General features: G+C 25.5%; 1 protein-coding gene across 1 annotated transcript; it reads right to left on the bottom strand.

Moving 5' to 3' along the window:
- Nucleotides 1-13520: 13520 nt before the first annotated feature.
- Nucleotides 13521-118041, bottom strand: ex (FERM domain containing expanded). Its single transcript, XM_075297157.1, has 7 exons — nt 117698-118041; nt 109296-109658; nt 44355-44491; nt 43875-44020; nt 19952-20031; nt 15692-19874; nt 13521-15622 (listed from the first exon to the last, which is right to left on the bottom strand). The coding sequence occupies exons 3-7, from the start codon at nt 44444-44446 to the stop codon at nt 14739-14741; spliced, it is 5385 nt and encodes a 1794-aa protein (XP_075153272.1). The 5' UTR covers nt 44447-44491; nt 109296-109658; nt 117698-118041; the 3' UTR covers nt 13521-14738.
- Nucleotides 118042-144179: the final 26138 nt, after the last annotated feature.

Here is a 144179-nt window from a genome sequence, read left to right on the forward strand (position 1 = left end):
ACGTCAAATCCACGAACGTGAAAATTTGGTGTCCTTAAGTCCACGTTCTTTTTTCAACTTTTCTGTAACCAGCTGGGTTACACAAAGTGGAATCAATAGACTTATTTTAATTTACTATTTTTTTAATTAAAAATTACATATTTTTAATAAAACTCGTATAATAAATATAAAACATTGCAAATTTCTTACGCGAGAACTTTTTTAACCGGAAATACATCCATCTTGGACATAATTCAACTTTCACCAAGACTTTTGCAAGTAAATTGATATCACGAAAATTATGGTGAAAGTGGATTGTAGGACACCAAAATCGTGGAATAGATTCACATTCACCTGGAAGTGGATTTGCGAACATGGGCAATAAACTATTTCGCACAAATATTCTATTAGTTTCCCAGAAAAAAAGCGTCGCCAAAAAAGTAGTGAAAATGTTCTTTTTGGATCTGGAAGTGGTGCAAAATTGGCGCTGAAGCGATGAATTTAATATGGGCTTGTCATAGGACGGATGTCCACCATTTCAACAGCCGTTGCATTGAATTTGCATCAATACATAAGGTGTGATGCGAATTCAGTGTTTTGGATGTGAATTAAGAAATTTTGTGATATTTTGACAAATAAATAATTTTTACAATTGTTTATGATTTTCAATGCATTCTAACGCTTGTCTGGAATGTTTGATATCAAACATTTTCAAAAATTAGCAATTTTTCTGAAATGGATTCAGCATTTTTCTAAATAATTTGTACTAATTCTAAATCTGTTTTTAAGCTGTTTGGAGCAAAACAAGTTAAAATTTCCCATTAAAACTATGGAAAAAGCTAGTTACAAAGAATTTACTCAAATTAACTTCCTACGCACTTAAAATAAAGAACATCTTTGGGATGATAGTTTTGGAAGTGCTTTTAAAGTGGTGCCTTTAGAACAACATCTTTGGGAAGACATTTTTAGAAGTGCTTTGAAAGTTGTGCCCAAATTTTTTGCTGGGTTCCCAGAAAAACAATTGGAAGTTATTCCACAAACATTTCTTTTAAAGCGCATCCCAGAATCCCCCATTGATTTTTTTTCAACTTCCGATACAGTCTTTTTGGACAAGTCCACAAACAGTTCTTCTAAAGCGCATCTTAGGATCTCCCAATAATTTTTCCACTTGCGATGCAGTCCTTTTGGACAAGTCCACAAACATTTCTTCTAAAGCGCATCTTGGGACCCCCATTGATTTTGATGATCTACTTCCGATGCAGTCCCTTCACCCAGAAAAAAGGGGCTCTAATGCCAACTGAACTTTATTTTAGTTCATGAAGATTAGTTGATTTTAGTTACATTTTGCACAATATGAGTAAATGTTCCTTATTTGAATAATTTTTTGCTAACTTTAATGACGTGAACTAAAAATAATACAAAAAAAAGCTGTATACAAATATAGTGCTCAATTTTACTACAAAATAAAATAGTTCATATTTTCCTAAAATGGCAGACGTTTGCTTAAATTGAGTTCATAAGTCTCTAAAATGAGTAAATTTTACTAAAATTGTACCTGTCTTGAACTTCGTACTGCGCTAAAGATATTTTAACAATTTTTAAATCCAATTTTTTCTTTCAACATATGAAATTTTCTTAAACAACAGAAAAAAATGAATTATTAAAAAAAAAATTCTTCAGTTTGACAAAAAGTATTAACTTATTTATAACATGTTGCAATTAGAAAACTATTTTAGTTAAAATTTTCTAAAATAAACCTACATTTTCTTCCACGGTGGGTTCACTTTTTTTTGGGTGAATTTGGACAAGTATTAGAAAGTACGCAATTAGGCTATTTGAACTGCAAATTTAAGTTTTAGACAATTAAATTTCACAAAAAATAGAAAATTAATAAAAAAGTAGAAAATAGAAAATTAATAAAAAAAGTAAAAAAATAATAAAAAATTAATTTCATCCCCGCTGGGATTTGAACTTGTGTCGTTTAACTTTTTCGCTTCCACTGAAGTTCCTTTGAGAAGATTTTGCAAATTACGAGACAAAATATATATTTACACGAAAATAAATGCCGAAAATAACATAAACGTAAAAAACAATTTTTTAGAAAAATATTTGATGGAAAATTTTCCGCTGGTGAGATTTCAACCTGGGTTTCTTATTTTTTCATTCTAATACAAAACATCTCGAGAAGCAGTATTACGATCATATCACAAACATTTGAATTGACGTTTCGACGCTTTGTGTTCAATGGTTGTTGTGGCATTCTGTTATGGTGTCAACAAACCCAGGTTCAACCCCTGGTGGGAGCGAAAACTTTTTTCAAATTGTAAAAATTAGATAATAGGATAATAAAAAATGTTTTTTTTTTCTTTTTAAATTTCCTCATTCAATAGAACTTACAGGGCACAACTTCTAAAGCAAAGCAAAGGATCCAAAAAAATTCATTGGAGATGACCGAAGTTTGCACTACTTCCGGATCACAGATTGGGGAACCAAACTATGTTTTTTGGAAGCTATTTTTTTTGCTGGGTTTATAAAAAAAATTATTGATTTAATTATATAAAATATTTTTTTTTTATAAATATGATTAAGTATTTTCTATCAAAGAACTATGGACATGTTTAACTATGACATACATATAATTTATATTTATTTATTGATAAATTAATAGAAGCTTGTGTACAATAGAACTCTAGGATATTTACGAATTTAAAGAGATTAGTTAGCGACTTTACAACTTTATTTACAAAAAATTTTGATATTACAATCTATAGTTTATAATTAAATCAATGATGGAAAGAAAATGCTCAAAAAAACATACAAACAAAAAAAATATATATGTATATATCACAGATATTTCTCCCAAATTTCAATTAAGTATTTTCTATCAAATGTATATAAACAAGTATCAGGAGAACACGAAGTAATAGCAACAAACAAAAAAAAAAAACAGCACTGGCAATACACTGTGCGACAACTAAACATCACGCCACTATGTGAGAGTTTTGGAGAAAGAGAGAGAGAGAGGTGTTGTACATCAACAATATACCAAGAGAGAAGAGAATCAACTACAAATCATATACACATAACATTGCTCACACATACAGACACATCATAAACACGTTGGGTACCCAACCAGTGTTGCCAACTCCCTACGGCCAAAAAGCACCAAAAACATATTAGAAATTCTAACATACTACCTTCCACCACACAATCGAAAATTACATGACCTACTAAAAAAAAAAAAAAAAAAAAAAAAAAAAAAAAAGTTCCGAAGATGTATTATAGAACTTTTGTGAATTGAATTTTAAGAAGTTAAGGTGGGTATTAAGAGCGAGTTTAGCTGCTAAAATAGTCATGTTTTCTGAATTACTTTTCTTTAATAATTCATTGTAAGGAATACAAACTTTGTGAAAATTTGCTTTTGGCTATTCTCCCTCAAGTTATAATTAAGTTTGCAGCAAATATGCATAATTTTATGCCTTTTTTACTGATATAGTTTTCACTTTAGCGGCAAAACTCGAACTTAGTACTCACCATTATGAACCGCTATTCAAGTATACACTTTGATCACTTTTAATGCTTTCGTCCAATTCATTTTGATCAGTGATGTTTTTCAACTTTCAAAATATTAATATATGGAAGGAGTCTATTGCTTATTTCAGTTGTGCGTGCTTTTGTGAATTTAATACAAACGTTTTTAATGACATCTTTACCAAATTCAAAAATTTGACACTCATCGCTCGACTTTCCTACAGAATACCCTAAATAACAATATTATTTAAAAAATAATCAATACCAACTTCATAACAATCAAATTCTATATTTGGCAATAAATTTGAGTTTCTTCGGCTCTTGAAAGTCTAATCAAAATTTTTGTATCAATTAAACTTAATACTGTTCAAAATAAAAAAAGCACCAAAAGCACTAAATGAAAATGCCAGAAAGCACCAAGTTGGTGCTTTTTTTGAAAAGGCACCAAAAAGGCAATTTGGTGCTTTTTAGAAATCAAAAAGCACTAAATTTGGTGCTAAAAGCACCAAATTGGCAACACTGTACCCAACTATAGTTGGGTATAGCTATAGCTATACAAGCTAACCAACATCAGAGAAAACAAGAGACAAATCTATGTAATATCTGCAGAGGAGCTTAGTGATATTTAGTGATGCCAACTCCCGAATGGCAAAAAGCAGCAAAAATATATTATAAATTCCGACACTCCAATTTCAGTTACAAAAAACTATTCCAGCCATTTAAAATTCAATTCAGTTCATTGAGAAACCTTTAAAGTTTTATAAACATCTTGTATTTTTTAAACTAATTTTTAATAAAAATTTTATTGGGAATTTAATTATAAAAACGGCAAACAATTTTAATATCTTAATTAAAATTTGATATAAAATAAATAATTAATTGTAGTGAGGCATATGTACAATTTCTTCTTTTATTCATAGCACTTAACACTTTTTCTACACTTGTGAATTAGAATATGAATAAATCTCTTGCAAAGCTTTTGAAATGGGTATTGATTTGATGTATTTTTAAAATTATGAACCTCTATCCAAAATGATTTTGTCCGATGTACGTTATTCCAAGTGTACAGCTTTATTATTATAATGTAGACACAAAAAATATTTTTTGTCTTCAATCCCGAAATTAATTGATGCAATTGATTTTTAATTGAAATCACAGAAATGATAGTATCAATTAAAAAATTAATATTTGTGATTGATTTTTGTTTCAATTAAAAAATTTGTTGAATCAATTTAATTTTTGATTGAATATTTTTAAGATTTTAATTGGAAAAATTTCCGTGAAATTTATTCAATTGATTTCGATCAGTAATCAGGAATTTTCTCGAAGACATTTTCTTCATTTAAAATAGAGTATTCAATGATAAAAATCATTTATTTTTCTAGTCATCAATAATGGACCATAATTTCACATATTTTTTTATTTCTTTATTGTTGTAGGCTGGGGAGCCAAGGTCTTCTTTTTTCTTTTTTTTTAATTTAAAAAAATTTTAATTTATATATATATATTTTTATGTTAATTCTAATATTTTTATTATATATTTATTTATTAGCTTAATTGTTATTAAATTCTTTTAGATTTTTTTTAATATTTTTTCTTAATAAACCTGTTATTGTAGTTAGTTTATTACCGCATAAATCTGTAATATATTGTTAATTAGGCCAGGTTTGGCTTTGTGTATATTACTTTGGAGAATAATAAATAAAAAAAAAGTAAATGAATGAAGTTGTCGACTAATTTCAAAATATGTTTTTCAGAAGACAAAAGAAAAAATATGTTTTGTCTTCAATCACGAAATTAATTGATCCAATTAATTTTTAATTGAAATGTCTTCAATCACAGAAATGATGGTATCAATTAAAAAATTAATTGATCCAATTAAAAACATTAATTATTAATTTTTGTTTCAATTAAAAAAAAATTCTTCAATAAATTTTTAATTCAATTAAATTTTTAATTGAATATTTTGTGTATATTTCAAATTTATTCAATTCATTTCGATTCATTACTGACTAATTTCAAAATATGTTTTTCAGAAGACAAAATAAATTTGTCGACAGTAAATATGGGAATATTCTCGAGTATTTTAATATTTGAAGGGTGTCTACGAGTATTGCATATTTCTATTATAAGTGCTTTTGTGAATTTGATATAAACGTTTTTGTCGATCAAACTAAACACTGAAATTAAAAAAAAAAAAACGCCAAAAAGCATCAAGTTGGTTTTTTTTTGAAAAGTCTCTAAAGTGGCTTTTAGCACCAAGTTGGCATCACTGGTGATCCTACTCTATTTTTAAGTGTTGTTGTTTTTCCGCCTAAATGTTAGTTATACGTAAGTTTTTCCTGAGCGTTTTTTTACCTTTCTTGTATTTTCTGTTCTCCTGATACTTCTTGATACACATTTGTTAGAAAAACCTAATTGAAATTTGCTGAAATTGGAAAAAATCACCAAAAGCATCAAATGAAAACGCCAAAAGGCACCAAGTTGGTGTTTTTTGAAAAGGCACTAGAAGTACCAAATTGGCACCACTGGTGATACTACTCTATTTTAACGTGTTGTTGTTTTTCTGCTTAAGTGTTAGTTATACGTAAAAATGGGTTTTTGTACCTTTCTCGTATTTTCCGTTCTCCTGATACTTGTTGATATAAATTTGATAGAAAAACTGAATTGAAATTTGAGAAAATATGTGTAGTAAAAAATATAACTTACATGTCATCATAATTATAAATAGCTATAGTTCCTATGGTAGAACCGTTTCCGAATTCTAGAATATAATAAAAAATGATCTGAAACCTTATAAATTCTTTAAAAAAAACGAAAACGAGTCAATTTTTTCCATAATTTATATCACAATGGACTGAATAGTCCACGTGAGCCTGAATCTTAATCGGGCTGCCACTTTAACCTTTAACCTTCCATAATTTATCTTTTTTATCATTAATTGATCCAATTAATTTTTTAATTTAAATCACTAAAAGGATAGTATCAATCAAAGTTTTAATTGGACATACAACATACTTGATTACTTGAAACTTAATTGATTTCATTATAAAATTTCAATTGATGTTTTAATTGAGTCAATTAAAAATGTAATCGATTTTGGACTGCAAAACTTAATTAATTTTTTAATTAAGAATTTAAAAAAATCAATCAATTTTTATTTCAATTAATGTCTTAATTGATACAATTCAAAATGTAATCGATTTTGATTGCAAAACTCTATTAATTTTTTTATTAAAAACTAAAAAAATTCAATAATTTTTTTCAATCACTTAGTTTTCTTAGTTTGATTAAAAAGTGAATTTTATCAAGCAATTTTTAAAATTAAAATTTAAACTAGATATTATTACAATATTTATTCGAGCTTATTGGACAGGAAGGTTAAGGGAATTTAAGTTACTGAAAAGAAAATGCCAGACAACATTTTCAATCATTGACCTTATCTTTCTAGTTTGATTAATAAGTTAATTGTTTCAATTAATTTTTAATTTGAAAAAGTTTACAGCTTCAATCAACTTTTAAATTAAAAATATTTTGAACACAGTTTTTTTCTGTGTACTATTAAAATTTTAGAAACTTCGGCTTCAGTTAATTTTTGTCGAGCGGATTCATCGGTCAGGCCAAAAAATAATAATAAATTATTTATATTTATTACGGAGAAATAAAAGACATTTGATATATGTTTTACAATTTATTTTTATTTAAACTTATATAAAAAATCTTAAGATCTAAAACAGTTTTTTTTTCAAAATAAAATTTTTCTGAAATTTAATTTTTATTTATAATAAATTTCACATTTTTGATGTGTGAAATTTATATACGTATTTATATGTAAATATATTTTTCTTTTTTTCTAGAAAATCAAAAAAGGACTTTTGCCATTACAAAAAAAAAAAACAAAAAAACTAGAAATAAAACAAACGAAAAACTTTAGTTATAGAAAAAAGAAAAAACAAAGGATTTTCACAAAATTCAAATCATATGCATAAATTCATATTATGTTCTTTAATGAAAATCCTTTGTTGCCTTTTGTTTTACAGAAGTATTTGTGACTTATGGCTAAGGGAAACTTGTAATTATTATTTCTTTAAGTTTTTTTATTATTGTTGTTGCTTGAAATTAGTTATAATTTGTTTTTATTTTTTTTTAATCATACAGCTATTCAATGGGAATGTTCTTGTAGTTTTCTATTAATTTTTTTAGAATATTTCTTTATTGTGTTTACTGTTGCCAAAAATTATTATTAGTAATAATAACAACAATGTATATGTATTTGTTTTATTATTATTTTTTTTTTTAAATTTATATTTATTGATATATAATAGTTTGATTATTAACCCTTCTGTTTATAAACTTATCGTATACAAAATATATATGTGTGTGTGTATTTGTTTTTTTATATAATCTTAGTAATTTTATATATGGGTTTATTTAGTTTTTTTTTTACGATTTTCATATAAATTTAATATATAAATGCAACATTTGTTTTAGTTAAACAAAAATAAAAATTAAATAAATAGAAAAATATGGCAAAATTAATTTTTGTTTTACATTATTTAATGTTATTTTTAATTCGACACATTTCTTTTTAATTTAGCCATAGATTTTCATAAATAAAATCTATGCAAATTCATGTGCCTGTGTTGTGTATGTTGGTTAGATATAGAATTCTACTTTAAAAGTTTGAAAGCTTTAAACATTTGTTAGGAATTATATAAAATGTTGCTAATTATTTTATTTATATATATATTTTATTTCACTTTAAATTTTACTGTTTTTTGTTTTTAATTCATCATACATTTCATGTATACGGTGGGGGCAAGTTTTATGCAATTTTTTCAAGTTTTTTTTTGTTTGTTTTGTTTCATTAAGATTTTTGCGATTGCATTTGTATTATTATAAATTTCTTCATTTGTTTTGAGTTTTTTTTTCATCTTATTATTATTATTTGATAAATTTGAAAAGAAATATTCGTTTTCAATATAAATTTCTTCAAAGCGATGAAAGGTCATTTTATCTTAACTATGTTTATTATATCCCTAAAAATTGATGTTTTTCATAAGTTCCATGCGATCGAAAAGCCCATCAAAATTATAAGCATAACACCATGAGGTATTTCTCAAAAAAAGTTAAACATCACAAAAAAAAATTATTCTGCAAAGATAATATTATTGAATAATTTATATGAAAATATATGGCTCTATCTATAGATTTACAAAAAATAAATCAAACGTTTAGCATATATATCCAACATCCTAAAAGTATGCTTTGTTTTTTGAAAAAATGCAACAATTTAAAAGTGAGAGGTATTTCTATACAAAAAGCTTGGAAATATAAAACTTTAAATCACACAATAAACTTAAACAAACAAGGTTTTATTTTTAAGGTATTTAAATTTTTTTGTAAAAAAGTAATTTTTAAAAATTTGCTGATTAAAAATATGCATACATTTTTTCTATTTTTTAAATTTTTTATGGATCAAAAACTAAGAAAATATTTATTGTGTGGAAATTAACGTTTCTATAAAAATTAAATTTTGATTTTGAATAAATTCTAGCTGTTCCATTTTATAAATATATTTTTGAAGGTCTTATATTTATGATGTGCTAGGTTAGCTAACGAACTTTTATATTTGTTTTTATGATTCAATCACGAAATCCAATTATTTTTTTAATTAAAATTTCACGAAAATGATAGTAACAATCACAGATTTAATTAGAATTAAAAAAAGTATACTTAATTAAACAGTTAATTGATTTTTTGGGGCCCTTTCAATTAATTTTTTTAGTTGGTTCAATTAAAAATTTTATTGATTTTTGTTACAAAAAAGAAACAATTATTTATTGTCTTTTTTGTTTACTTATTTATAATTATTTTTCCATTATAAATAAATAAATTGATCCAATTAAGTTTTTAACAAAAATTTCTTCAAACACAAAAATATAAGTATCAATCCCAGATTTAAATAGAATTAAAGAAATATTTTTGATTAAGAAATTAATTGACTTTTTTGGGCGCTTTCAATTAATTTTTTTTAATTAAGATATTAATTATGACAATTAACATTTTAATTAAATAAAAAATATATTTCCAATTAAAAAAATAATTATAAAAAGTTGTTAGAAAAAATAAGTTATTTATTGTCTTTTTTGTTTACATATTTATAATTATTTTTCCATTATAAATTAATTGATCCAATTAATTTTTTAATACAAATTTCTTCAAACACGAAAATATTGATACTTCAATCCCAGATTTAAATAGAATTAAAGAAATATTCTTGATTAAAAAATTAATTGATTTTTTTTGGGCGCTTTCAATAATTTTTTTAGTTGGCTCAAAAAAATTTTTTTCATTTTGGTTGAAAAAAAAACAACAATTATTTATTATCTTGGAAGAAAAATTCTTGTGGAAGAAAAATACCACAGAAAAATAATTACATAATATAATTTTATAAATATTTTCCTGTGGTATTTTCATATAATTATATGGAAAAATAATTATAAATAAATAATAATAATAAAAAAGATAATAAATAATTGATTTTTTTTAACCAAAATCAATAAAATTTTTATTTGAGCCAACTAAAAAAATTAATTGAAAGCGCCCAAAAAAAAATCAATTAATTTTTTAATCAAGAATATTTCTTTAATTCTATTTAAATCTGGGATTGAAGTATCAATATTTTCGTGTTTGAAGAAATTTTTATTAAAATATTAATTGGATCAATTAATTTATAATGGAAAAAAATTATAAATAAGTAAACAAAAAAAGACAATAAATAATTGATTTTTTTAACACCTTTTTATAATTATTTTTTTAATTGGAAATATATTTTTTATTTAATTAAAATATTAATTGTCATAATTAATATCTTAATTAAAAAGGCAATTTTCTTACTAGTCTTTTTTATTTTTTGATCCTGATTGACAAGTTAATTGTATCAATTAATTTTTTAAATTGGTTACGTTTTTATCTTCAATCAACTTTTTAATTGGATATAATTTTGTGATATTTTTTTTTCGTGTACACAGAAAAAATATCACCAAATGCTTTCCAATGAAAATGTTAATTGAATTTTAAAAAATTATCAATTAATAATTTAATGGATTGAACAAATTTTTTAATTGAAATAAAAATCGATCACAAAATTTATTAATATTATTAATTTTGTAATCACTTTAATTTAATTGACTTTGGTGATTAATAGTATCAATTAAAATTTAATTGGATCAATTAATTTCCTAATTTAAGATAAAAAATATTTTTTTACTTTATTTTTTGTCATAATTGGCTATCACACAAAAAAATGTTTTTTGTCTTCAATCACGAATTTAATTGATCCAATTAATCACTTAAAAAATTAATTGAAAGTCAATAAAAAAAAACTAATTGATCCAATTAAAAAATTAATTGATACCATTAATGTTTGTGATTGATTTTTGTTTCAATTAAAAAATTTGTTGAATCAATAACATTTTTAATTGAATATTTTTTAAGACTCAAAAAAAAAATCGTCAAATTTTTTTCTGTGAACAAAAAAATCAAATATATTTCCGAAAATGTTAACCAATTAAGTTCCTAACTACCATATGGATATATAGATAGACTGGTTTAGATATACATCCGTTATATGTTTTAAAAATCGCTTGGCTAACCTTGCTCTAACGAAGCTTCATAAAAATGGGGGTTAATAATATGGTTGTAAAAAAATACAAATGGAAAATTGTTTGTTCAAATTATAGAAAGCCTATTGGATTTATAAATATAAGCTTTTTATAAAAGTACTTTCCCTATATATAGAGACCATATGCTATTATGATGTTTAATATACAACGCCTTAATATAGGCTTCATTTTTTTAATGTTTAATTTTGCGACATTCAGAAATATTTCCATTTATTCTTTTATAACTAAATAATCTTGATGGGCTTTTCAAAGGCGATAAATAAAATAAAAAAAGAGTATTACCAAGAGTTAAATTTGCCTTGCAAAAAAACAAAAATAATTTAAAATGTTTTATATAAGAAAAAAAAACTATACATTTTTTTTCTGTATATTAAGATATGATAAATATGTATGTATATAAAAATAATTTCAATCACAGTTGTTTTGGGCGGAATTATTAAGATAATATGTAATTAATATTTAAGTTAATGAGTATACAAAAAAAAGAGAGACTAAATGCGTGCGTGTATTAAAAAAAAATAATAATTTTTTTACCGAATTAGAAAAAAAACATATCTCTTGGGATAATTACTTGTGTATAACACAAGTTTTCTTCCAATATTAGAGAAACGATATTAATAAATAAAAAAAACAAATATTTTTTTCTTTGAGAAGGAAAGGGGAAGTTTTAAATTATTTGAAATAATCCGTATTTTATACTTGAGTATTATTGCTGTTTCTTGGAATTCATATGTATGTATATGTTCATGTTTTTTTCATGTAACTTTAAGTGCAATATGTTGATGTGGTTTTGTAGTTTGTTGTTTCTTCTTCCTAAAGGTGACTAGATTTTGTTAGTTCATTTTGTTTATTTGTATATGTATGTGAGTGTGTGCGTGTGTTTGTTTGCTTTTAATTAAATTATTCGGCTTTTATTTGAGGTTAGCGTTTGTTTGTAGTTTATTTTCTTTCTACTTTCTAATTTAATTCTATATATATATATATAATTTATATATAAATATAAATTATTTTTCTGTCACTTTTTTTTATATATATATTACACGGATTTTCTGGGTGATATAAAAATATATCAAAAAACAAGTTATTGTAGAGCTAGTTTAAGGGCTGAGAAAAGTCAGTTAATAAAGTATATAAAAATCTATTTTTTTTTGTAATAATTGTATGATTTTTTGGGGGAAATATATGAAAAAAATGATAAAAATTACGATTCATAGAATTTTTTCTCAAAAACAAATGGTTTTGCATCATATAATGATGATTTGTAGGTAATAAGCTTTATGGCTTTTTTTTTCTAAGGGACCAATTCGATTTTTTGTTTAAAAAAATATTCGAATATTATTTTTCGTTTTTTTTTTGTTTTGTTTATTTCAGGCCTTGGTGTTAAATACTTTGTTTCTTATTTTAGAAAAATTCATAGGTTTCTTTTCTCCCTGTAAGCGTTTCGAAATTATTTTCTTTGCAATATTTTCTTTTAATTAAAAAAAATATTGTTTAATTTAGAATTCAAATATTATCAGTCGTATAGCTTAAAATTATGCTATAAATTAAGCTTTTCGAAATACAAGCCTAAAAGTATACACCAAAAATGTATACTTTAGATTTATGTGTTAGGATTATAATCCTAAAAGTATACTTCGATTTTTTTATATGCAATGAAAGTAATCCTGTATTTCGGGTAATAATTCCATAAAACATTCTTCGAATATTAAGTTGGAAAATAATGAATTTGTTGGATAATTTATCTTACACATAAAAAATTTTTTTGATTCAATTACGAAATTAATTGATCCAAATAATTTTTTAATTGAAATGACGATAGAATCAATCACAGTTTTAATTGGTTATACAAAAAGTATTTGATTAAAAAATTAATCGATTTGATTTGAAAATTTCAGTTGATTTTTTTTTGATTAAATTAAAAATTAATTGATGTTAATTGCAAAACTCAATTAATTTCTTGAATTAAAAATGTGACTATTTCAATTTATTTCTTATCTGACTTTGTGTTTTTAGTTTGATTAAAAAAATTGATTGTTTGAAATAATTTTTTTTAATTAAAAAAATTCCATAACATTTTACACACAAAAAAAAATATTTTTTCGCATCAATCACGAAATTATTTGACCCAATTAATTTTTTCATTGAAATGTCTTCAATCACCGAAATGTTAGTATCAATTAAAAAATTAATTGAATTGATACTATTAATTTTTGTGATTGATTTTTGTTTCAATTAAAAAATTTGTTGAATCAATTAAAATTTTAATTGAATATTTTTTAAAACCCAATTAAGACTTTAATTGGAAAATTTTTCGTGATTCTTTTTCTGTGTAAGTGACTTAGTCACGAAATTAATTGAACCAAATAATTTTTTTTAAATTGAAATATCTTCAATCACACAAATGATAGTATCAATAAAAAAATTAATTGAAAGTCAATTAAAAAATTAATTGATCCAATTAAAAAATTTATTGACACTATTAATTTTTGTGATTGATTTTTTTTTCAATTAAAAAATTTTTTGAATCAATTAAAATTTTAATTGAATATTTTCTTAAAACCCAATTAAGACTTTAATTGGAAAAATGTTTTTTTCTGTGTATAGATTTTGAAAACTTTTGGTATTTGAAATACTCTAAAATTATATTTTAAAAATGTATATTTTTTCATCCTAAGTGTATGCTCTTCGCTTGGTAACCATAAGCAATCAATCATTCTTGATTCCTCATAGGAAATAGGAAAAAATTCTGCTTTCCTAATATTTAAAATTCTTTGGAAAGAATTTTATATCAAAAATCTTTAGTATTTCAAAACATCCTAAAAGCATGCTTTAAAAATTGGTATTTTTTTTCTCATCCTAAGCATATGCCCCCACTTTTTCCATAAGCATTATCCTCATCATCATCATCATCATTACTAAATTGAAATATTGCCTATCAAAACAAACTCAAATAAAATTTTTCGAAAGGTAAATCATTTTGAATTGAATTTTACAAACTTTTACTAACTGACTTCTCGTTCCAGAAAAATAAGAGGTAGGTTTAAAAATTTCAATTTTTGTTTTTCTCTCAACAAAATAATAATCCACCACAAAAAAACGATTGACAAGAATTATTTCTATAGTTCACAACATATCATTCTTAATTTTTTTTTTTCAAAATAAATTATTTTTCCTTTGTAAAAAATGAAATGGTAGGGCAAAACTTACTTATACTCCTTGGGTAAATACTCTTTTTCTTGGTCCAAAAAAAAACCTTTCAGTTGGCTTATGGTTTTCTTTTTGATTTACTGGAACATTTCGTTAGGATATATAAAACCGTGAAGAATGACCTTCATTTGTACTTGTCAGAAATCTACTATTAACAAAAACGAATACCTTTCATTTGGTGTTTGTTTTTTTAAGAGTCTTTCACTCGAAACTCTTTTTTTTTATGATGAAACCTTGAAAATTGCTTAGATATTTTGATAGCCACCGACCGGCATACAAAGGATTCGCGGGAGGGGGGATCCGTTGTGGTCCCATTCTGGAAGTTCATTCATCTTAGGTATGAGAATTATAGCTTTTATGATGTTTCAATACAGCTGGATCCATAACATAATTATTTGCCTCGGCCAATTGCATGGGCAATGGTGGTAATTTATCATTGGGATGCCGATGTGATATTGAAGTTTTTCGTGTCTTGGCCAAGGTATTCGATGAATTCAATACCGTCGATTTACCAGCCATAGGTGAATTGTTGGAATTGTTGGCCGTGTTATTATTTGTGGAAGTGGTGCTAACATTTCCATTGTTTGAAGATCCACCAATTCCATTGCCATTGATCTCCTGTTGGCTATTGCCGATAGGCGGTGTTGATCCATTGGATGAGCTACTACTAGCTGATTGATTTGCTGACATCGTGGACGATGACGATGGCGATGATGTTGCACAAGCGGATGAGGCTTTACCATTTTTGTTGGGTGTGGTTAAAACTTTAGTCTGTTTGATGAGAGAACGGTCATTGCATAGAGCCGATATTAAAGGTAAATCCAAATGTTTACTTTTTTCCCTCAGCAATGCCAAATCAAATTCGCTGGGTGGTGTCCGATTACCATTGGCTGCAGAGGAACGATTTGCCTGCTGTTTGGCAGCCTGTACTGAGGCTTGCAGCTGGGCTATAATATTGGTGTCTTGGCTACGACCCAATAGGAAATCATGTTTGGGTCTTTCACCAGCCCATTGAGCTCCACTTGAGGTCTTGGTCATATGGCTAATACCTCGCGGAACACTCAGGGTGACAGGTTTGCGTGGTGGCAATTGACTATTGCGAAAAAATGATGCTGTTGATACCGTAGTGGTGGACACAGAGGTGGTAGCATTGAAATCATGGGACACACTCGTGGAAGCGGCGCCACTATTCAAACTAGGCATTGGTTTTGAGGGTACTGTAAAAAAAGAGGTATAAAAAATTAATAAAAAAAATTTAATCGTATTCAAAAAAAAAAGGAACTTACTTGGCGGCGGTTTTTCCGTTGGTGCCGGCATTGGTGGTTTCTTTAAACGCCTATCCACATAAGGCGGTGGTGGTGGTGGCGGCAAACGTTTCACTTTCGGCAAAGAATCAAGCGTATTCAGAATATTATCGTCTGAACGTGATCTTGCGAAGAGTGGTGTGGCTGTGGAAGCCGCAGAATTTGCCGCCGCCGCTGCTGCTGCTGCCGCCGCAGCCGCCATGGCCGCTGCAGGATGTAATGGTGGCGGTGGTGGTGGCTCATAGGATGAACAAATACTGGCCATCGATGGACTATACATTGGCGAGTAGGCACTTGGCAATTGGACATAGGTATCGGATAGATTTTGGGTTGATGCATAACGTGAATGTGTCGTCAGAGCCAACGGTAAGTAGGGTGTACTACGATATATGGCATGTCCCTTACATGTCTCATAGGCTTGCGAGGCAGCGGCTGCATGATGATAGGCCGCTAAATAGGGATGGTGATGATGATGATGATGATGGGCATGCGGCGGTGGCGGTGGTGGTGTTTGGGCCATGGCCGCCAACATTGATCCCTGTTTGGCATCGAGATATTCTTGCTGACTTACAGCTGGATCCTGCAAAGGATAGATGACATAGTCGACATCGCTATATAGCTGTTGTTGATACAATTCCAATTGTTTGTGGGCCAATGGTGTGGTATAGAGGCTTGCCAACTGCGTGGGTGGTGGAGGTGGTGGTTGCCTCGGAAGGCTTGGTGGTGGCGGCGGTAGATATTGTCTGGGTTTTATCACCGGCAAGAGAACACATGTTCTTGGAGCCGGCTGTTTTAACTCAGCCGGGTAGGGTGGTGGCGGCGGAGCTTGTTGGTGATGCAGCGATGACATACTTTTGTGGCCGCCATGTATATTATAGGGATGATGCAATGGTATAGCCATAGAACTTGGCATCACGCCTGCTGCCTGTTGATGAGCCATCGAAGTGACTGACATGGACGACGAGTGTGTGGGTGTAGTGGGCGTGGAGACGCCGGCAGCATGCAGGTGCTGCATATTCAATGAGGCCTGTGATCCACTGACATAATTCGAATTAGGAACCGAGAGTTGTGACAAATGGCTGGGCAAGTGATGACTGCATAACGAGCCCGTTGACGATGCAGCCGATGAACAATTGGTTGGCGCCGCAAAGCTAGGCTTGGCATTCTCATTCACCAGCGATGTGTGTGCCTTAAGAATATTAATTTGGGGTCGTGTGGTTATAAAACGAGCAGTAATTTCTTCGGATTTGAGGGAAGTCATTGAACCTCCTGTGTTGACCAATCCATTTGAGCTGGTCTGATTTTGAGAAGACCCATTGGAGGATGCCACCGATACCAATGAAGTGGGGCGCGGTTTCGAGGGCAACGGATATGGTGGAGGATTTCTACGTTTTATAACTGTGGGTGCCGCCGCCGGGGGTGCTGGCGGTAGAGTAGTTGTAGGTGCGTTAGACGCAGGCGCAGGCGTAGGAGGTTTAGGCATTTGCATTATTTTAGGCAGAGACTTTGTTTCTGGTGTAGCTAATGGCACTTGGGGATTGGGGGGAGATGATTTCACTATCGCCGAGGTTGGCACCGATGGTTGGCCATTTGTTGGCAACGTTGATCTTTGACTGATAGGTGGTCCACATAGGCCAGTGGTCTTATGCCTTGCATTATAGGGAGGCGGAGAACGCATTTGTATGTCACTCAAATTCGGTATGTTGCTATCTACTCGTTTGGGCGGTGCCGGAGGATCTGTAGGCAGTAGATCACTAATTAAATCTTCCACATGATCCTCTGTGGGAGCAGTGTCCTGATGGCCCTGTATATAGGATTCTCCGGACATTGACAGAGGCAAGGTGACATAGTCACAATCCGAGTCAAGGGTATTGGAAACGGTTTTGCGATTCGGATAGGATCCTCGGCCCACAATCAAATCTGTGAGTTCCTCCGCCGTCAGCAGATTGTGTTTATTATCTGTGGGATCACTGCCATCTCCCCTAAAGGAATCACTCGTACTGACATTCGAATCGGAGCGTAGACGAAAATCGGAATTCTTTAAACGTTTACCACGATAATTTCCCCCATCCACTGAATCCTGCAGTTTATGATCCTCAGATCTGATGGGGTTATTCGTCGGCTGAAATATACCGTAGTGTGAACTCTTCTCGGATTCGGCCATTTCCGATGATTGCCCAGTCATTTCACTGCTATGCATTGTGTACACCCCAGATGTTTCGGTGGGAGCAACAGCATGGGCTAGGGTGTAAACCCCAGAAACGCTTTCGTTTTCATCGCGATTCGATGGTATGAAATCATGATCGATACATGTGGACTCGGCCTCACTCAAAGTGGAATTTTGGGCTGTATGACTGAAACCCAATTCCAAACTTGACGACGTGGAGTTTTTCCTCTGATGGTGGCTGGAATCGCTAGCATTTAGGCCAGATCGTACGGCTAATGTTGCTAAGGAAGTGCTATTGTCGGCTGTGGATGAGGCCACCACCACAGTGCTACAGGTAGAGGAGCACTGAGACCCTATGTTGTGCTGAGACGATGGTGAGTCTGTGGAAGAATCGGTATTGTTACGTGGTCCTCCACTGCCTGCGGCCATGGGAACCGATGATCCACTACTGGTGGATGTTGAATTACCAGTCGATGATGTATTACTTAACTCCGTGGGCGATTCCCGTTGCTTCTGAGATTGCCTCACAGTCAAAGCAGCCAATTGCTCTTCCAAATCTTTCAACGACACCTGGCCCACCGACGACGTCTGTCTACTTACACTGGGTCTATCCAACAAATGGGCCAATGCTAAACTCTCTGTGGAAGGAGCAGCAATTGGTGCTGGTGGTGTATTGATCATTATTTCCAACTCATCTTCGGAGTGCACACGATCACTGACAATACCCGAGGTGGTATTGGAACTGGTGCTCGATATTACCGATATGCGTTGATCATTTTTATTCTTATAGGTGGGCAAATGCAAGGAGCGTGAATAGACATAGCAAGCATGCAGACAATTGCTTTCCTCTTCTTCGCGTTTGATTACCTCCTTAAGTCTGGCCGCTATTTTCATGCTGAACTGATGTGTTTCCTTGCACAGGGTCAAAAGCATTTTGTTCTTCTCGTCCGAGGTGGCATAGAGAGTGATTTTGCTCTCGCCCGATCTTATTTCGAATTTCTTACGTTCAAAGGAGAGCTTTGTGATATTGGGCCAAAGAAAGGTGATCTGTTGCTGTTGGCCATCGGGTCCAGTGCCCACGCCAAATATCTTAATACCTTTGGCATAGACAACGAACCAGGAATTACCGGGACCAAGTTCGTTCTTACTCATGCGCATGCGAAACGTATGGGCATTGATGCACTCATTCACTAGACAGGCCTGCTGTATGTAATGCAGTTCAGCATCAGCTTGGGAAAGACCACGATTCTCACGATGACAAGCCCTTAGGGCACTGGCGGCCCATACCGTTCTTAAATGTTCGGGCAAATAGTCTTCCAAACGAAAATAATCTATACATGAATTCGAACTGCTGGCATTTGTGGATACGGATGATGCATTGGTCGATGCATTACTGGGTCCACGACTTATGGAAGATGTGGAAGAAGATGGAGACAAGGGAGTTTTGCCCGCAACACTGGAAGATCCTGCCCAAACTCTTTTCAAACCATCCATACCGGTGATATTCTCTCGCGTCGAAGCCATGTACGTGGATAAACGCAGAACTCTTTCATTCACCATATTAGCACGTTTACTAATCTTTGGCAAAGTTGTAGTTGTTGTTTGGGTTGTGGTGCTGATGCTAGTGGAAGCCTTATTAAATTTACTGCTATCTCCTCCCGTTCTTGGCACTATATTTGTGGAGGAACTACTATCGGTTTTGCACTCGCCTTGAACCCCACTATCGCTGGACGATTTGGCATCGAGAGCACTGCCACTGCCACCGCCACTATTATTGCTTGGTGCATCACCCATATCCGCCTGTAATGCCAAGCCAGCCAGCAATACCATAGATTGTTCGGCATATTCACGGGGGATGTCACGTTGCAGGGCATTATATTTTAATTGGAGATAGTAATTGTGTCGCGTGGTTTCATCTTTCAACATAAACGGGCTTTCGATATAGAATTGCACCCGGAAATGTAGCTCTAGCAAAGGTCGACCATTGGCATCTAGACCCTGTTATTTGACCGAGAGGGAGAGAAAGAGAGAATTTTTAAGTAAAATATTTGAAAATCGTAGTGAGTTTAACTTACATGTGTGTGCGAGGAACGCCAACTTTTCGGCCCATATTTGGAAAGTTTGCTCTCGGGATCGGCAAACATATATTCGCCATCTGCAAATAAAAAAAAAGAAAAACAGAAAATTTATTAAGTTTTCGATGTTGCATGATTAATGGCTGGAAGTAATCCTGTGGGTTTGTTTTTGTTTTATGATTTTAAATAGAAATAAATATCGAAAATATTTTTTTGAGTCCATTATTTTTTCGAATTGACTTGAATCAGGAAAGTGTGGGCATAAAAAATTGAAATAACATTTTGATAAAACATTCTATAAAGATAACATGAAATTTTCTTTAGAAATACATTTATGACATAATTTTTCTTTATAAATAAAATTTTTACAAGATTTTCTTCAGAAATAAAATTTTGACAAAATTTTTCTTTAGAAATAAAATTTTGGCAAAATTTCCTATAGAAATGAAATTTTGACAAAATTTCCCATTGAAATAAAATTTTGCCAAAATTTCCCATAGAAATAAAATTTTGATAAAATTTTCTATAGAAATAAAATTTTGATAAAATCTTCTATAGAAATAAAATTTTGAGAAAATTTTCTATAGAAATAAAATTTTGAAAAAAAAATTCTATAGAAATACATATTTGACAAAATTTTCTATAAAAAAAAATAACATTTTGATATAAAATTTTGAGAAAATTTTCTATAGAAATAAAATTTTGATAAAACTTTCTATAGAAAAAAATAACATTTTGACAAACTTTTCTATAGGAATATAATTCTGATAAAATTTCTATATAAAACAAAATTGGCAAAATTTTCTATAGAAATGCAATTTTGACAAAATTTTCCATAGAAATAAAATTTTGACAAAATAATTTTTTTATTTGGTAGTTCTTTGGTAAAATCTTCTCCAAATTTTGGAAGATTATTTTTGGCTCGAGTGGCAACCGTGCTTGAACCCCCAAATAAATGCCGTGGAATAAAGAGGGGGAATGTTTATTTTTATTTTGAAGATTTTCTGTACTTCTTTAAGCATGTAGAAGAAAAAACAAAAAAAACTATAGAAATAAAAATTTGTTTAAATTTTCTTTAGAAATAAAAATTTGTTTAACTTTTTTATAGCAATAAAATTTTGACACAATTTCCTATAGAAATCAAATTTTGACAAAATTTCCTATAGAAATGAAATTTTGACAAAATTTCCCATAGAAATAAAATTTTGACAAAATTTCTCATAGAATAAAATTTTGATAAAGTTTTCTATAGAAATAAAATTTTGATAAAATTTTCTATAGAAATAAAATTTTGAGAAAATTTTCTATAGAAATAAATTTTTGAAAAAAAAATCTATAGAAATACATATTTGACAAATTTTTCTATAAAAAAATAAATAAAATTTTGACAAAATTTTCTATAGAAATAAAATTTTGAAAAAAAATTGTATAAAAAAAATAATATTTTGACAAACTTTTCTATAAGAATATAATTCTGATAAAATTTCTAAATTGGCAAAATTTTCTATAGAAATGCAATTTTGACAAAATTTTCCATAGAAATAAAATTTTGACAAAATAGTTTTTTTTGTTTTGTTGGTAAAATCTTCTCCAAATTTTGGTAGATTATTTTTGGCTCGAGTGGCAACCGTGCTTGAACCCCCAAATAAATGCCGTGGAATAAAGAGGGGGAATGTTTATTTTTATTTTGAAGATTTTCTGTACTTCTTTAAGCATGTAGAAGAAAAAACAAAAAAAACTATAGAAATAAAAATTTGTTTAACTTTTTTATAGAAATAAAATTTTGACAATATTTTCTATAGAAACAAAATTTTGACAAAATTTTCTGTAGAAACAAAATTTTGACAAAATTTTCTGTAGAAATAATATTTTGGCAAATTTTCTATAGAAATAAAATTTGGACAAAATTTTCTATAGAAATAAAATTTTGATAACATTTTATTTAAAAAAATATCTTTGGCAAAATTTTTTATAGAAATAGAAATTTTGTCAATTTTCTATAGAAATAACATTTAATACAATTTTCTATAGAAATAAAATTTTGATAAAATTTTCTATAGAAATAAAATTTTCACAAAATTTTCGATAGAAATAAAATTTTGACAAAATTTTCTACAGAACTAAAATTTTTACAAAATTTTCTTTAGAAAAAAATTTGGCAAAATTTTCTATAGAAATAAATTTTTTTTTGGTAGATTATTTTTGGCTCGACTAGCAACCGTGCTTGGACCACCAAATAAATACCATGGAATAAAGAGGAGGAATGTTTTTTTTATGTTGAAGATTCTCTGTACTTCTTTAAGCATGTAGAAGAAAAGTATTTCATATAAACCCTAACTTTCAAATTGATTTATTATACTGAACAGTTTTCGAATATTCCCCACAAAAACACCCAAATTTCTGGACATTCCCCACCAAATTCGCAAGCCCCAACTCAACAATTTCATACCTATTCTTGAAAAAATATCCCCGATTTGGGGGAAAATGCCCAACACTGGCAATATGGGTCAAGCTATCCTTTCTAACGCATAAAAAGAATTTTAATATACAGAAATACTGAAGAAGACAAAACATCGACAATTCGCATAGAAATGCCAAACTAGAACATTTAATTTCTTTAACAGCAGGGTATATGGATTTCCAATGCAAAAAAAAATCCTAAAACCAACTAAAACTCACACATTAGTCTCTCGAATTATGTAGGTAAAAATAGACCTTTTTCTCAACCCAAGCCTTAGAGAGAAAATTAATAAAATCAACAATCACAAAATTATCAAGGGCCTAAGGAATAGCGTTTGGGTCGTAGCATTTTGCCTAGAATCACAACGAGAACAATATAAAAATATACAAAAAATCCAGACACTGTGAAGACAAGTTCGAAGGCATCTCAATAATAAGATCACGATCAGAAAAAAATCTGACACCTGCTTCTTTTTGACTCTCAATAAAAATAATCACATATCATTTTCTATAATGATTCTGATAAAAATGCCAGACGAGGAGCATCTGTAAACAGTGGGGAAGAGGTTGCAAAAAAAAAAAAAAATCAAAAAATTCTGAGTAGATATTTCTACTTTTTGAAAATTTTGAAATTTTTCTTGTCTAAATTTTAAAAATGATTGCCGTTGAATTTTCCATTTTTCAAATTTTGTGGAAAATGTGGAAAAGTTGTCTTCTTTTATTCTGATTACAATCCCTACATGTATCTTGCATACCTTTCCCCATAACGTTGTAGATATTTCCTAAAAGCCGTGGTTCGATGCCTTTTTCTCATACAATTCTATGAATATGTGAATAAGAATATCTGGCCAGTTTGTTTTTTTTTATCCCGCCTGTTGTCTGTCTTTCATGGTATGTCAAAATGACACAAGGTGTTGCTGACCGAGAATGATTGTTTTCGTTGAATGTCCATGTTCCCCGTTTTAGGTTCATCATTGTGTTCGTCGCCGTTTGGATGGGATGGTTGGATGTGGTTTTCCTTGTTGCTGTGGCTGAAGCATTTGTTTTTTGTGGGCCGGAAATTTCATGCCATCATGTCCCGAAAAAAAATGTTTTAATTTAAAAGTCTGATTAGTTTTATGTCTGCTTGGGAGACTGAAATCTTTTTGGTGATAGCCATTATATGCCATGGTTTACATAGACTTCTGGAGCCAAAAAATGTGTTCTCCATTTAATTTTTGATGGGGCTTGCAATAGGGATTTTCGTTGAATTCCTAAGTAACCCATAGGTGTATGAAAAAAAAAACAAATCAACTAAAATGACCTTGGATGTTTTTCATTTTGTCTGATGTCAGTTTAGGATATCTGTGTATATCGCATACCTGGTATATGGTGGTGGTAATAAAAACGAAATTTACACACAATTAACTTAAAAATATATGAGATCCTTGTAGACATTAATTTTAAATTTTATTAATATCCGTTGATAAGACCACAATTTGTTCTTGCGGGCTCCTAAATTATTCCAAAAGTGCGACCAACTTTTCTGTTAAAAATATTACTATGGCTTTTTTAACTTTTGAAATTTTGTATTCATTAAACCAGCAAAAAAAGCGTTGCCAAAAAAGTAGTGAAAAAGTTCTTTTTGGATCCGGAAGTGGTGCAAAACTGGCGCAGAAGCGATGAATTTAACATGGGCTTGTCATAGGACGCATGTCCACCATTTCAACAGCTGTTGCTATGAATTTGCATCACTTCTTAAGGTGTGATCAAAATTCAGTGTTTTGGATGTGAATTAGAAAAAGTTGTGATATTTAAATTTTTTATGATAGTTAATGCATCCTAACGCTTGTCTGAAACGTTTGACTTCAGATATTTTCAAAATTTCGCTATTTTTCTAGAATGTTGTTTGCGTTTTTTCGATAAAATTTGAATATTTTGAATAATTTATACAATTTTATCAATTTTTTACCCTATTGATATTAACATTTTCTATGAAATAAAATTTTCTAAAAAAATAAAATTTTAATTAAATATTTTATAGAAAAAAAATTTGAGAAAAATTTCTATAGAAATAAAATTTTGAGAAAATTTTCTATATAAATAAAATTTTAACAAAACTTTCTTTAGGAATAAAATTTCGTAAATATATCCTAGAAATAAAATTTTGACAAAATTTTCTTTAAAAATAAAATGTTGACAAAATTGTTTCTTGGCAAGAATTGTTTTTTGACAAGATTTTAGTTTGGAATGAAATGTTGAAATGTTTCCTACAGAAATAAAATTTTAAGAAAAAAAATCTATTTCACTAAAGCCAATTTAACTTTATTTTAGTTCATGGAATTATTATGTTTGGAGAAAGTATCCTTTACTCTAATAATTTAGTTAAAATAACTAAAACAAGTGAAAGAACTTAGTTATGTCTAATAAATTTTCTTGAATTTGTCGAAAAATATTTACTTATTTTTATGACATCGGCGTGATGCCAACGTTGATAATACTGTTTAGTTAAAATTTTCTACAAATATTCAAAATTTTCTAAAATTAACCGAAAGTTTTCTTCCTGGTGGGTTCACTGTTTTTTCAGTGTTTGTAGAAGTAGTAATGTTCCCTTGATGGTGCCAGCTAAAAATACTTAAAATTTCGACACATTTATAATTTCAAGGGTATTTATATGTTACACCCAAATAAATTGACGCCATTAAGAGTTTAAAATTATAAATAAATTTCTAAAATAAAATAAAAATTCATTTCTTTCGAAGTAACAATTTTGTTCGCAATAATCAAAAGTATTTGATCAAAAACTGAAAAATATGAATTTTTTATATTGTATTTCTTTGGTAAAATTTTCTTCAAATTTTGACCTAGGCCACTAAAGCCAATTTAACTCTATTTTAGTTCATGTAATTGGTATATTTTGAGAAAATTTCCTTGACGTTATTTAAATTAACCAATAAAATGCAAAAATTTATACACAAATGAGGCATAAAGATTTACTAAAGTCGCTATTCCCACGAAATAATTTAGAATTTCTTAAATTTTTTTAATTTTTACCACAAATGTGACCATCTTGAACTTCATACGGAGCTAAAGACATTCTCGCAATTTTGAACTCCAAATTATTCCTTCAAACTGCAAAACTGCCTTTATCGAGTAAAAAAAAATTTTATGTCTAACAATTTTCTTGAATTTGTCGAAAAATATTTACTTATATTTTTGATAACGTTTAGTTAAAATTTTATTTTGTAAAATTAGTATTTCTTGGTGGGTTCACTGGTTTTTGGGTGTACTTTGAATTTTATTGGACCAACTTTTATAGTTGGCATCACTGTTTAACAAAATATCCCAAACTTCCTTTAAACACTCTCTTGCGTTCTCTGTCCTGTGATTAAGAGCACTTTGCCTATATAACTATGGTGGTTTGCATAAAAAAAAAACAACGATAAACGACCAAGAAGCCTCCTCAAATAAATAAACACAAAAATTAATGCCAGTTAGTACAATAAGAACAACAACATCAGTATTAATGTGCAACATCATCAATATTATTGTAATCAGAAAACCATAATCAGTAACACAGAAGCAACAATGTTTTTTTTCTCTCAGTTTTGTTGTCATTACCGACATCGGTTGTTGTTGTTGCTTCTACGTACTTGTATTCCCCATCATAACGATGATGACGATCATCATTATTATTGTGATCGTCACAACAATCGTAATTATTTATCTTGGAATTTTTTTAGTTTGTTTGAAGAGAATCATTGAGTTGAATTAGTGTGTGTGTGCTCTCTTATGTTTGGGGGCCAAATAGATTGGTTATGGGGTTGTGCGTGTGTGTGTACTGATGGTAATTGCATTCTCAAAAAAGAAAACAACAAAAACAATATTCCCAATAACAACAAGAATACAAATACCAACAACAACGAATCAATGGAGCCTATGATATAGTGAATTTTTCGTCTTTTTAGCATTACTGCAGAGCAAAGTGGTGGCATGTCAAGCCCAAAAGTTTCTTTCATTATGCTGAAAGGCGAAATTATTGCACGGTGATCAACAAAATGCAATAACAAATAATATTATTTAAAAATGAACCATTCTTCGGTTACTTATTTAAAAGAGATAACTGAACTCAATTGCTGTATAATTTCTTTTTCATGTAGATTTTGTTTCAATTTAAGGGTAATATCTTTGTTTGTTTCATTTAAAATTTTGATTAATTTAGAAAAAATAATCGGGAAAATATTAAGATTTTCAACTCGAAACCCGAAAATATTACAGACTTATATGCGGAATTTAATTATATGTCACAATTATATATTATGAAACATTTCAAATTCCATATTCATGTACCCAGAAAGAATTGAACCTCGTATATAAGATTTTCTATAAGAAAGCTTCTATTCGAAGTGGCTACATAAGTCTGACTGAATAGGACTGATCGTCAATTCGATCTTGGAGAAAAAAACATATTCATCCGAATAGGTTTTTCTATAGGCAAAGTTATAGTTATATAAGTTTAATTCGGCCTAGATGAATAAGGTTTTCCATAAGAAAACTTCAATTCAAGTTAGGTGAATAAGATTTTAAGATTTCATAGGAAAGCTTCAATCCAGTCTGTCTGTATAAGGTTCAATTCAGCTTCACTGCACAGAAAAAAAATATTTTTTTATATTTTTTTATATTTTGGTGATATTTCCAATTAAAAAGTTAATTGAAGTTGAAATTTTTTTCAATTAATAAATTAATTGATAGAATTAGCTTTTTAATCAAGATAGAAACATTAACTTAATTATTCCAATGATTGAAAATGTTGAAGTTTTTACTAAAAAAATTAATTGATACAATAAACTTTTCAATCAAACTCGGAAAACTAACAATCCATCAATCAATTTTAAGTCAAACTAAAAACTCTAACGGCCATTTTCATCTTGCTCCGTTAAGCTTTAACTGCCAGTTAACAGAAAGTAAATTGCAAATATCTTCTCTCCAGTTAACTTTAACTGAAAATTTTTCAACAGTTAAGTTGCTAACTGGCATATGAAAGATATGTCAATAGTACGGTTTGAAAATTCGTTAGTTAACGTAGCACTAACGGAGCTTCATGAAAATGCGGGTAAGTCAATTTGGAAAGTAATGGAAAATAGTTACATTTTTAATTATTTGAATTAAAATTAATTGAGTTGATGTTGATTGCAAACTAATTAAATTTTTAATTGAATCAATTAAACAAATAATTGAAATTTGCTAATGAAATTAATTAATTTGAATTAAAATTAATTAATTAATCGATGATGCTGATTGCAAATTAATTAAATTTTTAAATGAATTAATTGATTATTAAAATTAATTGAAATTTGCTAATGAAACCAATTAATAATTTAATCAATAATTTGTTTAATTGCACAGAAATAATATTATAATTTTTGAGCTAACAATAAATAGTTATTACAGAAAATGTTTAAGTTCAACAAAATTTTTGTTGATATAACAAAATGTTTGTTGATATAACAAAATTGGTTGCTAAAGTGACTAAAATCGTAATTGTATTTACAAATTACGTTGTTAGCTCAAATTTAAACATAATTTTAATTGTATTGGCAATCAAATTAATTGATATTTTTTTGTGTGTGATTGTGGTTGTGATTATTACTATCATTTTTGTCATTGAAGACATTTCAATTAAAAAAATAATTTGATTTTAAATTAATTTCGTAATGGAATTAGATTTTTTTTTTGTGTGAATAACGGGTTTTCCAAAGGAAAAGTTCTATTCGACCTAGATGAGTTGTGAGGTTGTCCATAGCAAAATTTGAATGTAACATAGACGAATGAGGTTTTCTATAGGATAAATTCATTCTCGAGCTTGAGAAAGTATTCATTTACTATACTCTAAAAACAAAACAAAAAAAAAAAACTTATTAAGCCCTGTACCACAGTAGTGGTGAAGGATATAAAAACCCGTCAACGAAAATCAAAATCCATATTCAGCTTAGCTGAATAGAGTTCTACACAGTATGGCTGAATAAGGTTTTCTATAAGAAAAATTCAATTCAATTCAGTATGGCTTAATAAGATTTTCTATAGGAAAACTTCTATTCGGCGTGGCTGAATAAGTTGAGAAAATATAAATTTATTAGTCTAACATAAAAAAAACTTATTATACTCTGTACCACAGTTGTGATGAAGGGTATACAAAAGATCAACGAAAATCAAAGAGGAAATAATAATAAATTAATTCAGCTTAGCTGAATAGAGTTCTACACAGTATGACTGAATAAGGTTTTCTCTAGGAAAAATTCAATTCAGTATGGCTTAATAAGATTTTTTATAGGAAAACTTCTATTCGGCGTGGCTGAATAAGTTCTTCCATAAGAAAACTAAAATTCAGCTAGACTGAATAAGGTTTTCTAAGGGAAAAGTTTAAACTTCAGCGTACCTGAATACACCCAGAAAAAAGTGCCTTCGAAACTAAAGGAAAAAATTTTCATCAATATAGTTTATCCATTTTATTTCCATTAAGGTAAATTTTTGTGAAAAATAATAAAATTTACTCGTTTCAGTAAAAAAATCCTAAACTGTAAGCATTTAGGAATAGTTCATTAACTAGAATAAGGCATGGAATTTTACTCATACTATTTTCTTCGCTGGGTATAAGAATTTACTACTGAAAAAGAAAATTTTATTCACCGATAACAAAGCATTCGTAAAAATAAACAAAAACCGAACTAAAACCAAGTTTCCTCAAAATTAGTAAAATTTCTTATAAAATGATAATTGCGACTTCCTTTATAATAGAAAGTTTTTCATACATACGAACAACACTTGGCATAGAAAAAAATTTTAGTTCATTCGTACTAAGAAGTATGCAATCCTTTCAAAACTTAAGGAAACACACTTGTTAGAATATAGGAAATTTTCCTAAATTTCTATTGTCTACCTGTAATCGATACCTGTCATCGTAATCGATGTGTTTGCGCGTGGGTGTAATCGATATATTTGCGCGTCGGTTGTTTTTTTAGTTGGAATCGCGTTGTTTCGGAGAGATTGTTAAAAAATAATATGGTAAAATAATAAATAATAAAAAATAAATAATAAAAAATAAATAACAAATAAAATATGTAAAATATTTGTTATTTTAAATTAGTGAGAAAAATTTTCGTTTTTTTAAATAAATCTATCAATGTTCGTGATAGTGTATAAAGAAAGAAAACACCAGCAGAATAACAACCCTTTCATTTGTCTTCATTTTGGAATCTTCAATTATCAGATAATATTCAGTGACTCTAACCTTTTGCAACAAAAATGTTTTATGATTTTTTATATTTGTAGGTATTGAAATTGTAAAAGGAGGACAAAATCGTTAGGCAGCAACTTATTAAAAGTGAAAAGTATAAGAAGAAGAAAAAGTGCGTTTTACAGTTGATAATATCACACGGAAATTGGAAATAGTGGAATAATAAACTAATATTTCAAAGAGATTCGATGCTGTTGATTCTTAATAAATATATTCAATATATTAATAAAACATGTCTTTTATTGAAGATGAAATTGCTTATAGAAATAAATAAAATTGTATTTAAAAACGAAGGTAAGCAGTTCTAATTATGAAGTAAAAGTTTTACCACAAATGTGTAAGATTTGTCGAAATGAATGAAAAAATTTCAATAAAATCATTCCATATATGAATTCAAATTAGTTAAATTTTTTCATTCTGTAGTATAGTGGTATATAAATATAGGAAAATGTTAACTAATATATGGAATGCATTATTCCTAATTTCTACGAAAATCACATCGTTCAAACAAATAAAAATGTCTTTGGCGCTATACGAAGTTCAACTTTCTTCACAATGAGTTCATTTTAACTTAAAGAAGGGGTCACTTTTTTCTGGGTGTGGCTGAATTAGGTTTTCTATAGGAAAACCTTAATTCAGTTTGACTGAAAATGGGTTTTATATCAAGAAAAAAATCTTTATTTCAGTTATGCTGATATCTGCGTTTGTAATACAGTTTAATTAAAATTTTGTAAAAGTAATCAACATTTTTTAAAATTAACAAGATTTTCCTTTCGGATAGATTTAATTTTTTTCTGTGTGTACACAAACAAAACACCTTAGTCATGCCCACTGTGTTGTGTCTAAGTATTGCTGAAGTTAGCTTATGGCATTTTCAAAGGTGGAGAACACAAAGATACAAAGGTTAAGGTTAAGGAAGAGGAAAATCTGGAAGGGGTGTTTGAAAGCTGTAGAAGAGACGCGTGCTTTGGTGAAAACCTGTCACTTTTTTGTATGCCTGTGCACTGTTGTTGTAGTGTAATAACAAAACAACGAGTAGTACCAGTAGCTTGAAATTCCATTAAAAACGATCACCGACACACATACAAAGTGGGCTCTCAAAATCAAAAAAAAAAAAAAAAAAAAAAAAAAAACAATAACATGCATTCATATCACTTCTTGGCCATATGAAAGGAGTTTGGCTCTTATAACTCCTCTAAATGTTTCAATACCATTAACCAAATAAGCCAAACATATACCATACACTCTCACACATAGCCCAAACTAGTATCGTACAGGGATGGAAAATGCACTACTCGTACTATAGTACTTTTTTCAATACTCTTCATTTTGGTCAGTACCGTAGTAACCCCGCGAATGGTATAGTATCTTTTGTGTAGACATTTTTGAGCCGATATCAGAAAATTTTCTAAATTTTTTTTCTTTTTGAAAATTTCGTCAAAATTTTTTTGTTTTGGAAAATTTTATCAACAATTTCTTTCTTTTGGAAAATTTTGTCAAAATTTTATTTCTATAGAATATTTTGTCAAATTTTTACCTCTATAGAAAATTTTGTCAAAATTTTATTTTTATAGAAAATTTTGTCAAAATTTTATTTCTATATATATTTTTTTTATTTCTATAGACTATTTTGTCAAAATTTTATTTTTATAGAAAATTTTGTCAACATTTTATTTCTATCGAATATTTTGGCAAACTTTTATTTCTATAGAAAAATTGTTCAACATTTTTCTATTTCTATAGAATATTTTGTCAAAATTTTATTTCTATACAAAATTTTGTCAAAATTTTATTTCTATAGAAAATTTTGCCAAAATTTCATTTCTATAAAAACTTTTGCAAAATTTTATTTCTATAAAAACTTTTGTCAAAATTTTATTTCTATAGAAAGTTTTGTCAAAGTTTTATTTCTATAGAAAATTTTGTCAAAATTGTATTTCTATACAAAATTTTGTCAACCTTTTTTATTTCAATGGAATATTTTGTCAAAATTTTTTTGTTTTGGAAAATGTTGTCAAAATTTTTTTCTTTTGGAAAATTTTGTCAAAATTTTATTTCTATAGAATACTAGCGTAACCCGGCCCGCTTCGCTGCGCCTTCCGAAGCGTATTTGGAGGAACATTTTGCATTAACTTAGTCAACTATATCCTTCGTGCTGAAAACAAATTCGAAAAGATTTAAATTTTTTTTAAACAAATCGGACTACTTGATTTTTCGTTTATAGGTACAAATTAGGCGGGAGAGGCTGTACCCTTTCCTCCAAATTTTTTTAATAATGTTCTGTATTCAAGTAGTTGGACAATCTTCTATATTTCTTGTGAATTTTAAGTGGGGTTTGTCAAGGAAAGGTATCCTTCTCCTCAACATATCTGAAAATTAAGCACTATATTATAATAACATACAAAGAATTACTGTTTCCCATCCAATAAATCGGAAAAAGCAAAAGTAGTAAAAAATTGTACCACATTAACATTTGCTAAAATGTTGGAAAATGATGCACCCTCTACGTTGGCTGCCAATTTAAGTTCTTTACTAAAAAGAAGTCTGGCAGAAGCCTGTACAAAAATCATAAAATTATGTACCGAGTTCCCATTTACGGACAACCCTCTACTTTCAACTTAAGAAAAAAAACGGACAAAAGGGAATCCTCTCTTTACTAAAAAGGAGACTAAAAAGAAGTCTGGCGGAAGCCTGTGCAAAAATCATAAAATTATGTACCGAGTTCCCATTTACGGACAACCCTCTACTTTCAATTTAAGAAAAAAAAAAAAACGGACAAAAGGGAACCCTCTCCCCACCTTCGCTCCACTCCGACCTTATATCGGACTATCACGTACCCTATATTAATTTCGCAACTACTCAATGGTCCCTATAAATTCTGTCGAAGTAAATCGATAAAGTTTATTTCAATTTTCCCCTTCCCCAACCAGATATCGAAAAATCATATACTAATTTAAAAATTATGTATAAATTTAATCACCTCCTGCCACGTCCCTGTAAATTTCAAGTAGATCGGAGATGTTTAAATTGTGCTCTATTGTTTTAAAGGGACGTCACTTTCCCCGATACAATACCGACAAGCCTAACCTTCCCTGAAAATTCTTGAAACTTTCCTTCAAGTGTGGGGCAAGGAAGGTTGCCTCTTCGTTCATAACCTTCCCCCACTGCTTTTGTAAATTTCAAGAAAACTTAAATTTTTTTGTAGTTTTAGAGGAGGACCTCCTCCCCGACCAAATGTCGAAAAGCGTATCTTTTGTAAACGTCCAGAAAATGTCAATCAAATTATAAGCCTAAAGGGGCGGCCTCTCTTCCGTCCAAATATCACAAAATCAGGTATCAACTATTACGGTTGACGGAGGTTACGATCTCTCCCCAGTCCTCTGTAAATTTCAAGTAACTCGGTAAAGTTTAATTGTTTCTCTGTATGTACTTAAGAGAAGCGGATGTCTCCCTATGCCCTTTTATTTTTATTAAAAAATCAGGAACCTGATATAAATTTCGTAACCCATGTTTTCTGTAAAATTTCAGTCGGGGGAGTTTAGTTTTGTTTGAACTTTCAAAAAAAAAAAACAAAATTGGGCAAAAGGGTGGTCCCCCTCCCCGACCAAATATCGAAAAATAATGTAGCGGATTTTTGTCTACATGCCAACCCCAACATTCAATGAAAATTTCAAGCAAATCGCATATTTTTGTTCCAAGTTTCAAAAAGTAGGGCAAGGGGGAGGTCCCCTCCCCATCCACATATGAAATCATCGGGTACCCCATATTAATTCCAAAACCTCACCACATGTTCTCTGTAAATCTCAGATAATTTAGAGAACTTTAGTTTTTTCACTGTACTTTAAAAAAAGTCGAACAAAAGTCGAAAAAAGGCCACCAAATATCGAAATAAAAAGTAGCGGATCTTTCTCTAGATGCCAACCCCAATCTTCAACGAAAATTTCAACCAAATCGGTCAACTTTGGTCCAATTTTCAAAAAGTCCGACAAAGGGGAGGTCCCCCTCCGCGACCAGGTGTCAAAAAATGAGGTACCCTATTTTCACCACATGAACGCCCCCTACGATCTCTGAAAGTTTCAAGTAGATCGGTTCAGCCGTTTCGGAGCCAACTCGGTACATACAAACAAATAAACAAACATAGATTGAATTTTATATACATAGATTTGGTCAAATTTTTTTCTTTTGGAAAATTTTGTCAAAATTTCTATAAAAAATGTTGTCAAAATTTTATTTCTATAGACAATTTCGTTAACATTTTATTTCTATAAAAAATTTTGTCAGCATTTTATTTCTATTATTTTGTCTAAATTTTATTTCTATAGAAAATTTTGTCAACCTTTTTTATTTCTATGGAATATTTTATCAAAATTTTTTTTCTTTTGGAAAATGTTGTCAAAATTTTATTTCTATAAAAAATGTTTTCAAAATTTTATTTTGTCAACATTTTATTTATATAGAAAATTTTGTTAAAATTTTATTTCTATAGAAAATTTTGTCAACCTTTTTTTTATTTCTATGGAATATTTTGTCAAAATTTTTTTCTTTTGGAAAATTTTGTCAAAATTTTATTTCTATAGCCCTTTCCGACCGTGTACGCACAATTGTGCGGGTAAGTTTAAGTCTCTATAATTTCTTTAATATATGACGTACTGCGATAAGAGCGACAAAAAAATAATTGTATATGCTCTCTCTTTGTCTAAGAATGTGAAAAACCGTTATAAATATTTGTTTTTTATATTAATTTTGTAGTTTCAGCAGTGTACTTTGCGCATTTGTAAAAATTAGTGGAAGATGTAAGTTTGCAAATAAATTAAAATTATTTAAGTTGTGGAATATTTCATCAAACAACTGTTTTCAATAAGAAAACATATTAAATATTGTATGCAAACAGTAACTTCGTGATTATTTTGTGTTTTTTGATATTTTTACGTCCGGACTTTTACCGGAATTTACCGGACGGCAACAATTGTGCGTATCCTGAAAAAACAGGATACAGGATCAAACTGAACAAACTTATTAATTTAAAATGTTCTATGTACACATAAATAACAGAATTCAAAAATTTAGGAAAATCTATCACGTGGATCGGCTATAGGTCGGAAAGGGATAGAATATTTTGTCAATTTTTTTTCTTTCGGAAAGTTTTGTCAAAATTTTATTTCTATAAAAAATGTTATCAAAATTTTATTTCTATAGAAAATTTTGTTAACATTTTATTTCTATAAAAAATTTTGTCAACATTTTATTTCTATAGAAAATTTTGTAAAAATTTTATTTCTATAGAAAATTTTGTTTCTATAAAAATTTTTGTCAACCTTTTTTTATTTCTATGGAATATTTTGTCAACATTTTTTTTTTGTTTTTGAAAATTTTGTACAAATTTTTTTCTTTTGGAAAATTTTGTCTAAATTTTATTTCTATAGAATATTTTGTCAAATTTTTTTCTTTTGGAAAATTTTGTCAAAATTATATTTCTATAAAAAATGTTGTCAAAATTGTATTTCAATAGAAAATTTTGTCAACATTTTTTTTATTTCTATAGAATATTTTGTCAAAATTTTACTTCTATAGAAAGTTTTGTCAAAATTTTATTTCTATAGAAAATTTTGTCAAAATTTTATTTCTATAGAATATTTTGTCAATTTTTTTCCTTTTGGAAAATTTTGTCAAAATGTCATTTCTATAAAAAATATTGTCAAAATTTTATTTCTATAAAAAATTTTGTTAACATTTTATTTATTTTTCTATAGAAACTTTTGTTAAAATTTTATTCCTATAGAAAATTTTGTCAACTTTTTTTTATTTCTATAGAATATTTTGTCAATTTTTTTTTGTATTGGAAAAGTGTGTCAAAATTTTATTTCTATAGAATATTTTGTCAAATTTTTTTCTTTTGGAAAATTTTGTCAAAATTTTATTTCTATAGAAAATTTTGTTAACATTTTATTTCTATAGAAAATTTTGTCAACATTTTATTTCTATAGACATTTTTGTTAAAATTTTATTTCTATATAAAATTTTGTCTAAATTTTATTTCTATAGAAAATTTTGTCAAAACTTTATTTCTATAGAAAATTTGGTCAACTTTTTTTTATTTCTATACAATATTTTGTCAATTTTTTTTTGTATTGGAAATTTTTGTCAAAATTTTATTTCTATATAAAATTTCGTCTAAGTTTTATTTCTATAGAAAATTTTGTCAAAATTTTATTTCTATAGAATATTTTGTCAAATTCTTTTTCTTTTGGAAAATTTTGTCAAAATTTTATTTCTATAAAAAATGTTGTAAAAATTTTACTTCTATAGAAAATTTTATCAAAATTTTATTTCTATAGAAAATTTTATCAAAATTTTATTTCTATAAAAAGGATTGTACAAATTTTATTTCTATTGAAAATTTTGCCAACTTTTATTTCTATAGAAAATTTTGTCAACATTTTATTTCTATAGAATTTTTTTTTAACATTTTATTTCTATGAAAAATTTGGCTTAATTTTATTTCTATTGAAAATTTAGTAAATTTTTTTTATCTATCTACATAAATTTTATAAAGTTCAATGAATTCTACCAATCTACCAAACAATAGAATTCTACCAACTGGGACAACCGTGATTACAATACTACGGTAGTCTTTGTAAGCTTTGTAAGGATAAAACACTAAAAAAATATTTAAAATTAAGGAGTTGACGAAAAAAAATTATTTTCTTTAAAATTCAGTCTAAAGGTGCTCTTGACAATAATCTTCCAATGGAAGATTATTTTTTGTACTATCTTAAAAAAATGTATTTTCCATCCCTGGTATCGTATCATAAAGAAAGATACATGGCATTATAATAAAGGCCTCTCCTATGTCGATGATGAAGAAGAAAGTGCTTCATTGTAGTTGGTTGCGCGTGCGCACAAATATTAACCATTGTGGAGATGCTGCCATATGACGGAGGGGGGCAAACCGAACAACTTTGAGGTGGAAGTTGTTTTGGAAGTTTGGAAGATTGTTTGGCTCAGTTTGCTTATATTGTTTTTGTTTTATTGCTTTGATTATTGGGGTGTATGTTAGCTATAAGCTGACTTGCTTCCTATGGTGTTCTGCGTTTTTGGTTTATTCACTGGCGATGGTTAAAAAAGATGTCTTAAAGTATTTCATCAGCAAATCGATGACATGGTATTTTTATTATTAATATACAATTTTTCTTCTACAGATGCCAGTCGTTTTCATTGCTATTGCTGTTTTAAAGACACGTCATTTACAAAATCATCATATGAAGATATTGCTGATGCTGCTGCTTCCATTCCTGTTAATCTACCCCTTTGGGACTATGGCCATCAAGTCCGGTGTCGCTTGTTATTGTTATCATTATTTTGTGAAAAGCCCCAGCAATGTGGATGGGAAAGGGGAGGGGGGTAATATAAAAATAATTAAAGTTTGATTTTTTTTTTGCCATCTCCCCAACTACATTTTCCATCTTGAGGAGTATTGAAGACGAGGCAAGAGCAACATCAACATATTGATTATAATTATATAGCAGCCAATATGCATACATATATCTCAAATTATGGTTTATTAGAAAGTATGTTGTTCAGTTTCAGTTTACGATATTGGCTTTTTGAATGCTTCACTTTTTATCTTTAGATTAATATTGATAAGGTTATGCAGCAATTATAGTGTATGAATGTGCATGTAAATGTATTCAACGATAATGATTTTTTAAGTGAACAAGAAAATAGAACACGCATGGTAGTGTCTAAGGGGAAACTGTTGTTGTTCCAAAAAAAAAAAAAAATATTTCATTTCAATTGGCTAGAAAATAGTATTTAAAATCGACTAAAAAAATAATATAACAGCACCAATGCCAATCACGAAAATGGTGCTTTTTCTCCAAATTTTTGGAGAAACTTTTACTCAAGAAACTACCAAACAAAATAACCTTATTTTGCAAACTATTTTATCTATAAAAAATTTGATAAAATTTTTATTTCTATAGAAAATTTTGTCAAAATTTTATTTCTATAGAAAATTTTGTCAAAATTCATTTCTACAGAAAATGTTGTCAATATTTTTTTCTATAGATAATTTTGTCAAAATTAGGGAGCCACTGTGGTGCAATGGTTAGCATGCCCGCCTTGCATACACAAGGTCGTGGGTTCGATTCCTGCTTCGACCGAACACCAACAAGTTTTTCAGCGGTAGATTATCCCACCTTAGTAATGCTGGTGACATTTCTGAGGGTTTCAAAGCTTCTCTAAGTGGTTTCACTGCAATGTGGAACGCCGTTCGGACTCGGCTATAAAAATGAGGTCCCTTGTCATTGAGCTTGACATGGAATCGGGCAGCACTCAGTGATAAGAGAGAAGTTCACCAATGTGGTATCACAATGGACTGAATAGTCTAAGTGAGCCTGATACATCGGGCTGCCACCTAACCTAACCTAACCTTTGTCAAAATTGCATTACTATACAAAATTTTGTCAAAATCTTATTTCTGTATAAAATTTTGTCAAAATTTTATTTCTATAGAAAATTTTGTCAAAAGTTTTTGGCAAAGGAAATTTTGTCAAAATTTTGTATCTATAGAAAATTTTGTCAAATATCATTTCTGTAGAAAATTTTGTCAACATTTTATTTCTATAGAAAATTTTGTCAAAATTTTATTTCTATAGAAAATTTTGTCAAAATTTCTATGCGATAGCAATTTTTTTCAAAATTTTATCTTTATCTACCAAATTTTGGAGAACATTTTACCCAAGAAACCACCAAACAAAATAATCTTATTTTTATAGAAATTTTGATAAAATTTTATTTCTATAGGAAATTTTATAAAAATTGCATTTCTATAGGAAATTGTGTCAAAATTTAATTTCTATAGGAAATTTTGTCAAAAACTTATTTCTGTGGGAAATTTTATATCTATAGATAATTGTGTCAAAATTTCATTTCTATAGGAAATTTTGTCAAAATCTTATTTCTATAGGACATTTTGTCAATTTTTTTTCTTTTGGAAAATTCTGTCAAAATTTTATTTCTATAAAAAATTTTGTCAAAATTTTATTTATATAGAATATTTGTCAAAATGTTACTTCTATAGAAAATTTTGTCAAAAGTTTATTTCTATAGAAAATTTTGTTAAAATTTTATTTCTATAAAATATTTATTCTATAAATTGTGTCAAAATTTAATTCCCATAGGAAATATTTTATTTCTATAGAACATTTTGTCAAAATTTCATTTCTACATAAAAATTTATCAAAATTTTTTTTCTATAGAAAATTTTGTCAAAATTTTTTGCGATAGGACATTTTGTCAAAATTTTATTTCTATAGGAAATTTTGTCAAAATTTCATATCTATAGGAAATTTCATTTTTATAGAAAATTGTGTCAAAATTTCATTTCTATAGGAAATTTTGTCAAAATTTCATATCTATAGGAAATTTTGTCAAAATCTTATTTCTGTAGGATATTTGTCAAAATTTTTTTCTTTTGGAAAATTCTGTCAAAATTTTATTTCTATAGAATATTTTGTCAATATTTTATTTCTATAAAAAATTTTGCCAAAATTTTATTTCTATAGGAAATTTTGTCAAAATTTTTATTTCTATAGGAAGTTTTGTCAAAATTTCTATTCGATAGTAATTTTTTTCAAAATTTTATCTTTTTCTACCAAACTTTGGAGAACATTTTACCCTAGAAACTACCGAAGAAAATAATCTTATTTCTATAGAAATGTTGATAAAATTTTATTTCTATAGGAAATTTTATAAAAATTTCATTTCTATAGGAAATTGTGTCAAAATTTCATTTCTATAGGAAATTGTGTCAATATTTTATTTCTATAGAAAATTTTGTCAAAATTTCATTTCTACATAAAAATTTATCGAATTCAAAAATTTATTTCTATAGGAAATTTTATTTCTATAGAAAATTGTGTCAAAATTTCATTTCTATAGGAAATTTTGTCAAAATCTTATTTCTATAGGACATTTTGTCAAATTTTTTTCTTTTGGAAAATTCTGACAAAATTTAATTTCTATAGAAAATTTTGTCAAAATGTTATTTCTATAGAATATTTTGTCAATATTTTATTTCTATAAAAATTTTTATCAAAATTTTATTTCTATAGAATATTTTGTCAAAATGTTACTTCTATAGAAAATTTTGTCAAAAGTTTATTTCTATAGAAAATTTTGTTAAAATTTGATTTCTATAAAATATTTTTTCTATAAAATATTATTTCTATAAATAATTTTGTCAAAATCTTATTTTTATAGGAAGTTTTATTTCTATAGAAAATTGTGTCGAAATTTCATTTCTGTAGGAAATTTTTTCAAAATCTTATTTCTATAGGAAATTTTGTCAAAATTTAATTTCTATAGAAATGTTTGTCAAAATTATATATTTATAGAACATTTTGTCAAAATTTTATTTCTATAGGAAATGTTGTCAAAAATTTTATTTCTATAAACATTTCTTTCAAAATTTCATATATATAGGATATTTCGTCAACATTTTTTTGCTATAGGAGATTTTGTGAACATATTATTTCTTTAGAGAAAGTTTATCTAAATTTTATTGCTATTGGAAATTTTGTCATAATTTTATTCTATATGAAATTTTGTCAAAATCTTATTTCTATAGAAAATTTGTGAAGTACCTCTAAGTTGAAGAGTAATAATTCGCAAAAGCTACCAAAACAACAAGAATTCCACCAATCACCAAACAGTAAATAATCTAAAAATCAAACAAGCCCAAATTTCAAGCAAGTGTACCAACGTTTTTGTTTAAAGTGCTTTTAATGAAAATTAAATTTAATCTAATATAAAATGTATAAAAAGAATTAAAAATTTTTCAATCTGAATTCTTAGAATAATTCTTTTTCAAGTTTGCATCTTAAGTCTTTTGTTTCTAATGAAAAGAACAATATTATATTGAGGATTTCCACAAATTAATGCCAAATTTTTAGCCAGTGCCGAATCCTTTGTATTTTATGTGCTCTTAAAGAATATTGAATTTGATCTAATGTAAAATTTATGATAAGAAAGGAAGATTTTTTAATCAAAGTTCTTATAATAGTTTTTTTTTCAAGTTTGCGTCCTAAGTCTTTTGTTTCTAAAGAAGTGGACACACAATATTATATTTTGCATTAAAGAGTATATTGAAAAATTTCACTTTAGAATACTATCTATTGTCTTTAAGTTAATTGCATCCACTCAATCTAACCTGAAATTCCTTTAAAAAAAAATTAAAATGTTTACAACTGCGAAAAAATCCCAAAAGTAGGAAGAACAAATCTTTTTGCTTCATAAAAAAAATAAAAGAAAACAATTGCAAACGATAAACAATAATTTTTGGAAAGAATAAATCCATATATTTCTTAGCAGCAGTATTCTGCATTACATACATGTCTTGGTAGTTACAGAAAACCTGTATTTAACATAGAATTCAGATTGTCGAGAAAGAAGGTATTGACTGGCATGGTCGGTGGTTATTCTGTTGGTTTCAGCAAGGTTTCGTTAAAACAGAGTTATACTGGTTCTCTTTTTTGTTTGTGTGTCGAAGGCAAGATTCTGCAACAAATACTTGGAGGATGATGGCAACGAGGACGTGGACAAGATGATGATGATGCATGTTTATCGCATGCATGCAAAGGCCATTTAAAACATTATGAGCTCATACACACACCAACACACACATTCACACAATCTCGAAAACCCACCAACAAAAAATTACAAAAATATAAAATTGCTTAAGGAAGCCAAGAACAAGAATATATTCAATGTTGATTGTAACCACCAACAGCATCATTTCTATACATTGGAGAAGATGGAATAAAGGGATAAGAGAATACACTAAAAATCTCCTATACATAATATATAGAAATGACAATTCTTGACTTTCGGTATTTCGAGGTATTTTTTTAATGGATATACGGGCCAAAGAACCTACCAAAATTTGAAGAAAATTTTACCAAATATCTATCAAATTAAAAAAAAACTCTTATATTGAAAATTTTGTAGATAGTATGAAAGAAATGCTTTATTTTTTATTTTAACATTTTATTCCACTAACATATTATGATCCTATTAGCGACAATTTTTGGTTGTATAAATATCCCTTTAATTGTGTCGAATTTTAACTGTTTTAACGATTTTAGCTTGCAAGGGAAAGTTACTACTTCTGCAAAAAAAATTAAAAAAAAAAAATAAAATTTTATTTCTATAGAAAATTTTGTCAAAATTTTATTTCTATAGAAAATGTTATCAAAATTTTATTGCTATAGAAAATTTTATTGCTATAAAAAATTTTATTTCTATAGAAAATTTTGCCAAATTTTATTTTTATAGAAAATGTTGTCAAAATTTTATTTCTATACAAAATTTTGCCAAAATTAATCCTTAATCTATATCTGTCCATAAAGCTCGAAAAATAATTGTATAATTAGATATAATGCATTTGGACGTCAATTGCCTGTTTCGGTATCAGGCTAACATGTAATATAATAAAATTTTATTTTATATAGAAAAATTTATCAAAGTTTTATTTGTACAAAATTAATACAAAATTATATTAATATAAAATTTATAAGTCCTACAATCCAAGAATCACCAATGAATTAATAAAAATTAACCCGCAATATATAAGGGATTTTAGAAACATTTGTTCCTAAAACCTCAGACCCAATTTGACATCCCTAATTATAGAAGATCTGAAGAACGTTTAAAGATTTCAAATTTCACTTATATATACAAACAGCGAACCCACTCCACGAAAATACCATCAACAAGAGTAACAAAAATAGGACAGACAGGTGGGACGGACATTTCCATTGGTATGGTTGTTTGTTGGGTATGTGGTATGCAAGATGTGGACGAACGGTTTGGACAGACTGAAAAATGGATGCCCTGGACAGACAGGCGGCCATAAAGAACTCAGACAGACGACAGTTGGACGGACGGCGTACAAACATAAGACGCGTGTTCAGTAATTCAGGTAGCTGTTGTGCATTGCTTTAATACAACCGCAAGCAAGCGTGCCGTTTGATGCTTTTACTTCTGCACATTTATCCCATAGCATGCCATGGATGCTATGTCAGCAAGCATACCCAGCATCCTGCATTGGCAGTTGGATACACCAGCCCAGCAACTAATATGTTAAAGAACGTAAATTTTTGAATCTGGCAGTTAAGTGTGTTCAAGACCAAAAAACAGCAACAACATCATTTTATTTTTTTAATGTATGTGTGTCTCCACGTGAATGTGTGTGCGAGACATATTACAATGGTAGGTCCCGAGTAAAGAAAAAAAAGGTACAAATAAAAACAACTTGAATTTTAAGACAAAATATACACATATTCCTTAAAAAATAATACAAGAAAACTAAAAGGCCAAATATTGCTTTGACTCCGGTTATTTTTGCCATATATGAATATTTCGGAAAAAAAAATTTATACACCATGTGCATACCAGAAAAATGGCCTAGAAAACTGGAAATTTAAGGATTAATTTTAATTTTTTTAATTTTCATATCTCAACCTCAATATACTTATGAAATTATTATAAAATAAAAGTTTTATTGTTTCTTAATAGACAAGGAACTTAAACAAGATTTCAACAAACTAAAAGTAAAGACTTAAGACACAAACATTTTCCAATGGTTTACCTTTTAGAAGTATCCTTGGCGGAATTTGACAATTTGACTTTTTTTAATGGAAGATATATTGCATATATTCACATTTTAATTTTTTTTAATGTCTAATTTAAAAAAAAATCTTTTAAAAACGTATCATTTTATTGTGCCGTAGAAAACTAGTATACTATAATCCTAATTCATAGACTTAAGACACAAACGTCATACGGGTAATTAACGACCTTAAAGAGATGTCCCCCCAACAAAAGACTTAAGACGCAAACATTTTGCTTTTCCAGAGCTATATTCCAACAAAAGACTTAAGACGCAAGCATTTTCTTATTAGGGGATCTTCAGAGCAATCCTAGTTAATAGACTTAAGACACAAACGTTATTTTAAGAACTGTTCCCCAACAAAAGATTTAAGACGCAAATATTTTGCTTTTCTAGAGCTGTACCCCAAAAAAAAGACTTAAGACGCAAACATTTTGCTTATCAAACGACTAATTTGAGGTTCTTTATCCGCAAACGATTCTTTGGCAAAAATCCATTTTAATATCAATTTGACTTACCTATCAACACCGCCAAACCGAAGAGTTCGGTATCGAGCATGCCTTGTGTGGCAAAATGAAGACATGTCTGTGTGTAAACTTCTCTGACTCGACTCTTGGCATCGACTAGGAAGTATAAGGTTTTGGGTTGTTGATTGCCTAGAAGCCTGTAAGAGGATCAAAAATAAGAAAAATGAATTAAAATAAATTGAATAAATATTATTTTAAATAAAATCGTATTGCTACAAATAAATATTTAATTTAATAAAATGCTTTCTTTCTTTTTCTTAATTGCTAATTCTATATTTGTTGAATGAATTTTTTGTTTATCATGCAATAGTTTATTAATTTCTTTTAGCAAATTTAGTTAATTATTTGTTTTATTTTTCACTATTTATTAAAACAAAAGACTTAAGACACGTACTCCGGTAAACTTATTATTTTTGCACTCACACTCAAATTCTCATAATTGTAAAAAAAAAATCAATTATCCTTGCTTACCTTAGTGCTAGAAATCTGGAGCCCGGTGATAGCTGTTCGGCCGAGGACGCGCATACTTCTAATGGCGCGCTGACAGTACAAAACGCTCGCATGCTGCATCGTTATTTGAATGCAACAAAATCGTTGGAAATATTTTTCTAGAAATATAAAATGAAATAAAAAAACACACAAAATTAGTAAAGAAATAAAATACAAGACAAAATGAAATCTCTTAATATCAATTTAGAAAAAGCGTTAAGAAAGCAACAAAAATTAATGGAAGATCATTAATATTGGTATGAAGCATAAGAAGACAACAAAAAAATATGTAGATATAGGCGAGTGTTAACATAAAAATATCAAAATTGTGGAATGCATGAAAATAAAATGCAATCTTTTTCCATAACCTTTTTCCGAAGTTTTCTACATTTTTTACGTCCATTTATAAACGCCTATAAATTACTTTGCGTTTATCTTTTTTTCTCCATCAAATTTAAGTAGCTTACAATTCCCCCAAAATCCAACCCCACCTTTTGCGGGTTTATATTAGGCTATGCACACCTTTTTTTTGTTGTCCAAAGTTTGAAGGAATTTTTTTTATTAGCTTCAATATTATCACAATAAAAACAAAAAACCCTCTTCACAAAAAATTGAATGCTATTGAGAGCTATGGAAGAAATTTCACCAAATCAAATAAGCTCCAATAACATAGTATAATCGTAGTGGAAGTCTATAGACAAGTTTCTAATACCCAGCTTATGGCCACAAAACCCCTTGAATTTTTTTCGATTAAGGTATATTGATTGGACAGGGGCAGACAGATAGGGAGATAGATGGACGGACGGACTGAAAACCAAACCCCTATCACAAAATAAAGAAAGTTCTCTACGAATTTGACATCTAAACAAATTGTCTTGTAGCATTTATGCATAAATTAAGGGAACATAACAAAAAAAAAGACCAACAAATTAACAAAAATATCTATAACATTTAAAACAAAAATAAAGCTACTGTTGTAAAGTGTGGTGGTGTTATTGGTCAAATGCCATAGTAAATTAAAACCTGGTGTGACATATTTATGAATACCGCTGGGAATTAATTTTATAAGGCTACGTGAATTAGGACTTTTATTTATTTAATATATTAGACTCACAACTCTAATCATATCAAATCAAATCCCCCAATTTTACAGAAATAAAATTTTGACAAAATTTTCTTTAGAAATAAAATTTTGACAAAATTTTCCATAAAAATAAAATTTTGTCAAACTTTTCTATGGAATTTTATTTTTATAAAAAATTTTATTTTTATTGAAAATTTCTATGGAAATAAAATTTTGACAAAATTTTCTATGGAAATAAAACATTGACAAAATTTTCTACAGAAATAACATTTTGAGGAAATAACATTATGACAAACTTTTCTATGGAAATAAAATTTAGACAAAATTTTCTATAGAAATAAAATTTTGACAAAATTATTAAAGAAATTTGACAAAATTTTATTTTTATAGAAAATTTCTATGCAAATAAAATGTTGACAAAATTTTCTATAGAAATAAAATTTTTATAAAATTTTTCTATGGAAATAAAATTTTGATAAAATTTTTTGTCGAAATAAAAATTTGATAAAAATTTTTATTGAAATAAAATTTTGACAAAATTTTCTATAGTAAAAAAATAGGCAAAATTTTGTATAGCAATAAAATTTTGACAAAATTATTAAAAAAATTTTGACAAAATTATTAAAAAATTTTGACAAAATTTTATTTTTATAGAAAATTTCTATGCCAATAAAATGTTGACAAAATTTTCTATGGAAATAAAATTTTTCTATGGAAATAAAATTTTTTGTCAAAATAAAAATTTGCAAAAATTTTTATTGAAATAAAATTTTGACAAAATTTTCTATAGAAAAAAAAAATGACAAAATTTTGTATAACAATAAAATTTTGACAAAATTATTAAAAAAAATTGACAAAATTATTAAAAAATTTTGACAAAATTTTATTTTTATTGAAAATTTATATGCAAATAAAATGTTGACAAAATTTTCTTTGGAAATAAAATTTTTATAAAATTTTTGTATGGAAATAAAATTTGACAAAATTTTTTGTCGAAATAAAAATTTGACAAAAATTTTTATTGAAATAAAATTTTGACAAAATTTTCTATAGAAAAAAATTGACAAAATTTTGTATAGCAATAAAATTTTGACAAAATTTTCCATTGAAATAAATTTTGACAAAATTTTCTATAGAACTAAAATTTTGACAAAATTTTCTATAGAACTAAAATTTTGACAAAATTTTCTATAGAAATAAAATTTTGACAAAATTTTTTATAGAAATAAAATTTTGACAAAATTTTCTATAGAAATAAAATTTTGACAAAATTTTCTATAGAAATAAAATTTTGACAAAATTTTCGATAGGAATAAAATTTTGACAAAATTTTCTATAGAAAAAAAAATTGACAAAATTTTGTATAGCAATAAAATGTTGACGAAAATTTTCTATAGCAATAAAATTTTGACAAAATTTTCTATAGCAATAAAATTTTGACAAAATTATTAAAAAAAATGTAGACAAAATTATTTAAAAATTTTTGACATAATTATTAAAAAATTTTGACAAAATTTTATTTTTATAGAAAATTTCTATGCAAATGTTGACAAAATTTTCTATGGAAATAAAATTTTTATAAAATTGTCCATTTTCCTATAGAAATAAAATTTTGACAAAATTGTCTATAGAAATAAAATGTTGACAAAATTTTCTATAGCAATAAAATTTTGACAAAATTTGCTATAGCAATAAAATTTTGACAAAATTTTCTATAGCAATAAAATGTTGACAAAATTTTCTATGGAAATAAAATTTTGATAAAATTTTCCAGTTTTCTATAGAAATAAAATTTGACAAAATTTTTTGTCGAAATAAAAATTTGACAAAAATTTTTATTGAAATGAAATTTTGACAAAATTTTCTATAGAAAAAAAAATTGACAAAATTTTGTATAGCAATAAAATTTTCACAAAACTTTCTATAGAAATAAAATTTTGACAAAACTTGCTATAGAAATAAAATTTTGACAAAATTTTCTATAGAAATAAAATTTTGACAAAATTTTCTATAGAAATAAAATTTTGACTAAATTTTCTACAGAAATAAAATTTTGACTAAATTTTCTATAGAAATAGAATTTTGACAAAATTTTCTGTAGAAATAAACTTTTGACAAAATTTTCTATAGAAATAAAATTTTGACAAAATTTTCTATAGAAAAAAAATGTTGACAAAATTTTCTATAGAAATAAAATTTTGACAAAACTTTGTATAGAAATAAAATTTTGACAAAATTTTCTATAGAAATAAAATTTTGACAACATTTTCTATAGCAATCAAATTTTGATAAAATTGTCTATAGAAATAATATTTTGACAAAATTTTGTATAGCAATAAAATTTTGACGAAAATTTTCTATAGCAATAAATTTTTTACAAAATTTTTTTTAGCAATAAAATTTTGATAAAATTATCTATAGAAATAAAATTTTGATAAAATTTTCTATAGAAATAAAATTTTGACAAAATTCTATAGAAATAAAATTTTGACAAAATTGTCTATAGAAATAAAATTTTCACAAAATTTTCTATAGAAATAAAATTTTGACAAAATTTACTATAGAAATAAAATTTTCACAAAATAATTTTCTCCAAATTTTGATAGATTATTTTTGGCTCGAGTGGTAACCGTGGTTCCAGCATCTCTACATAGATTATGTGTTTCGTATTAAATATTTCAAAATTATTTAAAATTTTGAAAAATATGTTTTTTTTATCGAACTATGACTTCTCTCCTCCGTATACTTGCTATCGTTGGGATTTGTGTGTGTCTTATGTATACTTGACATTATCATCTGCCTCATTAATATTCAAGTCTAGCCGTCTCAGTAGATAAAAACACAGAAATAAACCTACACAAGTGTCTCCCTCTTGATTTGTTTTTTTTTTCAGCTTATGTTTTTCCTAGAAGACTAGAGTATTAGCTGGTATTTTGTTTTTAATTTTATATAAACCAAATGTTCCTCCTATAATCAATCACAATCGTAATGACATAAATTATATTCAAACCATGGTTATGAGAATTGGCGTTGAGAGAAATGGGGCTCAAATTATGGGTTTCGATTAAATTTCAATCACTCATTTTATTGGACATTTTTTGTTTTTATTTCTAGAAAAATATTTATGTAAATTTTGTCTTAGGACTTAGGTTGGTGGTGGTAGTGCGAATTTAATGGTCAATCGTTGTCGTTATCATGGACGATGAGAATGATTATGATGACAATAATGGGTGTTTCGTTTATATATCCAACGACTTTCACAATTACTTTGCGTTTTATTGGGGGGAAAAGTCAGTATTTTTCGGATGTCATCTATAAATCATGGCCTCAACAGAAATGTGAGGACGTGTGGGTAATAAGTTGAGATTATTGAAATAGGCCAACTAGCATTATGCCTATTTCCGTTTTCTTGCAATGTACATGTAAAGTGTGATAATTAAAAAGACCATTTTGAAAGGTGTCAAAATAAAGCAATAAAAGTTTTATGAGTGGTATTTCGAGAACATGTTTCTTGAAACAAATCACAAATTGTTAATACAAAAATAAAAATATCAAGTACATACGGTCGTAAGTTCGGCCAGGCCGAAGCTTATGTACCCTCCACCATGGATTGCGTAGAAACGTCTACTTAAGCCGATGGCAAGGTATCATAAAACTTCCTAACAACGTAATATATACCACATAGTCCATACGTGGTATATATTAAACTACAAAAGGGCCGATTAAATATCTATATAATTAAGTTTAAAGTTTCTATAGAAATAAAATTTTGACAACATTTTCTATAGAAGTAAAATTTTGACATTTTTTATAGAAATAAAATTTGGAAAAAATTTTCTATAGAAATAAAATTTTGACAAAATTTTCTATAGAAATAAAATTTTGACAAAATTTTCTATAGAAATAAAATTTTGGTAGATTATTTTTGGCTCGAGTGGCAACCATGATTATGAACCGATATGGACCAATTTTTGTGTGATTGGGGATCGGCTATATATAACTATAGACGGATATGGACCAATTCTTGCATGGTTGTTAGAGACCATATACTAACACCACGTACCAAATTTCAACCGGATCGGATGAATTTTGCTCCTCTAAGAGGCTCCGGAGGTCAAATCTGGGGATCGGCTTATATGGGGGCTATATATAATTATGGACCGATATGGACCAATTCCTGCATGGTTGTTAGAGACCATATACTAACACCACGTACCAAATTTCAACCGGATCGGATGAATTTTGCTCCTCTAAGAGGCTCCGGAGGTCAAATCTGGGGATCGGCTTATATGGGGGCTATATATAATTATGGACCGATATGGACCAATTCTTGCATGGTTGTTAGAGACCATATACTAACACCACGTAGCAAATTTCAACCGGATCGGATGAATTTTGCTCCTCTAAGAGGCTCCGGAGGTCAAGTCTGGGGATCGGCTTATATGGGGGCTATATATAATTATAGACCGATATGGACCAATTCTTGCATGGTTGTTAGAGACCATATACTAACACCACGTACCAAATTTCAACCGGATCGGATGAATTTTGCTCCTCTAAGAGGCTCCGGAGGTCAAATCTGGGGATCGGCTTATATGGGGGCTATATATAATTATGGGTCGATGTGGACCAATTTTTGCATGGTCATTAGGGAACATATACCAACACCATGTACCAAATTTCAGCCGGATCGGATGAAATTTGCTTCTCTTAGAGGCTCCGCAAGCCAAATCGGGGGATCGGTTTATATGGGGGCTATATATAATTATGGACCGATGTGGACCAATTTTGCATGGTTGTTAGAGACCATCTACTAACACCATGTACCAAATTTCAGCCGGATCGGATGAATTTTGCTCCTCTAAGCGGCTCCGGAGGTCAAATCTGGGGATCGGCTTATATGGGGGCTATATATAATTATGGGTCGATGTGGACCAATTTTTGCATGGTCATTAGAGAACATATACCAACACCATGTACCAAATTTCAGCCGAATCGGATGAAATTTGCTTCTCTTAGAGGCTCCGCAAGCCAAATCGGGGGATCGGTTTATATGGGGGCTATATATAATTATGGACCGATGTGGACCAATTTTTGCATGGTTGATAGAGACCATCTACTAACACCATGTACCAAATTTCAGCCGGATCGGATGAAATTTGCCTCTCTTAGAGCAATCGCAAGCCAAATTTGGGGGTCCGTATATATGGGGGCTATACGTAAACGTGGACCGATATGGACCAATTTTTGCATGGTTGTTAGAGACCATATAGTAACACCATGTACCAAATTTCAGCCGTATCGGATGAATCGTATAACCCAAATTTGGGGGTCCGTTTATATGGGAGCTATACGTAAAAATGGACCGATATGGCCCATTTGCAATACCATCCGACCTACATCAATAACAACTACTTGTGCCAAGTTTCAAATCGATAGCTTGTTTCGTTCGGAAGTTAGCGTGATTTCAACAGACGGACGGATATGCTCAGATCGACTCAGAATTTCACCACGACCCAGAATATATATACTTTATGGGGTCTTAGAGCAATATTTCGATGTGTTACAAACGGAATGACAAAGTTAATATACCCCCATCCTATGGTGGAGGGTATAAAAATTTCTTTAAAATTATATTAAAAAAAAAACAAAATAGTTCATATTCAATTAAAAAATATATTTATTTCAACAATTGCTTTTATTTAATAAATTCCATTTCTTATGTGTATTTACTTTATTCCTATTTTGATACTGGCCAACATTAACCTCGATAGCATTTTCTATGAAAAATTAATTGTAATCAAATTTTCTGTAAAAGATTATTTTCTATAGAATTTAACAGTTTTTTTATTAAAATTTCAATTCAAAATCAATTGTTTTTATTCAATAAAATTCCAGTTTTTATGATATTTTACTTATTTATATTTTGTTTTTTTTTTGTCAAAAATTTTCTCGATAAAATTTTGTGTGAACAATTAAAATTTTCTTACAAATTATGACAAAAAAAATCAAAAAAATTAAAATTTTAAAAAATTCAATTTTATAAAATTTTTTCATTTCATAACATCGCAATATAATAATATTTACAAACAAATAAAAAGCATCACACTTGTTATTAAGCTTCACAGAAAATCATCTTAAATGATAACTTTTAGACATTTTATAAACAATTTCAGCAAATAACCCGTACTTATCGCCCAAGCCCATAATACCAATAAACTTATTTAAGACAGATCAAATTCAAACATTTTATACTTTTTTGTTTAACCGATAATTAAAATTTCATATACTACGGATATATACTAAAATGGATTTAAATACCATATAATAATTATTGACATTGTACTATGGCAAATAATTCCATATGTTTAATTGAACATTTAGCTGTTATATAGCGTAAAAAATGTCAAGAAAAACTCTATTTAAATCCACTGGCTTATTTACATGAAAACCTCAATCACAGTCATTGAGAGAATGACAATTATCGCCAAACCAGAGGCGAAAAAAATAAAGTGATTATATTTATCATCATTATTGCCATATGAGGCCATTTAAATGGGCAATCTGCATAAAATTGTATTTCAACGATGATTAAGTAAATGCGCTTAATAAATACACTCACAAAAATTTAAATAGATAATACTTTTATAGGATAATAAATAAATAAGTAATAAGTAAATATAATTGCTGTTAAAACTTTAGGTAATTAATAAGAAAAAATACAATTTTAGGAATTTAAAAAAAAGAATCCATACACAAATCTATAGAGAACAAAATTTCCAATAAAATAAAGTTAACAATAAATTTAAAAAAATCTGTCGAAGACGTGGTCTATTCCAAAAGCCCAGTGTCAATTCAAGACCTCAAAAATAGAATTCGTGAGGAAACTAGAAAGCAAATATAAATGAATTCGTTTTTTTCTGCTTGTAACGCGAGTTTATTCTAATTCAGACTCGACTTCAAGAAAAAAAATATGCTATATTTCAAGTAAGAAACGTCGTTAAAATAAAGTGTTGAAAAACATCTCCGCTTCTTAGCATGGTACATACAAAACAATATTTTTTGTCTTCACTCACGAAATTAATTGATCTAGTTAATTTTTAATTAAAATGTCTTCAATCACAGAACTGATAGTATCAATAACGAAAGTCAATTAAAAAAATAAATGTTCCAATTAAAAAATAATTGATAAACTAATATTTGGTATTGACAATTTTCTATAAAAAAAATTCCATAGCAATAACATTTTTACAAATTTTTCTATAAAAATAAAATTTGAACAAAATTTTCGGTAGAAATGAAATTTTGACAAAATTTTCTATAGAAATAAAATTTTGAAAAAATTTTCTATTGATATAAAATTTTGACAAAATCTTGTATAGAAATAAAATTTTGACAAAATTTCTATAGAAATAAAATTTTGACAAAATTTTTTACAGAAATATTCGTTTTGTTTTTTATTGTTGGGTTCACTTCAATCATTATTGTTGTTTTTGATTTCAGCTTAAAACCATGCATTGACTAAACTACAAGTGTAGCTTAACCAACAGAGGAAAAGTATGCTTGTCAAATTTATTTGGGCAAAGCCCTATAGACTGCAAGATGGTTGGATGTACAGCTATTTTGGAATTACCACATTCCTCATCAGTATCCTCTACTTGCAGCAAAACTATCAACCAACTATCAGAATAAATTCGGGTAATTCACTCAACCCAAAGTGAACTACAATTGAACCTTCCGAAAAAAGGTTTGACAGTCGGCTACTGCTTAAACAAATTTGCAAGCATATCTCTTTTCCTTTGCCAAACTCAAATCATCGATTTGAATGTAGTTAGTTAGGTTAGATAAGGTTATGTGGCAGCCCGATGTATCAGGCTCACTTAGACTATTCAGTCCATTGTGATACCACAGTGGTGAACTTCTCTCTTATCACTGAGTGCTGCCCGATTTTTATAGCCGAGTCCGAACGGCGTTCCACATTCCAGTGAAACCACTTAGAGAAGCTTTGAAACCCTCAGAAATGTCACCAGCATTACTGAGGTGGGATATTCCACCGCTGAAAAACTTTTTGGTTTTCGGTCGTAGCAGGAATCGAACCCACGACCTTGTGTATGCAAGGCGGGCATGCTAACCATTGCACCACTGTGGCTCCCTTGAATGTAGTTGGATGGGTTTGTTTTTGAGCGTGCTTCCTCTATTTTCATTCGTTTTTTTTTTTGTTATTGTTGGTTTCTCTTCAATCATTATTGTTGTTTTTGGATTCATAAAATGTTGAAAAAATTTTTTATAGAAATAAAATTTTGACAAATTTTTTTTATAGAAATAAAATTTTCTATAGAAATAAAATTTTGGCAACATTTTCTATAGAAACAAAATTTTGATCAAATTTCTATAGAAATAAAATTTTGACAAAATCTTTTATAGAAATAAAAATTGGACAAAATTTTGTATAGTAATAGAAGTGTACCAAAATTTCCTATAAAAAAGAAAATTTTCTACAGCAATAAAATTTTAACAATCTGTTCTATAAAAAAAAATTTTAACAAAATTTTCTATAGAAATGAAATTTTGACAAAATTTTCTATAGAAATAAAACTTTGACCAAATTTGCTGCAGAAATAAAATTTTGACAACATTTTCAATAGAAATGAAATTTTGACAAAATTTTCTATAGAAATAAAACTTTGACAAAATTTTCTATAGAAATAAAATTTTGACAAAATTTTCTATAGAAATAAAATTTTGACAACATTTTCTATAGAAATAAAATTTTGACACAATTTTCTATAGAAATAAAACTTTGACCAAATTTGCTGTAGAAATAACATTTTGACAACATTTTCTATAGAAATGAAATTTTAACAAAATTTTCTATAGAAATAAAATTTTGACAAAATTTTCTATAGAAATAAAATTTTGACAAAATTTTCTATAGAAATAAAATTTTGAGAAAATTTTCTATAGAAATAAAATTTTGACACAATTTTCTATAGAAATAAAATTTTGATAGAAATAATATATTGACAACCTTTTTATAGGAATAAAATTTTGACAAAATTTTCTATAGAAATAGAATTGTACCAAAATTTCCTATAAAAGAGAAATTTTTCTATAAAAATAAAAATTTGACTAAATTTTCTATAATATCAATATTACGTCAATATCTTTAAACATTTTAATTTTCGTTTTAGTTCATACTACCAAAGTCTTTTTTTCTCCCTTTTTGGTAGAAATAGTAACTTTCTTCTGTTGGTGCAAAAATATTTAAAAATTCGACACATTTAGGAGTGATCATAAAATAATAAAAAAAAACTTCTAAAATAAAATAATAAAACCTTTCTTTCGAAGAAACCTTTTTCATAATAACCCCGAAATTGTGATCAAACACTGCAAAATAAGATTTTTATTTGGTAGTTTTTTTGGGCAATTTTGCTTAAAATTTTGGTAGATTATTTTTGGTTTGAGTGGCAACCGTGTATACAGATTGTCTACGACTTATCAGCAACTATTTTTGCTGACTAAGAAAATAATTTCCCCTCCCCCCCAAAAAACAACTCGTACCTATCGATTTTAATGGATGACACCGAATGTTTGGTATTTCCCCGCAAAGATCAATCATTACCCTTGCACCTACACATTTATGATTATATGTATGTACTAATTAATGCTCAATTAAGAGAAATATAGCTGTTATCTAGTAATGACCCATACATTAGAATAACTACTTAATGGTTCAAAGAGTAATGTAAACACATGCACTTACACACACGCGCACACACCATCTCACCTCACCTCACCCAACCATTTAACTTTAACATACTCCACTTACTCAGTCACATGTGATGAGAGTACTATGGTAAACAAACATTTTATTACTCATACGACCTACAACGAAACGTAGAAAAATGGTCATAATAACGTGGACTTCGGTAACACTCGTTTACTGCTTGAGTGAGTGGCTAGATAAATTCATGCGTATGGTTGGATGGGGGGTGGCAGTGTTTACTAGGGAAGTTTGCACTATTTTTTGTTTGGTGGATCATCAAGATGATGATGTTTATCATTATTGAAATTTGTTCTTGTTGTCCGATTGTTTATCTATATGTCAATTTGACTATTTACTCTCAATTGTCTCTAAGGTACTATTGTTGTTGTAGAGGTATAGTATGTTATTGTTGTTGCACCATTGAATGACATTGGTGTTGTTTATTTTGTATTGTTGGAGTGTTAAACTGTTTATTTATTGTCATTGTTTTACTACTCCCCAGAAATGGCAGTGTTTTTGTTGTTGTTGTCACAAAAGTACAACACCGTAAAACTATGCATTGAAGTGTGGTGCTGTGCCTAAAAACGGAATAAGGTCAGTAAAAGTTTTATTTTGTGTTGTTTTCATGGTTGTTGATATATATGTGAGTGTTTGTGCATATGTATGTGAACTTCTTGTAATTTATGTTTTTTATTATGGTTTTCTTATGTTTGTTTTGTTTGCTGTTTTTTTTTCTTCTGTTTATCTTTCTTTGCGGTTTAGTTATTATGGTTTAAGGTAGGTTCACATGTCATTTTGATAGGTGTACACTGAAAAAAAAAAAATATTTTTCTTTTCTGGGGGACGAAATTTTGATTTGATCTTTTGTCGTTCTTTAAAATCAAATAAAACATTTTGAGACAATCGCTGTAATGTTTGTCATAAATTCGGGATTATTTGCTTTTAGAGAAAATATTTTATAGCAAAGGGAAACTTCGTTGGTGTAATATTTCGTTCCGAAAAAAAACCCATAATGGTTCTTTCTATCCATTAATATAATAATAATATAATATATAAAATATAATATATAAAATATAATATATAAAAAAAAACAAACAAATATATCATCGACAAGAAAAAAAACTACTGTTAAGTCAATTTGGTGTAATTAAAGCATCCGAATAGGTTAAGCACCAGAAGTTAAATGGAATAAACCAAAAAAGCCAAATCCCAAAGATGCTTAAAAAACCCAATATGAATTTCTATAAATTTATCATCATTAAAGATTAATATCTTTATGAAAATATACCAAATTTGGTATATGGTTTCTATCCTAATCCCTATTCTCATCTACAACAAAAAAACACATTTAATTTTGCTTGTGAAATTTGCTTCAAATTGAAACGAATCTTGAGGAATTTTATGGCTAATATTTTTAAGTTTTTCGTTGTGATTGTGTTTTTTTTTTCTCGCCTTTATATTTTAATTATTAATGCTTAGCCAATCTTATGAAAAAGTGATTATAAATAATTAGCGATAATAATGAAAGTGTATCGTAAAACAAAGCAGTCATAAGGAAAACTCATCAATATTAATTAAAACAGAAATGGTAAAGATTTAATTGCTATAAATGGATAAATGATTAAATTAGTAATGATATTTAACATCAAAAAAAGGTATTCAAATAAACTTAAATTCATTCAATTAAAAATTCTTAGAATAGAAAATAGTAAGAAAAAAAAATCGAATTAATTATTATTGAAAAAATATCGTGAAAAAAAATCATAAAAATTTGTTTTTAAGGAATATTTTTTATTTTTTTATTTAAAGTTTTTTTTTTATATTTTTTAGAGGATATTTGAAATACTTTTTTTCATTAGAGGAACTTTTAAAGAAATTCTTTCTATGGAGAAGCTTTTATAGACGCGTCTTCACTATGGAAGATAACATCAAAAAGTATATAAATAAAATGAAATCCATAAAGAATTGATTTAATAAAGTCTTCTTAGATTCTTAGAATTGAAAATAGATAAAAAATCCGAAATTCGAAGTTATTTAATTAAAAAAAAAATCGTAAAAATACAGACAAATTTTTTATTCAAATGGCATTTTAATTTTATTTTTTATTTAAAAAAAATTTATTTTTTGTTTTATTTAATTAAAAATTCTTAGAACACACAAAAAATTTTTTTTTTCTGATTCAATCACGCAATTAATTCCAATCCAATTAATTTTTTAATTAATCACAGAAATTATAGTATCGAATAAGTTATTTAAAAATCGAATAAGTTATTTAATTTAAAAAAAATCGTAAAAATACAGACAAAATTTTTATTCAAATGACATTTTAATTTTATTTTTTATTTAAAGAAAATTTTTATTTTTTGTTTGATTTAATTAAAAATTCTTGGAACACACAACAAATTTTTTTTGATTCAATCGCGAAATTAATTCCAATCCAATTAATTTTTTATTTAATCACAGAAATGATAGTATCAACTAAAAAATTAATTGATCCAATAAAAAAATAATTGATACTATACTTTTTTGTGATTGATTTTTGTTTCAACTAAAAAATTTGTTCACTCAATTAAAATTTTAATTGAATATTTTTTAAAACTCAATTAAGACTTTAATTGGAAAAAATTTAGTGACAATTTTTTCTGTGAATGGTAAATAGAAAAAATGTCGAATAAATTATTATTTAAAAAATATCATACAAATTCGTTTTTAAAGATTTTTATTTTATTTTTATTTCTTTAGAGAAATTTTTATGGAAATCTTTCCTATGGCAAAGCTTTCAGAAACAAGTTTTCTCTACACGGACGAAAAAGATTGTTTTTCATATGTTTGGGTGTAAAAATTATATGTTTGGAACTCAAATTTTTTAACACAATATTTTTAAGTACAAGCATATAATGCTCATAAACTAGCATAACATGTTTGGCACATATATGTTAATATGTTTGAACATATTATGTTTGGGACATAAAATGTTTGTAAATATAATATGCTTAGATGCAAACATATATTAATTTAGAAATAGCCTATAAACATATATGTGTTTAGAAAGAGAGACCAAATTATACAATTTTTTTTTAGATAGTATCTTTTATGTAAAGAAAATTTTTATTTTTTAGAGGAGAAGGTTTCTATGGAGAAGCTTTTATAGATGAATTTTACATCAAAAATGTATTCAAAATAAATTAAATCAATAAAGAATAGATTTAATAAAAAATTCTTAGTATAGAAAATGGATAAAAAAATCTAAGATATTATTATATAAAAAATCATAAAAAAACATATAAAATTTTTATTTTATTTTTTATTTCAAGAAAATTTTTATTTTTCTTTAGAGAAATTTTACAGAAATCCTTTCTGTGGAGAAGCTTTTATGGAAAATAACATCAAAAAGGTTTTCAAATAAAATTAAATCCATAAAGAATAGATTTAATAAAAAATTTTTAGTATACAAAATGGATAAAAAAAATTGAATAAATTATTATATTTAAAGATCGTAATAAAAACATATGACATATTTTTTTATTTTTTATTTCAAGAAAAAGTTTATTTTTCTTAAGAGAAATTCTACAGAAATCCTTTCTGTGGAGAAGCTTTTATGGAAAATAACATCAAAAAGATTTTCAAATAAAATTAAATCCTTAAAAAATTGATTTAATAAAAAATTCTTAGAACAGAAAATAAATACAAAATTCTAATTGTTATATAAAAAAAATCGTAAAATATACATACAAATTTTTTATTCAAAGAAAATTTTTTTATTTGTTATTTAAAGATAATATTTATTTTTTGTTTGATTTAATTAAAAATTCTTCGAATGGGAAATAGAAAAAATATCGAATAAATTATTATTAAAAAATAGTATAAAATGCATACATTTTTTTTGTTTAAAGAACATTTTTATTTTATTTTTTATTTAAAGATTTTTTTTGCTATTTTTAAGGATTAAGGATTGGAGGATTTGTGTTTAGAAATGCTTTCTGATTTTAATTTCTCAACAACGAATTTGTAACCCTTTTAAAAAACAAAATCCATAAACGATGTTAAGTAGAAACCTCTTGTGCAATATTTATGGATACTTTAATTCATTACGTGTTCGTAATCACTTGGTGTTTATATATATATATATATATATATATATATATATATATATATATATATTTTTTTTTTTTAATTTCGTATTTTGACATTTCATTTAGTCGTAACCAGAACTAATTATCCGCATTCCAAAGCAAAATGCAAACACATTAATTAAATAAGAATGAGAGACAAATGTAAACAAATAAAGTTAGAGAGTCAGACATAAAAAATACTTTTCGAAAGTACTCTAATAAATAAAACTGCAATAGAGATGCCAAATATAGAAATTAAAAATAATTACCAAATATTTTGTAACATTTAATATAATAATATTAATTTCAAGAGTTCTAGTCTAAAATTACTATAAAAAATATATATATTGGTAGTTGAAGGATTCATTAAAATTCAGAAATTATATAATGACTTGAGAAATCTCCACATATAGCATCCCTAAGTAGCAATAATACAAACATAAGGGCCGTTGTTGCCAATAATATTGACAGAAATACGAAGATAAATATAATAAAATGTTATTATTAATAAAAAATGTAGATTATTTACGTTTCATATAACTGTCTACCAAGGTAATGTATTTGAAATATTTTAGCAGAAAATAGTTAATGAGATAATTCCAATGTGCTATTACACTTCAAAAGAATAAGTTAACATCTATAGGAAATTTTCTTAAAATTTAATTTCTTTAATACTATAAAATTTCATTTTATTGGAAATTTTCTCAAAATTTATTTTCTCAAAATTGTCATAAGAAAAATTTCTAAGCTGGATTTGTACTTATTTTTATGTCACATACATTATTGTTTCCTAATTTTTTATGTATTTATTTTTAGTGGACTTTGATGTGTTTTTTTATAATAAAAATTTCTTATAGAAATGAAAAATTACCAGAAAATTTCTATGGAAATGAAATTTTAAGAAAATGTCCTATAGACATAAAATTTTTAGAAAATTCCTATAAGAATGAAATTTTTAAAAATTTTCCTTTAGAAATGAAATTTTTAGAAAATTTCTTATAGCAATGAAATTTTTAGAAAATTTCTTATATTAATGAAATTTTCAGAAAATTTATTATATAAATGCAATTGTCTGAAATTTTTAGAAAATTTTCTAATGAAATTAAATATTCAGAAAATTTCTTATATAAATGAAATTTTCAGAAAAATTTTTATAGATTTTTTTTAGAAAATTTCTTATAGAAATTAAATTTTTAGAAAATTTCCTATATAAATACAATTGTCAGAAACTTTTCTTTAGAAATGAAATTTTCAGAAAATTTTCTATTGAAGTGAAATTTTCAGAATTTTATAGAAATGAAATTTTCAGAAAATTTCTTAAAGAAATGAAATTTTTCAGAAAATTTCCTTTATAAATAGAATTGTCACAAACTTTTCTTTATAAATGAAATTTTTAGAAAAGTTAAATTTTTAGAAAATGTCTTATAGAAATGAAATTTTCAGAAAATTTCTGTGGAAATGAAATTTTCAGAAAATAGAACATTAAAAATTTAAATTAATAAAATTTTTAGAAAATTTCCTATAAAAATAAAATTTTTAAAAATTTTCCTTTAGAAATGAAGTTTTTGGAAAATTTCTTACAGCAATGAAATTTTTAGAAAATTTCTTACAGCAATGAAATTTTCAGAAAATTTCTTATACAAATACAATGGCCAGAAATTTTTAGAAAATTTTCTAATGAAATGAAATTTTCAGAAAATTTCTTATATAAATGAAATTTTCAGAAAATTTCTTATAGAAATGAAATTTTTAGAAAATTTCCTACATAAAAATACAATTGTCAGAAACTTTTCTTAGAAATGAAATTTTTATAGACAATTTTTTAGAAAATTTCTTATAGAAAAGAAATTTTGAGAAAATTTCCTTTATAAAAACAATTGTCACAAACTTTTCTTTAGAAATAAATTTTCAGAAAAGTGAAATTTTTAGAAAATTTCTTATAGAAATGAAATTTTCAGAAAATTTCTATGGAAATGAAATATTCAGAAAATGTTCTATAGACATACAATTTTTAGAAAATTTCCTATAAAAAAGCAATTTTTAAAAATTTTCCTTTAGAAATGAAGTTTTTAGAAAATTTCTTACAGCAATGAAATTTTTAGAAAATTTTTTATATTAATGAAATTTTCAGAAAATTTCATATATAAATACAATTGCCAGAAATTTTTAGAAAATTTTCTAATGAAATGAAACTTTCAGAAAAATTGTTATGTTAATGAAATTTTCAATAATTTTTTTTTTAGAAATTTCTTATAGAAATGACATTTTTAGAAAATTTCCTATAGAAATACAATTGTCAGAAAATTTTCTTAGAAATGAAATTTTTATAGAAAATTTTTTAGAAAATTTCTTATATAAATGAAATTTTCAGAAAAGTTTTTATAGATTTTTTTTTTTAGAAAATTTCTTATAGAAATGAAATTTTTAGAAAATTTCCTATATAAATACAATTGTCAGAAACTTTTCTTTAGAAATGAAATTTTCAGAAAATTTTCTATTGAAGTGAAATTTTCAGAAAATTTTTTATAGAAATGAAATTGTCCGAAAATTTCTTATAGAAATGAAATTTTTCAGAAAATGTTTTGTAGACATAAAATTTTTAGAAAATTTCCTTTAGAAATGAAATTTTTAGAAAATTTCTTAGAGCAATGAAATTTTTAGAAAATTTCTTATATTGATGACATTTTCAGAAAATTTCTGATATAAATTTAATGGTCAGAAATTTTTAGAAAATTTTCTAATGAAATAAAATTTTCAGAAAATTTCTTATGTTAATGAAATTTTTTTTATTATAGAAAATTTCTTATAGAAATTAAATTTTTAGAAAATTTTTAGAAAATCTTCTAATGAAATTAAATTTTCAGAAAACTTCTTATATAAATACAATTGTCAGAAATTTTTAGAAAATTTTCTAATGAAATGAAATTTTCAGAAAATTTCTTATATAAATGAAATTTTCAGAAAAGTTTTTATAGATTTTTTTTAGAAAATTTCTTATAGAAATGAAATTTTTAGAAAATTTCCTATATAAATACAATTGTCAGAAACTTTTCTTTAGAAATTAAATTTTCATAAAATTTTCTATTGAAGTGAAATTTTCATAAAATTTTTTATAGAAATGAAATATTCAGAAAATTTCTTATAGAAATGAAATTTTTCAGAAAATTTCCTTTATAAATACAATTGTCACAATTTTTTCTTTAGAAATGAAATTTTCAGAAAAGTTAAATTTTTAGAAAATTTCTTATAGAAATGAAATTTTCAGAATATTTCTATGGAAATGAAATTTTCAGAAAATGTTCTATAGACATAAAATTTCCTATAAAAATGAAATTTTTAAACATTTTCCTTTAGAAATTAAGTTTTTAGAAAATTTCTTACAGCAATGAAATTTTTAGAAAATTTTTTTATATTAATGAAATTTTCAGAAAATTTCTTATATAAATACAATGGTCAGAAATTTTTAGAAAATTTTCTAATGAAATGAAATTTTCAGAAAATTTCTTATGGTAATATAGAAAATTTCTTATAGAAATGAAATTTTTAGAAAATTTCCTACACAAATATACAATTGTCAGAAACTTTTCTTAGAAATGAAATTTTTATAGACAATTTTTTAGAAAATTTCTTATAGAAATGAAATTTTTAGAGAATTTCCTACATAAAAATACAATTGTCAAAAAATTTTCTTAGAAATGAAATTTTTATAGAAAATTTCTTATAGAAATGAAATTTTTAGAAAATTTCCTATATAACTACAATTGTCAGGAACTTTTCTTTAGAAGTGAAATTTTCAGAAAATTTTCTATTGAAGTGAAATTTTCAGATTTTTTTTTATAGAAATGAAATTTTCAGAAAATTTTTTATAGAAATGAAATTTTCAGAAAATTTCTTATATGTCATTTTATAGGAAATTTTCTCAAAATTTTGCAACACAATATTTCCACAGGAAATTTTAAACTGAATATGAAATTTTTTAGCTATTTTTGTACCGATTTTTATGTCGCATACATTCTTGTTTCGTATTTTTTAATGTGTTTAAACTTTTTGTGTACTATTTTTTTATAATTGTCCACATTTAATTTAAACAGTTAGTAATCATATTTTAATTAAGTAATTAAGGTTCCATTAAATGCTTGTCTAATTGTTCAAAAATGTAAGTGTCTCTGGCCACCAGTTTGGCTTTTGCAAATTTGCACTTTAAAATATTTGAAAGTTTACTATTCATCTCTACTTAAAAAATGTGAGAAAACAGATTTATGAGAGCTAAAAAAATTAAAATCGTATGTCAATTTTATTTACTACATTTACCAAGCCACTTAAGCTTTCATCGTTTTTTTAATATTCTACATTATACCTTGAACTTTAGATTTAAAGTCTGAGATTTTTTATGCAGATTAGTTGGCAGATTATATAGATAATGTATTTCCTTACCTAAACAATTGGAGTTATATAGTATATGAGTAGCACCACACTTTCTTAATTGCTAGGTTTTTTTTTTTCACTTAAGAAAGAATGTGGATTAATTTGTCAGTAATCATACATTACTTCTCAATGTATACGGACGTAAGTTCGGCCAGACTGAATCTTAAGTACCCTCCACCATGGATTGCGTAGAAACTTCTACGAAAGACTGTCATCCACAATCGAAGCACTTGGGTTGTGATATCTTAAAACTTCTTAACATCGTTTTCTAAATTGTGAGTTAGTCCATACGTGGTAGAGAGCCAGAATTGAAATATGGGGGTCGCTTATATGGGGGCTATATTCAATTATGAACTTGATATTGACCAATTTTTGTGTGATTGGGGATCGATTTATCTGAGGGCTATATATAACTATAGACCGATATGGACCTAGTTAGGCATGGTTATTAACGGCCATATACTAGCTCAATGTACCAAATTTCAACTGACTCGGATGAAATTTGCTCCTCCAAGAGGCTCCAAAACTAAATCTCGGGATCGGTTTATATGGGGGCTATATATGATTATGGACTGATATGGACCACTTTTGGCATGGTTGTTAAATATCATATACTACCACCACGTACCAAATTTCAACCAGATCGGATGAATTTTGCTTCTCCAAAAGGCTGGAGGCTATATATAATTATGGACCGATTTCGACCAATTTTTGCATAGGTGTTTGAGGCCATATATTAACACCACGTTCAAAATTTCAACCGAATCGGATGGATTTTGCTCTTCCAAGGGGCTCCGGAGGTCAAATCTGGGGATTGGTTTATATAGGGGCTATATATAATTATGGACCGATTTCGACCAATTTTTGCATGGGTGTTTGAGGCCATATATTAACACCACGTTCAAAATTTCAACTGAATCAGATGAATTTTGGTCTTCCAAGAGGCCAAATCTGGTGATCGGTTTATATGGGGGCTATATACAATTATGAACCGATGTGCGCCAATTTTTGCATGGTTGTTAGAGATCATATGCTGACACCATGTACCAAATTTCAACCGGATTGGATGCAATTTGCTTTTCTTAGAGGCTCCGCAAGCCAAATCGGGGGATCGGTTTATATGGGGGCTATATATAATTATGGACCGATGTGGACCAATTTTCGCATGGTCATTAGAGACCATATACTAACACAATGTACCAAATTTCAGCCGGATTGGATAAAATTTGCTTCTCTTAGAGGATCCACAAGCCAAATCGGGGGATCGGTTTATATGGGGGCTATATATAATTATGAACGGATGTGGGCCAATTTTTGCATGGTTGTTAGAGATCATATGCTGACACCATGTACCAAATTTCAACCGGATTGGATGAAATTTGCTTCTCTTAGAGGCTCCGCAAGCCAAATTCGGGGGGATCGGTTTATATGGGGGCTATATATAATTATGAACCTATATGGACCATTTTTTGCATGGTTGTTAGATACCACATACCAACATCACCTACAAAATTTCAGACGGATCGGATGAAATTTGCTTCTCTTAGAGGCTCCGCAAGCCAAATTCGGGGGGATCGGTTTATATGGGGGCTATATATAATTATGAACCGATGTGGACCAATTTTTGCATGGTTGTTAGAGATCATATGCTGACACCATGTACCAAATTTCAACCAGATTGGATGAAATTTGCTTCTCTTAGAGGCTTCGCAAGCCAAATTTGGGGGTCCGTTTATATGGGGGCTATACGTAAAAGTGGACCGATATGGCCCATTTGCAATACCATCCGACAACAACAACATTTTCTACACAAACAAAAAAACATTTTAACAAAATTTTCTATATACATAAATTTTGACAAAATTGTCTAAAGGGTGATATGGTCAAAATTTGGTCTAGGGAAAATGCGTGTAAATCGGTGAAATCGTTTATTTAAAAAATCAAATTAAATTTCTTTTTCAAGTTCAATTAGTATAAAATTCAGGAAAAATATTCAGTTAGGCTTTCGCTTTTCCAAATCCGAATTGCCGGGCCTCACGCTTGACACTTGCCATTAGATTTTGTACAGCCACATTGTCCACCTTCTTCGCCGCAGAAAGCCAGTTTGCCTTGAACTGCTGCTCGTCCTTAGCAGTTTTTTTGGTCTTCTTTAGGTTCCGCTTGACAATAGCCCAGTATTTTTCAATTGGGCGGAGCTCTGGCGTGTTGTTGGCGGCGTACCACTCCATGGCCTTTTTACCGTAATCGCGTAATCGGTATCGCGCTTTGGCCGTCGTATTTTGTTTATCATCGCGATTTGGAGTCACTACCTTCTTGTAAGTCGATAGTCCGGCTCGTTTTTTGGCTCGATGCACGGTTGTAGACGATACACCCAGCTTATTTGCGGCATCTCGGAGAGGGAGGTTAGGGTTTCGCTTGAAACTACCGGCAACTCTCTTTGTCGTCTTAGCGGCTTCCGGTTTTCGATTTCCCCCCGATCCCGACTTCCTGGCTGTCGACAAACGTTCCCCAAACACTTTAATTACATTTGTAACGGTTGATTTGGCAACTTTTAGCGATTTTGCCAGCTTTGCGTGCGAGTAGCTCGGATTTTTGCGATGCGCGAGGAAAATTTGGATACGCTGAAGAGTGAATTCCAAAATCAAAATAGGAGCAACATTCTACACACACACCTTCAAAATGACGGATGTTCAGGTTTTTTAAATGCAAAATTGAAAGAAACGCGTCAAGTTTATATTGACCAAATTTTGAATAGAGATAAAATTTTGCCAAAATTTTCTATAGAGTTAAAATTTTGACAAAATTTTCTATAGAAATGAAATTTTTAGAAATATTTTTAGAGAATTCCTATAAAAATTAAATTTTCAAAAAATACTGTAGACATTTAATTTTCAGAAAATTTCCTATATATTTTTTCCTATAGAAAAATTATAATTTTAAAAATTTTAATTTGTTTCTGCCTATCTAATGTTAAATTCTTTTCATACCACCAATATCTGTTTGTTACAGCAGCCAACTGTACATTTATATTAAAACCAATTTGATATTTAACTAAAGTCTTTAATAAAATCTCTTATATCCGGTATAATTTGTGATTTTTATGAAATTATACAAAAAAGATAGAGCCAATTAACCAGTGGATGTTTTTTTACTGTCAATAATCCAAAGCATAACATTAATATATGCGAAATATGAGTTTTTATTGCTGGGTTATTAGTCGTTGAGAATTTTTTTCTTGTGATTTGCAATTTTTTTTCTTGGGTTGTGAAAACAACAACTTCTTGTTTATTAATTACTTGACAGTTGCTAATCAAAAAATCAAATTCCAATTCAATTTACAAGCTACTACAGATAGATGGGCGTAAAAACGGACGGACGGACGGACAAAGTGAAAAACGAATCGAATTGGCATTTATGCCACCATTATTGGCTAAAACTATCAAGTTGATCATACATTATGATGGTATTCGATGATCATGATGATGATGATGATTAAGGGAGGATAACGAGGGGAAAATCCAGGGGTTGATGGTAAAATGGAAAACACGGTCGGCAACTAGACAGACAGACATACAGACGAGACCATTTCGATAAGTTGGCTCTCAGGCAATTAGAGACACTTTAGACAACGTCCATGTAGTATCTAAGAAGAAGAAGAAGAAAAACAGAATTGCGAATAGAAAGAAAAAAAACTAGAGTTCTTGTTGGTAACAACTTCAATGGCTGCCTGATTACTTGGAGTGGACCCAATGGCCAAGCTATGCACCAACGACAACAACACCACCAATAATAACAACTACAACAAATAGACATAACAACTTATCGTGGAACACTTGTACAGTATGGAGCTAGCTAGATTGGCCTTTTTGTTGGTATGGCTATTTCTATGATGATTCGTTGTGGTCGTCCGGAACGTTTTGCTAATTCTAAAAAATCCCGTTTTACCACTTTCAAATGCATTGGCCGCAATGTTTTATCTCGCTAAGGGGACAACGTAACCAATTTGAATTGGTATTGGAATTGGAATCTTGTCCATTCTATGGCCAAAAAAGAAATGTTGCATTTAACCAATGATAGTGGTAGGGATGTCCCTTTAAATAAAAATAACTATGGAAATCTCATAATTTGATATTTTTAGAAATTAAATTTAAAAAATTTTAAATTTTATGGGATTTTACGTTTTTTTTAATTTTTGGGGATTTTGCTATGGGATTTTGGGAATCATAAATTTAAAATTTTCGCTCATTTAGCTATACTCTCTACTTGTTATTTGGGTAACGGTATAAAAATCTAAAATGCAGCATCTAACGTTACCGTTTCAGGGATGCCAATTTCAAAGAAATAAACCTTGGAAATCTCCTAACTTATTTCGAAAATCCTATAAATTCGAAATCTTTACTCAAGTCTGTTTTTGTTTAAATTTAAAAATAAATTTAATTTTAAATAAATTTAGACCTTTGTAAATTTTGGGGATTTTGCTGTGTAATTTTGGGAATCATAATTTTCAAAGTATTATTACAACAATTTATTATTGGTTAATGATATTGGAATCTAAAATACTACCTATAAAAATATTTTGTTTCAGGGATACCAATTTCAAGGAAATGAACTTGCCCAAATCCCAATTTTAAGTGAATTTAGATTCTTAAGACATTTATTTGGGAAATTCCATAATGTTTGTTTTTTTTTTTACTTGGAATTTTGGGTTTTATAAAATTCAAATCGAAAATGGTGCATACAAAATTATCTTATCAATTTTGGAGATCTTATAATTAGAGTTTTTTTATTTAAATCCCAATTTTGAGAGAATCCCGTATTTGGGGGTTTTGCCTTGGAATTTCGGGTTTTATAAAATTCAAATCTCTACTCATAAAGCTATTTTTTCCAACTCTAATTACAACAATTTGTAATTGGAATCTTGTCTATGCTATGACCAAAAAATGAAATCCTGGATTTAATCAATAATAGTGTAGGGATGCCCATTGGAATCTAAAATGCTGCATATAAAATTATTTTTTCAGGGATGCCAATTTTAAAGAAATCAACATTGGAGATCTTATAGTTAGAGTTTTGTTTTTGTTTAAATTCAAAATTTAAGTGATTTTCGATTTTTAAGACATTTATTTTGAAAATCCCATTATTTGGGGATTTGGTCGTGGATTTTCGGGTTTGATAAAATTTAAATCTCTACTCATAAAGCTATTCTTTACAACTCAAATTATAACAATTTGTAATTGGAATCTTGTCTATGCTATGGACAAAAAAGAAATGCTGAATATAAGCAATAATAGTGTAGGGATGCCCGTTGGAATCTAAAAATCAGCATATAAAATTATCATTTCAGGGATGCCAATTTCAAAGAAATCAATCTTGGAGATCTTATAATTAGAGTTGTTTTTCTTGTTTAAATCCAAACTTTGAGTGATTTTCGATTTTTAAGACATTTATTTTGAAAATCCCATTATTTGGGGATTTGGTCGTGGAATTTCGGGTTTGATAAAATTCAAATCTCTACTCATAAAGCTATTTTCTACAACTATAATTACAACAATTTGTATTTGGAATCTTGTTCCTACTATGGACAAAAAAGAAATGCTGAATTTAAGCAATAATAGTGTAGGGATGCCCGTTGGAATCTAAAAAGCAGCATATAAAATTATCATTTCAGGTATGCCAATTTCAAAGAAATCAACTTTGAAAATGTCATACAAAACTTTTTTGTTTTAAATTCAAATTTTGAGTACATTTATTTTGAAAATCCCATAATTTGGGGATTTTGCCGTGGAATTTTGGGTTTGTTAAAATTCGAATCTCTAGTCATAAAGATATTCTCTCCAATCCTAATTACAACAATTTGTAATTGGAATCTTGTCCATTCTATGGCCAAAAAAGAAGGGCTGGATTTAACCAATAATAATGTAGGGATGCCCATGTCAAAAACAAATTAACATTGGAAATATAATGATTTAATTTTTTTTTCTAAAATCAAAATTTTTTGGTATATTTATTTTGAGTGTTTTTTTAGTGATTTTCTCTATTAAGGTGGGTATTAAGTTCGAGTTTAGCCGCTAAAATCATCATTTTTTCACTAAAGTGAAAACTAAATCAGTAAAAAAGGCCATACAATTATACATATTTGTTACAGATTTCATTATAACTTGATGGGGAATATCCCAAAGCGAATTTTCACAAAGTTTGTATTCCTTAAAATGGATTATTCAAGAAAAGTAATCGTGTAAAAATTACGATTTTAGCGGCTAAACTCGAACTTAATACCCACCTTTAGATAAAATCCACCGATTTTTTTTTCAAATTTTGAAAAAGCTGGAATATTCTTGTTAACAATCCATAATGTATGTTGTTATAAGATTTTGGGACTCATATATGTTGAATTTCTCATTTCATTTCCAAATTCCGACTAGATTATTTGTCAATGTCTCCACGACCACCGAACCCTATTAGCTAAAATTTTCCCAAATTCTTAAAATTTAAGTTAACTACATTTTCTGGGATATTCATGTTTAAAATCCCATAATTTAGCGATTTTTGTTATGGGAGTTTGGGAATCATATGTGTTTATTTATTTGGAAATTTCTTTTGGAGATTTTTACAAAGCTAAAATTTCAGTGAATATGGATTTAGATTTTCATGGATTTAAATTTTTAAAGTCCCAATTTTCCAAAAATTTAAAAAACCTTGTTGAAAATCCTATAATTTAGGGATTTTTATTATAGGATATTGGGACACATATATGTTGCATCTCTATCATTTCATTTCTAGTATCCGACTTGATTGTTTGCCCATGTCTCCAAGACCATTGAGTTTCATTAGCTGTCAAATCCATCACAAGACTATGAAACAACATCAAACAAATTTTCCCTGGATTACAACAATTTGTTATACTTACATATTTGTGTTGTTTTTTTTTTAATTCACATTATTATAAACTTTTGTTGTTGTTTCAATATTTTTTTTTAGTTTTATTGGTGTACCCATAAATGTATACATATTTCTATGGTCATTAATATGAACAACTTATGATTATGGACAAATGTGAAAAAAACACTCATCTTTCCCCCTACCTCGAATCTATATCCGTATGCCATTCCATTCGTATTTAGCTGTCGTGTAAACTTACCTGTCAATGTTCGATTGCTTAATGGTTCAACATTCCATTGAGGGGTTCATATAATCCTCATATGCAATTCGATGCAAAATGAGAATATTAAGTACCACACATTATTGCCCAACAACAGGTAAAATATATTTTTTTGTTACTATAATACTATAAGTATTATAAAAAAATATGTTTTTTCTATGAAATTGAAATTTCATGTGAAATAATTTTATATCGAAATTTATGGTTAAGTATTTTTTTAAACATATTTCATTTCCAATTATCAAGTAGTTTCAAAAAAGAATTGTTGTCTAGAAGCTTTTATGTCATAACTCCAGCACTTTTTGTAGAAAAATTTCTTACTCACAATGGACTTTGATAGTTTGAGCTAACATTAAAATTAAATTTTTTAAAGAAATTACATTTATTTGTTGTTTTGATCTTAGCTTAAAAACAATTGCGCTGACTAAACTATAAGAGTAGCTTAACCAACAGAGGAAAATAATGTTTGTTAAATTTATTTGGGCAAAGCCCTACAGACTGCAAAATGGTTGGATGGAAGCACGTTTCGGTTTTTAAGCAGGGATCAAAACAACAAATATGATTGAAGTACAAACCAACAATAACAAAACAAAACAATGAAATTAAATTAAATTTATTGAAAATTTTGCCACCTTTTATTTCTACAGAAATTTTTTTCAAAATTTTATTTCTACAGAAAATTTTGTCAAAAATTTATTTCTATAGAAAATTTTATTTCTGTAGCACATTTTCTCAAATTTTGATTTATGAAGAAATTTTTGGTCAAAATTTTACTTCTATAGAAAATTTTATCAAACATTTATTTTTACAGATAATTTTGTCACAAATTTATTATTATATAAATTTTTGTCAACATTTTATTTCTATAGAAAATTTTATCGAAATTTGATTTCTATGGAAAGTTTTGTCAAATTTTATTTCTGTAGAAAATTTTCCAAAAATTTATTTCTAAAAAAATTTTCTCAGAATTTTATTTCTATAGAAAATTTTGTCAAAACGTAATTTCTATAGAAAATTTTCTCAATATTTTATTTCTATAGACAATTTTCTCAAAAAATTATTTTTACAGATAATTTTGTCAAAATATTATTTCTATAGAAAATTTTTTCAATATTTTATTTTTATAGAAAAGTTTGTCAAATGTTTATTTCTATAGAAAATTTTATCGAATTTTTATGTCTATAGGAAATTTTCTCAAAATTTTATTTCTATAGAAAATTTTGTCAAAATTTTATTTCTATAGAAAATTTTCTCAAAGTTTTATTTGTATAGAAAATTTACCAAAATTTATTTCTTCATAAATTTTCTGAAAATTTTATTTCTATAGAAAATTTTGTCAAAATATTATTTCTATAGAAAATTTTTACAATATTTTATTTCTATAGACAATTTTCTCAAAAATTTATTTTTACAGATAATTTTGTTACAATTTTATTTCTATATACATTTTTTGTCAAAATGTTATGTCTATAGAAAATTTTGTCAAAATTTTATTTCTATAGAAAATTTTGTCAAAATTTTATTTCTATAGAAAATCTTGTCAAAATTTTATTTCTATAGGAAATTTTGTCAAAATATTATTTCTAGAGAAAATTTTCTCAATATTTTATTGCTATAGACAATCTTCTCAAAAAATTATTTTTACAGATAATTTTGTCAAAATATTATTTCTATAGAAAATTTTCTCAATATTTTATTTCTATAGAAAATTTTGTCAAAATTATATTTCGATAGAAAATTTTGTCAAAATTGTTATTTCTATAGAAAATTTTGTCAAAATTTTATTTCTATAGAAAATTTTGTCAACATTTTATTTCAATAGAAAATGTTGTCAAAATATTATTTCTATAGAAAAAATTTTCAAAATTTTTTTTCTATAGAAAATTTTGTCAAAATATTATTTCTGTAGAAAATTTTGTCAAAATTTTATTTCTATAGAAAATTTTATTGAAATTTAATTTTTATAGAAAATTTTGCCAAAATGTTATTTCTATAGAAACTTTTGTCAAAATTTTACTTCTATAGAAAATTTTGTCAAAATATTATTTCGATAGAAAATTTTGTCAAAATATTATTTCGATAGAAAATTTTGTAAAAATTTTATTTCTATAGAAAATTTTCTCAAAAATTTATTTTTACAGATAATTTTGTCAAAGTATTATTCCTATAGAAATTTTTCTCAATATTTTATTTCTATAGAAATTTTTCTCAAAAATTTATGTTTACAGATAATTTTGTCACAATTTTAGTTCTATAGAAAATTTTGTCAAAAATTTATTTCTATAGAAAATTTTATTTCTTTAGAACATTTTCTCAAATTTTTATTTATGAAGAAATTTTTTGACAAAATTTTATCTCTATAGAAAATTTTGTCAAAATTTTATTTCTATAGAAAATTTTGTCAAAATCTTATTTGTATAGAAATTTTATTTCTATAGAAAATTTTGTCAAAATTTTATTTCTATAGAAAATTTTGTGAAAATATTATTTATATAGAAAATTTTGTTAACATTTTATTTCTATAGAATATTTTATCGAAATTTGATTTCTGTGGAAAGTTTTGTCAAATTTTATGTTTACAGATAATTTTGTCACAATTTTAGTTCTATAGAAAATTTTGTCAAAAATTTATTTCTATAGAAAATTTTATTTCTTTAGAACATTTTCTCAAATTTTTATTTATGAAGAAATTTTTTGACAAAATTTTATCTCTATAGAAAATTTTGTCAAAATTTTATTTCTATAGAAAATTTTGTCAAAATCTTATTTGTATAGAAATTTTATTTCTATAGAAAATTTTGTCAAAATTTTATTTCTATAGAAAATTTTGTGAAAATATTATTTCTATAGAAAATTTTGTTAACATTTTATTTCTATAGAATATTTTATCGAAATTTGATTTCTGTGGAAAGTTTTGTCAAATTTTATTTCTATAGAAAATTTTATCGAAATTTGATTTCTGTGGAAAGTTTTGTCAAATTTTATTTCTATAGAAAACTTTCTCAAAAATTTATTTCTGAAAAAATTTTCCCAACATTTTATTTCTATAGAAAATTTTTTCAAAATATTTCTATAGAAAATTTTTGTCAAAATTTTATTTCTGTAGAAAATTTTGTCAACATTTTATTTCTATAGAAATTTTGTCAAAATATTATTTCTATAGAAAAAATTTTTCAAATTTTATTTCTATAGAACATTTTTATTAAAATTTTATTTCCATAGAAAATTTTGTCAAAAATTTATTTCTATAGAAAATTTTTTCAAAATATTATTTCTATAGAAAATTTTGTCAAAATTTTATTTCTATAGAAAAAATTTTCAAAATTTTATTTCTATAGAAAATTTTTGTTAACATTTTATTTCTATAGAAAATTTTGTCAAAATATTATTTCTATAGAAAATTTTCTCTATATTTTATTTCTATCGACAATTTTCTCAAAAAATTTTTTTTACAGATAATTTTGTAAAAATATTATTACTATATAAACATTTCTCAATATTTTATTTGTATAGAAAATTTTTTCTCAAAAATTTATTTTTACGGATAATTTTGTCACAATTTTATTTCTATTGAAATTTTTGTCACAATTTTATTTCTATAGAAATTTTTGTCACAATTTTATTTCTATTGAAATTTTTGTCACAATTTTATTTCTATAGAAATTTTTGTCACAATTTTATTTCTATAGAAATTTTTGTCAAAATTTTATTTCTATAGAAAATTTTGTCAAAATTTTATTTCTATAGAAAATGTTGTCAACATTTTATTTCTATAGAAAATTATGTCAACATTTTATTTCTATAGAACATTTTATCGAAATTTGATTTCTGTGGAAAGTTTTGTCAAAATATTATTTCTATAGAAAATTTTCTCAAAAATTTATTTCTATAAAAATTTCTCAAATTTTTATTTCTATAGAAAATTTTGTCAAAATATTATTTCTGTAGAAAATGTTGTCAAAATTTTATTTCTATAGAAAATTTTGTCAAAATATTATTTCTATAGAAAATTTTGTCAAAATTGTACTTCTATAGAAAATTTTGTCAAAATATTATTTCTTAGAAAATTTTCTCAATATTTTATTTCTATAGACAATTTTCTCAAAAATTTATTTTTATAGATAATTTTGTCAAAATATTATGTCTATAGAAAATTTTCTCAATATTTTATTTCTATAGAAAATTTTGTCAAATTATATTTCGATAGAAAATTTTGTCAAAATTTTATTTCTATAGAAAATTTTGTCAAAATTTTATTTCTATAGAAAATTTTGTCAAAATTTTATTTCTATAGAAAATTTTGTCAAAATTGTATTTCTATAGAAAATGTTGTCAGAATTTTATTTCTTTAGAGAATTTTGTCAAAATTTTATTTCTATTTTCAAAAAAAAAAAACTGATTGTATCAAATAATTTTGTGATTATAGACAAACAATATATTTTTTTCTGTGTAACATGCCCAGTTTACCAAAGATATCTCAATAATTTTCTATTTATTGTTTTGCCGTAATTTCTTATTTCATAATGATGTGGTAGATATAAAAATAAATAAATAAATAACACTTGTTACACTCAATGGAATGCTGAAATATATTGTATATGAGTGAATGGCATTCCTAAGAATACAAACTAAAATTTGCTAGGTTGTGGTTATTTCTCTATGGTCATTGTGATCATGTTTATGATTTATTAAGATTTCCAATTAAAATTGCGGTTTTATGACATATATACATACTACATAGTTACAAATTCCATTTGCGTTTTCGTTTGTTTGTTTTTTTATTTAAATTTACGAAACAGATTTTATCAGTCATAGATACGTGATTCTAACATTCTTCTGAACACACACCCTTTTAAAACCCACATTCTCCATATGATTATAATGCTAGCTAGCTAGCACTCTCATAAATATTTATGCGAAATTATAGGGTTTTCCATAAAACGACAGCAAATTGAGCCCATAAAAATAAACTACGCAAAAAAATTAATAAAAATGTCAAAAAGTTATAAAAACAATATAATTTAAACAATAATACAAAACATGCTGTTGGAATCCAAGAATAATTTCTATTATATTTGTTTGTATATCTTTTTGGAGATTATGAATGGAATTTTTGTCTGTAAATTGTGAACCCGTCTTCGTTTTTTTTGCTATTGAAAGAAAAGGAATTATTTTATAACCAATACTTATTCACAATGGGACAATATCTCTCTGATGTTATCTATACGTTGCGTTATTTGCTATTTACGCATAATTATGAATGATTTGTTTTTTTTTTAAGTTTGTGGATATTAAACATTTGCCTTATGTTTTGCCCAAATGCAAAACAAAGCAAATCAACTGAAAAAAAAAAACAAAATAGAAATTGGAATTTCTATGTCATGAATATTGAGGAGGTGTCATTATATGTTGTTGTATTTTTTGTTTTTTCTTTAAATTCATAAACATTTGCTTTTGTTATTGCCTGAGTTTACCTTAAGTATAAGACCGATTATTCATTATAAATTATGACTTGAGTGAAACATTTAAAAAAAAAGACGTTGACGACAACGGCGGCGACGACTATGAAGGGTTTTAGACGATGCAATAATTGCATGCAATAATTGCACGCAATTCTTGTTTGTAGGCAAACGGGGTAGAGAAGCAAAGGGGGTAGAAAAAATTTCATGTTTTCCGTTCCTCTTGCAATTTTTTGACATTTCTGAAACTTGAAATTTCAAGCGATTGCATGAAAAATTCCAACGTATAAATGCTGAAGTTTTTAAGAAGCAACTTTAAAAGAGAATACAAAAAATTGCACGCAACCAATTGCATCGTCTAAAACCCCTCTATAATCTTGAGCCAAGTTATCACAAAGAGAAATTTGATACTGGTTTATGACTATTTCGATATTGAAAATAAATATTTAAATTGTTGTATTTATAACAGACAGAAGTCTTTTAGTTAACTGATATGCCCATAAATTAATGTGTATAGGAAGGAAATTTTGAAAAAAAAACATAGTGAATAAGAATATGGGGAAAAAATTACACTTAATTTAATTGTAATTGTAATTTAGATTTAAATTTTAACTTTAATTTTAAATTTAAATTTAAATTTAATTTTAATTCAATTTAAATTTAATTTTAAGTTTTAATTTTAATTTAATTTTAACTTTAATTTTAATTTTAAGTTTTATTTTAAATTTAAATTTGAATTTAAATTTAAATTTAATTTTAATTCAATTTAAATTTAATTTAATTTTTGGGTGTACCCTATACTTTCCGTTAGAATATAACACAAACATTAATGAAATAAAAATACTAATGATCCATTAAAATATTTTTTTGTTGAACACATAACAGTTTCTTTTCACTATTCGTTTTGTTACGACATTTTAAATTGTTTGTTAATTGTGTTTTTGTTTCTTTTTTTCAGTTTTTGGGTTGTCATAAATGTCGCTCATGGTAATAAAAATGCATGCGGCTATTTTTTATTATTACACTTTTATAAACATTTTACTTTATTTTTAACATTTTGTATGGGCTTGACTTGTGGCTAATGAGAGATTTAATTGTTTCAAAAACCAGAATACTTAAATAATTCTAGCCTTGACATTGACATTTTCCCATGCCCACATTGATGTCTAGTGGACTTAGAAATTTTCCTATACGTAATGGATAGACATCACTTTACACGTGCCTATCTTAAAATACCAATAAACTTTCCATTTAATTCTCTGGGAATATTTGAAATATTTCGAAATGACTCACCTTAGCCGGCATTTAAATACATTAGTTGTGCTGGGCCTTTCTGTTAGTGCCGAGAAATATTTTATATGAAAACTTTGTGATAAGCTATTGCTATTTGTTAACTAAACAACAATTGAATGAACCATTCATATTTATTTTTTAATAATGATGATCATATGCTGCTGGCAAAATGAAAGGTGATTTTTTATCGTCCGACCTAAGCATCTGTTAAACAATATTGAGTAGCGTAATAAACTAAAAAAAACTATCCTATGAGTAGTGCCAATGTGATCTATATATTTAGTTAATAAACTTTCATGTGTGTATGTGAAACTTAGATGGCTTAGGTTAGGTTATTTTCATCAATCTGAATCGACTTCGACAACGGACCCTATAATGGTCATGATGTGCGTGAAGACAAATTGTGAATTTAACTAGTCGAGACATAAACCAGGTCATTTTTGACAAAATTTTGACAAAAAATTTTCATAGAAATCAAATATTGACAAAATTTTCATAGAAATAAAATTTTGACAAAATTTCTTATAGAAATAAAATTTTGACAAAAATTCTTATAGAAATAAAATGTTGACAAAATTTTCTATAGAAATAAAATTTGGCAAATTTTCTATAGGAATAAAATTTTGACAAAATTTTCTATAGAAATACAATTTTGAGAAAATTTTCTATATTATTTTGACAAAATTTCTTATAGAAATAAAATTTTGACAAAATTTTCTATAGAAATAAAATTTGGCAAATTTTCTATAGGAATAAAATGTTGACAAAATTTTCTATAGAAATACAATTTTGAGAAAATTTTCTATAGAAATAAAATTTTGACAAAATTTTCTATAGAAATACAATTTTGAGAAAATTTTCTATAGAAATAAAAATTTGACAAAATTTTATATAGAAATATAATTTTGACAACATTTTCTATAGAAAAAAAATATTTAGAACATTTTCTATACAAATAAAATTTGGACAAAATTTTCTATAGCAATAAAATTTTGACAAAATTTTGTGTAGAAATAAAATTTGACTAAATTTTATATAGAAATAAAATTTTGAGAAAATTTTCTATAGAAAAAAAATTTTGACAAAATTTTCTATAGAAATAAAATTTTGACAACATTTTCTATAGAAAAAAATATTTAGAACATTTTCTATAGAAAAAAAAATTTGGACAAAATTTTCTATAGCAATAAAATTTGACTAAATTAATAAATTAATAGAAATAAAATTTTGAGATTTTTTTTTAAATAAAATTTTGCCAAAATTTTCTATAGAAATAATTTTTTGAGATTTTTTCTTAGAACAAAAATTTTGCCAAAATTTTCTATAGAAATAAAAGTTTGACAAAATTTTCTATAGAAATAAAAGTTTGACAAAATTTTCTATAGAAATAAAATTTTGCCAAAATTTTCTATATAGAAATAACATTTTTTACAAAATTTTCTATAGAAATAAAATTTTGAAAAAAAATTTCTATAAAGTTTTGATAAAATTTTCTATAGAAATAAAATTCTGATATAATTTTCTATAGAAATATAATTCTGACATAATTTTCTATAGAAATAAAATTTTAACAAAAATTTCTAGAGAAATAAAATTTGACTAAGTTTTATATAGAAATAAAATTTTGAGAATTTTTTTAGAAATAAAATATTCCCAAAATTTTCTACAGACGTAATTTTTTGAGATTTTTTTTAGAAATAACATTTTGCCAAAATTTTCTATAGAAATAAAATTTTGATAAAATTTTCTATAGAAATAAAATTTGACTAAATTTTAGATAGAAATAAACTTTTGACTAAATTTGAGATAGAAATAAACTTTTGACAAAATTTTATATAGAAATAAAATGTTGCCAAAATTTTCTACAGATATAATTTTTTAAGTTTTTTTTAGAAATAAAATTTTGACATTTTCTATAGAAATAAAATTTTAACAAAATTTTCTATAGAAATAAAATTTTGAGAAAATTTTCTATAGAAATAAAATTTTGACATATCTTTCTATATAAATAATATTTTGACAAAATTTTCTATAGAAATAAAATTTTGACAAAATGTTCTGATATAAGTAAAATTTTGAAATATATTTTATAGAAATAAAATTTTGACATTTTCTATAGAAATAAAATTTTGACAAACTTTTATGTATAAATAAAAATTTGCAAAATTTTCTATATAAAGAAAATTTTGAAAAAATTTTCTAGATAAATAAAATTTTGACAAAATTTTCTATAAAAATAAAATTTTGACAGAATTTTCTACATAAACAAAATTTTTCTATAGAAATAAAATTTTGACAAAATTTTTTATATAAATAAATTTTTGAGAAATAAAATTTTTAGTGTTGTTTTTGATTTCAGCTTAAAACCATGCATTGACTAAACTACAAGTGTAGCTTAACCAACAGAGGAAAAGTAATTCTCTAAACCCAAAGTGAACTACACCGAATTTATTCTGATAATTAGTTGCTGCAAGTAGAGGATTTTGATGAGGAATGTGGTAATTCCGAAACAGCTGTACATCCAACCATCTTGCAGTCTATAGGGCTTTGCCCAAATAAATTTGACAATCATACTTTTCCTCTGTTGGTTAAGCTACAAATGAAATAAAATTTTGACAAAATTTTCTATTAAAAAAATGACAACATTTTCTATAGAAATAAAATTTTGACAAAATTTTCTACAGAAATAAAATTTTTGGGAAAATTTTCTATAGAAATAAAATTTTTGAAAAATTTTCTATAGAAATACAATTTTGGAAAAATGTTCTATAGAAATAATATTTTGACAAAATTTTCAATAGAAATAAAATTTTGACAAAATTTTCTATAGAAATAAAATTGTGACAAAATTATCTGTAAAAATAAATTTTTGAGAATATTTTCTATAGAAATAAAATATTGAGAAAATTTTCTATAGAAATAATATTTTGACAAAATTATCTGTAGAAATAAATTTTTGAGAAAATTGTCTATAGAAATAAAATATTGTGAAAATTTTCTACAGAAATAATATTTTGACAAAATTTTCTATAAAAATAAAATTTTCAGAAAAATTTTTTAGAAATAAATTTTGACAAAATTTTCTATAGAAATAAAACTTTAAGAAAATTTTCTATAGAAATAATATTTTGACAAAATTTTCTATAGAAATAATACTGTGACAAAATTTTCTATAGAAATAAAATGTTCATAACATTTTCTATAAAGAGAGAATTCAGAAAAAAATTCTATAGATATAAAATTTTCGATAGAAATATTGTAAGCGATACATAAGAAATTTTTGATAATTGTTATTTATACTAATAATGATTCTAACATTACCCTAGTTATACTTGAGTATACTCCCTGTGGCTCTATGTATAATTTAAGTGTACTTATGTAAACTATTGTTTATTGTAATCTCATAATAATATTTTGATTGGAATAAATAAACATTAATAAAAAAGATTAATTTTGAGAAAATTTTCTATAGAAATAAATTTTCTATATGAGAAAATTTTCTATAAAAATAAAATTTTGAGAAAATTTTTTATAGAAATAAAATTTTGAAAAAATTGTTTTTATAAAAATATGTTAAAAATATTACTACTACATAAATAAAATTTTGACAAAATATTCTATAGAAATAAAATTTCGACAATTTATATTGAAATAATATTTTCAACATTTTCTATAGAAATAAAATTTTGACAAAAATTTTCTATAGAAATAAAATTTTGACAAAATTTTCTATAGAAATTAAATTTTGACAAAAGTTTCTATAAAAATAAAATTGTGAAAAAATGTTCTATAGAAGTAAAATTTTGACAAAATTTTCTATTGAAATAAAACTGCGACAAAATTTTCTATAGAAATAAAATTTTGACAAAATTTTCTATAGAAATAAAATTTTGGCAATTTCTATAGAAATAACATTTTGACAAAATTTTCTAAAAAATAAAATTTTGACAAAATTTTCTATGGAAACAAAATTGGACAACACATTCTATAGAAATAAAATGTTGACAAAATTCTCAATAGAAATAAAATGTTGGCAAATTTTTCTATAAAATTTTGACAAAATTTTCTATAAAAATAAAATTTTGAGAAAATTTTCTATAGAAATAAAATTTTGCAAAGTAAGTTGTTTTTTGGTGAGTAAGGAATACATTCCTCTTTATTGTAAAAGAAGATTCCGGTCACTTATCTCAAAATCTAAAATGTTTTCTTCGAATTATATAAAATAATTGAAATTCTTCAGATACCTGAAATAAATAATGACTTTAGTTTACATTGTAATACATTTAATTATATAAAAATATTTTTACTTGAAGTAGATCTCAACGGTGTATAACGCATGTCACTGGAATTAATTATACTTCTCGTTTCCAACTACATACATAATTTATGGCTCTTCTGAAGAAATATATATTTAAGTCTATCTACTGTTTTGTACGTTTTTTCAAAATATAAAAAAGACACATTTCACCCCAAATAAATATTTAGAATTAATCGATTTTGAAAAAAAAAATAAAAATGGAAACATGCAAATATTTTAAAGACATCCATACATATATAAAAATGTTGGTCATGTAATTACTTTAACTCAGGCATGACATGTCAATCTGAATATAGAAAAAAAATAAATTTAAAAAAAAAATTATTCTCATCCATGTAATCAAGCATTCATTTCGTCCGTCCGTCCATATATCCCATCCATTTGTTTGGAACCATTCGGTAACTTATATCATATTACATTTAAACGATAACCAGATAGAGGTTAATGGTTACTTGGACATTGATGTACACAACCGGGCCAGGCCTGACCAACCCAGCCCGACTGCCCACAAGTGTTTTTCTTTTTTTTTTTTGTTTTCTGTTCATGGTTTAAATGAAACCAGTCTATAAGCCATGAAGCGACCGATCGACCTCTGATGAAACGTGTAGGAATTCCATGCCCATTAAAATTTTACATGTTCACTTAGACTTTATTTATTTTTTGTGTATTTCTGAGCGAGTGGGGGAGGGGTTTTTGTTAAAAAAAAAAAAAAAAAAACAAACTAAACGTACTTTATTACAATCTGGTAGACAAAGGTCAAGGGTAGATTAACAGATATTTCTATCAAAAACATATATAATTTTTAAATAGTCTTAAAAATAATGACCATAATTTTGTATACATATCAGGTATATAGGTCATAAATATAAAAACAAGAAGAATATAGGCAGTCTAACAATATGCGTAACATATTATTGACTATATATATTTGATACAAAGATATTTTAATTAAATGAAAGAAACTTTTGTTTTGAAGAATTTTTTCATTAAACTTATTATACTAGTGTTTGAAGCGAGCGTGTTACCGTAAAAATAAAATTTTGACAAAGTTTTCAATAGAAATACAAGTTTGACAAATTTTTCAATAGAAATAAAATTTTAATAAAATTTCCTAAAGAAATAAAATTTTGAGAAAATTTTCTATAGAAATAAAATTTGACTAAATTTTATATAGAAATAAAATTTGAAAAAAAATTTCTATATAAATAAAACTTTGACAAAACTTTTCTATACAAATAAATTTTTTACAAAATTTTATATAAAAATACAGTTTTTACAAAATTTTCTAGAGAAATAAAATTTTTACAAAATTTTCTAGAGAAATAAAATTTTTACAAAATTTTCTATAGAAATATTATTTTGACAAAATTTTCAATAGAAATAAAATTTTTACAAAATTTTCTATAGAAATAAAATTGTGACAAAATTATCTGTAAAAATAAATTTTTGAGAATATTTTCTATAGAAATAAAATATTGAGAAAATTTTCTATAGAAATAATATTTTGACAAAATTATCTGTAGAAATAAATTTTTGAGAAAATTGTCTATAGAAATAAAATATTGTGAAAATTTTCTACAGAAATAATATTTTGACAAAATTTTCTATAAAAATAAAATTTTCAGAAAAATTTTTTAGAAATAAATTTTTGGTAATTTTCTATAGAAATAAAACTTTAAGAAAATTTTCTATAGAAATAATATTTTGACAAAATTTTCTATAGAAATAATACTGTGACAAAATTTTCCATAGAAATAAAATGTTCATAACATTTTCTATAAAGAGAGAATTCAGAAAAATATTTCTATAGATATAAAATTTTCGATAGAAATATTGTAAGCGATACATAAGAAATTTTTGATAATTGTTATTTATACTAATAATGATTCTAACATTACCCTAGTTATAATTGAGTATACTCCCTGTGGCTCTATGTATAATTTAAGTGTACTTATGTAAACTATTGCTTATTGTAATCTCATAATAATATTTTGATTGGAATAAATAAACATTAATAAAAAAGATTAATTTTGAGAAAATTTTCTATAAAAATAAAATTTTGAGAAAATTTTTTATAGAAATAAAATTTTGAAAAAATTGTTTTTATAAAAATATGTTGAAAATATTTTCTACATAAATAAAATTTTGACAAAATCTTCTATAGAAATAAAATTTCGACAATTTATATTGAAATAACATTTTCAACATTTTCAATAGAAATAAAATTTTGACAAAAATTTTCTATAGAAATTAAATTTTGACAAAATTTTCTTAAGAAATTAAATTTTGACAAAAGTTTCTATAAAAATAAAATATAAAAAAAATATAAAAATAAAATTTTGACATATCTTTCTATATAAATAATATTTTGACAAAATTTTCTATAGAAATAAAATTTTGACAAAATGTTCTGATATAAGTAAAATTTTGAAATATATTTTATAGAAATAAAATTTTGACATTTTCTATAGAAATAAAATTTTGACAAACTTTTGTGTATAAATAAAAATTTGCAAAATTTTCTATATAAAGAAAATTTTGAAAAAAATTTCTAGACAAATAAAATTTTGACAAAATTTTCTATAAAAATAAAATTTTGACAGAATTTTCTACATAAACAAAATTTTTCTATAGAAATAAAATTTTGACAAAATTTTTTATATAAATAAATTTTTGAGAAATAAAATTTTTATTGTTGTTTTTGATTTCAGCTTAAAACCATGCATTGACTAAACTACAAGTGTAGCTTAACCAACAGAGGAAAAGTAATTCTCTAAACCCAAAGTGAACTACACCGAATTTATTCTGATAATTAGTTGCTGCAAGTAGAGGATGTTGATGAGGAATGTGGTAATTCCGAAACAGCTGTACATCCAACCATCTGGCAATCTATAGGGCTTTGCCCAAATAAATTTGACAATCATACTTTTCCTCTGTTGGTTAAGCTACAAATGAAATAAAATTTTGACAAAATTTTCTATTAAAAAAATGACAACATTTTCTATAGAAATAAAATTTTGACAAAATTTTCTACAGAAATAAAATTTTTGGGAAAATTTTCTATAGAAATAAAATTTTTGAAAAATTTTCTATAGAAATAAAATTTTGGAAAAATTTTCTATAGAAATAATATTTTGACAAAATTTTCTATAGAAATAAAATTGTAATAGAAATAAAATTTTGACAAAATTTCCTACAGAAATAAAATTTTCAATAGAAATAAAGGTGTGACAAAATTTTCTATAGAAATAAAGGTGTGACAAAATTTCCTATAGAAATAAAATTTTGACAAAAGCTTCAATAGAAATAAAATTTTGACAAAATTTCCAACAGAAATAAAATGTTGACAAAATTTTCAATAGAAATAAAGGTGTGACAAAATTTTCTATAGAAATACAATTTTGACAAAATTTCCTATAGAAATACAATTTTGTCAAAATTTTCTATAGAAATAAAATTTTGACAAAATTTTCAATAGAAATAAAATTTTGACAAAATTTTCTATAGAAATAAAATTTTGACAAAATTTTCTATAGAAATAAAATTTTGACAAAATTTTCAATAGAAATAAAATTTTGACAAAACAGAAATAGAATTTTGACAAAATTCAATATAGAAATAAAAGTTTGACAAAATATTATATTTATTATAAATAAAATTTTGACAAAATTTTCATTTAGAATATATATTTATGTATTTTGAAAGGTCAGGTCATCCATCTCTTGCCACGTTTTCCTTCCATATACATTTATATAAAATTTTTTACTTATGCTTTTTATGTCGTATTAAAAAATCATTTCTTTTTACATTTTAAATATTCAATTAGAAACTTAATTGATTTAACAAATTTTTTGATTGAAACAAAAATTTATAGCATCAATTATTTTTTTAATTGATACTATAATTTCTGTGATTGAAGGCATTTCAATTAAAAAATAATTGGATCAATTAATTTCGTGATTTGAATGTGTGCGTGTGTTAATATTCGCTGAAATACAAATTCATTTGTATTGCCCGATTTTCAAAAATGTTATCATGTTGTTTTCGTTTACAAAAAATTTACCTTTAAATTGAAATAAACCAAAGCCATGGTGAAGCCTCTAAAGTTAAATCTTACCTGAAAATAAAAAAAGATAAAACATTTGTTATTATAGTTTTATGCATAAGATATAAACGCATATTTAATGTTTTTGAAATTAGAAAATATTATGAATCCAACGTTGGGCGCCAAAAATTTAAGTAATATTGTTATCAGCGTTGAACAAAGAAGTAAACCTAAATCAATACTTTGGGCGCCAACTTATGATCAAAATGGATCAAAAGAATATCCAGAGAGTAAGATAGTTTTTAATAGGTATACACGTTAAAATTTAAAATTTTCTATCGTTACAAATATGAGTTGGGTTGGTATCAGACCCCATAAAGCACATATACTTGACCGTGGTGACATTTTGCTTCAACTTCAAAATGTCTGTTCGATTTGGCCATGTCTGAAATCACGCTAACTTACGAACGAAACAAGATACCGGCTTGAAACTATGCACTCGTAGATGTTATTGATGTTGGTCAGAAGATATTATAAATATGGCGGAAAAGTGTTTCACATACCGCCTATCGTTATGATTATGTTTACACACTATAAACCCAATTTGAAAAAGTCGTCATCTGTTGTTGAATTTTTTTGGACGCCATGGTGAAAAATATGATACCGCGTGCCCCGAGTTGGGCGCCAAAATTTAGCTGTGAAAATGATTTTGGCCAATTTTCTTTTTATTTCTTTTATACATTTATGAAGATAATATATTTTAATTAATTTTTATAGTCTACAAGCAGAAAAATACTAGCATGCCCCGAGTTGGGCGCAACAATTTCGCTGTGAAAATTATTTTTTGACAATTTTTTTTATAAAAAATACACAATTATAAAGAAAATGTTTTAAAGTAATTTTCATTGTCTACAAACAGAAAAAATACTAACGATACCCGAGTTGGTCGCCACAATTTTGCAGTGAAAATTATTTTGAACCATTTTTCTATATTTATTTAACACAATTATAAAGAAACATTTTTGTAGTTAATTTTTTTTTCTCAATTGAAAAGAAAAAATCTTTGCTACAATATAATAACATCTTTTTATACCTTTTTTGTTACGCCGTGGTGAAGGAAAAATATGATACCGCGTGCCCCGAGTTGGGAGCCAAAATTTAGCTGTGCAAATGATTTTGGCCAATTTTCTTTTATACATTTATGAAGATAATATTTTTTAATTAATTTTTATAATCTACAAACAGAAAAATACTAGCATGCCCCGAGTTGGGCGCCACAATTTCGCTGTGAAAATTATTTTTGGGCAATTTTTTTATATTTTTTTACACAATTATAAAGAAAATGTTTTAAATTAATTTTAATTGCCTACAAATAGAAAAAAATACTAACGCTCACCGAGTTGGGCGCCACATTTTGCTGTGAAAACTATTTTGAACCATTTTTTTTTCTATATTTTAGATTTTATTTATTTTTTTTTACACAATTATAAAGAAACAATTTCTTAGTTAATTTTTTTTTTCTCAATTGAAAAGAAAAAATCTTCGCTACAATATAATAACTTTTTTTATACTTGCTTTATTCTTAGTAAGTCAATAATTAATTTTTGATGGCCTAGGTTTTACGCTTAACGGTAAACTTCTATGTTTGAGCTTTCGTTCAGAATCAGAAAATTCGTTAGTGTCTTTCCTAAAAATAACTAAACTCGTAATAGAAATTGAACATAGGGTAACCTAAACTTTGTCCATATGTGGAAGGTGTCCACTAGATAGGGTCACGTAAAAAAAAGTTGATGCGGTCACCCCCCCAGTTTTGTAGCATATTCGAAGACAGTTTCAGAACACCAAAACTTTTTTCCGCGCACCCTACGACTTTTTTTGTTCCTTTAGGCCGTGACCCTATCTAGTGTCCACTTATGAAAGAAAAATTTATAATATATCATAATATTGATTATATATCCCAAAAATTGTCCACTTTTAAACGTGTCCAAGTTTGAGAGGTTTCACTGTATACAGTTTATTTATCTTAATTCTTAATACTCATTAAACTTAAAACCGAAGTTTTTCTTTATTGGGCACTAACTTATTGGCTATATACCAATTGATATAAATCATAGAATATTATGGATTCAAAATAGTTAACTATAGTAATAAAATTTAATATAGCCCTTTGCAATGTTTGTTGACCCATATTGGGCGCCAATTTTATTCAAATTGCTTAGTATGAATGCTATTTTTTTGTGATTGTTAACTTACTATTTAGCAGTAAATCTTTCAACATATAAGACGAAAACTAAATGCAATAAAATACAAAAAAATACATACAAAAGCCATAGGTGTGGTGGCGTCAATATTCTCATAAAATCCGATTTCACTGATCGAGCAAAAAAAAAAAATAAATAACTGGCATACGTATGAAATGTATTTAGTATTCGTTTTGAAATCAAAAAATAAAACATAAATCAGCAATTCAATAACAATAAAATGCATATATGTTTTTAGAAATAAAACAAAAAAAAACACCTACGCAAAAAACACACACAAACACGCGTGATATAATCTCACAGTCCATATTTGGAAGAAGAGCTTAATTAATAGTAATTCTTCATTTGAATTGGTTTTATTCATATTCAAAAAGAATTTATTTATATGAAATTTATTGCCACCACAGTAATAGGTGACAATTTGTGAAATTAAAATTTCATGGCATGGTGATATTGAAGCTCATAAATTCATATGTATTTATAAATATTGAGAATAGTTAAAAAACAAAATTAGACGATAGCGAAAATATTTTTTTTTCTTTTACTTATTGACACAGTGGGCTCAATTGTCAGTATATATGTACTTCTTTTTGCCTATATTGGTGTTTTCAGCAAAATGTCAAATTCAAACTCCTATGCCCAGAGTTGGGCGCCAGTTTTTATTTAATTTGTATGAATTGTCTTTAGCAAAATGTCAAATTCAAACTCTTATGCTCAGAGTTGGGCGCCAGTTTTTATTTAAATAGTATGAATTGCAAATTAAACCACTTTTTTCTAATGGAATCACTTGTCGGGTGATTTTCCTACTGTGCTTCATAGTAAATTTATTTTATTTTCGCTTTCAACGAACAATAAAAACCAATACAAAAAAAATATTTTAATACCATATAAAAACCAAGACAAACCCAGTCAAAAAAAAAAAAAACGTTAAAAGTACAAAGACTGGAATTTACCGCCATGTCCAACTAAACAAAAAAATGTGCCAAATAATAAAACATTCACATACCAGGCCGAGAAAAAAAACCCCAATACACAAATACCAATAATAATAAATAAAAAAAAAACAGCTAAATAAAACCTCTTTTTCTCGCCATAAATAAATTAAACCATAAATTCCTATTTAGCAATTTGGCTATTGCTATTTTTCTTTTTGTTTTTTTTTGTTTTTGGATTTTGGCTTCCAACAAAGCGATGAAACCAATATTCATCAAATTGAACTTGAAAGAGTTTTGCACCACACACACACAATTCAATAAAACAGATTTTTTTCTTCAAGTGGTTACCATAAAAATTATGCGCCACTTTATTTTGAGATTAAATAAAAATTCAATCATCACACTTGCACGCCACTATTACTCTGTGTGTCAGTTAGTTTCATAGTCATTCAATCGCTATCTTCTACTCCACACCCCGTGGTCAATTGCACACACAAGTAATTTAAGCGTTTAATTAAAATTGCTTTAGAAAATAAATTCGAAACACAAAAAAAAAGAATATGGCAAAATAAACACGATTCAAACAAGTTTCCCAGAATTTTAATTGATTGATATGGCCAAAGAGCAATAAAGTAATTTTAACGTAGACATACCATGATCTTAGAATAAAAACGGGGAGTAAGACGTGATTGCGAGAATTATAGAAAATAGTTAATGTTATAATTAGGTTACCAAATAGAAGTAAATTGAATTCCATGCAAAATTATTCAAAAATGATGTAATCTTAATACGAAATGGAAATTGCTTTACTGACATCATATTTGGCGCCCAACGTGAGGCAGAGGCCAATCATTGCCTAAAAATCCGAACCCTATGATCTATTAACCCAAGACAGCTATTCTTCATCAAATTGACGACTCTTAAATGTGTTTTTGTTCATCGATTCGTTCTTTTAAGGATTTTTGTTTAATATTAATTAAAAATGAACTGAATAACAAAAACTAAACTTTCTCATTTTTGCCCACTACGCGATATATAATGCCTTGAACAAAGCCGTAGCGAAATGCACGAGGGCTAATGTTAGTATACAAACAATAAGGATGACTTTCCAGGGTTAAGAAGCTAAAATCGCTGATACGACATTTGGCGCCCAACGTGGATGCCAAGAGGGTTAGTTGCAAAAGAGTTAGTTACAAAATAAATTTCGATCCTTATCTACGAGAACATTTGAATGCCATATCTTATGTATTCTCCACCATAGATTGCATAGAAACTTCAACTAAAGGCTGTAATCCACAATCGAATTACTTGGGTTGTGGCACGGAAGCTTAAAACTTATGAACATATTGAAATCTATAGAAATAAAATTTTGATAAAATTTTCACAAAATTTTCTATAGAATTAAAATTTTGACAAAATTTTCTATAGAAATACAATTTTGACACAATTTTCTATAGAAATAAAATTTTGACAAAATTTTCTATAGAAATAAAGCATTAATAACATTTTTATAAAAATTTCTATAGAAATAAAATTTTGACAAAATTTTCTATTGATATAAAATTTTCTATAGAAATAAAACTTTGATAAAATTTTCTATAGAAATAAAATTTTGACAAAAGTTTGGATAGAAATAAAATTTTGATAAAATTTTCGATAGAAATAATTTTGATAAAATTTCCGATAGAAATTAAATTTTTACGAAATTTTCTATAAAAATAAAAATTTTACAAAATTTTCTATAGAAAAAATTTTTGATAAAATTTTCTATAGAAATAAAATTTTGACAAAACTTTGGATAGAAATAAAATTTTGATAAAATTTTCGATAGAAATAATTTTGATAAAATTTCCGATAGAAATAAAATTTTGACAAAATTTGCAGTAGAAATAAAATTTTGACAAAATTTTCTATAGAAATAAAATTCTGACAAAATTTTCGATAGAAATAAAATTTTCGATAGAAATAAAATTTTGATAAAATTCTCTATAGAAATTAAATTTTGATAAAATTCTCTATAGAAATAAAATTTTGACAAAATTTTCTATAGAAATTAAATCTTGACAAAATTTTCTATAGAAATTAAATTTTTACGAAATTTTCTATAAAAATAAAAATTTTAAAAAATTTTCTATAGAAATAAAATTTTGACAAAATTTTCTATAGAAATAAAATTTTGACAAAATTTTCTATAGAAATAAAATTTTGACAAAATTTTCTATAGAAATAAAATTTTGACAAAATTTTCTATAAAAATAAAAATTTGAAAAAATTTTCGATAGAAAAAAATTTTGATAAAATTTTCGATAGAAATAAAATTTTGAAAAAATTCTCTATAGAAATAAAATTTTTACGAAATTTTCGATAGAAATAAAATTTTGATAAAATTTTCTATAGAAATAAAATTTTGATAAAATTCTCTATAGAAATAAAATTTTGACAACATTTTTTACAAAAATAAAAATAAAAATTAGACAAAATTTTCTATAGAAATAAGATTTTGATAAAATTTTCGATAGAAATAACATTTTAACAAAATTTTCTATTGAAATAAAATTTTGACAAATTTGTCATTTTTTTTTTTCTATAGAAAAATTTGACAAATTTTTCTATAGAAATAAAATGTTGACAAAAAAAATCTCAAAATTTTATTTCTATAGGAAATTTTGTAAAAGTTTTATTTTTGATAGAAAATTTTGTCAAAATTTTATTTCTATAGAAAATTTCGTCAAAATTTTATTTCTATAGAAAATTTTGTCAAATTTTTATTTCTAAGAAAATTTTGTCAAAATTGTATTTCTATAAAAAATTTTGTCAAATTTTTATTTCTATGGAAAATTTTGGCTTTCAAATCATTGAGAGTTGGAAAGTGTGTTTTTAAATGAATAACCACCAAATATGAAGGTAGCATGCACGAAATTCTAGTAAGAGCTATTTTTGTTACGAAAATTGGCAAAAATCTAAAAAAAAAATTGAGGAAAGAAAAATCAAGTCATGGCGATTTCGTTTTTAATTCAAAATCATTGATCGTTGTAAAATCAAAATCATTGATTGTATCATTGATTGATTGTAAAATTCGATACTAAAAAAATATAATTTCATTACCCAAGAGCCCAAAAATGGATTTTGGGGGGAATTTATTAAAATTAAATTTGATGGAATTCTATGATAATCAGTATCGGAATGAAGTGAAGAGAGATAGTTGATAGTGAATAAGGTAGTAGGGTATTTTTTTTACCAAGCATTATTCTCATTCTTATTTCTTAGTACTTTTATAAAACAATAATATGGCGCCCAACTGGGGGCAGTTGATTTTTCTAAGCAAACTTCAAATCTTAATAACAAATTTATTATTTTTAAATGATAATTATTTTAATAAATGTTATTTTTAAATATTACTTGTGAATAATATTTTTTACAATGGCGCCCAAAGTGGTACACCCATCCAATTTGCAACAATTAAAATTTTTCCTTTGCTTCTATCATTTTGTTTTAGACTTCTTGCTCTCAGTATTCTCATGTTCTAATAAAATGAAAACAAAACGCTATTCTATTTTCACTCCCCATATAAAAAAATCACAATGCGAATTATTGTAGAATTGTCTCCAAAAGTCATTTATACCAATCGCTCATACAGACATCAATGAAAATCCTAGGTATGCCCAAATTGTATACAACTCACATATATCTCATGGCACTACAACACACCATTTCGTAGTTGTCATTTTTATTCATTTCAGACCCCGTTTGAGTATTCGGTTTATTTTTATTTCGCTGTTTTTTGTCAGTTCCAAGGTGTGTCCCATTGCACCGCCCAGTTATTTTGAATAGTTTTATGTGTGTGCTCCTCACCTCACCTTCCTTTCCACTGCCCACTGTATCTCTTTCTATCTAGCATTGGTTTAAGTACACTTACCTTACATACCAAAATACATATGCTAGGTATTTACGCTTGGTTTTTGTTTTTCTTCAAATTGAATTTTTATTCATTTTAGGAAAAAATTGTACATGGGCCACAACAACAAATCCAATGGTATTTTGTTGTTGTGGTAGTAATTTCGCACATGAGTGCTTTGGACAAATAGCGAAATCATAAGATTCCAATATCAACAAAAAAAATGCTGTGAAAACAAAATTGCAAAAAGCAAAAAAAATACACACTACAATAATTTGCAAGAGATAAAAGTTGGTTGTAATTCACCCTAATTCAATTATTGAATAAATATTATGAAATTATTTTATTTTATAAACTTTCTGCCACCAGGGAAATTATATCAGAAATCACAATTTAGATGGCCTTACGTAGCGAAGTCCATCGAATCTGACATTTGCCAATTTTTTTCTATAGAAAATGTTTATTTCTATAGAAAATTTTTGCAAAATTTTATTTCTATAGAAAATGTCAAAATGTTATTTCTATCCAAACTTTTGTCAAAATTTTATTTCTATAGAAAATTTTGTCAAAATTTTATTTCTATAGAAAATTTTGTCAAAATTTTATTTCTATAGAAAATTTTGTCAAAATTTTATTTCTATAGAAAATTTTGTCAAAATTTTATTTCTATAGAAAATTTTGTCAAAATTTTATTTCTATAGAAAATTTTGTCAAAATTTTATTTCTATAGAAAATTTTGTCAAAATTTTATTTCTATACAAAATTTTGTCGAATTTTAATTTCTATAGAAAATTTTGTCGACATTTTATTTCTGTACAAAATTTTGTCGCAATTTTATTTCTATAGAAAATGTTGCCGAAATGTTATTTCTAAAATTTTATTTATAAAAATAAAATTTTATTTATATAGAAAATGTCAAAATTTTATTTCTATAGAAAATTTTGCCAAAATTTTATTTCGATAGAAAATTTTGTCAAAATTTTATTTCTATAGAAAATTTTGTCAAAACTTTATTTCTATGGAATATTTTGTCAAAATTTTATTTCTATAGAACATTTTTTCTAAATTTTATTTTTGTAAAAAATTTTGTCGCAATTTTATTTCTATAGAAAATGTTGCCGAAATGTTATTTCTAAAGAAAATTTTGTCAAATTTTGTTTCGATAGAAAATTTTTGCAAAATTTTATTTCTATAGAAAATTTTTGTTAAATTTTACTTCTATAGACATTTTTTTAAAAATGTTATTCCTATAGAAAATTTTTGCAAAATATTATTTCTATAGAAATTTTTGTCAAAATTTTATTTCTATAGAAAATTTTGTCAAAATTTTATTTCTATAGGAAATTTTTTCAAGATTTTATTTCTATAGAAAATTTTTGCAAAATTGTATTTCTATAGAAAATTTTTGCAAAATTTTATTTCTATAGAAAATTTTTGCAAAATTTTATTTCTATAGAAAATTTTTGCAAAATTTTATTTCCATAGAAAATTTTTACAAAACTTTATTTCTATAGAAATTTTCAAAATGTTATTTCTATAAAAAATTTTTGCAAAATTTTATTTCTAAAGAAAAATTTTGCAAAATTTTATTTCTATAGAAATTTTTGTCAAAATTTTATTTCTATAGAAAATTTTTGTTAAATTTTACGTCTATAGAATTTTTTTCAAAATGTTATTTCTATAGAAAAATTGTCAAAATTTTATTTCTATAGAAAATTTTGTCAAAATTTTATTTCTATAGAAAATTTTGTCAAAATTTTATTTCTATAGAAAATTTTTGCAAAATTTTATTTCCATAGAAAACTTTTGCAAAATTTTATTTCTATAGAAAACTTTTGCAAAATTTTTTTCTATAGAAAATTTTTGCAAAATTTTATTTCTAAAGAAAATTTTTGCAAAATTTTATTTCTATTTGCCAAATTTTATTTCTATAAAAAATTTTGTCAACATTTTATTTCTATAGAAATTTTTCACTAAATATTATTTCTAGAGGAAATTTTGTCAAAATTTTATTTATATTTATTTATATTTATAAAGAAATGGAAAATTTAAAGGAAATTTTAATTCTAGAGAAATTTGTTAAGTACCGCTTAGTTGGAGAAGAATATTTTGCAAAATCTACCAAAACAGCAAGAATTCTACCAATCTACCAAACAGTAAAAAATCTACCATTTTTGGTAGAATTCCAAAAACTGTGGCAACCATTATAAAGAGTGGGAAAATGCATATTCTTCCCTAAAGAGGAATAAAAAAACTAGCTTGTTGACATTCTTTCTTAAAACTTAAGGATTTTGCCTTCAAACTGAAGTACTCGCGGGGTCTGTTGAAACATTCAAAGATATCTGTAAACACTCTTCAAAGGAAAGTTATATCACTTTTACTTTGTCGTACTGTAGCTCTCTTGAAACAAAGAAAACAATAAGAGGTGACATACTTTGATGAGTTACCGTTGAGTTCGTTGAGAATTTATGGCACAAAAAGTTACTCGTTATAAAAGTTTACGCACCCATCTCACCCATTTTTTCTCTAATTGTGAAAAAGATTTTTAAAATTAGATCTAAACTAATTTAACAATAACTTTAATTGACGACTATGGAAAAAATCTAAAAAGAAAATGTCGAAGACACGAAAATCAAACCATGTGAAGTCAAATTTTAATAAAATCGAAATTTGGCGCCCAACGAGGGGTACGTTCGTGTGATACAAAAACAAAAAGTTACTTGTGTACAAAAAGTTACTTGTTATACGCACTCATTTCAAAAAAGTGGCACACTTTTTCAAAAGAAAAACTATGAATTAGACGATTTTATATTAATCTTTTTTATCTTGAATTGTGAAATGCCTTTTTTAAAATTAGATCTGAACTAATTTAACAGTAAAGTTAAAAGTGGCACAATGATAACAATGGATGGGCTCTACTAGTCAGGGGAATGTCTAAATATATCATACAGAGAGCTCTGTATGTTTTTTAAAGTTGGCATATTAACTATAACAGAATCAGAAAATCTCTCAACGAGATGGCTGAGCAGTTCAATAATAAGGTAACTGCAAAGCAGATGAGAGAGCAAGTTTAGGAACTGGCAGAATCTAGAATCTGTTGGTATCTGCAAACTCATAATGTGTGTAAAGCCTTTTTGGGATCACGAATGCCCTGTATATGACCTGATCCCAAAAAACCGAATGCCCTAAGAAAAGTGGCTCCCCTCTAAGCCTAATGTATGCACTAAATACAAATTTTCTCAAGACGTCCGTTATCATTCTTGACATTTGTTTAAGCAAATCTTTGCTTGAAAGAGACCTAATGTCTATTTCTCTTCCTTGTCAAAATAGAAAAATTTACCATAGCTTACGGTGCAAAACCTATAAAGTCTTTTGCAAAAAACATAAAAATATAATACCTCAGTCAGTTAATTTAAATGGCCTTATACATATATCACAAGACCTCCGTCGCATTCGAAGCCAACGAAACTTATCGCTATAATCAACCATTGGCAATTGTTGTCGCGCATTCCTAAACATTTACGATGGGGAATTCCACACTCCCCCAACATCATATCATAATGTGGCGCGATCAAATGAAGTTCTTAAGTAGTGCCGGCCAAAAATACACAAAACAGGAGGAGGTAAGAAGGTGAGATTAGGTTCGCTTATAACTTTGGATTTTAGTTTTATATTCACTATAAAATGTTATTGGAATTCAAGTGTCATTAGAATTCAATTAGCGCTGGTTTGGCGATTTAAATACCCCTGCAAAAAAAAATGAAAAACGAAACGAAGCAATTGACAATTCCTGGAATTGTTTGGGTTTAAAAAACTTAATTGTGATGGATGAATTGGCTGACATACTTGGTGATTTTTATATTCTAAAAGGGGAGAGGCAAAACTGAAAAAAACTCAAACCATGTGTGTGGCCGGAAATATTTGAAGCGGGATTGATTTGCTGTCACGGTTACCACGCGAACCAACAAATTTGGAGAACATTTTATTAAAAATCTACAAAACCAAAAAATGTTATTTTGCAAAATTGTATCTCTATCGAAAATTTTGTCAAATTTTTATGTCTATAGAAAATTTTTGCAAAACTTTATTTCTATCGAAATATTTGTCCAAATTTAATTTCTATAGAAAATTTTTTCAAAATTTTATTTCTATAGAAAATTTTGTCAAAATTTTATTTCTATAGAAAATTTTGTCAAAATTTTATTTCTATAGAAAATTTTATCAAAATTTTATTTCTATAAAAAATTTTATTTCTATAGTAAATTTTGAAATTTTTCTCCATAGAAAATTTTGTAAAAATTTTATTTCTATAGAAAATTTTTTCAAAATTTTATTTCTTCAGAAAATTTTCTCAAAATTTTATTTCTTCAGAAAATTTTGTCAAAAAATTTTTTTTCCCTACAAAATGTTTAGTCAAAATTTTATTTCTATAGAAAACTTTGTCACTATTTTGTTTTCTATAGAAAATATTGTCAAAATTTTATTTTCTATAGAAAATATTTTCAAAATTTACTCAAAATGTTATTTCTATAGAAAATTTTGTAAAAATATTATTTCTATAGAGAATTTTGTAAAAATTTTAATCCTATAGAAATTTTTTGCAAAATTTAATTTTTCTCCATAGAAAATTTTGTCAAAATTTTATTTCTATAGAAAATTTTTTCAAAATTTTATTTCTTCAGAAAATTTTGCCAAAAAAATTTTTTTTTCTCTACAAAATGTTTAGTCAAAATTTTATTTCTATAGAAACCTTTGTCATTATTTTGTTTTCTATAGAAAATATTGTCAAAATTTTATTTTCTATAGAAAATATTGTCAAAATTTTTTTTTTATAGAAAATGTAAAAATTTTATTGCTATACAAAATTTACTCAAAATTTTATTTCCATAGAAAATTTTGTAAAACTATTATTTCTATAGAGAATTTTGTAAAAATTTTATTCATATAGAAATTTTTTGCAAAATTTAATTTTTAAAAAAATTTTTGCAAAATTATATTTCTATCGAAAATTTTGTCAAAATTTTGTCAAAATTTTATTTGTATAGAAAATTTTGTCAAAATTTTATTTCTATAGAAAATTTTGTCAAAAATTTATTTCTATAGAAAATTGTGTCACAATTTTATTTTTGTAGAACAATTTGTCAAAATTGTATTTCTATAGAAAATTTTGTCAAAATTTTATTTCTACCGAAAATTTTTGCAAAATGTTATTTCTATAGACAATTTTCACAAAATTTTATTTCTATAGAAAATTTTGTCAAAATTTTATTTCTATAGAAAATTTTGTCACAATTTTATTTTTAAGAAAATTTTGTCAAAATTTTATTTCTACTGAAAAGTTTGTCAAAATATTATTTCTATAGAAAATTTTGTCAACTTTTTATTTCTTTAGAAAATTTTGTTAAAATTTATTTTGTTTATAGAAAATCAATGTTTTTTTCTATACAAAATTATGTCAATATTTTATTTCTATATTTCCATAGAAGATTTTAAAAATGTTATTTCTATAGAAAATTTTGTCAAAACTTTATTTCTATAGAAAATTTTTTAAAAATTTTATCTCTATATTAAATTTTTTAAAAATTTTGTTCTATATAAAATTTGGCCAAATTTTATTTCTATAGACAATTTTTGTCCAAATCTCTATAGAAAATTTTTGTCAAAATTTTATTTCTATAGAAAGTTTTCTCAAAATTGTTGTTTCTAAGAAATTTTATTTCTATAGAAAATTTTGTCAACATTTTATTTCTATAGAAAATTATGTCAAAATTTTATTTCTATAGAAATTTTGTCAAAATTTTATTTCTACAGAAAATTTTTGCAAAATGTTATTTCTATAGACAATTTTCGGAAAATTTTATTTCTAAAGAAAATTTTGTCAAAATTTTATTTGGACAATTTTTGTCCAAATCTCTATAGAAAATTTTTGTCAAAATTTTATTTCTATAGAAAGTTTTCTCAAAATTTTTGTTTCTAGGAAACTTTTGTCAAAATTTTATTTCTATAGAAAATTTTGTCAAAATTTTATTTTAATAGAACATTTTGTCAAAATTGTATTTCTATAGAAGATTTTGTCAAAATTTTATTTCTATAGAAAATTTTGTCAAAATTTTATTTCTATAGAAAATTTTGTCAACATTTTATTTCTATAGAAAATTTTGTCAAAATTTTATTTCTATAGAAAATTTTGTCAAAATTTTATTTCTACAGAAAATTTTTGCAAAATGTTATTTCTATAGACAATTTTCGGAAAATTTTATTTCTAAAGAAAATTTTGTCAAAATTTTATTTCTAAAGAAAATTTTGTCAAAATTTTATTTCTGTAGAAAATTTTGTCAAAATTTTATTTCTAAAGAAAATTTTGTCAAAATATTATTTCTATAGAAAATTTTGTCAACATTTTTGTCAAAATTTTATTTTTATAGAAAAATTTGTCAAAATTTTATTTCTATAGAAATATTTGTCAAAATTTATTTCTATAGAAAATTTTGTAAAAATTTTATTTCCAGAGAAAATTATGTCAAAATTTTATTTCTATAGAAAATTTTGTCAAAATATTATTTCTATACAAAATTTTTTCAAAATTTTTTTTTCTATAGAAAATTTTGTCAAATTTTTTTTTCTTATACAAAATTTTCTCAACATTTTTGTCTATAGAAAATATTGTCAAAATTTTGTTTTTTATAGAAAATGTGAAAATGTGATTTCTACAAAAAATTTTTGCAAAATATTATTTCTATAGACAATTTTCGCAAAATTTTATTCCTATAGACAATTTTGTCAAAGTTTTATTTTTGTAAAAGATTTTGTCAAAATTTTATTTCTAAAGAAAATTTTGTCAAAATTTTATTTCTAAAGAAAATTTTGTCAAAATTTTAGTTTTTTGGAAATTTTGTCAAAATTTCTTTTCTATAGAAAATTTTGTTGTTGTTTTTTGATTTCAGCTTAAAACCATGCATTGACTAAACTACTAGTCAAAATTTTGTCAAAAATTTTTTTCTATACAAAATTTTCTCAAAATTAATTTTTTTTTTGAAATTTTGTCAAAATATTATTTTTATAGAAAATTTTGTCAAAATTTTATTTCAAAAGAAAATTTTGTCAAAATTTTATTTCTATAGAAAATTTTGTCAAAATATTATTTCTATAGAAAATTTGGTCAAAATTTTTTTTCTATAGAAAATTTTGTCAAAATTTTATTTATATTTTTTTCAAAATTTTATTTCCATAGAAGATTTTCAAAATTTTATTCCTACAGAAAATTTTGTAAAAATTTTATTTCTATATAAAATGTTGTCCAAATGTTATTTCTATAGAAAATTTTTGTCCAAAAAATTGTTCAAAATTTTATTTCTATACAAAGTTTTCTCAAAATTTTTGTTTCTAAGAAACTTTTGTCAAAATGTTATTTCTATGGAAAGTTTTGTCAAAATTTTATTTCTGTAGAAGATTTTGCAAAATTTTATTTCTATAGAAAATATTGTCCAAATTTTATTTCTATAGAAAATTTTGTTAAAATTGTATTTCTAGAGCGAAAATGAGCTTAATTCGTGATCACCTCTTGAAGACGCGTTTTATATTCTGGCGCCCAACGTGTGAGTAGTAAATTTACAATAATTTAAGGTTTTGATTTATACCTAGCATATTAAAAACTCCTTTTGTCGTTCATACGCTAAAAAAATAGATTCCTTGGTATGTGAAAATCTATAAAACTTACATTTACTTCAATTTATTTAGGTACCTAAATGTATGTACTTATTCTATACCACTTTATAGTTTTTCTTCAAGTGTAACCTGCAATATTCGCATAACTTATTGCTTTGTGTTTATCTCCGTGTTGTGAAAAGAAAAAAAAAACACAAAATATTCACTGTCTTTTCTATGACCATAAATGACTATGTTTGCTTTTTTTTAAAATCAACGACATGGTATGCATCTTAAATAAACGTGTGAAACGCAGAAACAAATATTCCGCACCAACTTCAAATGGCCCATAGTCAGTTAGTTAGGTATCGATATCGATGTGCGGTATTATGAATGTGTGGCTATTTTAACGATTTCAAAAAGAAATATGCCTCAAATGTACGCTGATGAAGAAAAAATATTTTTTTTTTTCGAAAAAAAAAACTAAACTTAAAAAGAAATATGCGAAATGGCCTACAAAAGATTTGAAGAAAAAAATCAAAGAAAAAACCTAACAACATAAAAACTAAACAAACGTAAAAATTCTTAAGGCATTAGAATGATCACAACCACCTAGCATGGCCAATAATTATGGGTTATAGTGAATTTTTGTTTTTAGCAAAACGTGCGGAGACCAAAAGAATTCGAACGTAAATAAATATTTTGTCATAATTAAACAAAACAACCAAACACAAACGCAAACAAACATAATGTGGCCTATTGGAGCCATTTATATTCAATACAGTTTTTTTTCCAAGTAATCTTTATTTGCCAATATTGGAATTTATTTCGATAAAAATTTGTAATAAAATCTTATTATGGTATATAGGAAAAATAAGTTTTGGAATTTGAATTTGATACGAAGATAATTGTACCCACCAATCACCAAAGTGAATTGAAAAATAATTGATTACTACAAATGTAATTGATTTGAATAATTTATGTAATTGAATTTTTATTTTATTTAAAGAAATTTTGGAATTAAATGAATACTTTTTTATAGTCCATTAATCGAAATTTTAATCGAAATTCTTATAACATACTATTATATATAAGGTGTAGTATAATGAAAAGAACGATTTCTCCAATAGATGGCGTTATATATCCGTATCCTACGTTGTCAAACTTCCATAGGGATCCGCTCGATGACATTATCAACTAGAACGTCATTTTCTATAAAATTTCATATAAAATATAAAATTTTTAAATATTGCAATATGTTTGAAAATCCTAGTTATTAGTGCGTTTTATATTCTGGCGCCCAACGTGTGAGTACTAAAATCACAACATAAAAAAGTTTTGATTTGTACTCAAACAAATTTTTTAATAATTAAACTCCGATCGGGTTGGGAGCACCGTTGCCACAGTTGATGGAATTCTTGATGTTTTGGTACATTTCACATAATATTCCTCTTCAACTAAGAGGTACTTCACAAATGTTCTATAGAAAATTTTATCAATTTTTCCTCTATAGAAAAAAATGATAAATGTTTCTGTAGAAATAATATTTTGTCAAAATTTTCTATCGAAATAATATTTTGTCACAATTTTATTTCTATGTCAAAATTGTATTACTATAAAAGATTTTGTCAAAATTTTATTACTATAGAAAATTTGATCAAAATTTTATTTCTATAACTTTTTTTAAAATTTTTTTTCTATTGAAAATTTTGTCAAAATTTTATTTCTATGGAAAATTTTGACAAATGTTTTATTTCTATTGAAATTTTATTTCTATTGAAAATTCTGTCAAAATTTTATTTCTCTACAAAATTTTGTCAAAATTTAATTTCTATAGAAAAATTTGACAAATGTTTCTGTAGAAATAATATTTTGAAATAAAATATTTTGAAACATAGAAATAAAATTTTGTCAACATTTTATTTCTATTGAAAATTTTGTCAAAATTTTATTTCTATTGAAAATTTTGTCAAAATTTTATTTCTATTGGAAATTTTGTCAAAATTTTATTACTATAGGAAATTTAGTCAAAATTTTATTTCTATAAAAAATTTTGTCAAATTTTTATTTCTATAAAAGTTTTTTTCAAAATTTTGTTTTTCTATAGATTGTTTTTATATAGATTGTAAAAATTATATTTCTGTACAAAATGTCGTCAAAATTGAATTCCTAAAAAAAAATTTGATAAATGTTTCAGCAGAAATAATATTTTGACAAACTTTTTTATAGAAATAAAATTTTGTCAAAATTTTATATAGAAATTTTGACAAATGTTTTATTTCTATTGAAATTTTATTTCTATTGAAAATTCCGTCAAATTTGTATTTCTCTACAAAATTTAATTTCTATTGAAAATTTAATCAAAATTTTATTTCTATTGAAAATTTTGTCACAATTTTATTTTTAAGAAAATTTTGTCAAAATTTTATTTCTACAGAAAATTTTGACAAATGTTTCTGTAGAAATAATATTTTGAAATAAAATATTTTGAAACTTAGAAATAAAATTTTGTCAACATTTTATTTCTATTGAAAATTTTGTCAAAATTTTATTTCTATTGAAAATTTAATCAAAATTTTATTACTATAGAAAATTTAGTCAAAATTTAATTTCTATAAAAATTTTGTCAAATTTTTATTTCTATGAAAATTTTTTCAAAATTTTGTTTTTCTATAGAAAATTTTATAAAAAATATATTTCTGTACAAAATGTTGTCAAAATTTAATTTCTATAGAAAATTTTGTCAAATTTTTATTTCTATTAAATTTTTTTTCAAAATTTTGTTTTTCTATAGAAAATTTTGTAAAGATTGACTTTCTGTACCAAATGTCGTCAAAATTTAATTTCTATAGAAAATTTTGACAAATGTTTCAGTAGAAATAATATTTTGACAAACTTCTTTATAGAAACGAAATTTTATATAGAAATAAAATTTTGTCAATATTTTGTTTCTATTGAAAATTTAGTCAAAATTTTATTTCTATAGAAAATTTAGTCAAAATTTTATTTCTATAACAAATTTCGTAAATTTTTTTTTCTATAAAATTTTTTTTCAAATTTTGTTTTTACAGAAAATTTTGTAAAAATTATATTTCGGAATAAAATTTTCTATAGAAATAAAATGTTGTCAAAATTTTCTATCGAAATAATATTTTGTCTGAAATTGGAATTCTAGGGATATTTGAGGACCATGAAGAGGTGTGTCGAAAATGGTGAGTATTATTGGTCCATGTTTTGGTATAGCCTCCATATAGACCTACATCCCGAATTTATTTCTTGGGCTTCTAGAATCTGTAGTTTTTATCCACTTTGCCTGAAATTGGAAATCTAGGGGTATTTTAGGACAACAAATATTTCAGCCGAATATGGTGTGTATCGAGCCATGTTTTGGTATAACCCCATATAGACCGGTCTCCAGCATTAAATTTTATTTCTATTGAAAATTTTGTCAAAATTTTATTTCTATAGAAAATTTTGTCAAAATTTTATTTTTATAGAAAATTTTGTCAAAATATTATTTCTATAGAAAATTTTATCAAAATTTTATTTCTATAAAAATTTTGTCAAAATTTTCTATCCGTAGAAAATTTTGTCAAAATTTAATTTCCATAGAAAATTTAGCTTGTTTTCACATATTTATATTATTTTATTTCAAAATTAAATCATCCATCATTATCTAAAACATCAATTAGATTAAAGCGATTAATTAAAGTGTTTGATTGCTTTTTTCGATTGAAAATCAATATAAGTGTACAGAACTAAGTGGATTTAATTAATGGTCAATTCTATGTTAAAGAATAACACATAAGGGTGTTGGATACGTATTGCATTTGCAAACGTAAAAATTCTCAAGGTGGGCACTTTAGAACAATATTCCATTAAAATAATTAGCTTCAAATTGTACTACAAAAATCTCATAATAGATTTAGTGAAGATTTGGGAGAATTTTAATTAAAATAAAATAAATTAATTTAAATTAAATTCAATTCCTTTTAATTCAATTCAATCCAAATAAAAAAACCGATTGCTGCAAAATTTTTTAGAAAAATATCCATTTTACTTATCAATGAACTGGATGGTAATTCTTTACTATTTTGTCATTCAGTGTAATCCCATAGTGTTCCACATTCATTACTATGATATGGTACCATGAATGACCTTCACATGTAGGTGAGTTAGCGTTTAGAGAAAGATTACTAGACATTGCAATTGGAACGTCACACAGGCATTTGAATCGAATGGTTAGAGAAAAATTGACATTGAAAATTATCATTGCGCTTAAAAATGGAATAAAAAATAATTATAATATATATGTTATATTAATTTCGAATACTTTCACGTTGGATTTTTTTTTATTAAAATTGGGTTATATAAAAATTATAAACTGGGTGAAAATACCATTCCACAGAAATGACTAAGTTATGACGTTGTTTTGATTTATTTTGGCCTATAGTGGTCATATATTAATACGAAAGGAAAAAATCGATAAAAGTTTAATGCCTTTACTCACACCACCTGAGTAATAAATATGGTCATTGCGAGGGCATAGGGGTGACATTCTGGCGGTCATTGTTATTTGACTATGGGAAATTTTGCTTTTAATAAAATTGGACATTTTATGAATTGATGTATATGTGACACATAGTTTCACATTGCTAAGGTAACACAAAAAAAAAATAATTAAGGGAAAATACTATGACATGTTTTTAAAGTGATGAAAGATAAAAAAATACATTTTATGCGGGAACATGTCTTTAGGTCAATGGCATCATCATATTTAGGATAGATGGAAAAATGTTGATAGAACGTTTTAATATTTTGTCCAAATGAATTTAATTGAGACTTAATTCGGGCATTGAATTTATCTGAAATTAATTTTCCATAGAACGAAAATACTAGCAATCGAAAAGCATTTGAAAAATAAATTGAAAAAATGGAATAAAAATCAAAAATCATATGAGAAATACATAAATAGAAAATTTTATGGAAAACTATAAAAAAAAATCTTACAAATGCTCTATTCTTCCTCTTTCAGTTAAGTTATTTTGTGCATCGTTCTAGTCTAGTCTACTTTGAAATCTGTGCAAAGGAAAAAGGCCGTCCCGTAACAAACCGACAAATATTTTGACAAAATTTTCTTTAGTAATAAAATTTTGACAAAATTTTCTTTAGAAATAAAATTTTCTCAAAATTTGCTATAGAAATAAAATTTTGTCAAAATTTTCTATAGAAATAACATTTTGACAAAATTTTCTATAGAAACCAAATTTTAAGAAAATCTCCAATAGAAATAAAATGTTGACAAAATTTTCTATAGAAATAAGATTTCTAAAATTTTTAATATAATTATAATTTTAGTAAAATTTTCTTTAGAAATAAAACTTTGACAAAATTTTCTATAGAAGTAAAAGTATTTTTAATAAAAATAAAATATTGCAAAAATTTCCTAAGGAACTAAAATTTTGACAAAAATTTCTATAGAAATAAAACTTTGACAAAATTTTCCATAGAAATAAAGCCTTGACAATACTTTCTATAGAATTAAAATTTTGACAAAATTTTCTATAGAATCGAAATCAAATGTTGACCCAATTTGACAAAATTAAATTAAATAAAATGTTGACAAAATTTTATATAGAAATAAGATTTTAGAAAAATTTTATTTCTATAAAAATAAAATTTTGCAAAAATTTGCTATAAAAATAAAATTTTGCAACTCTTTGCTATAGAAATAAAATGTTGACAAAATTTTCTGTAGAAATAATATTTTGTCAAAATTTTCTATAGAAATAACATATTGAAAAAATTTTCTCTAGAAATAAAATTTTAACAAAATATTCTATAGAAATAAAATTTTGACAAAATTTTCTGTAGAAATAATATTTTGTCAAAATTTTCTATAGAAATAACATTTTGAAAAATTCTTTCTTGAAATAAAATTTTGACAAAAATTTCTATAGAAATAAAAGTTTGACAAAATGTTCCATAGGAATAAAGCCTTGACAATTCTTTCTATAGAAATAAAAGTTTGACAAAATTTTCCCAAGAAATAAAGCACTGACAATACTTTCTATAGAATTAAAATTTTGACAAAATTTTCTATAGAACTAAAATTTTGACAAAATTTTCTACAGAAATAAATTTTTTTTAAATAAAATAAATAAATATAGAAATAAAATTTTGACAAAATTTTCTATAGAAATAAGATTTTGACAAAATTTTCTATAAAAATAAAATTTTGCAACAATTTTCTATAGAAATAAAATTTTGACAAAATGTTCTATAGAAATAAAATTTTGTCAAAATTTGCTATAGAAATAATATTTTGAACAAATTTTTCTCTAGAAATAAAATTTTAACAAAATATTTTATAGAAATTAAATTTTTACAAAATTTTCTATAGAAATATTATTTTGACAAAATTTTCTGTAGGAATAATATTTTGCAAAAATTTGCTATAAAAATCAAATTTTGCAACAATTTTCTATAGAAATAAAATTTTGACAACATTTTCTATAGAAATAAAATTTTTCCAAAATTTTCTATAGAAATAAAATTTTGACAAAATTTTCTATAGAAATAAAATTTTAGAAAAATATTCTTTAGAAATAAGAATTTGACAAATTTTTCTATAAAAATAAAATTTTGCAACAATTTTCGATAGAAATAAAATCTTGACAAAATTTTCTATAGAAATAAAATTTTGTCAAAATTTTCTATAGAAATAATATTTTGTCAAAATTTTCTTTAGAAATAAAAGTTTGTCAAAATTTTCAATAGAAATACTATTTTGAAAATTTTTTTTCTAGAAATAAAATTTTGACAAAATATTCTATAGAAATATAATTTTGGCAAAATGTTCTATAGAAAAAACAAAAATTGGCAAAATTTTCTAAAGAAATAAAATTTTGACAAAATTTTCTATGGCATGTTTTTAAAGTGATGAAAGATAAAAACAAAAATATTTTATGAGGGGACATGTATTTAGGTCATATTTGGGAGCCACCGTGGTGCAATGGTTAGCATGCCCGCCTTGCACACACAAGGTCGTGGGTTCGATTCCTGCTTCGACCGAACACCAAAAAGTTTTTCAGCGGTGGATTATCCCACCTCAGTAATGCTGGTGACATTTCTGAGGGTTTCAAAGCTTCTCTAAGTGGTTTCACTGCAATGTGGAACGCCGTTCAGACTCGGCTATAAAAAGGAGCTCCCGTGTCATTGAGCTTAACATGGAATCGGGCAGCACTCAGTGATAAGAGAGAAGTTCACCAATGTGGTATCATAATGGATTGAATAGTCTAAGTGAGCCTGATACATCGGGCTGCCACCTAACCTAGGTCATATTTAAGATAGATGGAAAAATCGAAATCAAATTTTGACCCAATTTGACAAAATTAAATAAGATTTTAGAAAAATTTTATTTCTATAAAAATAAAATTTTGCAAAAATTTGCTATAAAAATAAAATTTTGCAACAATTTTCTATAGAAATAAAATTTTGACAAAATTTTCTATAGAAATAAAATTTTGTCAAAATTTGCTATAGAAATAACATATTGAAAAAAAATTTCTCTAGAAATAAAATTTTAACAAAATATTCTATAGAAATAAAATGTTGGCAAAATATTCTATAGAAATAAAATTTTGTCAAAATTTTCTATAGAAATAAAAGTTTGTCAAAATTTTCAATAGAAATACCATTTTGAAAAATGTTTTCTAGAAAAAATTTTTTGACAAAATATTCTATTGAAATAAAATTTTGACAAAATTTTCTATAGAAAAAACAAAAATTGGCAAAATTTTTCTATAGAAATAACATTTTGATAAAATTTTCTATAGAATTAAAATTTTGACAAAATTTTCTATAGAAATAAAATTTTAAGAAAATTTTCTATAGAAATAACATTTTTATTGTTGTTTTTGATCTCAGCTTAAAGCCATGCATTGACTAAACTACAAGTGTAGCTTAACCAACAGAGGAAACAGCTGTACATCCATCCATCTTGCAGTCTATAGGGCTTTGCCCAAATAAATTTGACAAGCATACTTTTCCTCTGTTGGTTAAGCTACACTTGTAGTTTAGTCAATGCATGGCTTTAAGCTGAGATCAAAAACAACAATAACGATTGAAGAGAAGCCAACAATAACAAACAAAACGAAATAACATTTTAACAAAATTTTGACAAAATTTTCTATAGAAATAAAATTGTGAGAAAATGTTCTATAGAAATAAAAATTTGAGAAAATTTTGTATAGAAATAAAATGATGACAATATTTTTTATAGAAATAAAATTTTGACAAAACTTTCTATGTAAATGAAATTTTGAAAAAGTTTTCTAAAAAAAATAAAATTTTGAGACAATAGACTTTTCTTATTGGTTTCGCATTTTGCAAAAGTATTCATACAGTATGATAAATAGATTTTTCAAACCAAATTACAAGGAAAACTAAGCAGAATTAATTTAAAAAAAAATGTATTGGATTGAATTTCAATAAAAATTAGAAAAGTTGTTTGTTTTTAACTTACCTTAAACTGTGCCAAAGACAGCACTTGTTTGCATGGATTTATACAAACATTTTGACATTAATATAAACATAATCCACGGGTGAAATATAAAAACTATAAAAATTCCAAAGTTTTATGAAATGCCGTCAGTGGTTGATTATGATGACGATGATTATAATGATGCTGAAGCTTAGGCTGACCGTTGAAGATGATTAATCCCAAAGTATTTACAAAGTAGTTTTGTTTTTTTATTTTCGATTTGTTGTTGTTCTATTTTTTTATATTTGTTTTTAATTAATTTCTATATTCAATTTTGTTTTTTCTTATTTTTCGAATACAAACTAGTTATGATTTGTTTATAGAAGAAAACCCGAAATACGCACACTGAAAAAAAAAAAACAAAACAAAAAATAGATATTTTCAATAATTAATAAAAAACACATAGATATAATCAAACCGCTAAGTTTAATGATATATATGAAAAATTATATGGAATAAAAACACACACACACATGTATACATATATACAACGATATAGTAAAATATTTGATTTTTGTTTGTTGCTTTAGCTATTGTTTTTTCTTCTTCTTCTTCTTGTATTATTGAATAATCCCGCCAATTTAATAAGTTTGTTGGTTTTTGTGTTTTTGTTTTTGTTTCTTTTTATTTATTACACATAATCTCTGTGATTTTAAAATACACGTTGTTATTTAGCTGAATTAGCGTTTTTAATTTCATTCATTTTTTTATTTTTAATATTCCATTTTATTTTCTATAGACATATGCGTCAACAACAAAATATTCATAATTTTTCCGTTTGTTTGTTGTATTTTTTTTTTTTTTTTTAATTTTGAGTAAAGTGAATTAAAAATCACGGACACATGGTATTCGCTTTTTTTCGTCAGATACCTGGTGACTGACATACACACTTCGCTGAATCGCTCACACCGGTCATATTGCCCGCAGTCTCGTCGCCTATGTCGTTGATGTTTTTTGTGGGCTATAATGTGCGTTGTGTTAATGAGGCCTACGTCAAGAATTTTGTGAGCGTTTTTGAACCAAAAAAAGTAGCGCATATTTTTGATATTAACTCATTTTAAATTTGCGTATTTATGTTTTCTTTTTTTGAATGGGTGTGAAAAACATATTTTTGTTTGAAAATTGGGGAAAAATAAAATTTATTGATTATACAGCAATCCCTCGATTTACGTCGCCCCGGTTTATATTGTTTCGATTTACATCGTCAAATTTTTTGTTCCATCCAACCTCGATTTACGACGCCATTCGATTTACGTCGTCGATTTTTTTTTTGCCAACTTTATCAGAAACACCTTCCATAAGTGAAATAAGTACCAACGATAATGACATCGAAACATTTACTTCGGAAATTCTTACCGAAAATTCGTCAAATTCTGAATATGAATATGAATGAATAAAAGACCGACTTACTTTTATTTTTGAAGTTTTTTACTATACATACATAATTAAATGCACTTAGCAGTAAGTATCGTAAATCGAGGGTTTACTGTATATATAAATCAGAACATATAACTAGATGCAATATGACATGAAGGGAATATGTTCGTACAGTACTAAATGCGATAAAGATGATATTCTCTATTTTTATTGTCATTGAACTAAACATGGAATCGGGCAGCACTCAGTGCCAAGATAGAAGTTCACCACTGTGGTATCACAATGGACTGAATAACACGGAAATAATAAACGGAATTTGGTCGTATTAAATAAATATTTAAGTTAATTAAGTTTCCAAAAACCAATGGAAACTCAATAAAAAATAAAAACATAATGACATTAAAAATTTCATCCTCCTGTGCCGTTTGACTTTTTCACTTCCATGCAGGTTCGTTTGAAATTACAAGAATTTTTAAAAACATACAATGTTATTGCGATTTGAAGCAACGTTCTTTAGTTTATCATTTACAATTAAAAAACTAATTGAAAGTGAATTAATTGATGCTATTAATTTTTGTGATAAATTTTTGTTTCAATTAAAAAAAAAATTGTTGAATCAATTAAAATTTTGACAAAAATTTCTATAGAAATAAAATGTTGACAAATTTTCTATAGAAATAAAACTTTGGCAAAATTTTCTTTTGAAATGAAATTTTGGAAAATTTTCTATAGAAATAAAATTTTGGAAAATTTTCTATAGAAATAAAATTTTGATAAAATTTTCTATAGAAATAAAATTTTGAAAAAAATTTTTATAAAATTAAAATTTTGGCAAATTTTTCTATAGAAATAAAATTTTGACAAAATTTTCTATAGAAATAAAATTTTGACAAAATTTTCTATAGAAATAAAATTTTGATAAAATTTTCTATAGAAATAAAATTTTGGCAAAATTTTCTATAGAATTAAAATTGGCAACATTTGCTATACAAAAACAATTTTGGCAAAATTTCCTATACAAATTAAACAAAATTTCCTATAGAAATAAAATTTTGACAAAATTTCATATAGAATTAAAATTTAGGCAAAATTTTCTATAGAACTAAAATTTAGGCAAAATTTTCAATAGAAATAAAATTTTGCAAAATTTTCAATAGAAATAAAATTTTGCAAAATTTTCTCTAGAAATAAAATGTTTACAAAATTTTCTATAGAAATAAAATTTTTACAAAATTTTCCATAAAAATAAAATTTAGACAAAATGTTCTATAGAAATAAAATTTAGACAAAATGTTCTATAGAAATAAAATTTTGACAAAATTTTCTTTTGAAATAAAATTTTGGCAAAATTTTCTATAGAAATAAAACTTTGACAAAATTTTCTTTTGAAATTAAATTTTTTGCAAAATTTTCTATAGAAATAAAATTTTGGCAAAATTTTTTATAGAATTAAAATTTTGAAAAAAAATTCTATAGAAATAAAATTTTGACAAAAATCTATAGAAATAACATTTTGACAAAATTTTCCATAGAAATAAAATTTTGAAAAAATTTTCCAGAGAAATAAAATTTTGACAAAATTTTCTATAAAAATAAAATTTTGACAACATATTCATTTTTATAGAAATAAAATTTTGACAAAAATTTCTATAGAAGTAAACTTTTGACAAAAATATTCTATAGATATAAAATTTCGACAAAATATTCTATAGAAATAAAATTTTGACAAAATATTCTATAGAAATAAAATTTTGATAAAATTTTCTAGAAATAAAATTTTGACAAATTTCCTATACAAATTAAATTTTGACAAAATTTCCTATAGAAATTAAATTTTGACAAAATTTCCTATAGAAATAAACTTTTGACAAAATTTTCTATAGAAATAAAATTTTGACAAAATATTCTATAGAAATAAAATTTTGATAAAATTTTCTATAGAAATAAAACTTTGACAAAATTTTCTATAGAAAAAAACTTTGACAAAATATTCTATAGAAATAAAACTTTGACAAAATTTTCTATAGAAATAAAAATTTGACAAAATTTTCTATAGAAATAAAATTTTGACAAAATGTTCTATAGAAATAAAATTTTGACAACATTTTCTATAGAAATAAAATTTTGAAAAAATGTTCTATAGAAATAAAATTTTGACAAAATGTTCTATAGAAATAAAATTTTGACAAAATGTTCTATAGAAATAAAATTTTGACAGAATGTTCTATAGAAATAAAATTTTGACAACATTTTCTATAGAAATAAAATTGTGACAACATTTTCTATAGAAATAAAGTTTTGAAAAAATTTTCTATAGAAATAAAATTTTGACAAAATTTTCTATAGAAATAAAATTTTGGCAAAATTTTCTATAGAAATAAAATTTTGACAAAATTTTCTTTTGAAATAAAATTTTGGCAAAATTTTCTATAGAAATAAAATTTTGGCAAAATTTTTTATAGAATTAAAATTTTGACAAAATGTTCTATAGAAATAAAATTTTGACAAAATGTTCTGTAGAAATAAAATTTTGACAACATTTTCTATAGAAAAAAAGTTTTGAAAAAATTTTCTATAGAAATAAAATTTTGACAAAATTTTCTATAGAAATAAAATTTTGACAAAATTTTCTTTTGAAATAAAATTTTGGCAAAATTTTCTATAGAAATAAAATTTTGACAAAATTTTCTTTTGAAATAAAATGTTGGCAAAATTTTCTATAGAAATAAAATTTTGACAAAATTTTTTATAGAATTAAAATTTTGACAAAATGTTCTATAGAAATAAAATTTTGACAAAATGTTCTGTAGAAATAAAATTTTGACAACATTTTCTATAGAAATAAAATTTTGAAAAAATTTTCTATAGAAATAAAATTTTGACAAAATGTTCTATAGAAATAAAATTTTGACAAAATGTTCTATAGAAATAAAATTTTGACAGAATGTTCTATAGAAATAAAATTTTGACAACATTTTCTATAGAAATAAAGTTTTGAAAAAAATTTCTATAGAAATAAAATTTTGACAAAATTTTCTATAGAAATAAAATTTTGACAAAATTTTCTATAGAAATAAAATTTTGACAAAATTTTCTTTTGAAATAAAATTTTGGCAAAATTTTCTATAGAAATAAAATTTTGACAAAATTTTCTTTTGAAATAAAATTTTGACAAAATTTTCTTTTGAAATAAAATTTTGGCAAAATTTTCTATAGAAATAAAATTTTGGCAAAATTTTTTATAGAATTAAAATGTTGGCAACATTTTCTATACAAAAACAATTTGGGCAAAATTTCCTATACAAATTAAACTTTGACAAAATTTCCTATAGAAATTAAATTTTGACAAAATTTCCTATAGAAATAAAATTTTGACAAAATTTTCTATAGAAATAAAACTTTGACAAAATATTCTATAGAAATAAAATTTTGACAAAATGTTCTATAGAAATAAAATTTTGACAACATTTTCTATAGAAATAAAATTTTGACAAAATTTTCTTTTGAAATAAAATGTTGCCAAAATTTTCTATAGAAATAAAACTTTGACAAAATTTTCTTTTGAAATGAAATTTTGGCAACATTTTCTATACAAAAACAATTTTGGCAAAATTTCCTATATAAATTAAATTTGACAAAATTTCCTATAGAAATTAAATTTTAACAAAATTTCTTATAGAAATAAAATTTTGACAAAATTTCATATAGAAATAAAATTTAGGCAAAATTTTCAATAGAAATAAAATTTTGGCAAAATTTTCTATAGAAATAAAATTTTTAAAAAATTTTCCATAGAAATGAAATTTCGACAAAATTTTCTATAGAAATAAAATGTTGGCAAAATTTTCTATAGAAATAAAATTTTATGTAGACATAAAATTTTGACAAAATTCAATTTGTTTAAAAAATTTAATTTTCGTGATTTTTAATACGATCCATTGTAAAGTTTCCCTTTTGGTAGATGTAGTCCCGTTGTTGGTGCTAGCTGAAATCGCTATTACATTTTAAATTCTACACATTTACAATCCAAGGTATATTTATACACACAAAAAATTTCGCTTATAGGAAGAATGAATGACTACATTCGAAGAAATGTAGTTATTCAAAAACTAATAAATAAATAAATAAATAAAATAAAAACTTCTTAAAAATATTTTCTTAAGTTTGGTAGATTTGTGGTAAAATTTTCTTTAAATATTGGTAGATTATTTTTGGCACTAGTGGCAACCGTGCTTGTCAGGACAGGGACAGTTAATACTGAAAAACTTCCTCGGTTGTTAAAATAAAAACATCTTTTGGAAGAGCTCTTAAAGTTGTGCCTTCTACCAACTTTGTTTTTTTTTTTTGGTTGCGGCAATAGCCCAATTCATTTGATTACGGTCCTCTCGCGTTTTTACCTCTTTGAGGTAATAAAGTGAGCATGGATAAGTACCTTACTCGGATATTTACCAAAAAGTTTTGAGATTTTAAACGAGGTTATTAAATCTCATTGGTACACTTCCCAGTAATGTAGATAACTCTTTATAGATCTTTGGAATTTTCTATTGGGTTATCTTATTTTTGGGAACCGATCTAATTTCTGACCGAAATTAGCTCGATGACATATATTGTGCTCTTATTAGACTTAATGGGATGGTTAATGGGATTCTTATTAGACTCGGTGTTTAATGGTATTTGAAGATTTCTGAGTACTTCATCCTTGTAAAAAGTTGCCAATATCTGATAATGACCACTGCCTTCCAAGCCGCTCCCTATAAAAAGGCATTTGCTGTAACAAGATCCTTTATCATTGAGATGAAAATAGAAGCGGGTGCATTTCTAGAATGGATTTATCCTTTTTTTGACAAAATTTTAACAATTAGTACCTATTTGTAATATCTTACTATGTTTTTAACAAATTTAAAATAAAAAAGTTAAAATTACCCATTAAAAAATCGAAAAATGGGAGTTATAAAAATTGAATTAAAATAACTTCCTTTGTAGTTAAATGAAGATTTTTGGGAGGACATTTTTGGAAGTGCTTTTAATGTTGTGCCTTTAGAATAACTTCCAGATTTTTTTCGAGAAATTTTATTTGATTCTATCAATTATTGCGATTGATAAGTATTTTAATTTAAAAATAATTTAATGTATTAAATTAAGAAATTATTCAATTTTATTAAATTTAATTCATAAATTTTTTTATTCGTCATTCTTGAATGGTAACACAGTCTACTTAACTCTTACCTAACCCATTTTCAGATTAGTAATTTTAAATATTGCTGGAGTTATATGAGAGTTTTTTTTGGTAAGGTCCACATATAAATAATTCTATTAAGATTTATCATATTTATCAAATTTTAATATATTTTTGGTTGTTTTTTTACGTGATTAATTCTTTGTCAGCTTTCTCACTTTTTCCAAATAAATAAAAAGATTTCAATAATTTTTTATTAAAAAAAAAAACAAAAACTTCATATAATTTATTCTCAAGAATTAATAGAAATTAGAATTTTATAATCTTCATTTTATTACGAAATGTAAAATTTTTCATTTTAAAAATTTTGTTCCTAAATTTGCTGCAGAAATTATTATTTTTTTTTAATTTTCTATATTTTTCCACTATTTGTTAACACTTGTATTATTGTTTTTATTTTTATTTGTATTTAATGACCTTTCTAAAATGTTCAAATATTTGAACTTTTCTCTCTCTCACTTTTTTTTGTTGAACACTGTATGTTATTAAATTTCATTGTAAGGTCATGTGGATATGTATATCACCTCAATTATTTTTGTTAATTTCAAGATTATTTTTCATCAATATAAAATTTTCATTGTTAGTTTTTGGTTTTTACTTTTATTTTTTTCATAACACAAGTATGCAAAAAAAAAGAAAAACATAAAACACTTTTATACATTTTCTCCCTCAAGTATGGTGGAAATAGAGACCGCTTTAAGAATTTCGTGTGTGTTGTGTATCTACGAGAGAGAGAGAGAGAGAGTGAGAGAAAATGTTGTCCTATGGTGTTGATGGAGGTATGGTGGGGAGCAGGTATTTTGATTGCGGTTACAATTTTTTTTTGTATGTTTAGTTTAAAGATCATCAAGAGCACGCGTTTTTCTTGCATGGAGTATTTCACAGTCACACAATTTTTATTGGAAAGGGAGACATTAGAGGAGGCTAAAAGAGAATATCTCCACGTCAATTTGGAGAGTGTGCATGAATTCATGTAGGCATGATTGTGTGTGTGATCTTTAATGCATTTGTGTTTGTGTATATCTTTTAGTTATCGTCCATACGAATTGAGTTTCATTGGCCTCTTATTCACGTATTTTATTATTTTTCTGCTTCTTCCTTTTCGATTTTTTTTCTCCAAAAGGGGGATTGTTGCCGTTGTCGTCGTCGTCGCTGTCGTTCGCCACAATGTTGTTCAGTTCATTCGATCATTTGATCTTTCGTCGTTCGTTTGTCGTTTACGGCAATAACCTGATGTGTATGTTTTCAAGCGAGCCAGCGAACGTTTGCATGGTGTGTCCGTCCGTCCGTCTATCTGTTTGCGAGTGTTGATGTGTGTGTGTGAGTATTTGTATGGCTGGAATTTTTGTTGTATATTTAACGTCGCCAAAGTTGTTGTTTATTGCTTTTGTTGTTGTTGGGGAAAAGAATGTCATATATTTTGTTGTTGTCGCACAATATTGTTTCGTTGGTCGTCGTTGTTGGTTATATTTTCTGCTTCTTGTTTTTGATCTTGTTTTTTTTTTATTCCATTTGAACACCAACGTTTCTCTCTCGCTCCCGCTATTGCCTTAGGCAAAACGAGCGAAATGGTGAGAAAAAATATGTAGTTTTTTTATACAAAATTATTAATAGTGATTTTGAATTTGGATAAAACTGTTTTCAAAAAACAAAATTTTGTAAAATTCAGTAATTTTTTTATTTTTAAAATTTTTTTTCTTTTACATTTAATGTTTTAATATTTTTTCTCAATGAAAATCACATATATATCTGAACACATTTTTTAAATCACCTTTTCTTCAGACTTCTCACTTAAAATCGTAATATTTCGTTTAGTAAAAAAAAAATAACTTCGTTTCAAATAATTTTGTAATTACTAAATTCACTCACAAAACCGTTTCTCTTATATTTGAAAATTTTTAACACCGTTTTTTTCGCAATTTACAAATATTTTAGTTACTTTGTTTTATAAATTCTTATTTTTTATATTGTATTTGTTTCTTTTATAGTTTCAGAAAACAAATTCAGTATTTCTTTGTTTTTTTTTCTTTATAGGTTTCTTGTTTTGTTGTTGTGTAAAACAAAAACTTGAAAGATTTCAAGATTTTTCAATCAATTCAACCGCTTCGCTCAGCACCGTAAACTAAACTAAACTGTGGTGAGGTTAGCATTCGGTTTTTCCTCCAACAAGAGACTCCAAATACAATCACTCACTCAGCCACAGCATAGCCAGCAAGCTGCTAACTCGTAGTATAGAAAAATTCCATCAGAGATTCATACCATTCGTTTGTTTTTTTTTTTTGTTTTCTTTCGGTTTTTGTATTCATTTGTTGCTCTTTTTATTGGGTTTTCTGTACACTTTGCAATCTGGCGGTGTGCTATGTTGTGATTATTGTTGTTGTTGGGCTAGTTGGTGTGTGTGCGTGTGTGTGCTGTATCTTCAAGATACTCGCGGGTTTTCGATATTTATTCGTTTCTCGTCACTACTATGTGGAACCCCACCATGCATACGACGACTATGGGTGGCTATAGTGAGCTGCATACATTCCTCTTAGGTCTCTACCTACTTTGGTTAGTGTTGTGTGTAGTATGTGTGTATGAGGCTGGGTAACCGATTTAATAGAGTGCGGCCGTATAGAGTACCCGATTGAATTTATGCTCTCTGCTCTGGTTGTTGTTATTTTTGTACCTGCGATTAAAACAATTAATTTCCAATGTATTGGTTTATGAGTAAGAGAGAGAGTACATAATTGAGGTATTATGGTTTAGTGATTTCTTTCCGTTTGAACTGGAGAGCCTCATATATTACTGCAGTTGGTTCTCAATTTATGTTTGGGGATTAAACTGAGAAAATCTATGATATAGAGTACTAAGAATGTGACTGTATGTTTGTGATTGTGAGATTTTTCTTATGATGATCAATTTGTAGGAATTACTTGATTTCTCACATTGGACAAATGTTGCCAGATGTATTATTTCATTATCATAATCATTAAAGAATTTAAAAGTTATATGAAATATAAATAAAAACGTAAGTAAACGGAAATAAAAAGAAGTCATTTGATGCCACATTATTTGCTATAGAAATAAAAAGTTCTTATAGAAATAAAATTTTTCCAAATTTTTCTATAGAAATAAAATGTTGACAAAAATTTCTATAGAAATACAATTTTGGCACACTTTTCAAAAGAAATAAAATTTTGACAAAATTTTCTATAAAAATAAAATTTAGACAAAATTTTCTGTAGCAATAAAATTTTGAGAAAATTTTCTATAGAAATAAAATTTTGAGAAAATTTTTTGTAGATATAAAATGTTGACCAAAAATTTCTATAGAAATAAAATTTTGACCAAAATTTGCTATAGAAATAAAATTTTGACCACAATTTTCTGTAGAAAAAAAATTTTGACAAAATATTCTATAGAAATAAAATTTTGACCAAAATTTGCTATAGAAATAAAATTTTGACCACAATTTTCTGTAGAAATAAAATTTTGACAAAATATTCTATAGAAATAACATTTTTACAAAATTTTCTATAGAAATAGTTTTAGTAGACTGTATTGTAGTCTGTGTAATTTTGTTATAATTGGCCATGGGGCTTTGAAATTTCAAATAAAGTATGAATGAATGAATGAAAAAAAAAATAAAATTTTGACAAAATTTTCTATAGAAATAAAATTTTGACAAAATTCTTATAGAAATAAAATTTTGCCATATTTTTCTATAGAAATAAAATTTTGACAAAAATTTCTATAGAAATACAATTTTGACAAAATTTTCAAAAGAAATAAAATTTTGATCAAATTTTCTGTACCAATAAAATTTTGACAAAATTATCTATAAACATAAATTTTGACAAAATTTAAAAAAAATTGTTTTTATGAAAATTTTCTTTAAAAATTTCGACAAAATTTGCTATAGAAATAAAATTTTGAGAAAATTTTCTATAGAAATAAAATTTTAAGAAAATTTTTTGTAGAAATAAAATGTTGACCAAAATTTTCTATGGAAATAAAATTTTGAAAAACAAATTGCTACAGAAACAAAATTTTGACCAAAATTTTCTGTAGAAAAAAAATATTGAGAATATTTTCTATAGAAATAAAATATTGACAAAATTTTCTATAGAAATAAAATATAGACAAAACTTCCTATAGAAATAAAATGTTGACGAAATTTTCTTTAGAAATAAAATTTTGACAAAATTTTCTATAGAAATACAGTTTTGACAAAATTCTTATAGAAATAAAATTTTGCCATATTTTTCTATAGAAATAAAATTTTGACAAAAATTTCTATAGAAATACACTTTTGACAAAATTTTCAAAAGAAAAAAAATTGACAAAATTTTTGGTAGCAATAAAATGTTGACAACATTATCTATAAACATAAAATTTTGACAAAATTTAAAAAAAAAAAATTATGAAAATTTTCTATAAAAATTTCGACAAAATTTTCTATAGAAATAAAATTTTGACCAAAATTTTCTATAGAAATAAAATGTTGACAAAATTTTCTATAGAAATAAAAATTTGACAAAATCTTCTATAGAAATAAAATTTTGACAAAATTTTCTAACAAAAAAGAAAATTTGCCAAAATAATCTATAGAAATAAAATTTTGACAAAATGTTCTATAAAAATAAAATTTTGACCAAAATTTTCTGTAGAAATAAAATTTTGACAAAATTTTCTATTGAAATAAAATGTTGACAAAATTTTCTATAGAAATAAAATTTTGACAAAATTTTCAAAAGAAATAAAATTTTGACAAAATTATCTATAAACATAAAATTTTGACAAAAATTAAAAAAATTGTTTTTATGAAAATTTTCTATAAAACTTAATAGAAATAAAATATAGAAATAAAATTTTGACAAAATTTTCTATAGAAATAAAATATTGAGAATATTTTCTATAGAAATAAAATATTGACAAAATTTTCTATAGAAATAAAATTTTGACAAAACTTCCTATAGAAATAAAATGTTGACGAAATTTTCTATAGAAATGAAATTTTGATAAAATTTTCTATAGAAATAAAATTTTGACAAAATTCTTATAGAAATAAAATTTTGCCATATTTTTCTATAGAAATAAAATTTTGACAAACTTCCTATAGAAATAAAATTTTGCCATATTTTTCTATAGAAATAAAATTTTGACAAAAATTTCTATAGAAATACAATTTTGACAAAATTTTCAAAAGAAATAACATTTTGACAAAATTTTCTGTAGCAATAAAATTTTGACAAAAGTATCTATAAACATAAAATTTTGACAAAATTTAAAAAAAATTGTTTTTATGAAAATTTTCTATAAAAATTATAAATTTTGAAAAAAATTTGCTACAGAAATAATATTTTGACCAAAATTTTCTGTAGAAAAAAAATATTGAGAATATTTTCTATAGAAATAAAATATTGACCAAATTTTCTATAGAAATAAAATATTGACAAAACTTCCTATAGAAATAAAATGTTGACGAAATTTTTTATAGAAATAAAATTTTGACAAAATTTTCTGTAGAAATAAAATTTTGACAAAATTCTTATAGAAATAAAATTTTGACAAAAATTTCTATAGAAATACAATTTTGACAAAAATTTCTATAGAAATACAATTTTGACAAAATTTTCTGCAGCAATAAAATGTTGACAAAATTATCTATAAACATAAAATTTTGACAAAATTATCTATAAACATAAAATTTTGACAAAATTTAAAAAAAAATTGTTTTTATGAAAATTTTCTATAAAAATTTCGACAAAATTTTCTATAGAAATAAAATTTTGAGAAAATTTTCTATAGAAATAAAATTTTGAGAAAATTTTCTATAGAAATAAAATTTTGAGAAAATTTTCTATAGAAATAAAATTTTGAGAAAATTTTCTATAGAAATAAAATTTTGAGAACATTTTTTATGGAAATAAACTTTTGACCGAAATTTGTTATAGAAATAAAATTTTGACAAAAATTTTATATAGAAATAAAATTTTGACAAAATTTTCTATAAAAATAAAATTTTGACAAAATTTTCTACAGCAAGAAAATTTTGACAAAAATTTTATATAGAAATAAAATTTTGAAAAAATTTTCTATAGAAATATAATTTTGACAAAATTTTCTATAGATATAAAATTTTGACAAATTTTCTAAAGCAATAAAATGTTGACAAAATTTTCTATAAAAATAAATTTTTAACAAAATTTTCTATAGAAATGAAATGTTGACAAAATATTCCATAGAAATAAAATTTTGACAAAATTTTCTATAGAAATAAAAGTTTGATTAAATTTTCTATAGAAATAAAGTTTTGACGAAAACTTTCTTTAGAAATAAAATTTTGACGAAAATTTTCTCTAGAAATAAAATTTTGACGAACATTTTCTATAGTGATAAGTAGTAATAAGTATATACATAGTATTTATATTATATAAATATAACCCAACTGTACCGCATTATTTAATTAAGTAATCTGTGAGAATTATACTCGGTAGAAGAAATATAAATAAATTTTGACAAAATTGTCTATAGAAATAAAACTTTCTATACAACTAAAATTTTGAGAAAATTTTCTATACATATGAGGATAAATAGATGTTGAACAGTGTCGGAGATATCACCCCATCTTGGGGATCTCCCTGTTTGCATATTTTTAATTGAAAATTACATTAAATTTTCGACAGAATTTTGTATAAAAGTAATCTATAATGAATATAAAATCGAGAATGTTTCTAATAGATTTAGAATTATAAAACTTTTTAAATTAAAGGAAAGAAAAATAGGATTATTTTATATTCATAATCTTACCCTTCTAGAAACCATACTGGCCAAATTTTGCTCATGTGGAGTTCTTAGTGGCTCGTAGTTTACTTTCAGTACTACGATAAAATGGAGGACCCGTTTCTCTTAGCTATTCAATGCAAGCCACCACTGTCAGCATGCGATGGATACTCTGTTATTATATGCACTGTAAGAGGCAACAACTGCGTACACCTTTTATTCAATGACTGCCTGTAAGCCACAGTTTCAAGGAAGATCGAGCAAGAATTTCTTGCTTCATAACGTATGCCAAAACAGCCTGGAGTTTTGCGATGGATGGTCGATTGCCTTGCTAGCTAGAATGGAGTTGCTGCTCTTGCTTTACTTGAGAGCTCTGGATAGTGTTGGTGGATATTTTTGTATGTTCATTCTATCGTTCGCATTTATTCCCTAGCTAGCTTTCTTCCTTATGGGCAGTTTTGATTCTTGAACATGGTACAGCGAGAGGAACAATATCACCATAAGCTTCTCTAATACAATACCAACGCAGTGACTATAGCCAACAACATCACCAGAAAAACAAAAACATTTAAGCCTATCCGGTAAGAATTCATGAAAGCACGAAGTCAAGAAGTCAGGCGGGCAGGCAATCGTCAACATCAATAAAGAAAATACTGCGAAAACTGAATACATTGAGGAGCATCAGAATTCAGTGTGGTCAATATTTTTTGTAGATAATAACAAAGGTAAAGAACAAAATTTAATTTTACCGAATTTTTATTTATTATAGAAATAAAATTTGTCAAAATTTTCATTGTACAGAAAATTTTGTCAAAATTTTATTTCTATAGAAAATTTTGTCAAATTTCTATTTCTGTGGAAAAATTTGTCAACATTTTATTTCTGTAGAAAATTTTGTCAAAATTTTATTTCTATAGAAAATTGTGTCAAAATTCTATTTCTGTAGAAAGTTTTATCAAAATTGCATTTCTACAGAAAATTCTGTTAAAATTTTATTTCTGTAGAAAATGTTGTCAAAATTTTATTTCTATTGAAAATTTGGCAAAATTTTATTTCTATAGGAAATGTTGTCAAAATTTCATTTCTATAGAAAGTTTTGTCAAAATTGTATTTCTATAGAAAATTTTGTCAACATTTTATTTCTATAGAAAATTTTGTCAACATTTTATTTTTATAGAAAATTTTGTCAAAATTTTATTTCTATAAAAAATTTTTGCAAAATTTTATTTCTATAGAATATTATGTCAAAATTTTATTTTTATAGAAAATTTTTGCAATATTTTATTTTTATAGAAAATTTTGTCAAAATTTAATTTTGGCAAAATTTCTATAGAAAATTTTGCCAAAATTTTATTTCTATAGAAAATTTTGTCAAATTTTATTTCTATTGAGAATTTTTGCAAAATTTTATTTCTATAGAAAATTGTTGCAAAATTTTATTTCTAGAGAAAATTTTGTTAAAATTTTATTTCTAGAGAAAATTTTTTTAAAATTTTACATCTATAGTAAATTTTGTCTAAATTTTATTTCTATAGAAAATTTTCTCAACATTTTATTTCTTTAGAAAATTTTTCCAAAATTTTATTTCTACAGAAAATTTTTCCAAAATTTTATTTCTACAGAAAATTTTTCCAAAATTTTATTTCTATAGAAAATTTTGTCAAAATTTTATTTCTATAGAAAATTTTTGCAAAATCTTATTTCGATAGAAAATTTTTCCAAAATTTTATTTCTACAGAAAATTTTGTCAAAATTGTATTTCTATAGAAAATTTTGTGAAAATTTTATTTCTATAGAAAATTTTGTTAAAATTTTATTTCTATAGAAAATTTTGTCAAAATTTTATTTCAATAGAAAATTTTGTCAAAATTTTATTTCTATAGAAAATTTTTGCAAAATTTTGTTCAAAATTTTATATCTATAGTAAATGTTGTCTAAATTTTATTTCTATAGAAAATTTTCTCAACATTTTATTTCTTTAGAAAATTGTGTCAAAATTTTATTTCTATAGAAAATTGTGCCAAAATTTTAATATTATAGACAATTTTGACATTTTTTTTTTTTGCTATAGAAATTTGTGTCAAAATTTTATTTTTATAGAAAATTTTGTCTAAGTGTAATTTCTACAGAAAATTTTGGCAACATTTTATTTCTCTACGGTGCTATGACAATGAAAGAAATAGTTTATATGAGCCACTGTACCGAACCTGAAAAACCATGAAACCATAAAATAAAAAAAGCAAAAATATAAAGCTTTACCTTGTTGCATTATGTATCAGCCACCCTGTACGTCATGCATGACGCAATTAATTCTGGGGCAATTAGTAAACATTTGTTTCATGTTTATTTTTTGGAAACTGCTCGAAACCCATCAATTGTTGTGAAAATATCCCATCGCAACTGGCTGGCATTGACATCACTGGCTTCTGCCCAAAAACGTCTAAACACATTGGCCTTTTAAGGCTCAACTTTAAGAAGAATAAGTCCAAGAACCCATTTGGCTGAATGGTCTTCTACTATCGCTGATGCCAATGCTTCTGCTTTTGCATTGGTGTGCTGCTGTTAAGGTGGTTTTTTATTATTATTTGAGTACGTTTTTTGTTTTGTTTTTGCTTTGGTTTTTATTATGGAAGATGGGATATAATCGTTTTTATTATTTTGGCATTCCTGGCAGGGTCCCTTTGGCATCTTTTAAATTTAAAAATGTTGTTCCTCTTGTTTTTATTGTTGCTTGCTTTGGTTTCGCAAAGGCCGATGCTGAGTTCATCTTAAATTCTTTATATTGCCCCGCACCCCCTTTTGTTATCACTATTCCGCTCGCATCCAGAAAGTCTATCTGCATCTGCTCCCAATGTCTTTGGTTGCCATGGCATATTTGCGATGCTATACAAAGAGTTATACAGAGGAGAGGTGAGGGTGTTGTTTGGTAGTTTTGTTTGGTTGTGGCCTTTAGTTTTGTATGCGTGAAATTGGCGCGCATTTTTTAAATATCCAACATATTTTTTGCCCCCCTTTCGCCTTGTCTGAGTAAATATCCAATATTTGGAGTGGAGTGGTCGTTTTACGTACTAGCACATTAAGTTTGCTTTGCTAAATATCTCTATGGATTTAGCATTGCCAATTCCCACTATTGCCGGGGAAGAATAGAATGCCATGTCGTTAGTAGCGGCGGCTATTGCAACCTTTTGCTTATTCGGTTTGACAACAACAACAACAACAACTAATGTGGAGGGTAAATTCAAAGCTGCACCTGGTCTTGATTCTCTTGTTTGTTTTTGGTTTTTGGGTTTTTTTTGGAAAAAAGATTTACCCAAAACGGTACGATCACTTAAGTATTGTGATTTTCGTTATCGGTAAATTACTGATATTGGTCGCATTTTTTTGTCAACATTTTATTTCTATAGAAAATTTTGTCAAAATTTTATTTCTATAGAAAATTTTTTCAAAACTTTATTTCTACAGAAAATTTTCTCAAAAAAAATATTTCTATAGAAAATTTTGTCAACTACTATTTTTATAGAAAATTTTGTCAAAATTGTATTTCAATAGAAAATTTACTCAAAATTGTATTTCTATAGAAAATGTTGTCAAAATTGTATTTCTATAGAAAATTTTGCTCAAAATTTTATTTCTATAGAAAATTTTGGTCAAAATTTTATTTCTATAGATTATTTTGGCAAATTTTCTTTTTCGTTAGAAAATTTTGTCAAAATTTTATTCCTATAGAAGATTTTGTCAAATTTTTATTTCTATGGAAAATTCTATCAAAATTTTATTACTATAGAAAATGTTGCCAAAATTTTATTTCTATAGAAAATTTTGTCAAAATTTTATTTCTATAGAAAATTTTGTCAAAATTTTATTTTATAGAAAATTTTGTCAAAATTTTATTTCTATAGAAAATGTTGTCAACATATTGTTTTTATAGAAAATTTTATCAGAATTTTATTTCTATAGAAAATTTGATTTCTTTAGAAATTTTTCTCAATAGAAATTTTTTTTCAAAATTTTATTTCTATAGAAAATTTTGTCAACATATTATTTTTATAGAAAATTTTGTCAGAATTTTATTTCAATAGAAAATTTTGTTAAAATTTTAAACATATAGAAAATTTTGTCAAAATTTTTTTCTATAGAAAATTTTGTCAAAATTTTATTTCTATAGAATTTTTTTTTTTCAAAATTTTATTTCTATACAAAATTTTGTCAAAATTTTATTTCTATACAAAATTTTGTCAACATTTCATTTCTATAGAAAATTCTGTCAAAATTTCATTTCTATACAAAATTTTGTCAAAATTTTATTTCTATAGAAAATTTTGTCAAAATTTTTTTTTTATAGAAAATTTACTCAAAATTGTATTTCTACAGAAAATTTTGGTCAAAATTTTATTTCTATAGAAAATTTACTCAAAATTGTATTTCTATACAAAATTTTGTCAAAATTTTATTTGTATACAAAATATTGTCAAAATTTTATTTGTATAGAAAATTTTGTTAAAATTTTATTTCTATAGAAAATTTTGGTCAAACTTTTATTTTATAGATTATTTTGGCAAATTTTGTTTTTCGTTAGAAAATTGTAACAAAATTTTATTTCTATAGAAAATTTTGTCAAAATTTTATTTCTATGGAAATTACTATAAAAAATTTTGTCATAATTTTATTTCTATAGAAAATTTTGTCAAAATTTATTTCTATAGAAAATTTTGTCAAAATTTTATTTCTATAGAAAATTTACTCAAAATTGTATTTCTATAGAAAATTTTGTCAACATTTTATTTCTATAGAAAATTTTTCAAAATTTTATTTCTATAGAAAATTTACTCAAAATTGTATTTCTATACAAAATTTTGTCAAAATTTTATTTGTATACAAAATATTGTCAAAATTTAATTTTTTTAGAAAATTTTGTTAAAATTTTATTTCTATGGAAAATTTTGGTCAAACTTGTATTTCTATAGAAAATTTTGGTCAAACTTTTATTTCTATAGATTATTTTGGCAAATTTTCTTTTTCGTTAGAAAATTGTAACAACATTTTATTTCTATAGAAAATTTTGTCAAAATTTTATTTCTATGGAAAATTCTGCCAAAATTGTATTACTATAGAAAATTTTGTCATAATTTTATTTCTATAGAAAATTTTGTCAACATTTTATTTCTATAGAAAATTTTGTCACAATTTTATTTCTGTAAAAAATTTACTCAAAATTGTATTTCTATAGAAAATTTTGGTCAACATTTTATTTCTATAGAAAATTTTGTCAAAATTTTATTTCTATAGAAAATTTACTCAAAATTGTATTTCTATAGAAAATTTTGTCAAAATTTTATTTCTATGGGAAATTTTGGTAAAATTTTCTTTTTCGTTAGAAAATTTTGTCAAAATTTTATTTCTACAGTAGATTTTGGCAAATTTTCTTTTTCGTTAGAAAATTTTGTCAAAATTTTATTTATATAGTAGATTTTGTCAAACTTTTATTTCTATAAAAAATTTTGTCAACATTTCATTTCTATAGAAAATTTGGTCAAAATTTTATTTCTATAGAATATTTTGGTCAAACTTTTATTTCTATAGATTATTTTGGCAAATTTTCTTTTTGTCAAAATTTTATTTCTATAGAAGATTTTGTCAAATTTTTATTTATATAGAAAATTTACTCAAAATTGTAATTCTATAGAAAATTTTGGTCAAAATTTTATTTCTATAGAAAATTTACTCAAAATTGTATTTTTATAAAAAAAATTGTCAAAATTTTATGTCTATGGAAAATTTTGGTCAAAATTGTATTTCTATAGAAAATTTTGGTCAAAATTTTATTTCTATAGTAAATGTTGTCAAAATTTTATTTATATAGAAAATGTTGTCAAAATTTTATTTCTATAGAAGATTTTGTCAAATTTTTATTTCTATGGAACATTTTGTTAAAATTTTATTTCTATAGAAGATTTTCTCAAATTTTTATTTCTATAGAAATTTTGTCTACATTTTATTTCTATAGATTATTTTGGCAAATTTTCTTTTTCGTTAGAAAATTTTGTCAAAATTTTATTTCTATAGAAGATTTTGTCAAATTTTTATTTATATAAAAAATTTACTCAAAATTGTAATTCTATAGAAAATTTTGGTCAAAATTTTATTTCTATAGAAAATATACTCAAAATTGTATTTTTATAAAAAAAATTGTCAAAATTGTATGTCTATGGAAAATTTTGTCAAAATTTTATTTCTATAGAAAATTTACTCAAAATTGTATTTCTATAGAAAATGTTGTCAAAATTTTATTTCTATGGAAAATTTTGGTCAAAATTGTATTTCTATAGAAAATTTTGGTCAAAATTTTATTTCTATAGAAAATGTTGTCAAAATTTTATTTATATAGAAAATGTTGTCAACATATTATTTTTATAGAAAATTTTGTCAGAATTTTATTTCTGTAGAACATTTGATTTCTTTAGAAATTTTTCTCAAAATTTTATTTCTATAGAAAATTTATCAAAACTTTATTTCTATAGACAATTTTGTCAAAATTTTATTTCTATAGAATTTTTTTTCAAAATTTTATTTCTATAGAAAATTTTGTCAACGTATTATTTTTATAGAAATTTTTGTCAGAATTTTATTTCAATAGAAAATTTTGTCAAAATTTTATTTATATAGAAAATGTTGTCAAAATTTTATTTCTTTAGAAAATTTACTCAAGATTTTATTTCTGAAGAAAATTCGGTTAAAATTTTATTTCTATAGAAAATTTGGTCAATGTTAGATTAGGTGGCAGCCCGATGTATCAGGCTCAATAGTCAGTCCATTGTGATACCACAGTGGTGAACTTCTCTCTTATCAGTGAGTGCTGCCCGATTCCATGTTAAGCTGAATGACAAGGGACCTCCTTTTTATAGCCGAGTCCGAACGGCATTCCACATTGCAGTGAAACCACTTAGAGAGCTTTGAAACATTCAAAATGTTGTCAAAATTTTATTTTTATAGAAAATCTTGTGAGGTGAAGCTACCATGGTCAACTCTAGTGTTTTAATGCAATGCATTCTCGCATCTTCGCATCTATGTAGATTCTTTAATAGTTGTATAGACTTCCTCCCACCATTATCCCTGCTTCTCCGTGCCATCCCAGGCCATTTTCGTCCTGCAAATTCTTGAGTTTTTGGCAAAGTAAAATTTTCTGCCGTTTATCCTCTCGCAAGAAAAATCAAATATTCTTCAAAAACATCCAAAAACTAAAAAAAAACCTCATAAACATCATGATTAAGGCCATCAATGGACTGGATTTTCTAAATAATTACAATGAGGGTGATGATGATGACGATGTCGTTCGTGTCGTCGCCAGTATCATTACCATCAGGTCTTACAGGTTTACAACATTATTGCTTTTTGGTGTGTAAGATTTCGCGGCTTTTTGCAGCAGAATCCGAGGACAAAATCCTCTAACCGCTTGGACTTTTATACCCCCAAACTCCCTCCCTGCCACCCTCTATCGCAAGCCACCTCATTGCAACTACTTCAAAATTTAAAAGCAATGGACAGCAACAACCACTATTTAGATCATCAAAACAAGCTGCTTTATATATATCCACCATCCATGGAGGCACAGACTGGCATGCAGGCGATCCATCTATACACCGGTCGGTATGTATTTTTCCGTCCGTCCAGTTGTCCACCATCGATCCATCCATCCATCCATCTATCCTACCGCCAAATGTCCGTCTTTCAATGATGATGCTTGGCAGCAGCAGCATGATAATGACGGTGATGACGATCATCATCATGGTGGCGACGATGACAATGCCAATATAGGAAACCATGATTATAATGATCATAAGGAGGTAAATGTTGCTGGCATGCAGGCAAGCAAGCTATTTCGGTGTGTCGCCACCATAGTCATCTTGGTTTGTTCCTTTTGGATGAAAATTTGTGGAATTTTGTTTTGTGCCAAACTGGACAAAACAAAAAAAAAACAACGAACATACCTTGAGCCAATCAAAGACTCCCATATCTTTCCCTCTGACTGGTCTATCAAGCACCACCACCACTATCTGACAACATCCAAACTTTATACAATTCTGGAACGCAACATGCCTCCTCCTTCTCTATGCGAGGGAAAGGACGGACATATAAACGCAAGGAGGGAGACAACAAAACCAAAACCAAAAAAATTTTTGCAAGGTTTGATGGACGGACACATGGTTTACCGGACAACTGGACAACGACAGCACCCCTTTGGCTTTTATCTGTCAAAAATGTTCTTATTTTTTAAGTTTTTAACTTATTCGGTTTGTGATTATTACCAGAGTCCATCCATCCATCCATAACTACTCCATTGGGGCTTCATATAGGCAGAGAGCGATATACTTGGATTGGATACACAATTTCAGAAAAAGGAAATATTTTTCCAGCTCCAATGGCATATTAAAGGCGACAAACATTTATGTCGTTGTCATCGAGCAGTGGGACTAAATGTCAAAAAGGAAAATTTCTAGAATTCCATTTCCAAAATTTGACAAAATTTTCTATAGAAGTAAAATTTTAAGATTTTTTTATAGAAATAAAATTTTGACAAAACTTTTTATAGAAATAAAATTTTGAGAAAATTTTCTTTAGAAAAAAAATTTTGACAAAATTTTCTATAGAAATAAAATTTTGCAAAAATTTTCTATAGAAATAAAATTTTGCAAAAAATTTCTATAGAATAAAGTTTTGCAAAAATTTTATATAGAAATTTGATATAAATCTGATATAAATCTCTTCGCATACAATCAAATGGCTATACTGTAAATTATAGGACCTTGAGTCTTGTTGTGCAGGAACCAAACTCAATAAATAAAAAAATAAAATAACAAAAAATAAATAAATAACATTTGGAGAAATTTTTCTATAGAAACAAAAGTTTGAGAAAATTTTCTAAAAAAAAAAATATTTATAGAAATTAAATTTTGCAAAATTTTTCTATAGAAACAAAATTTTCAGAAAATTTGCTAAAAATTAAAATTTTGACAAAATTTTCTAATGAAATAAATTGAAAAAATTTTCTATAGAGAAAAAAATTTGGCAAAATTTGTATGGAAATAAAATTTTGGCAAAATTAAAATTTTGAGAAAATTTTCTATAGTAAAAAATTTCGATAAATATTTCTTTAGAAATTAAATTTTGAGAAAATTTTCCATAAAAAATTTTTTTGACTACATTCCTTATAGAAATAAAATTTTGAGAAATTTTTCTATAGAAATAAAATTTTGACAAATTGTCTATAAAAATAAATTTTTTTTAAGATTTTTTATAGAAATACATTTTTGACAAAATTTTCTATAGAAAAACATTTTTGAGAAAATTTTCTACAGAAAAAAATGAAAAAAAAATCTATCGCAATAAAATTTTTCAAAATTTTTCTATAGAAATAAAATTTTCAGAAAATTTGCTAAACAAATAAAATTTTGACAAAAATTTTATATAGAAACAAAAATTTGGCAAAATTTGTATGGAAATAAAATTTTGGCAAAATTTTTCTATAGAAATAAAATTTCGACCAAATTTTCTATAGAAATGAAATTTGACAAATTTTTCTATAGAAATAAAATATTGACCCTATTTTGTAGAGAAATAAAATTTCCACAAAACTTTCTATAGAAATACAATTTAAAGAAAATTTTCTATAGTAAAAAATTTTGATAAAATTTTCTTTAGACATAAAATTTATAGAAACAAAAATTTCAGAAAACTTGGTAAAAATTAAAATTGTGACAAAATTTTCATTGGAAAAAAAATTTGCCAAAATTTGTATAAAATTTGGAAATAAAATTTTGGCAAAATTAAAATTTTGAGAAAATTTTCTATAGTAAAAAATCTCAATAAAATTTTCTTTAGAAATAAAATTTTGAGAAAATTTTCCATAGAAAAAAAAAATTGACAAAATTTCCTATAGAAATAAAATTTTGAGAAATTTTTCAATAGAAATAAAATTTTGACAAAATTGTCTATAAAAATATTTTTTTTTTTAAGATTTTTTATAGAAATACATTTTTGACAAAATTTTCTGTAGAAATAAATTTTTGAGAAAATTTTCTACAGAAATAAATTTTTGAGAAAATTTTCTACAGAAATAAATTTTTGAGAAAATTTTCTACAGAAAAATATGAAAAAAAAAATTTATCGAAATAAAATTTTTCTATAGAAACAAAAATTTCAGAAAATAAAATTTTGACAAAAATTTTATATAGAAACAAAAATTTGGCAATATTTGTATGGAAATAAAATTTTGTCAAAATTTTTCTATAGAAATGAAATTTGACAAATTTTTCTATAGAAATAAAATATTAGCCCAATTTTGTAGAGAAATAAAATGTCCATAAAATTTTCTATAGAAATACAATTTAAAGAAAAGTTTCTATAGTAAAAAATTTTGATAAAATTGCCTATAGACATAAAATTTTGAGAATATTTTCCGTAGAAAAAAAAGATTTTGACAAAATTTCTTATAGAAATAAAATTTTGAGAAAATGTTCTATAGAAATAAAATTTTGAGAAATTTTTCCATAGAAAAAAAATTTTGACAAAATTTCCTATAGAAATAAAATTTTGAGAAATTTTTCTGTAGAAATAAAATTTTGACAAAATTGTCTATAAAAATAAATTTTTTTTCAGATTTTTTATAGAAATACATTTTTGACAAAATTTTCTATAGAAATAAATTTTTCAGAAAATTTTCCATAGAAAAAAATGAAAAAAATCAATCGAAATAAAATTTTTCAAAATTTTTCTATAGAAACAAAATTTTCAGAAAATTTGCTAAACAAATAAAATTTTGACAAAAGTTTTATATAGAAACAAAAATTTGGCAAAATTTGTATGGAAATAAAATTTTGGCAAAATTTTTCTATAGAAATAAAATTTCGACCAAATTTTCGATAGAAATGAAATTTGACAAATTTTTCTATAGAAATAAAATATTGACCCTATTTTGTAGAGAAATAAAATTTTCACAAAATTTTCTATAGAAATACAATTTAAAGAAAATTTTCTATAGTAAACAATTTTGATAAAATTTTCTTTATACATAAAATTTTGAGAAAATTTTCCATAGAAAAAAAATTTTGACAAAATTTCTTATAGAAATAAAATTTTGAGAAATTTTTCTATAGAAATAAAATTTTGACAAAATTGTCTATAGAAAAAAAAAATTATAAGATTTTCTATAGAAATAAATTTTTGAGAAAATTTTCTAAAGAAATAAATTTGTGAGAAAATTTGCAAGAGAAATAAAATTTTGAGAAAATTTTCTATAGAAGGTTCAAATGTGGTTCACTTTGAGTTTAGTGAACTACCCGAATTCATTCTGATAATTGGTTGATAGTTTTGCTGCAAGTAGAGGATACTGATGAGAAATGTGGTAATTCCGAGACGTGCGTCCATCCAACCATCTTGCAGTCTATAGGGCTTTGCCAAATAAACATTCTATTCCTCTGTTGGTTAAGCTACTCTTGTAGTTTATTCAAGGCAATGGTTTAAAGCTGAGATCAAAACAACAAATATGATTGAAGAACAAACCTACAATAAAGAACAAAACGAATAGAAATAAAATTTTGACAAGATTGTCTATAGAAGTAAAATTTTGGAAAAATTGTCTATAGAAATAAAATGTTGATCAAATTTTCTATAGAAATAATTTTTTTTTTGGAATTTTTTTATAGAAATAACATTTTGAAAAAAAATTTCTTAAAAATAAAATTTAGGAGAAATTTTCTTTATAAATAAAATTTTGGAAAAATTTTCTATAGAAAACCTTTTTTTACAAAATTGTCTTTTAATATTTCAAATATACCAATAATGACCTACTGTCCATAAACCTTATCTCGTAAGAGACATTTGCCAATAATAATCATATAAAAGATTTTTTGTTTTTGGTGGAAAATCTGCAACAGATTTTAAATTTAAAGCTTGAAAATAAATATTTCAAATATGCAGATGTGAACATAAATAGACGCAAAAAGAGTAGAATTTTGAAAAACTCAGTTTTAAGTTAGTTTACAAAAAAAAAAAGAGGGACGGAAGCAGGTTAAAGAGATGACCATAGGCAAGAGAGGAAATGCCGCAAAATCATCAGTAGCTTCTGAATATCTGTCGCCCATTTTATAAAAAGAATGAGACAAGCGAGCTTCTCTTATCTGGTCATTCTTGCAATCTTTTGACTGCATGGTTCTGGATTCAAGAAGTGAACCCTCTTTCCACCGACCCACCTCCTGTCGCTAAGTCAGTTTGCATTTTAGTTTTGCGTTCGATTTTGCATATGAACGTCCTCTGGACGGGGCAACGCTTGCATATTTTACACTGAAATTATCATAAGAATGTTTATTTCTGTCTGGATTTCAGTTTTTGCTGCTGCAAGCTTTAAAAGTCACAGCATTCACATTTTATGGGGTGGACATTACATTAAACGTTCGATTTGCTTTGGAAATGTAAATGTGCAAACATTCATGGCAGTGAAATTGAAATACTGAGAATTTTTTTTTATTCAATACAAGAATTTCTCGATATTTTATGTTGTCATAAAGTTGTGGCATACGTCTGTTATGGGAAGTTAGAGGCATATGGTGGTTCATTTATTATGAGATATAAAATATTTAACAGGTTCCCCTATGAGATTTTAGTTCTAGGAATCATTTTATTTTTTGATAAACTCTACAGATTTGTAAATTATTAAGGGTTTTTTTTTAATAAAATAATCGTAAAATATTTAAAATATATACATTCTAACTTTATAATAAAAACTTTGTTTTTATAGCAATGGAATATGAGTATCCTAGTCAAAACAAATATTTTAGATATAAGATTGCCCTTAACGAAAGTAAGTAACATAGAGGAAAACTGCGAAGGACTATTTATTTTTGTCCAGAGCTAATATTAAACAAAAATTATATTCATCTGGATCTCTAGAATAAATTTGGCTCACTCCTTTGCATTGCATTTAGCAGTAATGCCTTGACAAATTTTATTTCCATAGAAAAGTTTGTCTAAATTTTATTTCTATAGAAAAATGTTTCAAAATTTTATTTCTATAGAAAATATTATCAAAATTTTATTTCTATATAAAATTTTGTCAAAATTTTATTTTTATAGAAAATTTTGTTAAAATTTTATCTCCATAGAAAATCGTGTCAAAATTTTATTTCAATAGAAAATGTTGTCAAAATTTTATTTCTGTAGAAAATTTTATTTCTATGCAAAATTTTGTCAAAATTTTATTTTTATAGAAAATTTTGTACAAATATTATTTCTATAAAAAAATTTGTCAAAATTTTATTTCTATAGAAAATTTTATCAAAATTTTATTTTTATAGAAAATTTTGTTAAAATTTTATTTCCATAGAAAATCGTGTCAAAATTTTATTTCTATTGAAAATGTTGTCAAAATTTTATTTCTGTAGAAAATTTTGTCCAAATTTTATTTCTATGCAAAATTTTGTCAAAATTTTATTTCTATAGAAAATTTTGTCAAAATTTTATTTCTATAGAAAATTTTGTCAAAATTTTATTTCTATACAAAATTTTGTCAAAATTTTATTTCTACAGAAAATTTTGTCAAACTTTTATTTCTATAGAAAAATTTTATTTTTATAGAAAATTTTTTAAAAATTTTGTTTCTATAGAAAAGTTTGTCAAAATTTTATTTCTATAGAAAATTTTGTCAAAATTTTATTTCCATAGAAAATGTTGTCAAAATTTTATTTCCATAGAAAATCGTGTCAAAATTTTATTTCCATAGATAATTTTTGATCTTAAGGAAAATACTTTATAATAATTTTCGTTTATTTAAAATGTCGTTCCAAAAGAAAGTAATTTTTCCTTAGGATGTAATATTAGAGTATCTATGAGCTAGAGAGTATTCCAATCGTTTCAACGATTGTGTATCCACTGTATTATTTCTGTAGAAAATTTTGTCAAAATGTATATCTATAGAAAATTAAAAAAAAAATTTATTTCTATTGTAAATTTGGTCTAAATTTTATTTCTATAGAAAATTTTGTCACAATTTTATTTTTATAGAAAATTTTTTAAAATTTTATTTGTATAGAAAATTTTGTCAAACTTTTATTTCTATAGAAATTTTTGTCTAAATATTATTACTATAGAAAATGTTGTCAAAAGTTTATTTCTATAGAAAGTTTTGTTAAACTTTATTTCCATAGAAAATTTTGTTAATTTTATTTCCATAGAAAATTTTGTTAAAATTTTATTTCTATAGAAAATTTTGTTAAAATTTTATTTCCATAGAAAATTTTATCAAAATTTTATTTCTATAGAAAATTTTACTAAAATTTTATTTATGTAGAAAATTTTGTCAAAATGTATATCTATAGAAAATTTTGTCAAAATTTATTTCTATTGTAAATTTTGTCAAAATTTATTCTATTTATTTTATTTCCATAGAAAATTTTGTTAAAATTTTATTTCCATAGAAAATTTTGTTAAAATTTTATTTCCATAGAAAATTTTGTTAAAATTTTATTTCTATAGAAAATTTTGTCAAAACTTTATTTCTATAGAAAAATTTCTCAAAATTTTATTTTTATAGAAAATTTTTTAAAAATTTTGTTTCTATAGAAAAGTTTGTCAAAATTTTATTTCTATAGAAAATTTTGTCAAAATTTTATTTCCATAGAAAATGTTGTCAAAATTTTATTTCCATAGAAAATCGTGTCAAAATTTTATTTCCATAGATAATCTTTGATCTTAAGGAAAATACTTTATAATAATTTTCGTTTATTTAAAATGTCGTTCCAAAAGAAAGTAATTTTTCCTTAGGATGTAATATTAGAGTATCTATGAGCTAGAGAGTATTCCAATCGTTTCAACGATTGTGTATCCACTTGTTGGAACCAGTTCTCATTAAAATTTTCATTCAAAAACTTGCTTTACTATTTTGGTTTCATTTCTACATAACCACATTTCCTTTCCTTGACATAGTGGGGTACAAACAACAGAAGTTACGACAAAAACTCCAACTTCACAACGATGAATACAAGAAGCAAATAACTTCAATATTTAGCAACTATTGCAAAAAAAGGAGCACAGCAAACCCGTAAAGATACTTTTTATGCAATAATATTGACATTGTTTCATGGTTGGTATGCTAATTGCTGCGATATTTTCTATGCCAATCGAACGATACAACAACAATGTACGTTGAGCTGCAACCTCGATGAAGAACTCCTCCAGTTCCCCCAGCACCATAGCACACACACCGATCGCAAGCACCCGCCCCTTACACGAGGCGATTGATGGATCGACAAGCCATACAAGCGATCTTGAAACTGTTGCATGAAAAAAAAGAAACATGCACACTGATAAAAAAATTAGTATAAGAAATGTTGAAATTTCACAATATGTAACGAAAGGATTCATCAGTGAGAGAGAAAGATTAGTCTATACTTGATAATATTATTCACTACACTCAAAAAGATAGTATACTTGGATTCAAAGATTTTGGCCTTATCTTAAGGAGTCTAGTATTGATTCCGAGTCAGGTCTCAGCAGAACTCAAAAGATTGATGTCGGATTGAGATCGGGATTTCCGATACTATTTTTCTTCCATCGAAGTAGTAAGAATGTTCTGCTTTTCTGGACCTCGAATGCTCATTATTGGTTCAAAAGATACGGAATAATTGAATTCTGATTGAAATCTGCAAAACTAAATTAAATTTGCATTGCATTACTTTTATGATTTTTTTTAGTGCAACATTGTTATGTCCCATAACAACAAAAGAGGCAAAAATAGAAAACCATTAACAACTACAATGGTGATCATGTAGAAATTATAGAGACAATCTAAGTTATCAAACACAAACTGCATTGGCGACGACATACTAGCATTAAAGCTCAGGGGTAATTCAAATAAGTTCATTTAATGTGTGTAGACTTCTAAAATAAAGAATTCATGTTTGTTGGTGCAAAGCTATCTTATCTTTTCTATAGAAATAAGAATTCGAAATAAAATTTTGACAAAATTTTCTATAGAAATAAAATTTTGATAAAATTTTCTATAGAAATAAAATTTTGACAAAATGTTCTATAGAAATAAAATGTTGACAAAATTTTCTATAGAAATAAAATTTTGACAAAATTTTTATCGAAATAAAATTTAGACAAAATTTTCTATAGAAATAAAATTTTGAGAAAATTTTCTATAGAAATAAAATTTTGACAAAATTTTCTATAGAAATAAAATTTTGACAAAATTTTCTATATAAAAGTATAATTTTAAGAAAATTTTCTATAGAGTAAAATTTTGACAACATTTTCTATAGAAATAAAATTTTGACAAAAATTTCTATAGAAATAAAATTTTGACAAAATTTTCTATGGAAATAAAATGTGGACAAAATTTTCTATAGAAATAAAATTTTGACAAAATTTTCTATAGAAATAAAATATTGATAACATTTTCTATAGAAATAAAATTTTGACAAAATTTTCTATAGAAATAAAATTTTGACAAAATGTTCTATAGAAATAAAATGTTGACAAAATTTTCTATAGAAATAAAATTTTGACAAAATTTTTATAGATATAAAATTTAGACAAAATTTTCTATAGAAATAAAATTTTGAGAAAATTTTCTATAGAAGTAAAATTTTGACAAAATTTTCTATAGAAATAAAATTAAGACAAAATTTTCTATAGAAATAAAATGTTGACAACATTTTTTATAGAAATAAAATTTTGACAAAATTTTCTATAGATATACAATTTTGACAAAATTTTCTATAGAAATACAATTTTGACACAATTTTCTATAGAAATAAAATTTAGGCATAATTTTCTATAGTAATAAAATTTTGACAAAATTTTCTATAGAAATAAAATTTTGACAAAATTTTCTATATAAAAGTATAATTTTAAGAAAATTTTCTATAGAGTAAAATTTTGACAACATTTTCTTTAGAAATTAAATGTTGACAAAAATTTCTATAGAAATAAAATTTTGACAAAATTTTCTATGGAAATAAAATGTGGACAAAATTTTCTATAGAAATAAAATTTTGACAAAATTTTCTATAGAAATAAAATATTGATAACATTTTCTATAGAAATAAAATTTTGACAAAATTTTTATAGAAATAAAATTAAGCAAAATTTTCTATAGAAATAAAATTTTGACAAAATTTTTATAGAAATAAAACTTTCACAAAATTTTCTATGGAAATAAAATTGAGACAAAATTTTCTATAGAAATAAAATGTTGACAAAATTTTCTATAGAAATAAAATTTTGACAAAATTTTTATAGAAATAAAATTTAGACAAAATTTTCTATAGAAATAAAATTTTGAAATTTATAGAAATAAAATTTTGACAAAATTTTCTATATACAATTTTGACACAATTTTTTATAAATATAAAATTTTGACAAACTTTTCTATAGAAATAAAATTTTGAAAAATTTTTATAGGAATAAAATTTTGACAAAATTTTTATAGAAATAAAATTTTGACAAAATTTTTTATGTAAAAGTATAATTTTAAGAAAATTTTCTATAGAGTAAAATTTTTAACAAAATTTTCTATAGAGTAAAATTTTGACAAAATTTTCTATAGAAATAAAATGTTGACAAAATTTTCTATAGAAATAAAATTTTGACAAAATGTTCTATAGAAATAATATGTTGACAAAATTTTCTATAGAAATAAAATTTAGACGAAATTTTCTATAGAAATAAAATTGTGACAAAATTTTCTATAGAAATAAAATTTTGACAAAATTTTCTATAGAAATAAAATGTTGACAAAATTTTCTTTAGAAATACAATTTTGACACAATTTTTTATATAGAGGTATAACTTTAAGAACATTTTCTATAGAATAAAATTTTGACAAAATTTTCTATAGAAATAAAATTTCGACAAAATTTTCTATAGAAATAAAATGTTGACAAAATTTTCTATAGAAATAAAATTTTGACAAAATTTTCTATAGAGTAAAATTTTGACAACATTTTCTATAGACATCTTGACAAAATTTTTATAGAAATAAAATTTTCTATAGAAATAAAATTTTGACAAAATTTTCTATAGAAATAAAATATTGACAAAATTTTCTATAGAAATAACATTTTGACAAAATTTTCTATACAAATACAATTTTGAAAAAAATTTCTATAGAAATAAAATTTTGACAAAATTTTGTATAGAAATAAAATTTTGAAAAAAAAATTCTATAGAAATAAAATTTTGACAAAATTTTCTATAGAAATAAAATTTCGACAAAATTTTCTTTAGAAATAAAATTTTGACAAAATTTTCTATGGAAATAAAATTTTGACAAAATTTTCTATAGAAATAAAATGTTGACAAAATTTTCTATAGAATAAAATTTTGACAAAATTTTATATAGAAATAAAATTTTGACAAAATTTTTATAGAAATAAAATTTTGATAAAATTTTCCATAGAAATAAAATTTTGACAAAATTTTCTATAGATATAAAATTTTGACAAAATTTTCTATAGAAATAAAATATTGACAAAATTTTCTATAGAAATAAAATTTTGACAAAATTTTCTATAGAAATAAAATTTTGACAAAATTTTCTATAGAAATAAAATGTTGACAATAGAGGTGTGCGCGTGACACGAAATTTTCGTGACACGCGTGATTCACGCGTGAGTCACGTGATTCGTGAATAAAATTTTGACCAAATCACGTGAATGTGCGTGAATGGGACTGAACAAAAATGTGTCGTGCGTGATCGTGCGTGAACATCAAATTCTGTTCGTGAATGTGCGTGAGTAAATTTTTTTCAAAATCACGCTCACGACAAAATTCACGTTCACGAAAAATTCACATTCACGAACAATTCACGCTCACGACAAAATTCACGCTCACGAAGAAATTCACATTCACGAAGAAATTCACATTCACGAAAACTTCACACTCACGATGACATTCACGTTCACGAAAAAATTCACGTTCACGAAAAATTCATGCTCACGAGAAAATTCACGCTCACGAAGAAACTCACATTCACGAAAAATTCAATCTCACGATGAAATTCACGTTCTTCTTGTGCAAAATGTTAAGCAAAGTGGGGTAAAACTCTGGCTTCTGGGGCCATATAAGTTCATATCGGGCGAAAGCTATATATGGGAGCTATATCTAAATCTGAACCGATTTCAACCAAATTTGGCACGCATAGTTACAATGCTAATTCTACTCCCTATGCACAATTTCAACTAAATCGGAGCAAAAAATTGGCCTCTGTGGGAAAATAAGTGTAAATCGGGCGAAAGCTATATATGGGAGCTATATCTAAATCTGAACCGATTTGGCTGATCAATAGGGATCGTCTTTGAGCCGAAACAGGACCCTATACCAAATTTTAGGACAATCGGACTAAAACTGCGAGCTGTACTTTGCACACAAAAATACACCAACAGACAGACAGACGGACAGACAGACATCGCTAAATCGACTCAGAATTTAATTCTAAGACGATCGGTATACTAAACGATGGGTCTCAGACTTTTCCTTCTTGGCGTTACATACAAATGCACAAACTTATTATACCCTGTACCACAGTAGTGGTGAAGGGTATAATAATGATTGAACATTTTTACATTTTTAAATTGAAAACATACTTCCAAATAAAAAATTAATAATTTTCGGAAATAATTGGTTTCATTGGTTCATTAAATTTTGGCTTAGATGTAAAAAAAATAATTCTATATAGTATAATTATAATATATGTAATTATAATATAATAAAAAATAAAATAAGTAAACAATAACACTATAAATCATTGATTGCCTCAATTAAAAATTAATTAAGTTTTTCGGCCAAAATCAATCCAAATTTTAATTGAATTTATATTTTGATTTGATTAAAATGTTAATTGTATCTGTTAATTTTTTAATTGAGTACGTTTTCAACTTCAGATTTTTAATTAGAAATATTTTGGCGAATTTGTGTGGGTAGCTCATTTGTATCACGAGCGAGAGTGAGTAAGTTTTTAAGTTCGTACTCATTCGTGAATTACATTTTTTCGTTTGTTTTGTAAGTATAATAGACGTGAACGTGTGTGAGTTGCATTTTACATCGTGAGCGTGCGTGAATAGTTTTTTATGAATCGTGAGTGTGTGGAAGTACGTTTCATTGTTCGTGAACGTGCGTGAGTAGGTTTTTTTCGAATCGTGAGTGTGCGTGAATAAGTTTGTTGTTCGTGAACGTGCGTGAGTTGATATATCCCGTCGTGAGCGTGCGGTAGTCACTATTCTGCAATCGTGAGTGTTTATCTTTGCAGGATTTTGGTTCGTGAACGTGAGTGAGCGTGAATCAATAAAAACCTTCGTGCGTGAATGTTACGAATTCATTCGTGAGCGTGCGTGAGTGTGAGCAATTCCAAAACGGGCGTGCGTGATCGTGCGTGAATGTTACGAATTCATTCGTGAGCGTGCGTGAGTGTGAGCAATTCAAAAACGAGCGTGCGTGATCGTGCGTGAACGTTACGAATTCATTCGTGAGCGTGCGTGAGTGTGAGCAATTCTAAAACAGGCGTGCGTGATTGTGCGTGAATGACATTTTGAATTTGTGAGCGTGCGTGAGCGTGCGTGAAAACTCCCTCACGCGCACACCTCTAGTTGACAACATTTTCTATAGAAATAAAATTTTGAGAAAACTTTCAATAGAAATAAAACTTTGACAAAATTTTCTATAGAAATAAAATTTTGAAAAAATTGTCTATAGAAATAAAATTTTGGCAAAATTTTCTATAGAAATAAAATTTTATTTTAACAAATTTATAGAAACAAAATCCCCTAAATTGGTAGTAGGATACATTACACAAGGGTTTTTTTTCCTAATTTTGGGTCCAGTGAAACTTCCTTCATATATGATAGAAATCAATAGAAAAATGGTATAGACATTAAGGCAAACCACCATATACCCCAAAGTCAATTGCATTGGCCAATGCTGCAACGAATAATCGCATACTAACCATTGAATGGTAATTGGATGGATAGATGATTGTATGAATATGGTAAAGTTGAAATACCGCCGCACCCAAGTGAATACCATACAGGGAGTTACAATAAAGGAAAAAATAATCGCAAGCGCAAAAATGCGAATGAAGTGAGCATTAAAAAAAACGTATGTTTTGTAGACACACACATATATATGTACATAAATATATATGTAGGTAAGGATTTTTGTTTGAATGTACATCAACTATCTTATATTCATCATAACATACGATGCCATAAGTGTGCCACGACGACCGTTAGGTGAGGCTACACCTCATCCACTCAACTGAGAAACGGGCACAATTAACAGTGAAGTGGGCGGCCAGTATGGATTCCGTCCGGAATCCATGTATACATGTCTTTCTAATTGTCCGTGACTGGACTGGTGGGGTAGTGTGCCCCCAACGTGGATGTTTGACAGTGAACGTCAGATGTCGGTCAAACACTAGCTGTCGGCACACTACT

Source organism: Haematobia irritans, chromosome 2, assembly GCF_050003625.1.
Source record: "Haematobia irritans isolate KBUSLIRL chromosome 2, ASM5000362v1, whole genome shotgun sequence".
In the NCBI taxonomy this organism is placed as follows: domain Eukaryota; kingdom Metazoa; phylum Arthropoda; class Insecta; order Diptera; family Muscidae; genus Haematobia; species Haematobia irritans.

Coding starts and splice junctions, on each gene's coding strand:
- ex (XM_075297157.1), bottom strand. CDS start 44,446: ATGCGAGCGTTTTGTACTGTCAGCGCGCCATTAGAAGTATGCGCGTCC. Junction 20,032..43,874: donor CGGTTTGGCGGTGTTGATAG/GTAAGTCAAATT, acceptor TTTTATTTGCAG/ATGGCGAATATATGTTTGCC. Junction 15,623..15,691: donor AACGGAAAAACCGCCGCCAA/GTAAGTTCCTTT, acceptor CTTTTTTTACAG/TACCCTCAAAACCAATGCCT.